The sequence below is a fragment of the Bicyclus anynana genome, chromosome 3 (assembly GCF_947172395.1).
Source record: "Bicyclus anynana chromosome 3, ilBicAnyn1.1, whole genome shotgun sequence".
Lineage (NCBI taxonomy): Eukaryota > Metazoa > Arthropoda > Insecta > Lepidoptera > Nymphalidae > Bicyclus > Bicyclus anynana.
The window spans coordinates 13,682,705-13,826,883 of record NC_069085.1 but is presented as its reverse complement, the minus strand read 5'-3'; the positions used below and the strand labels follow the sequence as shown (position 1 = coordinate 13,826,883).

Sequence of the window (144,179 nt, the reverse complement as noted above, 5' to 3'; positions counted from 1 at the left end):
ATATTAAAATTTCTTTCTAGACTTCTGTTTAGAACTTGTTTCTCTTTTCAGTTTTTATATCGAGCCAACGGCGAGAGCTATAGAGTAAGGAAGCAGAGGCTGTAATTATCAAAGCGCACGTATGTCATACGACGTTTTATAACACATTTGCGAGGAAACACACTTCTGGACACACTTTCTGAAAATTAATTTGCATCTTTGCCTGTTTTCCTTATGATGACATTTTGATACGCTTGTCATTTTTGCACAGATAACGAAGTGCGCACACCAGCATTTGTTTTTTTAGACCAATGCATCAAAACAGCCAGATTACTTTACTACTTTAGAGATTACTACTAAAGTAAATAAATATTTTTGTGTTTCTGATACAGATAAATGGTCGAAATTTATTGTCAAAATTATTAAAATTAAAGAATTAAATGGTTTTTATTGATATTTTATCTCACAAAGATAATTTTATTTTTATTTAGAGAACTTTTCTGACATAAGAATTCTTTGCCAAGATTTAAAAAAGTAGGTACCATTAGTTTTTAGACGGATGCTAGGTTTTACATACATACATACATTACGGCACATGTGCATATTTTACTTTATATTACGGCACATGTGCATAATGCATTACGATATTGAAATTGGTGAAATAAGCGATACTTTACGAGCAAATGTGCTATAAAACAATAAACAATCTAGGAGTATGTATAATAATTATGACATAGGAGTAGGTATTACATTTAATAATTATATTTGATACATTTAATGATTTGGCACTTTCTTTTTTTTTTAATCAATTAACAATATCGGATTATTACGATTTTATTATTTTTAATTTCCATTAAAACTAAAAATATTATCAAAAACAAAATATCTTCCCAAGAACTCTTCAATTAATATAAACTTATAATAAAATTGTATCAGGTCCAATTCTGAACATTGATGATATTTTTAAAATGTTTTTGGAGGATCTTATGTAATGTAACTAATGCTCTCCAAAAAAAAATCTTTTAATCGGTACGGAAGCCAAAACAGTTTTTTTTCAATATTTAATAAATCCACGAGGTGTGTTTAAAATCAATGAACTTAATTTTTACTTAAGTTTTCAAAAAGTTATCCAAGAGCAATTTGTAAGGTATTAAAAAACGGGATTATATTATATTAAAAAGGTAGTATTTACTCTAGAGAGTCGAGTAGCGAGTCGTAATCATCGTTAATGAGCAGAATCGTTATCGATGCAGCCTCATTATGCAATATCATTATCTTAGTAGAAGCATAACGCAAGTGCATACTTGTTTACATTTTCCCAGATTGATAATACTTAGAAGTAAATCTACAACCATATGTATTATGTAAATTTAGGTCTTTCGTAATTACTTACCTATATATTAACTAGCAATCACACGCGACTCTGTTCGCGTGAAACTCAGTTATTTTCAAATCCCGCGGGAACCATAGATTTTTCTGGGATTGAAAGTAGCCTATAAATTTCACCCAAATCTAGTAAAAAAGATGCTGTGAAAAGGTAACAGACAGACTTACCTTCGCATTTATAATATTAGCTAATATTAAAAAGTGGTTATAAAATAAATATATCATAAAGTTTGTGAATCTGTAAGGTTGTAGAGAGGCCACGTTATTTGTGAGTGTCATAGGCTATATTTTATCCCCGTATTCTCACGGAAACGGGAATTACGCGGGTGAAAACGAGAGGCATCGGCAAGTTATTAATAAATTATAATATTTCATACTAATATAAAAAATAATTATATTATAAAGTTCGCGAGTTTTTAAGGTTGTAGGGGGTAATTCTCTGGATCTACTGAACTGATTAAAAAATTTCTTTTATCAATAGAAAGCTACGTTTTTGTGAGTGTCATCGGCTATATTTGTGAACCTATATTACATAAATAGTTCGATGTATACGCAAATGAAGCCACGAGCGTTCGCTAGTAATACCACGTAATACCTACTGATTATAATTTTAATGAAGACAATGTTCAGTTGAAACTTTTAATTGGCCTAGATAATGAACATTTTACCATCAATATTGTTTCAGAGAATATTCATTGATTCTTTGAAACGTATTTAGCATTAATTTAGGGTTATGTTTTTGTAACATTTTATTAATATATAATAATTTATTTATTTTGCTATCATCCGCGAAAAGCCGACGAACCCATGCGACAACGTCACCCAGGTCCGGCAAAATACTCTCTACGTACGTTTGACCCCGAACTTTTTCGAACATCTCGTAGGTAGATTATTTTATTTCCGCAAAGTAACGCCTGCTTTTATCCAAAATTTTATTAAGTTTATATTCATCCAAAAATATGTTATATATTTTTAAGTTTCAATTACATTACAAAATATGGACTTCGACTTGGATGGACTATTTAACGAGCACCGAAATATCTAAACTTTTTAAGCACTTTTGCAAATCAAAAAAAGTATTTGTGTAGTTTTCAAAAGTATAGAAGAGATAGGTAACTTTGTTTTACCGTAGCTAAAGTTTATACGGTACATATTTTATTTACGTATTTGGTAGTTATATAGGTAACCCATATTTGTATAGTCTACAACTTTTTTTTAAAGTTAAGGTATTTTCGAGATACACTTTTAACAATCTTTTTAATGGCAGCAAAGCTGTGCAGTAGGCAGCAGGCAGTAGGTAGAGTAATAGGTAGGCGTCGGTGACTTGTAATCGTCATTGCGTCGGTAACGAGCGGCATCGTTATCGGCGCGGCCTCATTACGCGATACCATCACGCTTAGCGCCTATTATCGCTCGCTCCACTGCTTTGTTCTAAGCGTATTCTTGCTTAGCTCGCATTGTTTTATACTTTGCAAATGGGTGAAATGAGTTAGAATCATTTTTGCCGTGCGCTTAGAATTCTCTTCGATCTGTTGGGCAAACGTTGCTCGACTCCAATAAAAATTATCGTGAAGTTTGTAAAAAGTTCGATTTTTAAAAGCGTAAGCTCAACAAAGAAAGCACTACAACATACAGAGTAGGTAGGTAAATTTAATTTTAAAAATAAAATGTCAGAAACGCAATTAAAAATATGGATTGATATGGAAAATAATTTCACGTTGACTTCTTTTAAATATATTTTTCTGCGAAAATTGTAAAACATTTTTATTGTACAATTTATAGATACATGTCTTCTAATAAAGAAATCTTAACAAAGTTTAAAATGTACCTTTTGTTTCCTTAAAAGGTAACAATAAGTACATTAAATTGTTTTAAATATTGTAAATGTAAACAGTCAATTGAATTCTATAAATTACTACATACTTAGCCATGTGATGGAAATCGATGTGAAGCATAGATTTTAAAAGTCGGCACGGAGTAGGTACGACTTTTATTTGTCATACGTTACTTTTTTTTGAAACAAAACACTGTTAAGTTTCTATAACCGATACTTGTACATACGACTACAATTAAAGATTTTGGATTTAGCTTGAATTGTGCGTTTTAATTTTTTTTAACTGCTGATGGAATTTCTTTCTAAACCGTCTAAACCGTAGTCAGGGAACAAATCATTTATCTATTCGTATTCCGTTGGTATTGGAAAAGTTTTCGCATATAAAAACGTCCGCCCAAAGCGTGTAGTGAAAGCCTCCCCGCCTCCCGCGTCCTTGCTGACAAAGCATTTCATTTTATTGGCACCACATCCTTTGTATAGCAAACCTATTGCTTTTCTATGTCCATTAAAATTTAGAACTAGTAGACGGCCAAGATTTCGTCCGCTCTGACGTCACCCAGACGTGGGTTTTTTAACTCACGATCTCGGTGGCGCCCGGATACACTCAGTCCAAAACACCCTTCCCGAACGGCCCTCTAAGCCGAGGTCCGAGTCTCAGAGGAGACGCCCTTAGAGAGTCGTTCCGCCCATCTACTCTGCTTCTGCCGTCGGGCCCCATCAGGCGATGCTTCTGCGGTCGCCCAAACCCCCCGGTGACGCCGCTGAGGTCCTACGGCACTTCCACAAACGGGAAAATAAAAGACTTCATCTCTAGATAGAATCTATTTCCATTCCAAATTTCAGTCAAATTGCTTTAGTAGCCGCAGCTTAAAGGAGGAACAAACATTCACACAAACTTTGCCTTTTATAACATTAGTGTGATTAGCAAGGTTTTATTTAATTTGTCCTGTTGGTACGAGTATATGTATAGATACGTGTGTTAAGTCTTTGAAACTAAATTACAACCATAGATCGTTATCAACCCATACTCGGCTCACTGCTGTGCTCGAGTCTCCTCTAAGAATGAGAGGGGTTAGGCCTTAGTCCACCATGCTGGCCCAATGCGGATTGGCAGACTTTACACACGCAGAAAATTAAAAAAAAATCTCTGGTATGCAGGTTTTCTCACGATGTTTTCCTTCACCGTTTGAGACACGTGATATTTCTTAAAATGCACACAACTAAAAAGTTGGAGGTGCATGCCCCGGACCGGATTCGAACCTACACCCTCCGGAATCGGAGGCAGTGGTCATATCCACTGAGCTATCAACCATAGATACCTTGGTGAAACCATGAAGATAGCTGAATGTGTATCTTCGGTGACACTATAGGGCTCATGGATAAAGATGCATTGAAAGAGAACAAGAAATTATATTGTTAAGTTATTAAGTAATTTAAAATTTAAACTATCATGAGTATTATTCATATTAATCGATTGTGAAATACGGCTAAAACTCACGGGATACAACGTGGGTGTATGTCCGACTAGTTTGAACCCATACGGGGCCCTTAGTCATGAACTGTTTTTTGCAACGGCCAATTTTATATTTGTTGAACTGGTGCAGTTGGTAGTTCTGTGGATGGTCATGGTTCAATTCCCAGCTACGGTCAGTTTAGGATTTTATATTTTCTAACTTGACTGAGATCTGATCTGGTGGTAGGCATCGGCCGTGGCCGCTATCACCCTACCGGCAAAGACGTACCGCCAAGCGACTTACCGTTCCGGTACAACGTCGTGTAGAAACCGAAAGGATTTGGATTTTCATCGTACTCCTTACAAGTAACTATTATAATTAAAATTTTAACTAGTAATCTAGATATACATTATCATAGATATTTTTATCTAGATCTGGACCCACCCAGTACCTTATGAGGACGGACAATATAAATTCCTAATAAATAAAACAAAACAAATAAATTCTTCTATTATCAAATTATGCACATACAGCTAAAAGGTACTTGTGGTAGTGTACCTACATCAAGGTTTTATTTATTGGTCAGAATTAGATTTCATTCGCACGAGAGTTTTTTTGACAGACGTTAAAAAAGCGTCCAAATACAACAAATGCATTCCCGAGTATACGTTCACACAACATTTTTAAAATACGACGCTATTTTCGAGCAATGTTGCATTTTCAATTTTGTTCGTTGGAAAAGGACCTTCACGACACTTCTTTCGAGCAGTGTTGCATTTTTCAATTTTCATTTAACTTCATCCTATATTTGAATGCTTTTTCAACGTCCGGTAAAAAAACTCTCGTGCGAATGAGAGCTAATACAGTATACATTTCTAATCTTCCATTTTTCAGAAAACAACAAATCAAAGAGCAAACAAATCAAAAGCAGCCAAAAGTAATCCGCGATCGACAAAGAGTCCCAATCGAATTGGAAAAACGATCCGCGAATTGCCATAAAAAGATCGTTGGGCCAATAAAGCGAATTGCATTGTCAGCGACGAAGGGCGAGAGGGGGCGGCGGGGGGAGCGGACCTCGGGAACACGATTTGGGCGGATTTCGTACTAGAAAAACTTTACGAATTCGAATAAACAACCCATTTGTAGAAACTGAGACGAACGTCGAACTTTACGATTGCGGTTTAGCGTTCGATCGTTTACTTACGTTTGGTGGTCCTTTATCATTAACTTAACCTTTATTAACAAGTGCTGTGATAGCCCAGTGGATATGACCTCTGCCTCCGATTTCGGATGGTGTGGGTTCGAATCCGGTCTGGGGCATGCACCTCCAAATTTCAGTTGTGTGCATTTTAGGAAATTAAATATCACGTGTCTCATACGGTGAAGGAAAAAAATCGTGAGGAAACCTGAAAACCAGAGTATTTTCTTAAATCTGTGCGTGTGTGAAGTCTGCCAATCCGCATTGGGCCGTGGTGGACTATTGGCCTAACCCCTCTCATTGTCAGAGGAGACTCGAGCTCAGTAGTGAGCTGAATATGGGTTAATGATGATGATGATTATTATTATTTTTTGCTTATCTTTGAAAAAATTCAACCAACTGAAATTTTTTGTCAATTTAAGTTTTCTATAACACTTAGGTAACAAATTTTTTTAGAAATGCTGATAAGATGATTATTAAAATGATGGTTCTTGGAAATTTTCGTTTGGAAAAATCGTAAATCTGAAGATGCTTTTGTTATAGGCTTGTGTAAGAGCTTGTGATTGCCAGACCTTCGTCACTTTGACGCCTCAATAGCTCAGTGGTAAAGCGGCCGGACTCGTCACCGAGAGGTGGTGGTTCGAACCCCGCCCGTTGGACTATTGTCGTATCCACTCGTAACACAGTGACATCCGACTAATTGGAGGGGGACGGGAATTCATTGATCATAATTGAAGAGCTATGGTAAAAACTCTTTAAAAAAATTATAAATCTTATAAGTTCGTCAGTTCATACTCTGTGTTCCTATTCAATTCTTCAATTCAATTCTTTCTTTATTTGCTGAGAACACATACAATCAAATGTATTCAGCCATTTCTGGCATACAACAATTTATATTACAAATACATTATTATTGACAAAATATAAAAAAAAAATCAATAGCAAATGATTAAACAAAAATTAAATGAAAAGTTAAAAATTAAAATCTGTGCAGGTACTTATGTCAAATAATAATAATTAATAATAGAAAACAATAACCATTACAATGTCATAGGATAAACATAATTAATAAATAAAAACAAAAAAATATTTAATACTAAAAATGTCACAATACATGGTTTTTTATTTGCTTTTATAATATAAAATATCTCTAGTTGAATAAAATCCATAATTAATGAGTCGCTTTCTAAGTGCAGGCGTAATAGACAGTAGACAGTTATGGTAGACAATTATAGTTTTTGGACTATGGTTGCTTTTGGAGGTAGCTAGTAAAAAATGTCCAGACCTCATCAACAAATTTCCTATAATATTAATACATCCAGGCAATTTGTAACTACTTATGGAAAGAAAGTTTTATCTAGAACTTATTTTTATAATTTGGGAAACTTTTAATCTCTACTTTAAGTTATAGAAGTCTGATTCCATGTTTTTAAACTTTTTTGTTGGTCAGAAAACTTTAAAGCTTGCAATTATAATAAGCAGTGTTTTTTTTATAATTCCTGCTCCAAACAATTCCAGGGGATTAAGCATAGATAACATCATAATAATGAAAATATTACACCTTAAGAAGCTTTCGCTTAACTGCTGGATCAAAGCTCTGATATTCTTGAGACGGCACGTATTGTAAGGAGGTTCCTCTTTGGAGTCCTGACCATCGGTTGCTTGGGCACTCAAATGTCCCGCAGCGGGGGGGGTTTAATTTTTTTTTAAATTTTAAATAGTGTTTTGTATAATATTTTAATACCATTGTGAAAAAAATTTAAAATGACAAATAAAGTTAGATAAAAATGTTAAGTAGGTACATGCACATAGGTACCTATTAATTTGACATGCTAGTCGTCCGTATAATTAATTGCCGGACGATAAAAATAGGTTTACAATTTATGCCAGTTACACAAAGAATAAAATATGCACTGGCATATTTAATTACACGAAGAATAAAATTTATTCGTACGGTTGCTGTATGAATAGATATATCGACGCCGTGCGGTGTAGAGCTAAAGTTTGACGTAATTACGTGTAATGTATGCAATGTTGCAGTCTATGGTAGAACTTGTCCTGAAATAGTTATACTTCAGTATTTTTACTTTTAAAACTCGTATAGGTATACACATAGCTGGGCACCGTTAATCAAATAGTTAACTTCGTTAATCGTTAAACCGCTACAAAAAAAGTTAGCTTCGTTAAACGTTAAAGCGTTACATTCCGGAAGAATTAACGCAAGTTAACGTTAATCGTTAATCCGTTAATATGACTGGTTGCATTGCATTTTTATATCATTGTGTGAGATCCCCATTGGAAAAATAAGGGTGAGCACTGGGGAAAAGTGCCATAAATTGTTTTTAGTTAATGTTATCTATAATTTTAACATAAGAACATTTTTTTCAAAGAAATCAACAAATTAGTAATTTGTTGATTTCTTTGAAAAAAAAATCATAATTTCTTACTTGTCTAAACCTGTTAATCGTGTCACCCGGTAAATAGTAGGCATTGGATTAACGATTAACGGGCTTCTGCATATTAACGGAAGTTAACGGGTCCGTTAACATTTTTAAAGTTAACTTAAAAGTTAATCTGTTAAGCAAAATGTTAACTTCGTTAATTAACGATTAACGGATTAACGAGTTAATGCCCAGCTATGGGTATACAATATAAGCCAGTTACTCGAAGAATAAAATAAATTTATTCGTTCGGTTGCTGTATGAATAGATATATCGACGCCGTGCGATGTAGAGCTAAAGTTTGACGTAATTACGTCTAATGTAAGCAATGTTGCGGGCTATGGTAGAACTTGTCCTGAAATAGTTATACCTCGCTACAGTGAGGTGCGGTTTGTGATAGAAATCTGATAACACTGTCTGTCAATGCGTGCGTCCCTCAAGGCATGCCCTGACAGACTGAATTTTTGGATATGGATAAGGATAACTTAGTAAAACCTACTTTAAAGAAATATGATATAGATTCATTATTTTAAATAGAACTAACGGTACCGACATATCTAAGTTGGGATAGATTTATTAATAAGTACTTGTATAGTGTAACAATTAAAATATTTATTATTAGTTGGTAGTACCTAAGTATTACTTTTATGGACAGTCGCTTATAACTTATGAGCGCGGTTATTTTTTTGGTGATTCATCTCTGAATGCCTTGAACCTAATTCAATTGTACAGTAAAAAAAAAACTCAAATTAGGACTTTTCTAACTACGGACTTACTTGGCGTGTATGTGAGGTCGTGCGACTGCTTTCTACCTCAGTGGAGCGGCCACACACACAAAACAACAGACAACCAAGTCTCATAAACTTTGAGCGTAACACGCAAAATTGGCGGAAACTTATTCCGCAATCCGCGCGAAAATGAGCAGCGAACGTCGCGCCAGTTCGCCGACTGCTGCGAAACGCGGCCACGATCGTGAACTGCGCCGCGCCGGTGGGCGGAGCTTGTCCATTCGCCGCCTCGCCCCGCCCACCCGGCGCCACGCCCACCTGAATTAATAAAGGCGGCAAACACCGCCGGACACGCGGACAATGCCGCATTGTCCGGTGTCCAAAATAGTTTCAATTAGAATCGACGACAAGACACAAAAGCCTCCGTCGGTGACTCATTCACGACGAAATTGACCGTTGCATGGACGATTAGTTGAAACCACACGGAGTTGTGTCATTATTAGTTCGATTGAGCCATCAATTTGTCCGGTATCGGGAAGATATGTTTGTCTTTTGGTATCACTATTGTGATACCTACTAGTTTAAAGCTAAGCTAAACAATTTGAGACGAGATAACTATATTCCTAGGAAGCAGATGTGCGAGGGTAGAGGGTTCTAACCAGATCATCCAGAAAGTAACCTCAGATTCAGACCTTGCAGAAGGTGCCGCTGATAAAGTTTTTAATGAAAAGGAACAACACATTATCTACCTATTTGATCTGTTAATAGTCCAGAATCCGAGGAGCATTTTTATAATTACCTACTATCAAGTTAATTTTCCCTGAGTAGCTTCATCTTCATGAGACGCTCGACTTCTAAGTATATTTACGAAAATTCTTGATTCTGGTAGCTAAAACTGGGTTACTAGGTAATGAAAATTTCTGCCTACGCCCAGAATTTTTTATTACATACGAACGTGATAACGTACCACGCAATTTGTAAGACAATGTAGATGTAAAGTTATATAACACACTGCACCTTTAAGTAATAGAATACTAATTATTCACGAAAACAGATATTTTTTTTTATTCAAACACTTTATCATCAAAAAAAGTCATCACTTTTAGAGTCATCGAAAAAAACATTGTTATTAAGTTTATGTAATGTGTTTCCATGTAGCAAGTTTTCCCCTCCGATGCTTATGTTTTCAACATTGTTTTGACAATATTAAATTCTGCAAATATTTTTTTCTACTTCACTATCTTATGGGTAACCGTGCTACAATGACTTTTAACTGCTCCCATTTCGTAATCTACTCAATATAAACCTCAAACTATATCACAAAGCTATTCATTCCTATAGGTCGTTTGGTAATGTTCATCACGGGTAAACCATTCCGTTTTTAAATAGTTCCATGTATTAGTTAATAATAATTGGCCCAACGCCAATTATATATTAATTAAAAGTTTTGTTGCTACATTAGTTTTTTTTTTCTATTTTTAAATAGTTCCACGGCTACAAAAATTCAGGCAGTAAGTAACAAATCTAGGATGCTACGCCGATACCAAAATCAATAATAATTGGTCCAATGCCTATTATTTATATATTTACCTATTAAAAATTTAATTAATTATTTTATTTAAGACGTAGAAAAAACATTGTAGCCACTCCACGTAGTTAGCTATTGTACAATGGCCATCATTCAACGACATTGCTCATTACATGACAGTGGAATAACAACTATTGATTATCTATAATAAAAATTAGTATACACATCCTTCGATTATTCGCTTGTGAGACATATTATCACTACATAGTATAAAACAGAGTCGCTTTCTCTGTCCCTATGTTTGTTTTTTTTAAATAGATAGAGCGATTGAAGAGAAAGGTTTATATGTATAATAACATGCATGGTTTCCGCGGGATTTTTGAAAAGCTGAAATCCAGCTGACGGTCGCGGACGAAGTCGCGGGCTTCCTCTAGGATACTTTATAATAAGATAGTTCTCTCAGTCTGTAAAATCGCCTCAGTTTGCTTTCCACCTGTCCTGCGTCCAATCGTTGCTGCCTTCACCGCGCCAAGTATTTGTTCTGCCGGATATCTGAGGGTGGAACTGTTTGCTCGGACGGGAAATCCTTCAGCAGAGCAAACGGGCGGACCTCGCAGAATTGGGCGTCGAGCTGTGATGCGTGAAAGGAGCTTAAATAAAGTCACCGAATCGTGGAGTTTCTCGTTCCAATGAATGTGCTCTGAAGGCGAGTAAGTTTATCTTTTTCATATAATCTTTTTGGATTAGCGTGATTTTTTTTTAAATGTGTTAATTTGTTTCTTAATCTAAGCTTACGTGTGATGTGAACGTCGCACCAAAATACGAATACGAAATGGTATGATATTTTTGACCTGTTCTTTTTCTTCCTTCAGGGCCGTTTCCGCTCTTTTTGAGCTATAACCAACAGCTAACTTTACTTACCTGATATATTCTCCAATTTATTTATTTGTCCTTTTTTTATTTCTATGTTAATAAAATACGAAACATTAAAAATTTACAAAACTAAATCCTAAACTAAAAAATTAAACCTTCCTACTGCGGGCCATTTGAGTACCCAAAAAGCCCGTGATCAGGGTTCCAGAGTGAGGAACCTCCTCACAATACACGCCGTTTCAAAAATAACTGCCTTGTGTATTCGACCGTCGATCCAGCAGTTAAGTGAAAGGTGTTGGTCGAAGCTTTTCGCTTTAGACCATTGACTGAATCGACTATCGGAACAATAATAGTTGACTCAACATTTTACATGGCGGTAATCTCGTGACCCAGCAGCTATCGTCACGTGGAACAGTAATATTAACAATTATTGCACGACGCACTGACCGATTGGCCAATCACATCTATTGGCAACAATATACCTTATTTTTTTGATGATGCAATCTAAGATAGAAGCGGGCTAACTTGTTAGGTGGAGGAAGAAAATCCACACTCCTTTCGGTTTCTACATGGCATCGTACCGGAACGGTAAATCGCTTGGCGGTACGTCTTTGCCGCTAGGGAATTACTAGCCACGACCGAAACCTCCCACCAGCCAGACCTGGACCAATTAAGAAAACCACCGCGCATACCACAGCGCTAAGGAGGCCGTCAAACCTATAAGTTATAATCGTTCGATACTAGTAGAGTAATATAAATTTTATGTGTACTTACTCGTAGACCCTACAGAATAGTACAGGTAACTACACATTTAATGTATTCCAATAAAATGTGAAAATTAACATTACCCCGAAAATACTTCACCATTTTCCACTGATGTGGAAAGCGTAACTTCGTCGAGTTATCGGGTGAGCAAACTCCGCGGCAGACAATTGTCGCTCGGTCACGTCACTCAATATTTATTTTACCAATATTCAACCGCTTCGCAATGATTGTGTGATTTTAACTTAGAGGAATATCTGAAGAGATTAGTGAAGGTAGTACCTATCTACAGATTCAGTATTATTTGTATAAAAAAAATCCATAATATACAAATCTCTAAGCAAAACAACTATATTCGCAACTTTTGGATAAAAATTAAAAATACAAAATTCAATTATTTCAAGAAAGCTTAGTTTACAAGCACTTTTGACATGCCCGTTTCTAGGTTTTTTTTCAGATTTGAGAAGAGCCGGCAATAAATTCATGGACCAGTGTGGCAGCTTATAAGATTCTACATTAAGCAGCTTATAAGATTCTATATTAAGTTTCTCGAAAATTTCAGTGAAGGTGGTAAAGAAATAAAAGTCATACGAATTAATAACTCATAATTTTAACAAGGTTAAGGATTAGTGTTTACGTGGCGTCATGAAACGATAAAATATAGATCGACAACGTTTTGGCTCGTATTGTAAAAAAATATATTAAAAAATTAAAAATTTTATGTCTTCATGTCTCAAAAACAATTTTTTTTTTCAATCTAGTAGAACGACAATAAACAATTTATGACTATTTAAAAGATGTGTCAACTAGCCTATTTTAATTCAATAGCTTTTACATGACCGAATTTTGAAACAAAATATTAGATATGTCAAAGGCTAATAATATTTGGTCCAGGATTCGTGAAGCATTTTTACAATTGATTTCTACTAAGTTAATTTTCTCTCCTCTCAAAACTCTCCCTACTTGTATCAATAACCAGTGCATCAAAAATTGTTACTAACCAGCTGTTTTTTTACTGTTGCCTAAATAATAGTTATACAACTTAACAGCCACATTGTCCTACAAATTGCGTTGTATGTTATCTCGTTTTTATGCTCAGAAATTTTCATCAACTAGTAACCCTGTTAACTACCAGAATCAAGAATTTTCGTAAAAATAAAAGTTGAGCGTCTCATCAAGATGAAGTTACTCACGGAGAATTAACTTGATAGTAATCGATTGTAAAAAAGCTCCCCGGATACTGGACTATTAGTTAAAAAGCGCTTTGGAAAAGTCAAGTTTGTTGTAAGTCTACTATTAGTTCAAAGGGAGAGTTTAATACAAAGAGCCGCCAAAACTCAGTTGCTCTGAATTATTTAAAACTAGCGGACGCCCGCGACTTCGTCCGCGTGGAATTTAGTTTTTCATGAATCCCGCGGGAACCATGGATTTTTTCGGGATGAAAAGTAGCCTATGTGTTAATCCAGAGTAAAATCTATTTCCATTCCAAATTTCAGCCAAATCACTTCAGTAGCCGCAGTGTAAAAGAGGAACAAACATACTTACACACTTACACACAAACTTTCGCCTTTATAATATAACTAGCGGACGCCCGCGACTTCGTCCGCGTAAAAATTGATGTAAACTTCTCTACCTCTACCTTACCCGTAAACCTACCTCTACCTTACCCGTAAACCTACCCAACCCTACCCTACCCTACCCCTACCTTACTCCTATCCTACCGCTAACGCTAACCCTACCATCCCCCCACCTTACCCCTACCCTAACCCTACCCGTAACCTATCCATACCCTACCCTACCCTAACCCTAATCTACCCCCACCCTACCCCTACCTTACCCCTACCCTACCCGTACCCTACCCCTACCCTACCCCTATCCTACTCCTCCCCTACCCTATACGTTCCATACCCTTCCCCTACCTCTACCTCGCCCCTACCCTAAACTACCCCTACCTTATTCGTACCCTACCCTACCCTACCCTACCCTACACTTTCCCTAAATTATCCCTACCCTACCTCTATCCTACCCCTTCCCTACCCCTATCCTATCCCTACCCTCAGCAAAATTGGTCCAGCCTTTTGTGCGTGGTGCAATGACCAAAAGACTATAATTTCCCAAGCGACTTCTATGCTAATACTATAAAGAGGTAAAGTTTGTGTGGTTGTCGGGGGTAATCTCTGGATCTACTGGACCGATTTGGAAAATTCTTTTACCAATAGAAAGCTACATTATTTGCGAGTGTCATAGGCTATGTTTGGTTCTCATATTCACACGAGAACGGGAACCACGTAATTGAAACCGCGGGGCGTCATATAGCGGCATTTCTGCGACTTTCAGAAATTTTGTATTATCTCCGAAACTATTTAACTAATTAACATACTGTAAAGGGCAAATCTTATCTCTATAATATCCTTGTGATTATTAAATAATTTATTTGGATAAGGATTTAAGTTTAGTTGTGTAAATAATGACGTAAACCTCAATTTAAAATTTTAATAATTTATTAAAGTACTAAAGGTACTATATCTGCTAAAATATAAAAGATAGATATATGGTGTCGCGGACTTTTTTGTAGAACTTTTAAAGGTTCAAAAAGCCTCCATACATTTATTTCAGTTATACGCAATGGTTGAGGCAGCGCATGCGAATAAGTAAGTTTTTCGGTCCGACCTGTAAGAGAAAACCCGCGATAACTCAGTAGTTATAAATGATAGAAATATAAAATATATGCCTATAGCACTCCCCGATAACGTAGCATTCTACTGGTGAAAGAATTTTTAAAATCGGACCAGTAGTTCCAAAGATTACCCCATTTCAAAAAATTGTTACAAACTTACAAACTTACAAACTTTACCTCTTTATAATATTAGTATAGATTTTAAATAACATTTTTGGGAAAAATTAGGAAACATCAATATTTTACAATAGCACACACATGCTATTTTATGCACATTTTATGCGCACTTTACCCTTATCTCCCATAACCATTTATTGATAAGCACTAACCCTAATTCTTCGCAATCCCCCGGGCGGGAGCTACAACGTCACGTCATGTCACGTCCGGCCATCATTGTTAGATAACTTGCAAAAATACGCCAAGAATATTCGTCGGAACCTAATTCTGTACACCTCACGTCTCTGCCAGTCAAATTGTGAACAGGGTTGGCACTCGTACCAACGGTATTCAAAGTAACTTGAATTAAATACAATTAATTTTGAAATACATTATGAAACTTAAGTTTACTTATCCTAGTAGTAGTAGAATCATATTCACATGGAATAGTGGCAAGAATATTAGCTGCATTTCCGCGGTGGAGGCTGATCCTTTTTCGCAAAAAATTAGTTAGCTCTTCACCAGTCACAAAATTCATACTGCGACTCCATGGCTCAAAGGTTTCCACGGCAAAAAGAACAAATATGTAACTCTCGGTCAGAGGCGGGCCACTTATCGGTTAATTGCAATTAAAATTAAAACATTTTTACTATTTTTAATGCTTGGTTGTAAACAGCCTATAGCGCTCTTGCCTAGAAAGTAGTGTCCAATTACTCTTGACTTGAAGATAGATACTCTACTTGTAGGTGGTTTGGAAAACTGAAGCACGCAGTGCGAATTAGAAACAATGAGGCAGAAGCCAGAACGTTTTATATGCATCGTGTAGACGTGCAAATCATTGTGTTGCCTGGAGGTCTTTTTAATACGTATAAGTTTATTGAAAAATGAAAATACTTCATAGTTTTCTTTCAGGTACATGTAGGTACCTACGTTACAAGCAAGTCAGTCTCATTGTTTGTGTAGTCTTACCTGCAGTGTCGTGCAATGGGTTTAACTATAATACTTTATTGTACTGAATAGAAAATTCCTTCTTCAATACAGGTTCGTAATGGCCTTCATGGTAGGCAGTGCATATTTGCATGTACGAAGAGAACGCCACTGCTTACCTGTGACTGTGAGACATTACTCAAAGTACTACCAATTATCTATATATTTTGTGGCCAAGCGCATTATATTGTTGTACTGAGTGACCGAGCCGTGATAGTCCTGTGGATATGACCTCTGCCTCCGATTTCGGAGGGTGTGGCTTCGAATCCGGTCCGGAGCATGCACCTCCAACTTTTCAGTTGTGTGCATTTTAAGAAATTAAATATCACGTGTCTCAAACAGTGAAGAAAAACATCGTGAGGAAACCTGCATACCAGAGAATTTTCTTAATTCTCTGTGTGTGTGAAGTCTGCCAATCCGCACTTCGCCAGCGTGGTTGACTACTGGCCTAACCCATCTCATTCTGAGAGGAGACTGATAACTGAGTAATAATAATTTTTGTATAAACAGTTTTGTATCTGCAATGTATAAAGTTCAAGCTGCTCTATTAGATACAATGCACTAAACACAGTAGACAACTAGACAGGTGTGCTTAGTTACTCGTATAATACGGACCCAGAGCAGCCCTGACTACTTAGACAAACAGACGTCTTCGTCGGACTGACAGGCGGCGACATATTTTATTCACCGCACACCGCTCGTAATTCCGTCGATGCAGATAAATTGTTTTACCGCGGAGCTCGGGAGCGGGCCACGTCCCACGGCTCTGGCGTTTGCATGATGAACCCGTTTTTTATGCTCGAATAAAATTGTGTTAGCCACCGCCACCGCTAACGGAGCGACGTGTGAACCGACCGTGGATTCACAAGAAATTGTTTTCGGGAAAGGCTGCTTTGATATTTATGAAAGTTGGCATGTCGAGGCATCCGTTTGAGCGAAGGGTACCTACGCGGTGGATTTTTGAAATCCCCTGGACGGGCTACTCGAGTTATTTCACTTTGTACACAAATATTTTTTTACAAAGGAGTGCGGGGAATTATTCGTGAAGTAGGGCAACGTTTGCCGATAAAGCTGTAAGAAAATAAAGCGATTATAATAACTATATTATAACAACCTGCTGGAAAATTTCCAACTACCTACACCAATACCACAGTAAAATTGAGGACGTGCGTCACACTAATATTATAAAGGCGAAAGTTTGTGGGCGTGTATGTGTATTTGTGTTCCACGTTTGTGCTGCGGCAACTGAACTAAAATTTAAAATGAAAATAGATTTTACACTGGATTAGGACAAAGGCTACTTTTATTCCGGAAAAATCCATGGTTTCCGCGATTTGTGAAAAACTGGTGATTTGATAATAATGTGTCGACTAACTGTACTATATTATATAGTATAGTTAGTCTAGTAGTCTAGGCCACACTTTTATGATTTTATAAAAGCTGAAAGATTTTGCTGTGTTCTTGTCAATAGACAACTATAGAGTTTGGTAAGTTGGCTTTAAAACGTAGAAGTTTTAGAGGGTTGTGAAAGCGTATTTTTTCTACCTAAAAACACTCTTACTACTTTATTTCGATCGCTAAAATGACGCGATCATCGAACGAAAAATGCAAGAAAACTGCATATTGAAATCTTCAAAGTGCAGGCTCACCAGCGCTTCATAGCTTCACATAAACAACTACTAGTTGCGAGAGCGGCGAGACATAAACGACAGATACTGTTGCTTCACGAGCGGCGCGGGATCGTCGCAGCTATCAATATTAAATCCGTCGACAGGTAAACATCTGTAGTGGAAAGCAAACGCGGAGGTTTGATCGTCATGATTCAATTAGGAAGCTCGCGAGGTTCCTCGTTATTTACTTACACTGAAACACGTTGAGCTAATTCAACGTAACCGAATGCTTAACTAACGAGTTACGTAAAGAGAATTTGAGTTAAAATTTACACTGTCAGAATTTAAACAGGTAAACATCCCCCGAAAAGGAATTCGATGTTGACCTCTACAGCGGTTTCATAGAGGATTATTATGTTTATGCTGAAAATAATGCGCGCTTGCGGCGTTCGGAGCAAATATTTGAAGACGTAGTCAAAGGGCGCCTTTTTGCGAAGGTCCTTTGAGTTGGCCGCGGTCTGCGGTCAGATAAACCGATTAGCCGCCGTGCTTGGTATCTACCTGCCTGCTATTTAAACATTGGCATTCAAACTAGAAGAATCAAAGGACTATGTTCTCAAACTTGTTGATAATTTTAATCCTTTGATGTAATTAATGCTGGATATGAACGAAATTATCGAACTTAAAAACATATAAAAGCCCCATTAAATTTTTTACATCATGTATGTCGTAGGAAACTTAGTAAAACACACACAAGAAAACGAGACTTTTTAAGAGCATTATCTTCTTCGTTATACATACGAGTATCATAGTATCACACTAATATTATATAGGCGAAAATTTGTGTGTAAGTGTGTATGTTCGTTCCTTATTTGCGCTGAGGTTATTGTAGCGATTTGGCTGAAATTTGGAATAGAAATAGATTTTAATCTGGATTAACACGTAGGCTAACTTTCAACCCAGAAAAATTCATGATTCCCGCGGCATTTGTGAAAAACTGAATTCCACGCGGACGAATGCGCGGCAGTACGCTAGTATGTTATTTAAATTAAGAGCGTACCCAATAACCAACCATACTAACTTTCATGTTTGTAATATTAGTAGATATTTTAGAATTTAAACTATCGTGAGTGTTATTCATATTAATTGATTATGTTTGGATTTTGCCGCGTTGCAAGAAGCAGCTAATGACTAAGGGCCCCGTATGGGTACGAAACTAGTCAGGCATAGTCCGACCTAAGATCACGTAGCCGTGTTTCATAATCAATTAATACTAGTAGATATACAAATACTCGTTAAGAAACGTCACGTAACATGAGTACTAAAATAAGTTTAATCACTATAAAATTTAACCCCAAGTTAAAGATAGCTTATATCTGAAATGCATCCACTTTGTTATTTAATAAAATTTCGATATCGTCTTTTACGGTCGATAAAATAGAGTGTTTCAAATAAAAATGGTAATCACTCAAAATACCTTTCGCATTCATGTCGAATGCAACGGTGAGAGCCTATTCCGGGACACTGATGTCGAATGCACTGGATGTGCATACTGCATAAACTGCATATTTTTTTTTAATTCTTTACAAGTTAGCCGTTGACTACAATCTCGCCTGATGGATGTGATGTGTGAAATGATGATGCAACTCAAGATGGAAGCGGGCTAACTTGTTAGGTTAAGACTAAAAATCTACACCCCTTTTTGGTTTCTACACGACATCGTACGGGTCGGTACGTCTTTGCCGGTAGGGTTCAAAAAAAGGATGAGATTTTTCTATTCGGCCGTATATAATTTTTTATGTATGTTCGCGTAATACTTCGATCCATAAACAATATGGACCGATACTGATAGTTCTTCTTTTGTTGAAAAGGAGATACTCCGAGGGTGGTACTATGATAAGGAAACCAAGATCTGATGATGAGATCCTGGAGAAATTGAGGGAAACTTTCAAAAATCATATTGGCGACCAGTGCGTTTTTCCAATTTATTTTTATTTAAATATTTAAAACAACAAACCTAAAGTTATGTCATACGTATCGTAAAAGAAATGATATTTTGTCAACCTTTAAAACTACCATTTCTAGAAACGTAGGTACAACTCTGTGGTCTGTTGACTTATTCAAGAACCCTAGCAAGGCTTCGCGGCGCTCCACCTGCGGTTAGGTGTAACTTAACGAACCCTCCCTGAATCTTTAATATAGTTTCATTTAATGCCAACTAGTTGCAAACTTTGCGAGTGGTCCGCGTTTATTTTGAATGGCATCCATTTTAAAGTGAGGGACTTGTGTTTGATCCCAAGTTCACTTGGGTTACTTTTAGTTATTAACGTCTCTATTATATGTTTCTACATATTATAAATAAAGGGCTACTCTTAACGTGATTATAATCTATACTTAAACCTCAATGTCTCAACGGTTAGGATGCTATTTTCACTTTGAATATTGTTGCATCCATTATTTGCTCAGGTTTTTAGTTTACGGAAATAGGGCATTATTTAACACTCATGCTGCAAGCAGGGGCTTACGAAATGATCCCGTGACTCAGACATCAGGTGACGAGTCGGAATACCATGAGTTTTCAGTCGATTGAAGTCCACCATAGCCTTCTTGCCTCTCCATGGCGAGAAAGTATCCATAAAGATTTTTCCTCGTTAAAAAAATATTTGACACTCATGACCTGTGGCGTGCACAAGGTATTTAACTAGGGGTATTTAACTTTGCACTTTAGGTATAAATTGTACAAAATGGGAAATTCCTCCTCCAATATAGGGACGTAAAGAATCCTCTGGGTATGCATTGCATTTATGCATCTATGAAGTGCACGCCACTGCTCATGACTGAAACACGTATCTTTGTGTTTTAACGATTAAAATATACGAATAAGAGACTTAATTATATTTGTACAAGCGCTAAGTAAATTTAATTTAGAATTAAAATACCCTTTTAAAGGAACACAAATTATGTCGTTGTGCTTTCATAGTAAAATCAAGAGCCGAATTAATTCCATTACCAATACAAACAGGCACCTCCGGGGCAGGTACCCCGTTCTCAAACGAGCCACTCGGTTCCCTACTTCGCAAATTAGATTTCGCATAAAGCCTATTTTAATTTGCGCCGTCGCTAAACATTTCAGCTCTTTAATGTTTAAGCGGGTGCACAAACTTCGCTATTGACACTTCGGGGCCGCGGCGAAGGCCGGTTGACATTCGCGTACAAAGCAAATATGTTCTTGGCGGCGCGACCCGGCGATAATAAGCTTACCGGCGGAGGGCGCCGCCCCGCGGCCCGCCCAGCCATTGTCGTGTTATTAAATTCTTTTGTTGGTCCGCCGCAACGGAATTTTCACTTATTTACGTGAGGTCCGAGTAGCGGGCGAACCTCGAGAAATGCTTCCATCTTTAAACTTTTACGACGGGTAACATATTTCCTTGCGTAACCTGACATGCTTGTCTTGAACCATATATGAGACGTTCTGGTCCGAACCGGTGGTAGAATCTTTACAAATAGTTAACTGACGTATCAAAAGTGCTTGTATACTGAGCCTACTTGAAATAAATGAATTTTTGATTTTTTGATTTTATAACAAACTAGCTGAAGCCCTTAACTTCGTCCGCTTGGAATTTAGTTTTTCACAAATCCCTAGGGAACCATGGATTTTTCCGGTATAAAAAGTAGCCTTAGTTATGTTAATCCATGCTATAATATATCTCAAAACCAAATTGCAGCTAATTCGGTTAAGTAGTCAAGGCGTGAGCGAGTAACAAACATTCATGTTTTAAAATCATCAGTTTTCGCAAATCTCGGGAAACCATGGATTTTTTCGGGACAAAAAGTAGCCTATGTGTTAATCCAGAGTAAAATCCATTTCCATTCCAAATTTTAGCCAAATAGCTTCAGTAGTAGCGGCGTTAAAGAGTAATAAACATCCAAACATACATCCAAACATCCCTACAAACTTTGAGTTTATAATATTAGTAGGATATGCGGGTTGTTCCATCGTTTTTGGACGAGAAGTCGTTCGCAGCAGGTGCTCTGGTACAGTTTACGCTGTCATTGTGTGTAATTGCTCAGATGAAGGCAGTTATAAAGTAAACTGCATAAATTTAAACGTGGAAATCCGTGCGCTCACCCTTTTATGAGTTTAGACTTTCTAAGCCGGGGCGCGCCTCATTTTCAGAGGCGTACAACAATAAAACTCATTAATTCGCTCGTGCGGTCACGTTTTATAAATGTTTCACGTATTAATAAAATTAACAAAGGTGGTACGCGAGAGGGCTATTTTCCGACAAAGCGTCGGAGCGGAGCACAATGGAATCTAAAATAAATACGAGCTCTTTAGCAAACAGAGTTCACAAAGCGTCCAGCTGGCGCGGCGAGCGGCGGGCGCACGAGCTAAGCGAGGCTCTGAGACTGTAGCCAAGTGGCAGGTCGATTCTCTTTCTACGATCGCAAACGCTTACAAAACTCGAAAATATATAGGAATGCCATTTGCTATCGATAGGTCACGTGATCAAGTTGTCGATCGTATCTGTCATTCCCTTATATTTTTCTAGTTTTCAAAGCGTTAGCGTTTGTAGAAAGAGAATCGACGTGCCACTTGGCTAAAGGCCCTGGTCTCCAGACTATTGAAAATTAAGTGCTCCACCGGACTTCAATTAATGCCCGCGAGGCGTACGCTCCAAGCGACGCTCTCTTTTCAAACGGTTTTAAGGCTTCTTTGCCCTGACAAAAACCTCTCAAAAATCACCATCCACATGTGTAGGTACGGCCGACACCTATTGATTTTATTGTATTACCTTCTGTTAAAATATTCAGCTGAAATTTAAGTAAAATCGTATAATATAAAGTTGCATATGATTATGTACCTAACTAACTACAAGTAGCTACTTCCGGATAGACGTGTATTAACGTAAGGTGAAAAAGTAAGGCTGAATTTTTTATCTAAGCAAGCTAGCAAAATATTTATAAATTATTATCCCAATGATAAAACATGTTAAAAAACTCATTATAACAGTATACTATACGTAATAATAAATATTGTATTAAAATGCTTTTAGAAACTTAACTGAAGAGGACATAGATATCATATTGTAGTAGAAGAGGACATATCCAAAGAAGAGATTACGTTCATGAAAGTATTATTCAATGCAGTAATGCAGGAATCTACCGAATCATTATTTTATTCACCCCATTTAATCCGACGCGTTATCTTACACTAAAAAAAACGTGGAATTTTTCCGTGAACACAGTATCGGAGCGACCCCATATTGGTAGATCAGAATCTCGTCCAGCGTTTAGTCGACAAACCGCTGCTTATCTCGCAAATTGCACCATTTTACCAGATCCTCTCAAAAAACTGCGAAAGGTGAAGCTTTTTCACACAGCCGCACCACAACCCCTAACACGGGTCCCCGATAGAGATCAAATTCTTCATTTACACTTGCATTTATAAAAATTCATCATCATTAACAGTCTATATTGTGAGCACGAGTGATGCTTTCAGAATGAGAAGAGTTAGGCTAATAGCACACGTAGAGAATTAAGAAAATTTCTTTGGTATGGTTTCCTCACGATGAAAAACAATAAATTAAGTATTTTTAAGTGAGAAATAGAAAACGTGGGAATTTGCCAAGAGGAATATTCGCCATGTGTTTTCTAAAGTTAATCGAATACGTGAAATCGTTTCCAATATTTCACAAAATTAGTTTTATTAAATTTAGAATTACTATTTACAGTTAATAATACAATATTATAATAATATAAAATGAAATTTATTTTACAGTTAATAACTGATTTGTTTTCATGTTAGCTCTATCAACCTCTCATGCTGTTGCATTAGCTTTAACCAGGAGATATGTCTGAAAATATTGAACGTCAGTCACGTTAGGATCACTGGCGTCAACCAACCAACTTTACAGTAAAAGCTATATCACAGCTGTATTTTGCGAAGTATTTAAATTTATTTAAGTTAGAGGCTACCTCTAACTTAAATAAATTTAGATAGTATAAACTGAGACTAGCCAAAAGTGGATCTACTTGAATAAAAAAGGAAAGTAAGTAAATATTTTCGAGGTTTTTAGAGAAGAAGAAATTCACATAAGAAAATAATACGTGGACGCGTGGTAGGGGCTGGAGCTTAGCAATCGCCAGTTAAACCCCCGGCGGTGGATTTTATTGCCATTCGTATTGTCGGCCGAGATTTACTTTGACATGTCGGAAATTCGTTTGTTGTTTCTTCATCGATTTGTTTTTTGCCATTTTCCGTTTTCCACCATTTTACTTTGTCACGAAAGGATTAATTTGTCGACATCCAATTTTGTGAAATATTGGAAACGAGTTCACGTATTCGTTTCAATTTAGGAATCATATATTCGTATTCAAGAATATCTACATTTGTGTTTTTTCTTATGGAAATAATTCAAGGTTTACTATTATGAAACACGGCTAAAACTCAGTTCATACGACGTCGCAGTATGCTCGACTAGTTTCGAACCCATACGGGGCCCTTAGTCATGAGCTGGTTAGCAAGGACTATTTTTACGTGTACGTTCCTACCTAAGTTTTACCAGTTTTAAGTTAAATTGATAAACTATCAGATATCGATGATTATGATTGTACTTTTGTTGAATTCTCCGAAGCAGATATGTTACTTAATAGCCCCGGATCCGGACTAACGTATTATTCAAGGAAAGAAAAACTCAATCTTTTGAATCTAGGACCCCATGGTTCGAAGCCACATAGACTAAAAAATAAACCAAAAAGAACGTCAGAACACTATGCTACAATAATGTACAATTACAGTAAAAGCTCTTTATTCACGCTTTCTTTATTCACGTTTTCTCTATTCGCGGATTAAAAAATTGAGACCCGATTTCTATATTCGCGGCTAAATATTTTGTTATTCGCGGATCTGACTGACGAAACTGACGTAAAATCTAAACATTAACTTGCAAATACCTATTGCCGAAATTGCGAATGGTTGGTTTAAGAATGCCACTGCTTAAAATCACTCTGAATTGAGAGAAGCTTTTGAAAACTGTCAAGCAAGAAAAAATTACAAAATACGTCAAACCATTGTCCAAGACTGAAGATAATAGTTAATCAATAACTTCAATTAATTGTATAATATTAATTGTGTTTTCTTTATATATTTGTTATTTATTTTGTCACCCAAGAACTTATCCCTTATAATCCCACATAAAATACCATTCCACATTCACGGTTTCTGTATTCGCGACACATTTAGCGAACTTTTACTGCATATCTTTTCTTATGTTAAAAACATATGCCTCTTACGTTCAACTCAAATGCGCCTTCATAAAAACTCCACCGACGAAAATAATCGCCAAAGCGCGCCGCACTCGAGTGAACGCAAAACCTTTTATAAATTCACTTAAAATGCACTCTTAACACCGCAGTTAAATATGCAAAGAATGTAGACACGTGTATTGGTTCATATACATTAACAGTGTTTCCCTGGACGCCTTTGTCTGCACTCGAATTACGAGGAAAGGCGAAAATTTAAATACCCGCCGGGACTGTTTTACATGTAAGAGATGCACTTTGCATGTAATGCGCCCATTAAATGAGACACGGTGTTTCGTTGATCACGGAGGTGTGATGAAAAAAATTGTCACACGTGGGATAAAAAGGTTTGAGTGGGCACAGAACTTTTTTAGGGAGAGTTAGTTCGCGATTTCATGCAATATTCAGTAAAGCATGAGCTACGGATGAGACAGTTCGTTTACGTTTAAAGTTTGCTATTTTTCAAACTTAGTAGTGGCTTAGTTTGAAGAATGACAAACTTGCAACGTTGATCACGGAGGTGTGTTGAAAAAATTTGTCACACTATGTGTGGGATGAAAAGGTTTGAGTGGGGATAGAGCATTTTCAGGAAGAGTTAGTTCGCGATTCCATGCAATATTCAGTAAAGCATGAGCTACGGGTGAGACGGTTCGTTTACGTTTTAAGTTTGTCATTCTTCAAACTAAGCCATAGTTTGAAGAATGACAAATTTAAAACGTTGATCGCGGAGGTGTGATGAAAAAAATTGCTACACGATGTGTGGGATAAAAAAGTTTGAGTGGGCACAAAACTTTTTCAAGGAGAGTTAGTTAACGATTTCATGTAATATTTAGTAAAGTATGAGCTACGGATGAGACGGTTCATTTACGTTTTAAGTTTGTTAGTCTTCAAAGTAGTAGTGGCTTATTTGAACAATAACTTAATTTGAATTGCAATTACAAATATATTTTGAATTGCATACCGAATATAATATGGGAGAGCAGTATGACGTAGAAAGGGAGTAATCAAATGTCGGTACTTTGAATACATTACTAACAAAACCTGGGGCGATAACTGTCTGTCTGCTCAGCTAAGGAAGTATTTTTCGGATTGTCACGCTGTTTTCAGATATAGATTAAGCGAAGCTATAAGTTTCCCTCGTCTAATCACCAAAATCGGTTGTAACTAAAAATAGTGATAACAAAAATCATTTTTTTTTTTTAATTTAGATCTAAACAAATTTTTGTGGTGTTGTAGTGGAGTAATCTCTGTATTTACTAAACCGATTTTGAATTGAATTCGTTTCCCTCTAGAAAGCCACGTTTTTTGTAAATGTAATTGCTGAATTTTATACCCGTATTCTAACATGAACGGGAACTACGCGGTAAAACCGTAGATTGATGTAGATTTTTCCAGAATTTTCCTATATTTTAAAAACCACTAGCGCCTCCATTTTCCATTGCTCCTAGTTCCCATATCGTCGGTATTCATTTGAGGGTGACACAAAGGTGCAAAGTGCAAGAAGGGAACTCAATTAAACCGCCTTGTTCCGGCGACAGCTTACGATACAGTCAAAGCCTAACATTAAAATTAGTCATGGTAATTTTTGTGTTTGTCCCTGACGATACACTTAAGGGTTAATTTATACAGTGTCGTCTAGATTAGCTCCTAAAATACTTACGAAGTTTTCTAGTCCGAATTTAGGCCACACACAATCTTATATCGAGATCATGTTAAGATACTCGTATGAGTGCCTACGATCACCATAATCATCATTACAATATTAGGCTCACTTTCGAGCACGATTCTCCTCTCAAAATGAGAGGGGTTAGGCTAATAGTCACGCTGGCCCAATTCGGATTGGCAGACTTCACACACGTAGAGAATTAAAAAAATTCTCAAGTATGCAGTATGCAAGTTTCCATTCTACTAATTTCTGTTGCGGCATCGTTGTTTCAGTCTGAACTCTGAAGAGCTTTTTGACGGCCTCCGTGGCGCAGTAGCTGAGTAGGTATACTTTTTGTCGCTACACTCCTCGGTCACTATCTAAAACGACATGTCTTTAGGCATACAATGAAAAAACGTAGTAGCTCTTCTCGGTAGAATCCATTTTCCGTCGGTGATAGATTCTGTTGTATCTACGACTTCTCAAAAGTGCTTGTACAGAAATCTACTTGGAGAGAGAATACAATAAGGAGCTTAAGCTAACTTATCTTAATAAGTATACAAACAATGCCCACGTGGAATGGTGGCAAGAATACTGGCTGCATTTCTGCACTGGACAGCCAGGCTGATCCTTTGCGCAAAAAATGAGCCAGCCACCAGTCGAGGCAACTAACCGCGGTGAAATGATGAAATTAATGAAATCTACTTGAAATTAAAGGAGCCGTGATAGCTTAGTGGATATGACCTCTGTCTCCGATTCCGGAAGGTGTGGGTTCGAATCCGATCCGGGGCATGCACCTCCAACTTTTCAGTTGTGTGAATTTTAAGAAATTAAATATCACGTGTCTCAAACGGTGAAAGAAAAACATCGTGAGGAAATCTGCATATTATAGAATTTTCTTAATTCTCTGCGTGTGTGAAGTCTGTGAAGATGATACTGATGACTTGAAATTAAGGAATTGCATTAGATTAAAGTATAGTTTTAAGGCAAGGTGTACTGCGTTGAGACGGAGCCGTCTGAAAAAGCCAGTCCGTGAGATAAGTGAAAGTATCTTAAGTCCGCCACGCGGTCACAATTTTTATAAGGGGCGTAAACGGGCGTGCCGGACCAATGACCGTCTTGGGGAGGGTTGGTGCGGGTGATAACGACTTACGAAATCAACACGGATCGACCTAAGCCGTACCGCGGGCGACCACCGTATCAGCGAGCGTGTGGCGTATAATCAGATACATAATACAGTAGAAGTTCTGTATTTGTGGAGGATAACTTCCGTGAACGTTGCGACAGCAAAATCGCAACTTTGGATTTTTTATTAGCACGCAAAAGATGTGTTACAAGCAACAATGTGAAGGTTAACGTCGGAGTTTTTTCCGAAAAGCCGAAAATGGTTCGCTCTTGCTAGTTGAACTTTTGACATTGACAACACACACTACTAACACGGCACAGCAATATTGGTCATGACTGAAAAATAATGTTCTTAAAAAAACCAACTGATTAGTAATTCTAATCTCGGTGGACCAGAATTCAAAATCTGGTTTTTAAATCGTAAGCTAAATCGTATACCAACACATCTGTAGACTTCATCCCGAACAGAGTATTTTTTTTAGTTGGATATTTCATTAACTTTCAATCTACATTTCAACCATCTACTACAAAGCTATGTTTATACTAGATTTCAAAAATTGTTCTTTGTATTATCTAACGTACCGGCCGCATCAGAATAGTCCCGAATCCCGATGTTCAAGTGCCAAAATCAGCCTTAAACCTTTCTACGCATTAATCTTTTATCATCAGATTGTAATCTAGAAAACTGTCACTCACATTCAACAAACTGTCCTTGTTTTAAACTCTTAAAGAACAGATTTAAATTATCAATTTACCTTTTCAAATAAACCTAACTTTCGACCATCAAAATCATTAGGCCCTCACAAAAAGCATTTAAAACGAGCGTATTTTGATGATGCAACTGTCGGACATAAAGCACAAACTTTTTATGTCCTCGCTAAGAAACGTTCAAGTGTCGTTATTTGGAACACCTCCGGGTCCCGATGGCGTAATTCGTTCTCAAGTTGGCTCATTAATTAATTGAGCGTCTATACCGCGGTGCCCGCGTGCTTTTTATGACCACAATAAAGTTGTCCGCGTTAAGGTGGAGACAGACTTACCGCGCACGCACAGATGTATGCACACCACACAAGCATAAAACTGTTGCTTAACCTAGGGCAAAATTTGACTGAAACTTACTAACTATAGATAGCCAGGTAATTTTACGTTGAAAGAAAACTGACACATCACACGCGATGAATACAAAATCATGAAAATTAACTTACAAGTTTTCTATTTTACGAAATTGCTTTAACCAGTCATCAATCATCAGCTCAAAACTGGCAAGCTGAATGTAGTTTAACTAAAAACTGGACACATTCAATTATCAGCAGGTCATTTACCAACATCTGATCTTTCCATAGTTAAAGAATCAGAGAGTCAAACATCTAAATCTAAGCCCATTTATTTTGGGGAAAAAGTATTTGTTTTAATTTTTAAAACCTTTTCTCCTTGCCATTAATACTGGGAATCACAATTAGGCCAAAAACGTACGAAAACCATCCAAATTAGATTAGTATTGAGAAAATAGCGATTGAATAGAAAATCTTCTCTTTTGAAACCGGAAAAAACAGCACCAAGTTTCTGTAACGATGTTTTATAACTCAACGGTGGGATTTTCAAATTCGCCTCTAACTTTCTTTATCTATAGTATCGTGTTAGACAGAGATGTATAGAAAGAGTTCAAGACGAACAATTTCGAGTAAAAAAATACTGGATAACGTTACTGTTCCGGTTATATTTGCGTACTAGTGTGTTTCCACCTTTACTGTCTCCACGGGTGGCGTATTTATTTGTGAAGGCCACTGTAACAACACAATAACATTTCTTGCTTTGTATAATGAAGCTATTAAAATGTTATGAGGTTTTTGGGCGTTTAATGTGGCGCACGTGGCTGTTGCGGTGAGGTCCGACTCTTACGTGTATACACAACTGAGAAACAAATATCTTAGCGTCAGCATTTTATGGAACACCATGCGGATGCTGGATCCATCGCGTGGCGATCCACTTGTGACCAACGGGTGTAGGGTTAAGGATATCCTTGACAGTTAACTAACACTCCCCTTTTTCGCTCGTGTTGTTCTCTCTGCCTCGCCAAATTTGTAAGATCCTACTAGATACGAGTACCTCTGAATAACCGTTCTAATATAGAACTTACTGCAGTTTTAGTGAGACCAAGGTCTTTATGCAAGGTATAGAGAGATTTTGCTCTTAATCCTCTCGCACTCAATTCTACTAAACGCAAAAACTAACCACATAGCCAATTTAGTTAGTTCATAATATTTATTCATAATATTAAGAGACGTGAATATCGCGTGTCTCGAACGGTGAAGGAAAATCATCGTGAGGAAACCTTCATACATGAGAATTTTCTAAATTCTCTACATGTGGTATGCCAATCCGCATAGCGTGCGACTAAGGCCTAACCCCTCTCATTTTGAGAGGAGTCTCGTGCTCAACAATGAGCCGAATATGGGTTGATAATGATGAATATTTATTCACATTCAGACTGTCCATCTGATATCTACCTTAACACGTCGTATAATCTGAGATCAATGTTCACAAGCTCTACGATTATGTGTAGAGTCTAATTTAAAACTAAGTATACTACTACTTTATATTCGATCCGTGCCCATTGTTCTATTTTAGTGTCCACACCTTTCAATATCTTTCGACTAGCGGCAGTGGCTTAGCTAGGTAACTAAGGGCCCTGGTGCAAATAAAAAAATGGTGTCCCCTTCTATCGAAACTGCTTAGATTAAATAAATGCATAAAAATGCAGCTCTCAAGTTCTACAAATTCATTTCCATCGCGATTCTTTGGTAAGGATTCTGACCCTGACCCTGAGCTTGAGGGTCAGGGTCAGAATAGCCCGTGGGTGGCTACGACATTGACCAGCGGGATTTGTGAAAAACTGAATTTCATCCGAACGGCTTCTCAGGCATTCGCTAGATTATTTGAATATTAGATTGGCTTTTTAATGACGAGTATCTTCTACCGGACGATCCACTAATGCTAAATATTGATGGATGATGGGTACTAATGAGTTGCAAATCAAAGAAAGGGTCAAGCTACACAATATTGTGATAAAAGTGAAGATTCACGCAGAACACTTGCACACGGCAATATGCTATAATATGATAGAGTTAAAGATTGTTTCAACATGAGATCAGCATTTACTCAGAATCAAAATATAGTTTTCAGAAAAAAATCTCTACTTTGTAGGTACTCTTGTAACTAATGTGCTCATCTTATTTCATTTGCTTTCTTTCTTTCTCTCATTTTTTTTCTTTTTAAATTAACATTTATGTTTTTAATTGTGATATTTAAGGTAACTGTAAATAATTACTACACTTATATTGATTTATAATCTAGTTAATTTATTGTTTTAGTTAATCAATTATAGTACGAGTAGTTAGTAAAAATCACTTACGATTTAAAATACCTAAACCTAATAAAAAAAAAAAATTAAATTAGCTTTGATCTTACTTTACATAAAAATGTTTTGGTGGGATAAACTTTCCCGAAATTACCTCGTTTCTATCTCCTACTTTTAAACTCTCAAAATACTGTATAATTTAAGCAAGTCGGCATATTTAATTTCATCCTGAAAACAATTAAACAGTTCTTAGGCCAATTCCGTTTACGATCCAGCATCATTTCGCTGGCTTTTAACGTCTCAATCGGATTTACGACACTTTACGTTGGAAATTTGCAATTTTAGTACCGGAATAAAACAATCGATCGTAATTGATACGAGTATGTCGATATTTGTAAAGTTTCAAGGAACTCAACTGATAGGATAACTATATATATACCTTGTTTCCGAAATATATAGTTTCCGAAAAATATCTAGATTGAGGAATAATAATCACACTAATATTATAAAGTCGAAAGTTTGTGTGTATGTGTGAAAGTGTGTTAGTATGTTTGTTCCTCTTTTACGCTGCGGCTACTGAAGTGATTTGGCTGAAATTTGAAATGGAAATGGATTTTACTCTGGATTAACACATAAGCTACTTTTCATCCCGGAAAAATCCATAGTTCCCGCGGAATTTGTGAAAAACTGAATTCCACGCGGACGAAGTCGCGGGCGTCCGGTAGTGTCTAATAAATAAAAAGTAAACAAAGGATTTTAAAAATAGCGTGAACTTTATTTGCTTTTTTACCAATACATATTACTTAAAGTTTAGTTAATAAACATAGTATGACTGAATCTTCATAGCAAATCCGCGCTTTGTGGATTGTGCTATGCTGGAAATTTAAAACTTTGCATTTAGTACTGTTTGACGATGTCTTTCATATAATGTTCATAGTCAATAACTGCGCAATGCACATACATTACAAAGCGTTAGATTTTATCTGAAGCATAGAATTCATCTTATGGATTTTTTGAAATGTAGGCAATACAAAATTAGTATTACAAAAACATGGCCTTTGTTCTCACAAAAACACCCTATTTTTACGTTATCCTCTAGTCCAGGGTTTCTCAAACTTTTGGCTGCACGAACGCCTGTTAAAATTTCAAGTGACAACGAACCTCTTAATAATTGTCTCTTAATGACTGACCTCTCCCCCCCCCCCCACAAAGAAAAAAATAAATTTAAGTGTTGAAGAATATGAGGTTTTTATTTGAATAAAAGGTAACACAAAGTACAAAACGAAATGTCTTTGTAATATTAATGTGATGGGTGTGCTTGTTTCTTGTCGCAAATTGATTCAATGTTAGGAGTAATTTTGGACAATTTTAACCTTAATTCTGACTCGGTTATCAAGCCACCATTACGTAAATTTTGTAAACGACCCCTGCCGTCAAATGGTGCTAGAGCTAGAGCAGGGTTTCTCAAAGTGGTACCCCACTTTGAGAAACCCTGCGCTAGTCTGGTAAGTTTCTTAATTCTCTATGTAAGTGACAGACAGAGTCAGCGTGGTGGACTATTAGCCTAACTCCTTTCATTCTGAGAGGAGACTCGTGCTCAACAGTTAGCTGAATATGGGTTGCAAATAATAATGTAATACCTACCCTAGCTAAAAACCTTGTGCACGTCACTGGTTGTACAAATAGACACAACTTTACAAAACTTTTAATAGCGCGCCGAATGTAAATCACGCGCCCCGCTAACTGCACCACCTGTATTTACGCCTTCCCCGCATACCCCGTCTTCCCCTCGCAGCGCCGGAACAATTTTATAACTTCCAAAAGTTGGACGACGAAATTGTCGCACGTTTACAGAATACATAATATACCTTGTACCTACTTGATTACAAATATTTAAGAAATGCTATTATGGTTAAATAAACAATTCGTAGTGAGGTCGAGAAGTTCTATGGACAGCATACACGACTACTCAGCAGCCTGTTGCCAATTTGGCTAAAGACCCCAGAGCCAAGTTGACCCGACACTATACCGAAGATATCCCGGACGTCAGCCTATACGAGATTAGTGTGGCTCTCAAACACCTGAAGAACAATAAGGCGCCAGGTGAGGACGGAATCACAGCAGAACTCCTGAAAGCGGGTGGAAAACCGATACTTAAAGTCCTTCAGCGATTGTTCAATTCCGTCATTCACGAAGGCACGATGCCTGAGGCGTGGCATAGGAGCGTGGTGGTTCTGTTCTTCAAAAAAGGTGACAACACCTTGCTGAAGAATTATAGACCCATCTCGCTGCTAAGCCATGTTTACAAATTGTTCTCGAGAGTCATTACGAATCGTCTCGCTAATAGGTTTGACGACTTCCAGCCTCCCGAACAAGCCGGTTTCCGAAAAGGCTTTAGTATCATAGACCACATCCATACGCTGCGGCAGGTTATACAGAAGACTCACGAGTATAACCAGTCACTTTGCTTAGCGTTTGTGGACTATGAGAAAGCCTTCGATTCGGTGGAAACCCAAGTATATGTCAGCGTTTTAAAAATGTGACGCTTTTTTACGAGCAGTGTTGCATTTTCAATTTTGGGCGTTGTAAATAGACCTTCATTTAACTTCATACTATATTTAAACGCTTTTTTAACGTCCGTTAAAAAAACTCTCGAATGAGAGCTAAGTAACGAATCTCAGTCTAATATTGTTGACTAAACCAGAGTTACCATTACATTTTCAATTATTGAAATGGAAGGGTCAGAAATAATAAATAACTGTGATGTATATTCAATTTATTTAACAATATATTTAATAAACTATTTTACAAATACCTTATAAATGTTAAATAAATAAACGTTATCAAAATACAATAAATATCTTAATATACATAAATCCATTTCTTATAGATATTATACCTACATAACATCAGGTACATACTGTAGAATATATGAAAAGTTATTCGAAAAATATTCTTAACTAATTATATAACTAGAATATAATGAAGAATGAAGTATTTCGATATCCTGATAACATCGAGCGTTAAAATATACAATTTCCTAACAACCACACATCATAAGACCGGCCGCATTTACGAGAGTTTGTCTCTTTGTACATTTCTGACAGCACCAAAAATTCTGCTTGTGTGAGTCAGAGTTAATTTCTGAATTTCTAGATTAATAGACAGAACACGTCTTCAACGTTCTGGTCAGACTAGCATCCGATCGGCAGCATTAGAATCGCAGTGGCAGCTATAAACATCGGTTACAAACATTTTAGTTGTTGTGTATCTTCCAGTGCCCTTAGCAATCTTCACCTGTGTGTGTTTTACCCTCCCGGAGTAAAATGTACGAATTTTAAAATTTCTTTAAGTTTCGAGTGTTCATTCATTTCTCGGTCTTCTCTGGTCCCTAGAGGGGCCTAGACCTAGTCCCTAGGGCTTGCCTAGACAGGATGCCCTAAGCAATTGCTTAAATAGCTTATAGGCTAATCCAGGATTGATCTTCACTGAATTTTTGTTATAATTTAAATAGCAATAAGATTTATATTCTGATACATTTGGGTTTATTTACTTGAACGTTTACTTCTGACGTGGCAATGAAAGGGTCCCAGCTAAAGTCAACGTCGTCTACATTTCGTTTTCCGTCAACACTGCAGAAACGGATTTCGGATGCGTCAGAATTCTAATAGTATGCGTCAGAATTCTAATAGTATGCGGCTCTAGAACACGTCATATGAGCTAAGCGCTTTCAGGCATACGTCAGAAAATTTCTGATGAAAAACTCATACAATATGTGACAGACTACATAAAAAAAACTTCCTAGATTAATACATACACGAATAATTGGTCCACTGTTGATTTTTTTGCCAACACATAAACTCGACACAGAGAAAACAAGAAAGGAAATTCTAAATATTTATATTGTCTTAAGTTAACGCAAGCAGTACCTCTGATGTGGAGACGATGCACTCTCCACATCAGGGGATATTGCTTGCCTAAGATTGTCTAACAGTAGAATTCATAGACGTTCCAGGGGCACCCCCAGGAGACCATTGGGGGCGCCCCCGCAACGTCTATGAATTTTAGTCTAAGATGCAGCTACTATATTACTATCTTCCCAAAAAGCTCTTATATTTTTCTTATATTCTTACCCAGACATGGCCAATATCCTTAACTAGTTTGTAGGAGCGTTAGCTTTAGCATTCTATGTTCTGTGTATTAAATATCATCACTTAGCTGTCATTTCTGCTAATAACTAACTTTTTGTTTCAGTATTTTGTTTTTTTACAGAATATTCCTCTGTTTAAAATTATATAATCACATTTTTATTAATAACATACTATGTCCAACCTTTATTAGTTTAGTTTATAATTAAGCTATGGAAATGAATATCTAAATAATATCAAACATCAGCTTCCCCTAATTGTCTTCAAAACTCAAAAGAACTCAATAGATTGTCTTGTAGTTTTAACACCATTTTTCATTTCTAATTAGAAGAATGCTTTTATACAATTACTAATTACTTAAAAAATAAACAAGTTAATTGTGTATTGAACAACACTAACCAACATAGCTTCATAATAATATGTAAAGGCGCCCTTATATGACACTTTACATACATCATAATATACCTACAAAATATTTACCAATTTAGGTCCATAATGCTTAAGTACATAGAATATACTGATTTGACAATACTTTTAAAGTATAATCGACAACGATTCAAAACTTAAAATTGTTAAGCTTACAATACTTATTACTTAAGTATGTATAGATATTCGAATTACTGCTTATTATTATGGTGGCATATCACCTACTTGTCTCGCCGTTCATTTCAATCTGCAAAAAAAAAAGAAACTTAAAGAAATTTGCTGTAGTTGATTCGCGAAAATTTAAAAAACATTTTTTACTTTACGTTACAGTTTTTAGGGCCAGGTTCACCAACTTCTGATACGGGTAGTATGAACAAAAATTTTGTCACTTGATAAAGACAAAACTTGTGAAAAAGCTACGAGTATATACGGCACTTTGGTACCTGTCAGAAAACGGTGGTAAAACTAGCCCTTGAAATTGTAGCGTATTTACTTATAAAAGTAAAACCAAAGGAGAAATCTAGTCTCCATACAAATATCGGGCCCAAATGAAACAATTATAATCCTCGATAAATGGGCTATCTAACACTGAAAGATTTTTTCAAATCGGACCACTAGTTCCTGAGATTAGCGCGTTCAATCAAACAAACTAACAAAAAAACAAACAAACAAACTCTTCAGCTTTATAATATTAGTATAGATTATTAGTAAATTTTTCATCTCCGTACCGTACTGAAAAGTGGGCTCAATTTCGGATATCCCCTTTACTGTTACAAAATAACAAAAATATCCAAAATTTACCTTATCCGGAACCTGGCCTATTATCAGAGGAGCGCACGGTGTGGGTGCATCAACGTCTTTAGTGTTAATACTTCTTCTGGTCATTCCACTGTTGGTGTGAGCTTCTTGAGGCAAGAGCCTCCACACCACCGGCGTGAACAGTTCAGCGTCCATCTTGGTTGCGTCTCTTTGGTCGAAGAACCATCCGACGGTTGCGCCCACGAACAGAGTGGCGAAGAGTCCCAGCGGTGCTATCCAGTGGTAGGAGACTCGGAAGAGAGGGAACACTGTGTTGGGATCCTGTAAATAAGTAGTGTATTATGTATATTTTATTCAACAAGTTAGCATTTAACTGCACAAACTATATTTAAGCCGTACACGACGTGCATTGCATTTATCAACAAACAAAATAAAAATGAAGGTATAAATAATTTCACACCTAACAATAAGTATAGTTGGCATAATCATTAATTCTGCGTTTTCGGAAGATAAATTCAACCAACCCTGTACGAAGAAAAACCATTAACTGACAATGAGGTTTAGTGGCTTTTATTTTCATTGCAGGACATGGCCTATATTTATAATAAATAAAATAATTATAACAAACACACACTATCTAATTGTTCACCCAGAGGCAAGGTACCCAATATATAATAATATTAATATAAGAGGTAAACCCTCTGGATAGCAAGGCCAAATAAGCGTCAGCTCTTGGGTCACCTGACGCATGGACCAATTTGTCAGCATTGAAAAATTTTTTATAACTGTTGACCATGGGCCTAAAGTCTCAAAGACAAGGCCGCAAATATATAGCCTATCGTTTTTTTTTTCAAAAAACAAGGTAAACCCAGCGCCTATCTGCGACTCGTAAGATCTAGTCAGATCATTTACGCATCGATCGAATAACACTTGGCTTACGAGTATGGGTCAAAGTCATAATAATAACAAGATATACTTACGAAATCACTACCAGGGACGAACGAGGAGTTGTAAGCGCACTCCATGGTCATGTTCAGCGGCGGGGCGCGCAGGCCGGCGGCGGCGGCGGTCTGCGTGCCCATGGACACGGTGCCGGCCAGCAGCGCGCCCGCCACGGCGCCTGCGATGGCGCCGCGCGGCCCCACCCACCAGCACGCCATGCCCAGCGTGAAGATGCCGCACGTGGCGCTCGCTGCGATCGCTGACAGCGCAGTCGCTACACCTGCATTGAGAAATAACTGCCTCATTGGTCTTGAAGAAAGAAAAGAAAGAAAGAAAAAACGTTTAAGCGTGAAGATGCCGCACGTGGCGCTGGCTGCGAGCGCTGACAGCGCAGTCGCTACACCTGTATTGAGAATTAACTGCCTTATTGGTCTTGAAGAAAGAAAAGAAAGAAAGCAAAAACGTTTAAGCGTGAAGATGCCGCACGTGGCGCTGGCTGCGATCGCTGACAGCGCAGTCGCTACACCTGTATTGAGAAATGCCTTATTGGTCTTGAAGAAAGAAAAGAAAGAAAGAAAGAAGAAACAAAAAACGTTTTAAAATTTTGCCACACACCACAATGCCGAAGCACCGATGCAGCGTCCGATGCCTCAACCACCTGAGCAAGACAAGACCAAAACTCAAGTAGTAGAAGCATCAAACACCACACTGTCGTGTTTGGCACAACCTTGAAAAAGGTACCAGCTCAGCATTTTGCTGCATGATCCAGGCAATTGCTGGTGCATACAGCACTGATTTTCAGCTGATACCCTCACGGATAAACAGAGCCACGCACGATCTAAAAACCGAACACAGTTATGATATTTATCACTCCTACGATATCTTTTCGTCAAAAATTACTCAGAGCGTGAAGCATTCGAACAGTTAAGATGCAAATTTTGTCCCTCATAAGCAGGCTCAGAGTCACTCAGCGGGCGATCGAGCCAGCTATGTTTGGAGTTTTTCTGCGTGATCAAATCAAAAGTGAAGATATACGTAAAGAACCTAAGTCACCGACATAGCTCGACGAGTCGCGAAGCTGAATAATGGGGAGCCACATAGTTCCAAGATGATATCTAGTAGATAAACTCACCAAGCACGTGATAGCCCAGTGGATATGACCTCTATCTCCGATTAAGGAGGATGCGGGTTCGAATCCGTCCGGGGCATTCACCTCTAACTTTTCATTTTAAGAAATTAAATGTCACGTGTCTCAATCGGTGAAGGAAAACATCGTGAGGAAACCTGCATACCAGAGAATTATTTTAATTCTCTGCGTGTGTGAAGTCTGCCAATCCGCATTGGGCCAGCGTGGTGGACTATTGGCCTAACCCCTCTCATTCTGAGAGGAGGCTCGAGCTCAGCAGTGAGCCGAATATGGGTTGATGACAACGAAACTCACCAAGGACACCTCCAAGCTTCTCTATGACGATGAGCATCACCACAGAGAGCACGGCGAGGGCGGCGGTGACGGAGCGCGCCAGGATGCCCTCCGTGAGCGGGCGCAAGCGCAGGCGCAGCCAGCCGCGCATTATGTCCTCCACGGCTACCAGCGCACACGCGTTTAATACTGCTGACAGCGAACTGGGAACCAAACATGTAAAATTAGCCCTATTAATACTTACTTACTATATTAACCCTAGTGCTGTAAACTAGCCAAATCTTAATAAATCTAGTGTAACCTAAACAGTGCCGGATTAACCATTAGACAGAGTAGCCAATCAGTTAAGCGCGGCCTTTAATTTATGCATGCTTTCAAACAATAAACATTATCATACATACCTCAATCCAGCACCAAAAACACCAGCGAGGAACACTCCAGAAAGGCCCGGCAGATGCTGCACTTTAGCCACGTAGGTAACAAATGCGGGCAGGAGCCGGTCGTCAACCAGGGGCACGCCCCCGGGGTCACAGCCCCCCAGCACCCAGGCCCCCCAGGCGGTCAGACCGCACCACACGCACAGAGATATGGCCAGGATTGCGCCGATACAGAATATGGCCAGCGCACTGTAATGATAAATATCGGATTAAAAGAAATATAGTGCTTTTGCGTTCTTCGTTGTTACGCCATCTCGTAATTTTGAAGCACTAGTTTGGTAACTTGGCAAATACGCAACGAGATAGGTACATCAAAGATCGTATTCGATTCGTAAAAAAAGTGACTTTTATAACTGAGATAGAGCTCAGTCGTAAAAATAGAGTATGTTATTAGATGCTAATGAGGTATTAATCAAAATTAAACTTGAAGTATAGACACCCGACTTCTCCATAAATTTGGTACAAACACGATCCAGATTTCTTGCGAGTACTGATGTTCCAATTCATTGTACCTATAATATAGGTTCAATCTACTCCCTTGATCATTTTCTACACAACAAAACAAAAATGGATTTAATGATTTCAATGAAGAGATTTAATAAAGACAAATACTTACGTGATTGCTTTCCTCTTAGAAGGCAGGGCAATATACCGCTGAACCATGGTTTGATTGACGGAGTTGAAACAAGTCCAATACAAGAACCCTCCGACCACGGCACCCCATCCCGTCTGACGCTCGTATGGTGAAAAACTCCAACTACAAACAAAAAAAACATGCTTAGGACATGTCATCATCATCAGCATCGTATCAGCATCATATCAAGGACGTCCTCTGCAGGACATAGGCTTTTTGTAGGGACTTCCAAACATCACGATCCTGCGCCGCCTGCATCCATCTAATAAAAGAGGTAGGAAATGCCCTTTTATGTATTTTTGCAAGTAGTAATTAATGAGACAGCCACATCGGACATCAATCACAAAGGATGCCTTAACACCTTATTTCCTAAAGCAAAATCTGAGACTGTCCAAAAAAGTGTTGGCCTCTAATAAAATAAATCATGACGACATCATCATCATCTCCTTACCCTTATCCCACTTAAGTGGGGTCGGAAAAATATGTCAATCTTTTCCATTCGTCTCTATTACTTGTCAACTCATCATCCTTTTACACACATGTCCTCTTTCACACAATCCAACCATCTCTTCTTTGGCCTTCCTCTCCTCTTATGACCTTCCACTTGCACATTCAACAATTTTCTAGTAATATGACTTTCCTCTCTATGCATTACATGTCCATACCAAGCTAACCTTCTACTCCTCAATTTTTCTGTCACTGGCGCCACCTTCAGACTTCCTCTTATATACTCATTCCTCATTTTATCTATTCTTGTCACACCACACATCCATCTCAACATACGCATTTCGTTCACATGCATTCGTTTACTATCCGTCCCTTTCACCGCCCAACATTCTGATCCATACAGCACGACAGGTCTTACAACCGTTTTGTATATTTTACCCTTAAGTCTAAGAGGCATTCGCGGGTCACATAGTACACCTGAGACCTGTCGCCATTTCATCCATCCCGCATTCATTCTACTTTTCACGTCTCGGTCCACATTGCCATCGTTTTGAAAAAGCGATCCGAGGTACCGAAAATCGGAGCAAGCTGGTAGGGTTACACCATTTAAGGCAATTTTGGAAGATTGAGATGTACCGCCAAAGTCAAATCATGACGACATGTATCTATAAACATTTTAAGAACCTCACTCGTTAGGCGATAGAAAATGAGGTTCGGTCTCTGCTTAACAAATCAAGTAGATTCTTACAAAGACCGACATTTAACTAAAAAAGATAGCAGAGTATCCCTGCATAATCGTATCAGAAGTGAGAAGATACCAGTATTACCAACATAGCTACCTTAACAAAATATTGAAAGGCAAAGTGGCACTATAGGGCATACATAATGGCCATAGCGTCCAATAGATAGACGACATCGAATGGGCTGCAAAGAGTTGCCTGATGTAAACCTAGTCAGAACCATGATATTATTGCCCTCATTCGCACCAGAGTTTTTTTAACGGACGTTAAAAAAGCGTTCAAATATAGTATAAAGTTAAAATGAAGGTCTATTTCCAGCGTCGTGTTTTAAAAACGCTGTCGTGTGTATTAAAAACATATACTTGGTGTGAATACATTTGTTGCATTTGAACGCTTTTTTAACATCCCTTATAAAAAGCTATCGTGCGAATAAGGGCTAGAGACTTAGAAAATCTCTATAGAAGGCGGTCCTACGTTCTACGGTGGACGTCTGTCATATAAGATTACTATACGTTGATGATATTAAAAGCAGAGCGCAACCAATGCATTAGTGTGCTCGACGCTTTAATCGATCAAGATAAAAACTGATAAAACAATTGTATGCAACTAAATATACAGTAAGTATAATAAGTGTACATTAACTAAACCATTGTTAATTTATTTTAAGTTTAAAATAAAGCAATATAATAATTCACACGCCTTTTTAACATGAGAAATCATTCATTAGATGATAATATTAAATTATCAAAAGTACTGGACATTTATGCAAATTTTAAGTTCACTGACACACGCTGACTTATGTTAATCCGTTTGAACATAATCATACATATGTAATAACTACCTATCTAATGTTAACAATAGACCATATCGATGTATATTTTGAGCATGTAAAATGAATTTTATACTATCAAAATCCAAGCCATACAAATGCGGATATAAATAGTCAACGATCATCGATCGATGCATGCACCTCCAACTTTTCAGTTGAGTGCATTTTAAGAAATTAAATATCACGTGTCTTAAACGGTGAAGGAAAAATATCGTGAGGTATCCTGCATACCAGAGAATTTTCTTAATTCTCTGCGTGTGTGAAGTCTGCCAATCCGCATTGGGCCAGCGTGGTGGACTATTTCCTAACCCCTCTCAATCTGAGAGGAGACTCGAGCTAAACAGTGAGCCGAATATGGGTTAATAATAATGATAATAATAAGATGTTTAAATAAGGATCTTTTTAATATTAATCGACAAACATAGCACGAACGATACGAATTAACCATCCGACCTCCGAATTGACGTCCTCCGTGGCGCAGTGGTATGTGCGGTGGATTTTCAAGATGGAGGTCCTGGGTTCGATCCGCAGCTCGCCCGATTTAGGTTTTCTTAATTGATCCTCGTTTGGCAGGTATAAGACGTACCGTCAAGCGATTTAACGTCACGGTACAATATCGTGTAGAAACCGAAAGGATTTTTCCTCCCTCTAACAAGTTAGTCCGCTCCCATCTTAGATTGCATCATCACTTACAGGTGAGATTGTAGTCAAGGGCTAGCTTATAAAGAATAAAAAAATCCTCCTTTTTTAAAGTCGGTTATAAAGGGAATCTCACTTGGACAGCTCAAGTCGCCCGGACTCGCTGGCGATGCCGAGTACCGCGTCAACGCCGCCAACAGCCAGCGTGCCTGCTGCCGCCACCAGCAGCACGCCGATGAACATCACGCCCGTCTGCACCGAGTCCGTCCACACCACCGCGCGGAGACCACCCTGACAACACACATCATAAATAATGAGCCGTTTTCCTCTAAAGGAAAAAAAATAAACTCTTAAAAAATCCGCTATTTAAGTACCGTTTTTAATTTTTTATAATTTTAAGGTTCTGATAAACTAGATCCAACTCGGCTGGGCCGCATTCGAGAAACTTCGCGATATCTTTTCGTCTGAAATTCCTCAGTCCCCGAAGGCAAAAATCTTCGAACAGAGCGTGTTGCCAGTTCCGAGACTTGGTCGCTAACTATGGGCCTGTTAAGAAGGCTCAGAATCACACAGCAGGCGATGGAACGAGCTATGCTAGGAATATCTCTGCGTGATCGAATCAGAAATCCGTAGAAGAACCAAAGTCACCGACATAGCTCAACGTGTCACGAAGCTGAAGTGGCAATGGGCGGGGCACATAGTTCGAAGAGCTGATGGCTGTTGGGGTCCCAAGGTGCTGGAATGGCGACCCCGCACCAGAAAGCGCATTGTTGGTCCGCCCCCCATCAGGTGGACAGACATCATCAAGCGAGTCGCAGGTATTCGCTGGATGCAGGCGGCTCAGTCTCGTGATGTTTGGAAGTCCCTACAGAAAGCCAATATCCTGCAGTGGACGTCCATCGGTTGACATGATGATGATGATGATGATAGACTTGAGTTTTCACTTGTAACAGAACATCGTGCATTTGCCGTTTTTATATTTGTCGAACTGAACAACAAGCCGAACCAGGCAAACTTGAGAATTCTAGCGAACGCTCTATTCGATACTCGTCAACGATATTCTTTCCAAGCAAATCTGCTCGCTAGAATGCTCACCAGACCGCTCGATAGGATGCTCGTTAAAATGTTGTCGTACTATTTTGTGATGTGATTCGCACGAATGATCATTACAAGTGAATGGTCTATCAGCACCTTTTTAAGTACATCATCTTCCGTAAATCTATACTAATATTATAAAGCTGAAGAGTTTGTTTGTTTGTTTGTTTGATTGAACGCGCTAATCTCAGGAACTACTGTTCCGATTTGAAAAATTCTTTCAGTGTTAGATAGCCCATTTATCGAGGAAGGCTATAGGCTATATTTTATCCCCACATTCCTAAGGGAACGGGAACCACGCGGGTGAAACCGCGCGCGGTCAGCTAGTTATATTATAATTAAATTCGTTTGACGTCGTTTCAATGGAGAATTCAAAATAAATCGACCCATAACCTCTGGATTACCATAGCCGACAAAAACCAAATTTTACAGGAAAACATTTTTGTACTATTACATTGAAACTTATCATAGAATTAGGAATTTGTTCATTCTATTTTAACAATTTTGCTGTCTTAATTCAAGAATGTTATGACGTTTATGCGTTTGCGATATTGCTTAGGGTAAAAAATTACTTTCATAAAACAGCCGATCATAACGCACAAAATCCCGCTCATTTCCGCTAACAAAGTTTCATTTTTCCGATAAAAATTAAACCTTACCTACTTATTACTGAATGGTGGATCCACCACTAGTAGTGACCATTTTAGTACCACACACATAATTTTTATTAGATTTATTGATTATATTTTCAAATTATTACTTTTTGTATATTAAATCTTTTTTTTCTTTCTTTTTGTTGTCTCCTGTGTATAGTGTGTGTGTTTGTGTTTGTCCTAAAAAATTTTTTTTTTTCAAATATAACTATAAAAATAGATTTATGGATGGAAACGTGAAATTGAAATGTCTTTTATGTCTAATAAAAAAACGTATAAGTATAAACGTACTTACTAATACTGTATACAGTCCACATATCGCAACCATAGCACCACCGACCGCAAAAACATTAAAACCCGTCACTGAAAATTAAAAAAAAATCAACGTTATCGTTTTTATCAAACGGATTTTTGTAGTATGAATAGCAGTTCGTTTATCAAATAAAGTAGAACCCCGAGTCTTCACCCACGTTGTTTCCATACCCGTGGGAATACGGAAATAAAGTATGGTATGTGTTACTCGCTGATAATATAGCTTTCAAATGGTGAACCAATTTTTAAATTCGGTTCAGTACTTTTGAAGTCCATTCGTAACAATCAAATCATTTTTATGATAAGTAATAGTTTAGATAACTTACATTGATTAAATGCTAAAGCAGGAACATACACCACCATAGGCAGGAACAGTACCTGAGAAAGAGTGAGACGTCTTTTAGAATGAGCTACTTAATAATATTACAAACTAGCTGACGCCGCGCGGTTTCACCCGCGTGGTTCCCGTTCATGTAGGAATACAGGGATAATATATAGCCTATAGCCTTCCTAAATAGGCTATCTAACACTGAAATAATTTTTCAAATCGGACCAGTAGTTCCAGAGATTAGCGTGTTCAATCAAACAAACAAACAAACAAACTCTTCAGCTTTATTATATTAGTATAGATACGTCACATTAATACTACAACAACAAAACTATTAGTTATTAATCAGTTTGACGTTTGTTCCTTTTATTGAAATCAAGTATCACCATGACGTCACAAAATGAACGACAGCGTTATTGAGCATGAGCTGAAGCATTTTTCAGCATGAGCTGAAAAACTTTCAGCTTTTATAAAACAACCAAGGTCTGGCGGTCGCTGGCTCTTAGTCTATATTGGTAAATAATAGATTGCTATAAATAGCCAGTGTGAGTGACATTCCTCCAACGTAGGCGTCTATCGGACGTGGGCATCGGAGACGCCATAGTACTAAGCATACGCACTACGAACGTCGATGCAAGTGTGTTAATATATAAATGCGAAAGTCATTCTTCACGAAATCTCGATAACCGCTTGATGTAAAAAGTTAAACTTGGTAGGGAGGTACTTCATAGGTAGTAGACATCCGCTAAGAACGGATAGAGCCGGATTAACCTCTTGACTCCTAAATGGACGACCGGTCGCCCGTCGTATCCGTTACGTGACATGTAAAAAAATATAAAGTAAACTTAGGGCAATAGGCGAGCACAGTATCATGCTCCGCGTGATAGAGGAATATAAAGATTTTTTAAATGGCTCACAACGGTAGATTAAAACCGCATTCCCTGACTGTCGGCTTCTTCAACGCAGACGGGCTTTTCGATAAAATACTCGCGGGCAGCGAATGGTTAAGGAGGTCTAAAGGCGAAGTAGCAAGCGTCCGCTAGTAAACTAAGTATAAATCCTGAGTGCTGACGTAGTTATAAAAGGTTTCAAACGATTTTCCTGATACAATTATTGTCTCACGGAAAATATATTCCAGTAACTACATACGTCAATAGGTATATTCTATTGTAATATTATTAAATAGACATCGATATGATGTAATGGTTATTATATTCTTGATTGGTAACAAGCGCTTACGTTAATTTAAGGCACCTTTTTGATTTCAGAGTATTGACTCTTAATTTTACCTACTGAATTTTGTTTGGTAAAAGATTGCTAAGAGCATGTTAAGCCATCTATCCCATAGGGGCGTAGCTACTACCCTATCAGCCGTATCGATTATACGGGCCCCCGGACAGGGGCACCTTACGTGTGAAAGCAGAAATTGGTAATCCACAATCGCACTATCAAAATTTATTGGGCCTTGCAATAAATTTATATATATACAGGGCCCCCAAGGCACGCTACGCCACTGCATCCCATACTTATCATTAGCATCCAATAGTGAACGTTACAGTGTCTATAATATAGCCTAAACCCGACAATCCGCTTATAAATTTGGTGGCACATACCATAAAGGCTTAAAGGCCTAAATAATAATGATAATACAACTTTTATTAGAAATCGAACCCATGCAGTACCGCAAAGCGACCTGCAAAAGACTTTTACTTGCAAGCTAATTCACTAACATTTAGATATGTTAGTTGACTTAAACAGCATCAATATTTTATGTAACAAATAGTAGGAGAGCCGAAGAGAGGATTTTTGCAGTTACTAGAGCGCGGCAGTTAGACTTAAGATACTATACATTGCACGTTGTTGAGTACCTCCACAAATTATGAGCTTTTAGTATTGGTGTGTAAGTTTAGGCGACCAATAAAATAAAGTAACTTCAAAAATACTCAATTCAGTACATCAGATATGGATAATTCGATAGCTAGAAGGGGTGCATTTCAAAAAATTTTACGATTTAACCGTAATGTAGTGGGATAGGAGGGTCCCAAAGTTATAAAATAAAACTATATTTCAGGATATATATTTCAGTATCCGAGCCACAAGCACGGTTAATTTTTTACTTATTTGGAAGAAAATCTCAAAAATAATCGCTAATATTTAATGATAATTTCAGTAAGCCGAAGTGATCAAAATCGCCTTTAAAGTTTGCAGTTTTTGTCACACCGCTGATAATGAAACAACTATTTAATTAGTATAAGTAGTAGTAGTATGTAACTATTAATTTTTCCTATCGTGTAATCAACCAATTCTAATCGGTCCCCCATGACGCTTTAGTAACTGCAAACTTAGCATACCGGGCTCCCCTACTAAAATGACATCCAGTGCCTATTGACAATCCTTCGTGGATATAATACTACCAGTATATATCCACGAAGGATTGTCAGTAGATGACGTTTATCATTTGATTTGATGTTTATCTTTATCGGTTGTTAATAAAGACCAAATTAGTGAATAGGCCAGCAGAGAGGCTGTCAAGTTAATATAACAATAAGCATTATTATGATCATTATTAAACAGTGGCTATACAGTGGCATAAAACTCATTACGGCAATAAAGACTTTATCGTACAATTACGCTGAATTGTAAGAAACAATTCAATGTCGGCATTTTCACGACGGACTTTGGACTTCGTCTTGTCTTGCTCTTTGTTCATGACGTGTTGGTAATACTCTTAATACTTACCTTCATTAGACGCTTTATATGATCAATTGACTGCGCTCGCACTTTAGCTTCTAGCGCGAGTAAAGTCCAGATTTAAACTATCCTTGGCCGGCAATTATTGTGATCTATTTTTAAATTGTAGTAAGAATATTTCCGTTATTGATTTATTGGTTACTTGCAGACGCCCCGCGGTTTTATTCGCGTAGTTCCCGCTCCCGTGAGCATACGGGGATAAAATATAGCCTACTAGCGGACGCCTGCGATTTCGTCCGCGTGGAATTTAGCTTTTCACAAATCCCTCGAGAACTATGGATTTTTGCGGGATAAAAAGTAGCCATGGTTTCCCAAGATTTGCGAAAACTGATGATTTTAATGATATGAATGTTTATTACTCTTTCACGCCTCGACTACTTAACCGAATTATCTGAAATTTGGTATTGAGATATATTATAGAATGGATTAACACATAGGCTACTTTTTATCCCGGAAAAATCCATGGTTCCCGAGGGATTTCTGAAAAACTAAATTCCACGCCGACGAAGTTGCGGGCGTCCGATAGTTATCTAAAAATATGATAACCTGACGATTAGACAGTGCTTGTAAACTAAGCCTAGTTGAAATAAATATATTTTGACTTTGTTTTTATATTTTGTTAGAAATATTTTTTCTTATTTTTAAGATTTTAAAAAATTCGCTTCTGTTTTCAGACGGAAAAATTAAACAAAAAAAATTTAAAAATTATAAAAGAAAGATATTTCTAACAAATATTAAAAAAGCAAATTTAAAATTCAACAATAATTACCTAACAACAATAATAATGTATTTTGCACATTAATTGTTTCTTGATCATTTACTAAAATCTTGCACATTTATTTCATAAATTTATGTATTTTACTAAGAGCAATAACAATGCCCTGCAACTAGGAAAATTCTATAGAAAAATATTATCACGAACAATAACATGATCTTGTTCGCGGGTAACAATTGATGTTTACATTCCTAACAGGCGCTAAGCGAGTACAGAGCATGTTGATTTTACTTAACTCTACCTATACTGTTATTTTTCACGTTTAAAACGTCAAATTAACTATGTCCTGTGGTTTCACCCGCGTAGGTCCTATTTCTGGCAGGAATGTGGGGATCGAAGTAGCTTAATCCCCAATCCCCAATAATGCATGTGCTATAGAAAACTAAAATCTATCTCTTTGTGCCAAACTTCATCCAGATTCGTTCAGTAATTGAGCCGCGATGGAGAAACAAACATTCATAAAATTCTAGGTAAAGCAAGATTCTTTAAGATCGTACAATTTTCCATAATAAACCTCTGCGATATATTAGAAGACATAAAGACAAAGGATCATAATAATTATAGATTCAAATTAAAAGAAGCTCTGTTTTAAAGCATACATTTTCTTTACTTTCTGACTGTCTAATTTTTCCTTCGACCAAAATTCATAAAACTGAAAATCCAGGTCAATACTTGTTAGACTATTTACATTTATGTATGTGCGACATAATGAATTATACAAAATATGTAAATTAGTCGAAGTTTTACGCTGATTAACATTATAATTATGCAACAAAATATACCAAATCTATACATTTGTAGGTAAAGTAATAAAGTTGAATGTATGACCTAATAGGTAATTCCGGTTTGTCTTTTTTCCTATTTCCAGTCATTATATTGACAGCAAGCATATTAATATACCTAATTATAATTATATTCCTTTTAAAATTAATTAATAGTCATTTAACTTTAAACATCCTCTCCGGATCGGACATCCTCATAGCCGGTAAATACGTAAAGTTATTTGTTTCTCAATATAGGTATACAAAAGAGCATTTTCCTTACTTCTTACTGTACGTTACGTTACGTGATACGTTAACCAGAGAGCCTAGTGGCAGTTTCGTACTGTTACTATCGCGTTAGAGTCAACGCGATAGTTACAGTATCAAAATATTGAAATCTCCCACTAGGCACACTGACCTCGTACATAACGACTGTAGTAGCTTCGTTTGATGAAAATAATTTACGCTTTGTCGAATTTTTATGAATTACAATACAATTAAATACAATGACCCGGCAAACATAAATTTAAGAAAAAAATAAGAAAATTCTCAGGTATGCAGGTTTTTTCACGATGTTTTTCCTTCACCGTTTGAGACATGTGATATTTTGATTTCTTAAAATGTACATAACTGAAAAGTTGGAGGTGCATACCCCGGGCCGGATTCGTCGAACCTACTCGTACGCCCTCCGGAATTGGAGGCAGAGGAGGTCATATCTACCGGGCTATCACTGCACTCCACTGCTTGTACTAGGCTATCACTCTTAAGTAAATAGCTTACCTCATCCAAAAGGAACAAAACTGATGCCACAGCGCGAACATGCCGGTTAAACCGAAGCTCGAGATACTGCAACGAAATAATTTAAAATTTGTAAAATTGTAATTAGATTAAAACTACATTATATATTGTTTCATATGCTACTTGAAAGAACTATCAGTTGACCCATATACTCGTAGTTATTCACTAACTCGACCTGTTTAGGTGGATAAAACCTCTTTGATTTCAATTTCATTAGGTGATACAAAAATATTTCATAGCATATTTATATCTATCTAGATATATATATTGAGAGATGAGCTCGGTGTCTATTATCTCGGAAAGCGACCCAGTAACAGAATACCCACTAGCCACACACAGGCTTGCCAGGTCGCTGAAATTAAAAGCCGGACAGTCCAGTCAGTTTGGCCTGACGTTTGGGTAAAAAGGCCAGACAGCCAATTTATTGAGGATATTATGTACATGAGTATTAATAGGAACGACAATTTTTTGATGTAAAATCAAGCATCCATGACTATCCGTAAATTTTATTCCCACATACACTCGTCTTTAAGCCAAACAAGAGCCGGATAAGTTGGACACCGTTTATTTTGGCCGGACACGGAATAGAAAATTTAACGTACGGCTTTATCCGGACACATGGCATCACTAGCCACATACGTGAAACGACAACCATAACCATATTTTGATATTTTTCTTACTACCAACATCTCTGCAGACTTGACGATAAACTTGATCGTGTGTGGCTAGCGAAAAATACATAATTTTATTGAATAAGCGTACCTCATACGACGATGAGAGCCTCAGGGTACAGAACACCGGTAAGTACACGGTGGCTACCACTACACAGCTCAACGTAACACCCACAATGACCAGCCAGTACTGTGTGCCGTAGTTGTAAATCTCTGCCGGCGTCCCGAGAATTGTCACTCCTGATACATAACTGCAAACAAATTAATATGATAATCGTTGTATAATAGGCTAGTTGACACTTTTATTACATAATCATAAATAGTTCATTATCGTTCTAGTAGATTAAAAAAAATATCATATTTTTTACAGACATGAAAATTTTAACTATTTACAATACCAAAACACCTGTCGGCCATGATGGTTTATAGTTCAACTGCTTCATGACGTCACGTTAACAAATCCCTTAAATTATATAATTATAAAATTAAAATATTAGTTAACAATTGGTTTGACCTTTAATACATCAAGTAACATTGTGACGTCACAAAATGGACGACAGCGTTTTTGACGTTTAGAAAATTTGAAAATATACATGATTTCCAAATTTACTTTTTCTCAAATCCTTAACTTTTATTCACTAATATCGATATATTTCGGACCCTTATTCTAAATTAATATTGTTTATATTAAAGGAGATGCTCCAAAATTGTATGGAGCCCAGGTCCAGTCATTGTACCCTAGCGGAAAAGAAAGAAAATATTTTTTTAACTATTTTTGATTATACAAATCTACGAATTTACTTTAATTCCTTCGAAATAATATTATTTATCCCCCAAGAAATGCAACGCTATTAAGGGTAATAATGGCGGGTTGATGACGTCTCAATGCAGTAATCGATTTGACGTTTGCTGTCAATTATCATGTCATAGTTGCTTTATAGGCGCCATCTTGATATAACTCAAAAACTTGGGTTTTAATTTTATTTATTAATTTTTTATTTAGTTACATTTATTCACTTTAATATAATTTAATAAGATCCTTGTATTTTTAAAATTTTAATGATACGGGGTACAAGAGTGGACCTGAAATGGATCATCTCCTTTGATATGAGTCAACTATACCCTATACCTATACCTTAATAGTCACCGCACCGCAGGTTGGGCATACCACACGACGACGTCGCAACGCAACGTGCTACTCAATAGCAGGGCCGTTGATTGAATGGTGGTAATCATCATACCAGAGGTGGAGTCAATTATATATTTTTTTATTCTTTACAAGTTAGCCCCTGACTATAATCTCACCTGATGGTAAGTGATGACGCAATCTAACTAAAATGGAAGCGGGCTTACTTAGGTGTAGGATGAAAATCCACACCCATTTTGGTTTCTACTCGACATCGAACAGTAACGCTAATTCGGTTAACGTCTTTGCCGGTAGGATGGTAACTAGCCACGGCCGAAGCCTCCCACCAGCCAAACCACCAATTAAGAAAACCTCAATCAGCCCAGCCAGTCAAATCATTAGCACATCGAACCAATACGAGTTCTTGTGAGAGTGAGAGTAAGTTGTTTTACGTTCTTTTACGCGTCATTATCATCGTACGTCAATGCAATATCAAATTGGAGCATTGCCGAAAGATTACGTATTCAATGCTCCACTCTTTGAAAAATAAAAAAACTTTTGCCGACATTAGTCGATTCCTTTAAGAGCAAGTTTACATTTTGGGGCTGAAGTCAGGGTTGTTCAAACGCCAAAACTATCTTAGAGAAATTTTTCATACAATAAAGGAATATATTAGATATATTTTATATACATATTTCTGAAGCTGTTTGATTTGAATTTCCTACACTTTAATATTATATCACATGCACTTTTTGAAAATACCGAAAGTTTATGATCAGATTTTTTGTCGAACATTCTTTGCAATTAAAAAAAATATTTTTAAATGTTTTGCATTATGATGCATAGCAACACATTTGTAATGGCGGCGGTCGCTAGACGGACAGAAATAAAAGAGCGGCAAAAAATGAATGACAACTGAATGATAACATTTGACGTGCTCAAACTTTAATCTTCAAGTGTAGATTTTACAACCGTTTTATCAGTTATCGGTTATTTTGTTCTTATCACAATAGCTGCTGATAGTGCACTAAGAGCATATTTAGAAAATCGATTGCTATCCTTAGTTTACATTATCAAGGTAAGGAATATTGTAAACTAATTATTCTGTAGATTTTTAAATGAGGTGGTCATGATGTCTGGTCTGGGGTTAGGTCTGGTAGGCATTGGCTGTGGCTGGTTACCAGTTTTACCAGTGGCGGATTTGAAAATTTGCCGCCAGTAAGCTATTGAATTTTTGCAGCCCCTACTGAACTATGAAATTCGATAGATATCTTAGTTAGCAATGCTTTAAATTGTGTCAATAAAATTGCTACTTTTAATATTTTAGTATAGGACTGTACAGGACGTACAGGACTAAAATATTAAAATTATCGATACATTTTCTTTATTTCTGTAGAAGAAAAAGCTTTTTGGGTCAAATTTGCCGCCCTCTTAAATCTGCCAATCTAGGCTACAGCCTACTTAGCCTACTGGTAAACACCACTGAGTTTTACCGGCAAAGAAGTACCGACAAGCGATTTAGTGTTCCGACACGATGAAGCCACATACAAATCGTCAGTGGTAGATGGATAGCAGGGGCGAAAGTTCCTAACAACCCGATACCTATCGGGTTATTCCTTTTAAAATCTACGAGTTTTACGGACGTTAATAATAATTTAACGTACTGAGCCAAAAACACATGAACGGATTCCCTATTTGAAGATTTCAGTCTTCGCTGCTGATGGATAGCACTAATACCTCCTACTTGGCCCGCTTTCATAGACAGTTTCTTTAACATTAGGTGAAATCCAAATCCGTACCGCCAAGCGACTTAACGTTCCGGTACGATGTCGTGTAGAAACCGAAAGGTTTTTTATCCTACTCTTAAATCATAAATCATAAATCATTTATTGCCAGAATGTGGTCATATACAGATATTGTTACATTTTAATGTTCATACGCAATCTGCCTCATAGGCGTGCAAGCCGAGTAAGTTAATATCTTAGCCCGCTTCCATATTAGATTGCATCATCAATCTATCATTGTAGCCAAGCGCTAACTTGTAGAGAATAAAAAAGTCAAGAGCTAACATGAGATTGAATAAAAAAAAGTAAGTGAAAGTAAGATATTAAGATGTATAAAAGATATTGATTGAAAACTAGCTGTACAGTTTACGTTGTATAAACACCTATGCTGGAGAAACGCATGGCAGTTTGGGTAAACCGGTTACCAATATTGAAAAAGAACAACAAAACTACTTCACTAATCGTATTGGAGTTGGTACCCAAAAATAAGAATAAATCCATAGTTACCTACCTACATAAATGCGAAACTAAGGTTTTTTATTTGTTTATTACGCTTTTACAGCTAAACCACTTCTATAACTGATTTTAATTTTTTTCACCAATGGAACGCTACGATATCAGAGAGAAACATTGACTATATTTTGTGCCCGTATTTCTACGGGGAGGAACAAACTACTAAGGTGAAACCACAGGGCATCTGTTAGCGAACAATGAACATAAAAATAACTAACCCCCTAAACATTCTTCCAATATCTGGGTCAACAAATGAAGAAAACTACTTAGATTTAGATAGACATTAGGCATACTGTATTAACTATTACTTATCAATTACAAATATATACCACATTCCTGATTTTATTTAGTTTTGACTTTCGCGTAAATTCACAAAAAGTATCTTGAATTTACTATGTAAAATAACGTTGTCAAGCCAAGAACGCCGTGAAAAGTCGTGAGATCTTTAGAACCTCATTTAGTATTCCACATGTCACCCCTCCTGATATTACTAATCGATGCTTTATTCGTTTATCTTCTTCTGAGATTTACGATTATATTAATGGCCGTGATATGAATGAGCTCATAGTTAGCATAATGTTATCAGTTACATGAATGTCATGTATCTATGATCATGGTTTCACAATATTATAATGCTTAGAATGATGTTTATAATCACTAGGTCTAATAAAACAACGTACTCCGCCTCGTCTATGTCTACTCGAGATAACAGTTTATCTATCTATCTATTTGTTAACAGTTGTCTGTCTTTGTGAATGAGATTGCCCAGTAATTAGAATTTTACATAGAACTGGAGTCTCATATTGAAGAAAACATTTTTTTTTTCCCAAATTCAAAAACTAAAAGAATTAGGCCAAAACGCATAACATTAGTAATATTGAAAATATGTTAATGATTCAAGATATGAAAAAACAATCAAGCCGATTGGGATCTTTCGTTAAAATCTGTACCTAATCCCTTTGCGAATAAGTGACTTATTCGAGTCAACCGTAACTATCTATATATTAATATTATGAAGATGTAAAGTTTGTGGTATTGTAGGGGGTAATCTCTGTATCTACTGAACCGATTTTGAAAATTCTTTTACCACTAGAAAGCCACCTTATTTGTGAGTGTCACAGGCTATATTCTATCCCCGTATTCTCACGAGAACTGTAACTACGCGGGTGAAAATGCAGGCATCGGCTAGGTATAAGTAAAATATATAAGGTCAGCCGCATTGGAGAGTAAAGTATATATTTAATGCTATTACCTAGCTATTAAAGACATAGCGACTGGAAAGGTGGACATCGCCTTTCCTCCAAGCAGATAGTCTTTGATGTCGACCACAGCTTTGCTGCGCGAGCCCACAGCGCTGTACCACACGCCGCCGGCGCAAGAAGCGGCGCACAGCACACCAAATGCCACGTAATCACCCACGCCGAAACCACCTTCTGTCATTGTGAACGCCATCTTGCTTATCTGTAAAAGAAAATAACAAGATATTAGTATGCAAGAAAATTATTTTGGTACCTATTTGTACTAGAACATATCCGGGAAAACTTAACAAGCATTTCTGTGTCATGACATGAGGTTTTGTATGCCTCAAGTTGGAGAGCGCAAAGCAGCTCTTGTGACGTATACTAGCGGACGCCCGCGACTTCTTTTTTCTTTTTTTTTATTCTTTACAAGTTAGCCCTTGACTACAATCTCACCTGATGGTAAGTGATGATGCAGTCTAAGATGGAAGCGGGCTAACTTGTTAGGAGGAGGATGAAAATCCACACCCCTTTCGGTTTCTACACGGCATCGTACCGGAACGCTAAATCGCTTGGCGGTACGTCTTTGCCGGTAGGGTGGTAACTAGCCACGGCCGAAGCCTCCCACCAGCCAGACCTGGACAAATTAAGAAAATCTCAATCTGCCCAGCCGGGGATCGAACCCAGGACCTCCGTCTTGTATATCCACCGCGCATACCATTGCGCTACGGAGGCCGTCTTCGTCCGCGTGGAAGTCAGTTTTTCGCAAATCCTGCGTGGTGCATGGATTTTTTCGAGATGAAAAGTAGCCTATGTCTTAATCCATAGTAAAATGTATTCCCATTCCAAATTTCAACCAAATAGCTTCAGTAGCCACTGCACAAGCAAACAGACACACACACGCTTACGTACAATATTTCGCATTTATATATCAGTGTGTGTCTGATGTGATAGACGACAAGCAAGGGTATACTAATTAGCCAATTTTAATAAAATTCTCACAACGTGTGCAGTCTTATCCAACTTGAAATATAGGATAGGATTAGGGTTAGGGTAAGGGTAGGATAGGTTTTAGGCTAGAGGTAGGGAAGAAGAAAGTGCACATAAGTCAAAGAGAAGCTTGACCTTGGCCAGGTCCGTGGTTTTCAATATAAATTTTCCCGCCCGCTGTTGGGAAGTTGGTATGCAACCCATGGTGCTTCTAAGAGCACGTCAAGAAGTAGGGCTCGGTAATTATCATGAAATTTTTTGTTTGACTGTGGCCGTTAAATAATTCAAGATTATCACCCTATAGGTTCATTAACATTGTTAGGGCTTATAAGGTCTGCCTGGGAGGTCTGGCCTTTTGATCCATTAAAATCGTCTAATAATTATGAAAAATAAACATTTAACTAACATGATTATTCATTATACGATACATATATAATTCGTACATTGTGTAGTTTTTTTTTAGTACGTCGTTAAGAACATAAGACCTCGTTAAATTTTTCAAGGCGACATTTATTCAGATAAAATATCATTCGGTTATTGTTTTTCTTAAAAATTATGTTACAATGTTTAAACAACTTAAAAAATATAAAATTACTGACGACTGTAGTATTTAGTATTATACGTGTATAATTTATCTTTGGGACCCCAACGTGCTGGAATGGCGACCCCGCACTAGAAAGCGCAGTGTTGGTCGACCCCCCACCAGGTGGACTGATGACATCAAGCGAGTCGCAGGGATTCGCTGGATGCAGGTGGCTCGTGGTGGCATCGTCATGTTTGGAAGTCCCTACAAAAGGCCTGTGTCCTGCAGTGGACGTCCATCGGCTGATATCTTAGACCATTAATATCGCTGATATGATGATGATGATGATGATGATGATGATGATGATGATGATGATGATGATGATGATGATGATGATGATGATGATGATGATGATGATGATGATGATGATGATGATGATGATGAATGATGATGATGATGATAATTTACCTAGTACTTCCTTGTTTTTAAATTCGATTAAATTAATATAATTCCATCATAAAAGGTATGTTCTGTAAAGGTATAACTCCAATGAAATCATAGCTGCATTTAGATAAGAAAACGATTAAAACGTAAGTAGGGGCTCGTAATCTGATATCCTTAATCCTACGTAAAATATTGACAGATTTCTTACAAATTAAGTAAAAATTGTTCCTATATCTTTTTTATCTATTTCCGTCTGTGATAAGAAACATGATTTGTGCTATTTTACGAGTTTTTTCACACTTAACGTTGATCTCGTGATAAAAATATAGGTACGTATCTAGATTGAGTAAAGTTCAAAGTACAAGGATAAGTGGGTATTACGCAATGATAATTTTATACTATAGATTTGTTATGTCCCTAGAAAATCATCGCAAAAAGTGATCCGAATAGTAACTACAACACTGAGTGCGCACTTGCACAATTCCGTCCTTAATTTCATTATATTTATATGTGTGTATCATTTGTTTAAATAAAGTTCGTTGTTGACCACACACAACTAACATTGAGTTGTGTATAAAGGACGTGTCTCAATTTTATATGGAGGCTGGGCCTTTATTACGAGTGTCAACTAAGCAGAACAAAAGAAAACACTTTATGTTATTTTTATTTTAAAATAACATAAAGTGTTTTTAAAAAACACTTTTACTGTATTGTCAATGTTTAATTTGTAGTCAAGGGAGCGAAACGAAAAATAAAATTATCTAATTAAAGCGGGTTCTAAAAATTCTGAAAATTATTTCCTCAACAGCAATTTGTATCTTCTATCCGTAAAAAATACTATAAACCTGCTTATAAATTATAAATAATAAAGGCCCATTTAGGGACATGTACTTTCCTCTTTTGAGCGCCTTATTTTTCATGCGCCAGTAACACCTCTAACAGTATTCAACATCATTGGTATGTATGTAGGTACGTACCTACTCGTATTGATAGTGTATACCCACATATCAACTTGAAACAACAACTTCCATCTATTTGTTGTAATGCTAACAAACTTATATCAAGTACCTATTTTTAAGCGACTTCAAAAAGGAGGTTCTCAAATTGATCGGTATGTTTTTATTTCATATACATACATCGATTACTCGAAAACGCCTGAACCGAATTTCTTTTTTTATGACTAGGTAGCGGACGCCTGCAACTTCGATAAAAAAAAGCTTTTCACATAAAAATTAAAAATGTACACATTGTACGAGTTATACACTAATATTGTAAAGGCGAAAGTTTGTGTGTAAGTGTGTATGTTTGTTCCTCTTTTACACTGTGACTACTAAAGCGATTTGGCTGAAATTTGGAATGGAAACAGATTTTACTCTGGATTAACACATAGATTTTATTCCAGAAAAATTTAATTCCACGCGGATGAAGTCGCGGGCGAAGAAGAAGACATACTAAACTTGCACCCAAAACCGATATTCGTCGTTTGTCTTTAACACCTGGTGCTTATTGCATCAACCATTAGTACAAAAATCCTCCGTCGTTAATATGATATGATTAAATAATCGTTAGCGTTACTAGACGTCAATCATTTGTGTAATACAAGTTTTGTATAAATAATAATTATTTTAATGGACATCATTAAAATTATTATGATTCATCAGGTAGGTACATTTAAAATTTATTATCTGCGAAGATTTTGGTTGAGCCGTGCCGCGATAGCCCAGTGGATATGACCTCTGCCTCCGATTCCGGAGGGTGTGTGTTCGAATCCGGTCCGGGGCATGCACCTCCAACTTTTCAGTTGTGTGCATTTTAAGAAAATTAAATATCACGTGTCTCAATCGGTGAAGGAAAACATCGTGAGGAAACCTGCATACCAGAGAATTATCTTAATTCTCTGCGTCCGCATTGGGCTAGCGTAGTGGACATTGGCCTAACCCCTCTCATTCTGAGAGGAGACTCGAGCTCAGCAGCGAGCCGAATATGGGTTGATGATGAAGATTTTGGTTGACGATGACGTCACATTATATTAGATTGTATCTAAGTACATCTAAATTGGTTTAATAGTAGTATCTATAAGCACTTAAATTTAAAAAAAATTGAAATATTTGGATTTGAAACGTTGAATGAAATACTATTTTTTATCTGATCAAGGCTTTGTAGGATAACAGTGTTTAGAAATAAAACACAATGAGAACATAAGAACTACAATGTTATGTAGATAGTGGTAGAATCTATACAAATAGTCAACTGACGTTTTTAAAGTGTTTGTAAACTAAGCTTAATTTTTGAATTTTGATAAAGGAAATCTTAAGGGACCGCGGATTCTTAAAATGATTAGACTATTTTTCATTTTTGTTTTTTTTTCTTTTTAAAAGAATATCTGCCATATCTTTTATAATATGACTAATATTCCCATGCCCCTCCAACTAGTCAGGAAATACTGTGCTAGGAGTGGGTACGACAATAGACCAACGGGGCGAGGATCGAACCACTACCCCTCAGTGATGAGTTCAACTGCTCTTACCGTTGAGCGTTCATTTCATTTCATTTCATTTCATGATGATGAAATGATTTTTGCCTCAATGGGCAGGGCAAAAAATGTTATATTTAATAACTACAACATAATAGACTATTTATAGTAAAGTCCCAGTCATAAATACAAACGGTAAATCTCTTTTAATATAGTAAATAATGACGTGCAATTTATTTTGAAGTTTACCTACTAAAGATAAACTAAAAAACCAAGCTTTATGCAAACATGAAAATTTATTTACGTAGTATGACCAGTTTCCTTTACACACATCCTTGTTACATAGCTAGCCAGAATGTTTTGTATAAAATAATTATATTAGATAATATGTAATGTTACAGTTATATTGTAACGACGTTGTTTTCAAACGTCAAAAACGCTGTCGTCCATTTTGTGACGTCACAATGTTATTACATGAACTAAACGTCAAACTAAATTGTTATCTGATATTTTTATCAAACGCTCCGTTTGGTAAGGATTTGTTAACGTGACGTTATGAAGCAATTCAAAATATAGACCATGATGGCCTAATGCTACGTAGGTATGTACTTACTGTCAAAAAAATATTTAAAAATTAATTTTTTCATGTAATCGCGTTTTAATAAAATATGATAATTTGTTTTTCAATCTAGTAGAATGATATTGAACAATTAGAACCATTTAATAAAAGTCAACTAGCCTATTGGTTGCCTACGTTAGGGTATTTTCCTACATCTTACCTAGATATACCTAGCTATATATAGCTATACCTAGATTAAAATCCTGTTAAGTGGGAAAGTATTTTATTTGCTCTTATATCTTAATGATTTTGCAAGGCCAACCGGAATTATTTTTGTATCGACCTACCAATTCTACTTATGGGTTAACTGGTTTTCATTGTATATAATAAGTATATAGAATATTTTCCAGGCGACAATACAGAATTTAATATTTTATTTCGTATTATTTTCATACCAATCTATACTAATATTATAAAGCTGGAGAGTTTGTTTGTTTGTTTGTTTGAACGTGCTAATCTCAGGAACTAGTGGTGCGATTTGAAAAATTCTTTCAGAGTTAGATAGCCCATTTATCGAAAAGGGTATAGGCTATATATTATCCCGTATTCCCACAGGAACGAGAACCACGCGGGTCAAACCGCGCGGCGTCAGCTAGTTTTAGTATAGTTAAGTTTAAATTGTAAGAAGTAAAGTTCCTGAGATTAGCACGTTAAAGCAAACAAACAAACAAATTCTTCAGCTTTATAATATTAGACCTATAGATAACACAGACATCAATCTCCTATGAGGAGGGAGGCTTGGCTCACTACACAGCGGGTCGTTAAAATATGCTGATAGTTATGATAATTATTAAATCCTGAAAAAGTCAGCGCTTTACTCTTGTAATTACAGATTTAGTCATGTAATCATTGCATAACTAATTATTATTATTCTTAGAACGGTAATAGATCAGATTTTTTCTTTTGTCGATTGCAGTCGCATCGCATTATCGATAATGGTAATGACAGCATATTATTGTATAATAACCTACAGAATCAAAAACTATATTTTTCATTAAAATTCCGTTATATTATGTACAATATATATGCTGTTTATTATGATTAACTATTTATACACAAAGATTACCTAAAAATCTTCATCTTAATGTATGTGATAATATTGTTTTTAATAGAGATTTAGTATCATTATCATAATGTTCATGTCTGTCGCTAATACTAGGTATTTGATTGAATGCCTTGTAGAGTCGTTGAACTAAACACGGCCGTGTAAAGAGGACAGATCAAAGTCCAAGTTGGCATAATATTTGGAAAGATATTTCGCAAGTCGGTTCAAAACGTAATCTCGTGAGAGACTAAACCCGTTCTCCAAATAATAAATAATTTATTAATAAAATGATTTTGAAAACTATATAAATATTTAACACTGTAACTACTTCCTTATAAAAACACTAATTAAAAAATAAACACAACAACAATCGACTCTTTTCTGTCACACGACTATAAAGTTTAAAGAGTGAAGAAAATAACTGGACACTTTCGATGCGTCTACACTCGGCAGCCAGCGCTGGCTTATCATGAAAATTACTTTTTGTATACGAGGTCAGTCGTGAGCCAGCATTCATGCCTATTTCAACGGCCCAGGCCTCCATATGGAGCTTAGACCCACCAAGCTGCTCCAATGCGGATTGGTGGGATTAGAGTAATAATGATAAAGTCATTAACGACCACTATCAGATGTTAATGATAATGACCGACGGCTTAACGTGCTCTCCCGGTGCAAATGGTGTGTCGACTGCCCGACTTCGGGCTGATAATTTTAACTGAAAGTTTCTTAGAAGAAAGAAAAGCTCTGTATCTCATATAGCAGAACCCAGGCTTCAAACCCAGGACCTTGTGATCCAAAACCACATAGGCTAACCACTGAAGTAACTAGACGTTCAAAAGCGGCTTTAGCTTCGTCTAAACTTAGCATTATTTTAAATGCCCACTGTTTGACATAAACCTATTTGACGAAAAGTTGTGTGAACCTCGGAAAATTAGGCAAATTCTTTTTGTTTCATCAAATTAAATTTTAATGCTTAGGGTGCTTATCTAATTTTCTTTGTTTTATTAACCTTATGAACTGATAATAGTCAGTAGAAAATTCTGATCTTCTAGGCAGAGAAGTTCCATGTCAATTAAGTATTTTCTTGACGGTGTTTCTTCACTTACTTTGGTACATTTACAACTCGGCATGACTACATGTGATTAGTCCAAATCTGGTTTCTCTGACGTCGTCAATGACGTTTTTTTTATTATTTACAAGTTAGCTCTTGATTACAATCTCACCTGATGGCAAGTGATGATACAATATAAGTTGGATAAGTTGGTTGATTTTCATCATACTCAAGAGTAGGATGAAAATTCACATCCCTTTTGGTTTCTAGAAGACATCGTACCGGAACGCTAAATCGCTTGGTGGTACGTCTTTGTCGGTAGTAAACGTAATATACTTATTTATAACAACATAAATTTAGCCTAATTTATTAAGGACTAGCGGACGCCCGCGACTACGTCCGCGTGGAAACCAATGTAAACTTTCAAGCCCTATTTCACCACTTAAGAGGTTTAATTAAAAAAAAAATTTAATCACGTTATATTTCGTATTTTTTTATGATTTATGAAAAAAAAAATTAAAACTGTAACTCTAAAAATGAAGGATTTTCCATGCAAACTTTCAACCCCTATTTCACCCCCTTCTTATTTTATTTTCGCAATAAAAACTATCTAAAAACTATCCTATAACATTTTCCGCATTATGGTCTTAAACCGTGCTAAGTTTCATTTGAATTCATTCAGTAGAGTCAGCGATGCCCGAATAACAAAAAAACACGGACAGACAGACAAAAAATAAAAAAAAATATGGCTTCAGTATCGATTGTTGCCCTGCAACAAAAATTTTCAAAATATCTTCAATGTACAGAATGTACAAAAAATCAGGTATTATAAGTATAGATTCTAGATGGCGCTGGCGTCCGTTATGCCACGGTAACGTTTGGTGTTACAAATGGTATTAGTATAAAATCTCAAATTGCGAATAAATTTATAGAATTCGACCAGTTTTATTATAAGTATAGATAACATATTTCCTACACAATCGATTTTACGTTCAATTAAATTGTTACTTTACTCGAAACAAAATTATTTGTTAGTCACAAACAAATGCGTAACACGTTTAAATTGCTCCGAATCACGAGTAAGTATTAATAAATCATCCGCATAGCACGAAGTTTACGTCTTAATTATATTACAGTTGACATATAGAAGTCTAATAGGAATTTTATTTTAAGTCTAATTAGGCATAGTATGTATTTTAATCATTAATATTTACAAATAATATAATTTCAATTCTACAATAAATGCATTCACGTCTATATTCATAGAATTTTAAATGTTTTTTTTATCTATATGTATATTAATGATAATTTTGTAACAGGTTATAAAATGTTAATTACCTGATAGTTTATTTATATTTTAATTCAAGATCCAAGGAAAACCTATATGCCGGAAGGAGTTGTATAAATTCTTCGCATATATGGTTTATTGCCAATAACACAAGGCTGCATAAAACGTTCACCGGTCGGCAATGTCAACAAGACCACACGATACGACTTTCACTCAACATCACTCACAACTCACAAGGTATCAATTGCATTCCATGCAAAAAATATCTTGACGCGCGGTCTACATTCTTTGGAAACTATTTTGAATTTCCCGCCCAACGCACGTCACATCACTAATGTCAATGTCAATTGGACACACGCGTTACACTCACATCGTTGCCATCGGAAATATGGCATTCGCGAATTAAATTGCGAAAACAACGGAATAAAATAATCGACCGTCCGCGTCGATAGGCGACCACTCGATGCACGAGTGTGGATTAAATGAATGAATTACCACGTGAACGCGGTAAAATTAGTAACACATTTTAAACCGCGACGCACACATAGGCACACATTACGTCGCAAATGCCATACACCAATTTTCCGCTACAATAGCGCTATCTAGCGGCGACCTACAAACTATAATACCTAGATGTCTAGAGCCATGGCACTGCTTTACCGACGGTTTCATTAAACCGCGAAAAGCGTTGTTTACCTTGTGAATTGTGATAACATTTGACGAGTCTAATATACAGTTTTAATTTAAAACATGAAAATATAATATTATTCAGAGAAAAATATCAATATAATAATACTTACATATATTGACATTATGCCTGCAAAAATTCATGATTTTTTATAGATACTAGATCAGAAAACTTAAAACACAAAGACAAACACTTCAATTTTATTTATATGTATCTTCCTATCAATACATACAAATAAAATTTAAGTGTTTGTCAGTGATTTCAAAATACCCGTGATTTCTGAATTCGGTCTATCTGTCTGTTTGACTTTGAAACTCTTTGAAACGGTTGAACCGATTTTTCTGGGACTTTCACTGCAAGATAGCGAGAACATAATAGACTACTTCATATCCCGGAAGAATTTCTGAAAAACTGAACTTTATGACGACAAGGTACCTGTACCGACTCGTAAATCTATGCGAGGACATAATCGCGGACGTCCGCTATTTGAATACGAATATAATTTATGATTTATTTACAAAAAAAAACGAATAAAAACTATTTTATCCGATATGACAACCTCTTTTGAATATTGATAGGTTTTAAATGACATCATCATTTTGACATGCATTTAGTACCGTAGTATATATGTGGTGTTAATTATCAAACTCACACGACCACCAATTTTGTTAAACTAAATCGTTTATGAAACTAGAAGCATGCCGCCGAAACCAAAAGAACCTGCCATAAAGAAATTAGCAACTCAAGTTATGAGACCAAGTATCAGTGACTCCAGTCTTAACTATACACCATGCGATGCCGTCGAAGGTTTTCGGCTGTTCCCTACTTCCTACATGTTCTATAATATTTAGTGATGTATATTAGAAACATATATATACATATTAGAAATATTCGTGGCTCAAGTTGTACATATGTTTTCTGTGGCTCAAGTACCATTTAGGTACTTACCTTTAACATATACAAGTATACTTTGCGCCAAACTTCGGGTCCGCTCTGAACAAGAGTCGTGTGTTTTGCGTTGTACATGGAAAAAAATATCCAAGCTGGGTTAAAAATAGCTTCTTGAGTGGATTCTAAGTTTGTTTTTAATTACGTTAATTACGTTGGGTATTATTATCGAGTTTTTGACCCCGTCTTCTCCTCGGTGGGATATCGTGAGATTTAGCTCCTCTAACTTATCTCGCACCTTTGATTATATATCGCACGTAATTTTATTTTAAATGGGTAGTAGTTTATAGCACAGTAATACTCGTATTTAAACGTTAATATTTATTTGAAATTAATTCTTCGAAAATGAGTCATAATTAAAATAACGATGCTTGAATGAAGTGCATACTCTAGTTACGATACTTATTAATGTACATGATGTTATGTATATTACACTAACGAAGTATATTTTTACTCAACACAAATTACGAGTATGAATTTAAACAAAATCGTGTTAAATTTATCTTGTAGGATATGAAGAACGCATTGAAACAGGCATTGATTGGACTTTAGCAGAAGAAGCTGCTCGGCATCACAGGGAAAAGTGCAGAAAAAAAAATATACCTGTGTTGCCATTTTCTGAAGCACTAAATAAAAAAATACAAAAGAGCATCTTACACGGATGCCTCAATGAAAACTCTACATTAAGTCTAAAAGAATATTGGGAAATATATCTTCCGATGGTGATTTGGGATAATGAAAAGTGCTCAAACGAAGAAGGGAAAATTTGTTTCAACAGTATTAATTCTTTTACTGACGATTTGAGGGGGCTAATACAAAAAGCTGTCCATCGTGACGATAGGAAAGTACTTAAGAGGGAATTAAAAATGGTAAATGTTTTGAGGGTAAACGACAGTGAGGTGGGTAGATTGAGATTTAGTAAAATTGTTATCATCATCATCATTATCAGCCGATGGACGTCCACTGCTGGACATAGGCGTCTTGCATGGACTTGCAAATGAAACGGTCTAGAGCCGCCAGCATCCAGCGGCTGCAACCCGCTTCATGTCCTTAGTCTACCTAGTGGGGGGTCGTCCAACACTGCGCTTTCCAGTGCGGGGCCGCCATTTCAAGGCAATAATCTTGGGAACTGAAAATTTTGAATTTAAAGATACTTTCAGTGTTGAAATACCCAATATATGAAAAAGGCTATATAATGGCTTATACCAACGCGATAATTTTAAGCAAGTGTAACCGAGGGGCACAGCTAGTAGATTTTATGGTTTAATTATTTTTGTTTCAGATGACGGAGCTTGATGAGGAATTAAAAAAATACAAAAATTTGCTTACTTTGAACCTCTGCGGCAACTTTATATCAGATGTAAATGCAAACTTTCTCCCAGGAGAATTAAAAATGCTCGAATTGAGGGCGAATCGTATTAATTCTGTGACATTTGCTAAACATTTGCCCCATAGTTTGGTTTATCTGGGACTCAGTCGGAATTTCCTGAGTAACGGTTTGCTGTTCTTGTATATTGCAGTTATATTATGTGATTTTCTTTCGTAAAAAAAATAGTATTCACCAATTTTTTTAATAAGATCAATTTTCCCGTTCCCTCCAATTAGTCGGAAAAGCGTTTTTTCTTTTGTATAAACAAGCACTTAGCTGCGATGACTACTAGGTCACCACGTCTGGTGGAAGAACGATAAAGGTGGCACAAGATGGAACAGTTCCTAAGATCCCTGAACTCCCCGAAATAAAATTTGTAGAACACCGATAGACAACAACATAAAGGCAACCTTTCGGCGATGTTTTGAAGCTTAGAGTTTGTTATTGCCTCATTGCCAATGAGCCTTCTAGCACGTTTATCCACTGAATCCAACGCAGCAAGCTGGTATTGGGCGAAATAATCCCACCAGTGGAAGCAGTACTCCTACACGACCGAACTTAAGCTTAATATAAGGATAGAAGCTGTGTTCTAACTCCTATAAGCTCCTAGGAAATAGGAGTGGATACGACAATAGTCCATTGGTCTCACCACCACCTGGTGAGGAGTCCGGCCCCTTTACCACTGAGCTATTAAATTAATTAGTACGAAAAAAACAAAACCCATTTTGTAGATTTTAACTTATAAAACTAAATTTTCTAAAATAATTTCAGAGACCGCGGAGCTTTCTAAGCTGCCTTATAATATATCTGTGCTGGATTTATCGGACAACGACATCTGTGATCTGGCGGCGGTACTACATGCCTTATCAGCGCTGCCGAATCTTGATGCTTTGCAACTCGCGGGGAACCCATGCTCAGTACGCAGTCTTCTATTCTAATTTACTTGATTGTCAAGAGATGGCGTTATTTTAAATTTATATAATACTAGCAGACGTTCGCGACTTCGTCCGCGTGAAAATCGATGAAAACTTTCTAACTCTATTTTACTCTTTAGGGGGAAATTTTAAAGATTCTTGAATCACATTACATTTTTTTCATGATTTATGGACATATTTTTATAACCGTAACTCTAAAAATGAGGGATTTTCCATATAACCTTTCAACCCCTATTTCAAAAAATGACAAAATTAAAAAAATTAAAAAGCGTTTATTCATTAACTAAAGTATTACATACAAGTTGCAAGGGCCCCTGTACTAGGTAGAAACCTGTATTACTGGGTGCTATTTCATCCCCTTTTGATTTTATTTTTGCAATAAAAAGTGTCCTATAACCTTCTCAGTGTTATGGTATCTAATCGTGCCAAGTTTTATTTGAATTAATTCAGTAGTGTCAGTAGCAATTCCCTATTGGCAAAAATACGGACAGACAGACAAACAGACAAAAAAATCGAAGAAAAATATTTTTGGCTTCAGTATCGATTGTATAATGCCCTCCAACTAAAATTTCCAAAATATCTTTAATGTACAGAATTTGACCTGTACAGTTATATTATAAGTACATATATTAAATATTAGATTAGATACAGATAAATTGCAGCAGCGTGGCGTTCTGAGCTCCATATCTCCTCTTCTACGAGAAAATACTTGGGCACTTTTGATACTCCAGTGACAATCTTGAACTTTGAAGAGAAAGAAAAGAGGCCGTGGGGCCATAGCCCGGTGCGTTGGTCTGATCTGATCGCACCACACCTGACTTCTCGAGTTACAATGCTTTTGGTCGGGTGCCAGGAGGGTGGGGATAAGTAGGGAGGCCTGACCCTGTAGTGAGCCGTTAAAATAGGCTTATAATGATGATGATTAGATAACAACAATAAGTTACATATCGCAATCTAATCGATCTAACAGGTTTCTACAGCATACGCCCGTACAACATTGGCTCGGCTCCCTCGGCTGCAATGGCTGGACGGCCGAGAAGTCCTTCCTTCTGACAGACGCGATGATTCCTTCGAACCACACCCTGATGACTTGCGTTCGGTTTATTTCAATTTCACTGTCATCAGAATTATGGGTGTCCTCCAACCGCCTAAGGCAGATAAGGTATGTAATTGAATGTAACGAAGGACTTTTCCCTACTTAGTATATTGGGCGTAACAATGGACTTTTCACTACTTTGTTTATTATGATTATATTATAATGCTGCTTAGTATAATGATACTTGGTAGAGAAATTATATGAAAATTTAGCAAACCGTTAAAAAATTCGAATACATTCGTGATGTTACGAGTTCCTTGTGTTTGGGTGGTGTTACCTACCATTAATATTTAATATATTATTATAAAGGCCAAGTGCGTGTAGGGCCACGCGCAGTGTATGGTTCCGTAGATTAAAATAGCACTTTGAACCCTTATTGAATACACAAAAATGCCGATAACGATACACCACACCATGGGTATGATAAAACTTGCTTTGTATGTAGGGAAGGAACCCCAAAAAAATGTTTTTTTTTAATTTTCTTTTTATCACTAGACGTAATTAATATACATACCCAAACCCATGCCAAATGCCAGCTTTCTAGTTCTAACAGACTCTGAGTTTTCTTACTGACAACTTTATCTAATTAATTGACAACGGAATTTCTAATGAATTTTCGTACTCCGAGTAGGTATATGGGAGACGGACATGGCGAAACTATAAGGGTTCCTAGTGGACTACGGAACCCTAAAAAATAGTTTACAAAAGGCGGACTTATCGCTTAGAAGCCATCTCTTCCAGGCAACCTTAGGTTTAGGAAAACAGAACTGTGTGCCATGCCCATTGCCACTTCAGCTTTACATGTCACACTGCTCGCAGACATAGCTCAATAGCGACTTTGCTTCTTTTTACACGTCAGTATATTATCACTATAATGTAAGTAATCTAATATTTACAGGGTGCTGTAACCGCCTTCCACGTCGAAATAGAACTACCTTTGCTAGATTCGACTAGAAGGAGGTTTCTGATGTACCGTAATAATGAATCACTGATAGAAATAATGCCTCCACCAGAAGACGACGATTGGTCTTCGCCGAAGTTGTCATCCTTCGGTAATAGCAAAATGGTTGTAGGTACTGTGTTCCTTTTTGGAATCATCAAGTCAATTACTCTGTTCATTCCTTGATTATGCCTTGAAAAATATTTAAAATCATCTCAGTCTTTTATAGAAAACATTAAGGATTTTCCTACAAACTTTCATCTCCTATTTCACGTCATCTTAAATTTTTTTTGAAATTTATGTTTTCTATTGTGTTTTTTTTTCTGATTGTGTAAGTGCCGTAGGCTCCCTATGGGACCTCGAGGCTCGGGCGAGCGCAGAAGCATCGCCTGATGGGGCCCGAAGGCAGAAGCAAGTAGATGGGCGGAACGACTCTCTAAGGGCGTCTCCTCTGAGACTCGGGCCTCGACTTAGAGGGCCGTTCGGGAAGGGTGTTTTGGCCTGAGTGTATCAGTCCGGGCGCCCCCGAGATCGTGAGTTAAAAAGCCCACGTCTGGGTGACGTCAGATATCGGGGACCTCGTCTTCGCCGGCGAAGACGCTGTGTAGCTTGTGTTTGTGTTGCCTGGGAAGCATTGTCGTTCGTTATGTCATCGTCAGGATCGTAAAGGACGTTTTTTGGGCGTCTAGATCTACAATCAGCGTTGGTATCGGGGATGTAGCTGCAAGCCTCAACCACTAGTTGGTTGGGGTGGGTGGCGGCCCTCTCAAAATAAGTTTTCGAGAGCTGTTTCATATATTGGGCTATTGTGGGGAGATCTAGGTCTCTATGTAGGTTGTTATTGTGCACTAACCACGGAGCGCCCGTGGCCTGACGCATGAATCGGTTCTGAAGGACCTGAAGAGGTTTTAGGGTCGCCTTTGGGCGATGGGCAAACACTACACTAGCGTAGGTCATTATTGGACGGATGCAGGTCTTATAGAGAGTGACCTTAGAGCGGAGGGATAATTTGCTTTTAGCACATATCATAGGATAGAGACGACTCATCACATAAGCAGCTCTTTTTCTGGCTTTCTGTTCTATTGTGTTGAGTTAAAAGTGGCCTATGTATTGCTCTATTTCTATTTCATCAAAATCAATTCAGCTCAACAGCCATGAAAAGGTAACAGACTGACAGACTTACATTCGCATTTATTATAATATACTAGCAGGCGCCTGCGAATTCAGTTTTTCACAAATCCCGCGAGAACCATGGATTTTTCCGGTATAAAAGTAGCCTTTTTATTTTTATTCTTTACAAGTTAGCCCTTGATTACAATCTCATCTGAGAGAGGTAAGCGACGATGCAATCTAAGATGGAAACGGGCTAACTTGATAGGAAGAGGATGAAAGTCCACACCCCATTCGTTTTCTACACGACATCGTACCGGAACGCTAAATCGCTTGGCGGTACGTCTTTGTCGGTAGGGTGGTAACTATCCACGGCCAAAGTCTCCCACCAGCTTATGTGTTAATCCAGAGTAAAATATGTTTCCATTCAAAATTTCAGCTATTCGCTTTAGTAGCCGCACCGCAAAGGAGGAACAAACATACACACTTACACACAAACTTTCGCCTTTATAATATTTGGATTTAATGATTTACATTACAGATCCCGAAGTGTCTTCTAACGAATCTGACATCTACAATAATCTGCAACCGAAGAACTCTCGCGAGATTGTACACTTCACTATATTTGAGAGCAACAGAGTACAGTGGAACAAAATAATAAATTTCCAAGAGCCTGCAGTTAGAATATTCTGTCCGAACCTCATCGCTTTGAGGGATACCTTCCGCTCCGTTATTACTATAAGATTTGTGTACACCATGGTAATTTTTAATTTTTAAGCCCATAGAAGTTTATCTTTATTTAGAATCTTTAGTTAGCTTTCGTACAGAAATCAATATCATCACCGTTGAAATTCTTCTTTTTTATGCCCATAGAGAGCCGTAATAGCCCAGTGGATACCTCTGCCTCCGATTCCGGAGCGTGTAAGTTCGAATCCGGACCGGGGCATGCACCTCCAACATTTCAGTTATGTGCATTTTAAGAAATTAAATATCGCGTGTCTCAAACGGTGACGGAAAAACATCGTGAGGAAAACACTTACCTGAGAATTTTCTTAATTCTCTGTGTGTGTGTGAAGTTTGCCAATCCGCATTGGGCTAGCGTGGTAGCTATTGGCCTAACCCCTCTCATTCTATTTATATTTATGACTTATATAGAGCATCATTTCCTCAAAGAGCTCCGATTTTGATGATTTTTTTTTGTTAAGTTTGTTTTTTTGATATTTTTTGAAATCATAAAAGTTTTTGAGTGAGGACGGAATAATTTAAATTTTTAAAACAATAAAAAAAAATTGTGTCGTAATATCATGTCAGCCATTTAAGTGTAGGTACTTATTTTATAATGATTTTAACAACAACTTCGTTTTTATTACCAGACTACAATTACCAAACAAAAGACGGGCAAAAGTGCCCAGTCTCTGAAACCTCCGGGAGAGCAGAGGGTCATTCTTGCCACCATCAAGTGCGCTCTCAAGACTCCAGACTGGAGTCAACCTTTGCAGTACTTCCACTGGGACGATACGTTGAACACCGACGAAGCTATTCACTGGGGTGACGGTGATCTTTCTGTAAGACATACTTTTTACCCCCAAATACGGAGATGGGATATGCGTTTGGTATGAGATGTTGTTGTCTAACTACTTGTCCGATTTTGATGTGGCTTTCAGTGATGGATTCGGTTTTGATTGGTGCATATTACGGTAACAACTCACCAGTGGCGCTGCAGTAAAAAGGTGTTTGTACAATATGAAATCTATGTTCGATTTATCGGCACTTGCCGTTTATTTGGTTAAGTTACAGACGTTCGCTAGTTTATTGTGTAAAATTTTATCAAAATCCGTTAAATAGTTTATGTGATAGTGTGTCAAAGTGTTCTTTCTTCCACAAATGTAACTAACTTTTTGCATTGAAATCATAGAATTCTTTCTAAGTTTATCTTATTTATTATTCTTTCTAAGTTTATCGTATTTATTATTCGATCTAGGTTTATCTTTTTATGAGACGTATGATTATGATTTAGGTAATTATTCGATTATGGTTCTACATATGGGTAAACCGTAAATGTTAGTTGGATTTTGAATATACACTACTAGTGACTATATATAAAGTAGTAGTTTTATCAATTGCTGATAATGTAGCTTTTAGCATTGATGTAAGAGTTTTTAACCGACTTCAAAAAAAGGAGAAGGTTCTCAATTAGACGAGTATGGTTTTTTTTGTTTGTATACTTCCAGATTTCCATTTCATTTTCATGAAAATCAGTTCATTAATTTTGTGTCAAAATCAAAAATAAACTGAAATAGGTACGTCTAGGCCTAAGAAAGTTAGCTTGGATGTTGGATGATGTATACCTAACTCTTTTCGTTTTCATTTATGTACGAGATATTAAGTAGATATTGTTACAAACGGCTGCCAATTTTCTGTCTACGTGACGAATTCTTCAGTTAAATTCGTAGCTCAAAATGTGAATCAACAAGTGCGTTTATTTCATGCCTTGCATGCTATCGCCTTTCACAAAGCGTTTGCTTCTTTCTACTTGTCAGTTACTGTCAGGAGCGATTGCTATCTAACTATTTATATGATCTATGGTTTTAATAGCTTTGATGAACAACTTTTTGAAAAATATATTAGACTAGTTGACGCCGCGCGGTTTCACCCGTGTGGTACCCGTCCCCGTAGGAATACATGAATAATATATAGCCTATAGCCTTCCTCGATAAATGGGCTATCTAACACTGAAAGAATTTTTCAAATCGGACCAGTAGTTCTAGAGATTAGCGCGTTCAAACAAACAAACAAACTCTTCAGCTTTATTATATTAGTATAGACTAGCGCACGCCTGTGACTTGGTCCGCAAGCAAATCAATGTAAACTTTCAACTCCTATTTCACTACTTTAGGGGTTAAATTTTAAAAATTCTTGAATCACATTATATTTCCTATTTTTTTATGATATATGAACAAATTTTTAAAACTGTAACTCTAGAAATGAAGGACTTTCCATACAAACTTTGAACCCCTATTTCACCCCCTTCTATTTTTATTTTAGGGTCAATGTACCCTATGTTTTCTCCAAGGTCCCATTTACCATTATACAAAAATTCATTTTGATCGGTACATCCGTTAAGCCGTGAAAAGGTAACAGACAGACAGACAGACATATTTTCGAATTTATAACATAGATTGGTCGTAACGTTTAGCTAATAGTTAATAATAAACAAACTAATAAAATATTCGCATTTAAAAAATATTTATCATATACTTTCATAAAATAAATTCAATTCTATTTTTTTTATTCTTTACAAGTTAGCCCTTGGCTACAATCATCAAACATCAATCGGCCCGACCGGGGATTGAACCCAGGACCTCCGTCTTGTAAATCCACCGCGCATACCACTGCGCCACGGAGGTCATCAAAATTATTTATTACGAGAAACTTGTTACAGGTATTGCAATATACGCAGCAATTAGTAAAGACGCCCAAGGGTAAAGCGGAGGAGCCAGGATCGGTAAAACAGTCGACACCAGAAAACTTGACATGCCATTTTGGATTTGGAATAGAAACTTTAAAATAACCAATCATTTCAATCGACATCATCGATTATTATTATCAGCCAGTTTAATATTCCACTATGGAGTGACTTCAGACCAATTACCTTCTTTAGGACCTGCCTTGGTAACAGGGACGTAACACAGGGGTAACCCTGTGTTAAAAATATATGATCATGATCAAACGGGTTCATACGAACTGCATATCTATAGAATCGATGATACATTGTGTTAAAATTGCATGTGTGTGTATTACAATTTAAAATTTACACTGTTGTGTGTACAGTAAGGACAGTGGATATATTTATTGTGTTAAATATTTTTGGTGTGTGTGTCTATCTCATCCCCCACAAAAAGCGACAAACAGATTTGTTGGTGAATTTGAGTAAGTGCAATACAAGTCCAATATAAGGAAATTGGTCTGAGGATTTCATTTTTTTCCATGATTTTTATTAAGAATTTATTATAATGTCTATGAATTCAATAAAATATACTAGTAGTCAATTTGATAGGCGTAGCCGATATTTCATTATATATGTCACTAAGCACGCCAACCCGCACTAAAGCAGTATGGTGGGCTCCATATCCCCTCTCCCGACTCTCTCATAGAGGGAAGCGTGGCCCAGGCTGATAATGAAAAATTTAAAATAATTGCAGTTCATGAAAACAGGATTTCGTAATTTGGGTATATAACAAAGCAACAGATGTCCACAAGTTCGTAGTCTTCAAATAACAAAATAAATCAAATGTCTTGTAAATAACAAAATAAATTGGCATATCCGCCATTAAATCAATCGGTCAATGTAGACAATGATAGGGTCATAGCATTATTCGTTCCTGAATGGCAGGGGGCCCGCACGAGCGCTGGGGCAACCAGCTGGAATATTTATTGTCATGTCTGGGTTACGCGGTCGGTATCGGAAACATTTGGAGGTTTCCATACCTGTGCTATAGGAACGGAGGTGGTGAGTGTCTACCTATTTTTCTTTTTTTTACTAAACCTGTGCCAATATCCTTGTTAATTCCTTACAAAATACACATTGGCGGTTTTTATTTTAAAGAATATTTGTCATTTCCCCTCCAACTAGACTGTATTATGAGTGAATACGACAATAGACCAACGGGGCGGGGATCGAACCACCTACTACTTAACCCCTAGGTGTTAAGTCCGACCGCTTTACCGTTGAGCTATTGAGGCTGTATTCTTATTATTTATATTAATTATATATTTATTTATTTATAAATTTAAATTTATGTGTGCTGCTTTGGAAGAAAGAATAACCAAAGATAAATACGGAATAGCTTCAAGACCTAGTGGATGTGCATGAAATGAAGCAAGATTTAATTTCGGAAAATTGACTATTAAAGAAAAGAAAATAGAGAAAGAGCTGTAGTGTATAAAATGATCACAAAGGAATGATGTCTGTCCATTAAAGTTTTGAGCACTTCGTTAAGCAAGATACATAGCTACGAGTCCCTTAAGTGTTTAATAGATAATTTTTTAAAGAATTTTAAGGTTTAAAGTAAGAAATGTTATGCTATGTGGTTAGTTTGAGAATCTTTGAAAGTTACGTTATATTTTCGTACGTACGAAAGTTATGTTTGAAAAACTAGAACTGCAACAAGTTATTTATATATTAGAACGGGAATACAAAGGAGCTTTATTAGGAGCCTTCCAAATTTGGCTGGGAAGGAGGAGGAAAAGGTAAATCGCACGTTCAATATCCAGGTTACAAGTCTGGAAACAGGAAAGATGATAATGTAACTCGACAGTGTAAGTCTCTATTTCAACTCTGTGTCCAGCAGTATACTATAGATAGAGAAAGACAGAGACGAGTTCGATAGTCACTGTCCAGTTATAATAGCAGGGCATGTAGCCAAGTGGCACGACGATTCTCTTTCTACGATCGCAAACGCTTCGAAAACTAGAAAAATGTATGAGAATGACATTTGCTATTGACAGGTCACGTGATCAAGATTGGCTACAGAGGCAGAATACAGAATAGCCGTTCTACTCAGAATTTATCTCTATGCCACCAAGCACTGTAGCCGCACGGTGAATCCGTGGAATGCTAATGATTTTATAACATTTTAGGAGCTTTCTTGATCCCGTATTTTCTGACACTCTTGATATGCGGGATTCCGCTGGTTTATTTGGAGACACTACTGGGACAGTTTGCGAGTGCGGGATGCATATCGGTGTTCAATATAAATCCGTTGTTCAAAGGTAATCTTATTTTTGGATGTACCACGTAAGTATATTTTATGAAAACTGAATAAGCAATAAGTATTAATTTAAAAATGGCGACAACCTTTATTTGTCACCAATTTTTGACTTTATTTGTTTACTCTCAAGATCTCGTTCCCGTATATATATATATATATTAGAATCACATTTCACAAGTAGCTTTTATGCTATCAGACTAATGTAACTCAGTGTCATATTTCATCCAGATATGTTCACTGAAGCAACGAATGACGTAACTAACCCGACTTTTATATAGGAAGCGCGCGACTTCGTTCGTGAAATTATTGATATATAAGGAAGTTATTCTAAACTAAAATGATACGAGTACCTATCTGCAATGTAGTAATTCCAGAAACTTTTAGAGAAATATTCCACCATCGTCGGTTTGGCGGTCTTATATTGATAAATTTTGATTTTGAACCCTTAAACTTAAACCATGTACCAACGAGGCAATCTAATCTCTAAATATAGTAAAACTGTAACAGACACAAATCTGTACATCTATACTTAACATAAAACTGTAACAAGTCCAATAATGAACATTAAAAAAAGGGGTTGAAGTTTTTTAAATATAAATCATTAACGTTGTGAGTATTTTTTTTTGTAAAATGATTAGTGGACTATTTATTATATATTAAACATGCGAAATTATTAATAGAAGCGTTTGAAAGTTCACATCGAGTTTCATGCGGACGAACTCGCGGGCGTCCGCCAGTATTTAATAACGTTAGCTTTTTTCCAAATATGTATGTCTTATGAATTTTATTTAAACGGCTACATACCACGATAAAACGACGAGATTCTTAAAGCTGACTTCACTTCTCATCTCGCAACTTCAGTTCCGTCGTGACTATGCAACTGGGTCGAAATATCGACATTAAAAATCTCGTCGTTTTATCGTGGTATGTACCCGTTTAAATAAAATCCATAATGAACAACCACGAAATAAGTTTAAAATCATTAATTTATTTATGTCTTACTCATCAACAGGAGCAGGATACGCGACGGTTATTTTAAACACAGTGGCCGTCATATACTTCTCGTCAATTATGTCATACCCGCTGCTCTACATATACCATTCCTTCAGCACGCCGTTGCCTTGGCAAACTTGCGGCAATTCATGGAATACTGAGAATTGCGCCGAGGTACTATATTTAGAGTTAATATACATAGCATGTGTTTATGTTTGTTAATGTTATTGTGTACTCATACATGCTGATTTTCAGATTACAGGAAACTTCAGTTCGTTATCAAACGGGTCTATCACTACGCCTGAGGATGAATTCTTTCAGTAAGCTTTCTAAATTTACACTAATACTACACTTTATAAAATTTGTACGCATCTTAGTTACTAAATATCCAAACAAAAATGTTAATGCATAAAATACAAACACCTGTCCGGCAAAGACCTGCAGAGTCGTCGATAAAAGAATTGAGATAACTGATGCCATAAGCGTGTATGGGGGGGGGGCGCCCTAAGATTCTGGTCTACCGATATGATTCTAATAATAGACTTGATGTGGGACCCTAGGACGCCAGACTTATGCCAATAGATAGATATATAGTAATGAAAATATTCTTCATTATCATATTTTCATCTCACTGTCGATGTCGCATTTTATTTTCAGTATAAGACTGCTGCACATGTCACCAGGCCTGAATCAAATTGGCGGTATAGTGTGGCCAGTATTCTGGTGCAATGTTATTTGCTGGATCATTGTCTACCTTTGCATCTGTAATGGAGTAAAGAGCGTCGGCAAGGTAAATTTAAATTTATCATCATTATAATTGTTTATTTTAATTACAAAATTAGACTAGCAAAACATCTACCGTTTTCTACTATAGGTAAGCAAGTTTAAAAAGCATACGTACGTAATTCAATAGATTATGAGCGCGTCTTCTTTGAAAACTCTCTATAGTAATTCATTTACAATGTGTATTTTTTCAGATTGTATACTTTACTGTGCTGTTTCCCTATGTGGTCCTTTTCGCTATGTTCATACGCGGAGTAACCTTACCCGGAGCCTGGCAAGGCATATTGTACTATGTCTTGCCTGATTGGAATCAGTTGACAAAACCTAAGGTAAAGTTCTTAAGATGTTCAATTTTATTTAATGTTAAATGGAATACTTCCTGTCCTCTCTCATTTAAATAGCCAGGCCTGGCCTGGCCATTTAAATAGGTTAAAAATGACGATGATGATTTTCATTTCGTTTATATTTTATAGGTTTGGGCTGATGCAGCTACCCAGATATTTTACTCCTTGGGTCCAGGGTGGGGTGGACTGGTCAGCATGGCCAGTTTCAACAGATTTCATTACAACAATTTGCGGTTAGTTCACTTAAACTACATAGATACACTGCATATGGTATGACATTAATGACGAAATATTGCTGACATCCTAAGGGCAGATTTACATTTTGTCTGACGTGACGTGACGTGACGTGACGTGACGCATCAAAACAGAATCGGTATCATACATTTTGTATAGGAACGTTTACACCTCAGAATACAGAAAACCACCAGAAGCCACGTTTAGATGTCATTCTATAGTGCGCAGTGTGTCCAAAAATTGTACACAACAGCCTGCACTCGTTACAATTCTCACCCGCGTAATGTTGCTAGTACATGAGGCTGTTAAATTTTTCCCTATTTTGTGGTAAAAATTTATAATGTTAAAAGGAAAACAATAAGTGTACAGTTCATCACATTAAATGTTAACTTGTATGGTAAATAATAAAAACAGTGGGACCAGTTTTCTAGTGATTGCTAAGAGCAGCAAGAAAATGAACTCTAAAAAATTTAAGACAAGGACAAATAAATAATAGATATAATAAGACGGTTATTATAAAACTTATCAACTAACAAACTAAAGAAATACATATTTACAATAATAATTTTATATATTCCATATAATTATATTATATTATTATTATAAATATGTATTTCAATCGTGTGCACAGTTATTATTATCTCGTCTTATTTCTCTAATTTTTATGTCTCTTAAAATTCAAGTATAAATAAGGCCATTGAATTGGTTTAATATCTTTTAAGAATGTGTTTTGAAGTAAAAAATATTTTATTTAATCCTCTTGCTCAAACAAACAAGCAAACAAGTAGGTACACAAACAAACAAAAGACCAAACAAGCACACGAAAACAAACAAATGTGCAAACAAACACACAAACAGACGAGAACGAACGAACTTATTATAATATAGAACGCCATTGTTATTTGTAAAATTTTAAAGCTTTAAGATTATTTTACACTTTCTTTATCTGCGCTGATTATCACAATTTTATTTCAACTTAATTGCCGGAACCTATGCCTACCTATTTAGTTGATTAATATTTTACATAAATAATAAATCCTTGAATTGAAATTAAAAGTAGGGAAAATCAAAACAATTACATTGGCAACACTTGAAATGAAGTCATCGGTTTCTATGACAACTAAATTCACGTAAAAATTATTCATTATTTTAACATAAGAATATTTATTTGTGCTACTTACACGTGAAATGTGATCCTATTCAGTTTCTTTTTTTTAACAACGGCATTTTTACACGAAGGAATAGCACAAGACGGCTTAATTTAATTAAATTTGTCACCTGTATAGCACGTCAAACAACACGACAAACACAGAGTGAGTAATCGTAAAATGTGTAGTTTAAATGGCTTCACTTCTTTGCGCTATCATTCCTTCTGGTGGTTTTCTGTATTCTGAGGTTTACACTTAAGTGTTGTGACATGTTGTCACAACACTTGTTGTCACAACACGTGGTGACATGTTGTTGGCTTCTGATGCGTCGCATACAAAATGTATGAAACCGATTCTGTCCTGCGTCACAACACGACACGTCAGACAAATGTAAATTCGTCTTAAAACTTACATTTAAAAAATTTGCTAACCTGTGCTTCGATAATTTGGCCATTGATTTGAAAGACCCATATAAATGTCAATTACATAGTAATTGATTATTACAATAAATAAACTAAAGATCTGTTAATTTTCATGAGATTAAATCGTCTTGGTACAAATAAATACTACTATTTCTGGCAACAGTCTAATAAAACATATTCTCCCACAGTTCAAATAAATGCTATTTTTTCTCCTTTTCTATTGTTAAATATTCAAGCTCTATCCAAATGATTGGCCAATTTATTAACTCGAAAATTTATTTGCAGCTCATCCATAATAATACCTCTAGTAAACAGCGGTACAAGTATATGGGCTGGTTTTGTGGTGTTCTCTGTGCTCGGCTTCGCAGCAGAGCGGGCGGGCGTGCCGGTGGGACAGGTGGCCAGGGCTGGCCCAGGACTGGCCTTCGTCACCTATCCAGCGGCTGTGTCTATGATGCCCGCGCCTAACTTCTGGGCTATCACTTTCTTTGTCATGCTATTCTTTCTAGGTATCGACACCATGGTAAGTGCAGTGACCTCATAATAAAATTAATATTTTTTATTGTTGAATACATATTAGACACGTTACTGTTAAATCAAATTTATTTCGAAAATCTTTATGTTTCTAACGACTTATAAATTCTAAATTGATACTAATTGTGGTCGTAAATATTCAAACAATTGACGACTAGATATTTAAACATATTATGAAGATAAACTATTAATTATTGTATTTGGATGACGAAGTACTATATTAGAGACGCACATTGAATTTTTTTTTAATGCATCTGTCTAAGAGTTGCACCAGCGCTGCTAATCCCTGATGCCATATACCGCCAGTAAAATGTCCTATGATACATATTGAGGGTCATTTTTATTCATCCACATTTTATATTCCAATAATTAATCTCAGAAATGGATACTCTACACACTCTGGCTGATAAAAACTTGAAGACTTCTGTGAATGGACTCTATCAACTATATTTGTTGGCAAGATATTTTCGTTACAATTTGTTTAGAGCAATAAGTGAATCGTGACAAATTGCTTCAATAATTTTAATAACTTTAAACAATACTTTTTTTTTATAGTTTGTGACGATAGAATCTGTAATCGCCGGGCTTTTAGACGAGTTTTCATGTCTGCGTGTTCGCAAGAAACTGGTCACTCTATTGACGTGCTTCGTACTCTTTTCACTCTCAATTATCTGCAATACTGAGGTAGGTAACACTCAATTTAACACAATCATTAATTATTTTGCCACGAAAACGAGATTATACAAGTGGTCAAATTTGTGACAACTGGTCACTCTAGTGACGATCATTTCTTTCTCAATTAACTAATCGCAATAGACTAATAGCGACGGAATCGAACATAATATTATGGCTCTCTCCTTCGTTCCGTCGCAACGGGAGAGAGAACGATATTTTTGTTTCTTCCGCTATTGGTCGACGTTTGTTACGACGCTTTATTTCGACTCGAGAATGTCGTGCATATTATAGGACTACTAGAATAGCGTGGTGAGCCAAACCAAACCTTCCCTCCCAAAAAGGAAAGAAGCATGGACGTAGCTACCGCCGTATCAGCCGTATCAATGATACGAGGCCCCCGGATTGATGGGCCCCTTACGTGTGGAAGCTAATATTAGTCAAATGTAATGTCCTTTGGTTTAAAGAACCTATGAATTCTCGAATTTTCATAAGTTCTTCAAACATCTTTATTTTTTAAGAAATCTTTACCCTTCATATTGAGCCCCCAACTAATTTTAATACAGGGCCCGTTCAAGGCACGCTACGCCACTGGAAAGAAACCTGATACTGTAGGCCATTAAACATAGGCTGATGATAATGTAATTAATATAAATCTATGCTACGCTACAAGTACTACTGAAAAGTTTGCACCATAGCGTGATAAAGGCCGTTAACCCCAACATCGCTAGGTAAACCAGCTTTGTTTCAAACACAAGAATTGCAATTGCATTAGCCTCGGTAGATTGAATCATTTTTGCCGGCTGTTCCAGTATACAGCCTACTAAACTTTGTAATGTTGGCGAACACGCAAACTTACAATTGTCAGGAAATAAAAAAAGGTTTACGGAGGTACCTATTTACCTATCAAATTGAATTGCTTCTTGCCACAGGGGGCCGATTTAGCACGATAACTGAGCTTTTGACGTGACTATGATCGCTTTACGTTTATAGTGACACATTTTCACTGATTTTCAAATATCGAAATTTGATTTGATGGGTGGAAGGTGCATTGCTTTCAACTATATATGCGACGCGATTGGAAGGCTGATTTTTTAATGTTTAAACCTCAGAATACAGAAAACCACCAGAAGCCACGTTTAGATGTCATTCTATAGTGCGCAGTGTGTCCAAAAATTGTACACAACAGCCTGCACTCGTCGCAATTCTCACCCGCGTAATGTTGCTAGTACATGAGGCTGTTAAATTTTTCCCTATTTTGTGGTAAAAATTTATAATGTTAAAAGGAAAACAATAAGTGTACAGTTCATCACATTAAATGTTAACTTGTATGGTAAATAATAAAAACAGTGGGACCAGTTTTCTAGTGATTGCTAAGAGTCAGCAAGAAAATGAACTCTAAAAAATTTAAGACAAGGACAAATAAATAATAGATATAATAAGACGGTTATTATAAAACTTATCAACTAACAAACTAAAGAAATACATATTTACAATAATAATTTTATATATTCCATATAATTATATTATATTATTATTATAAATATGTATTTCAATCGTGTGCACAGTTATTATTATCTCGTCTTATTTCTCTAATTTTTATGTCCCTTAAAATTCAAGTATAAATAAGGCCATTGAATTGGTTTAATATCTTTTAAGAATGTGTTTTGAAGATAAAAATATTTTATTTAATCCTCTTGCTCAAACAAACAAGCAAACAAGTAGGTACACAAACAAACAAAAGACCAAACAAGCACACGAAAACAAACAAATGTGCAAACAAACACACAAACAGACAAGAACGAACGAACTTATTATAATATAGCACGCCATTGTTATTTGTAAAATTTTAAAGCTTTAAGATTATTTTACACTTTCTTTATCTGCGCTGATTACCACAATTTTATTTCAACTTAATTGCCGGAACCTATGCCTACCTATTTAGTTGATTAATATTTTACATAAATAATAAATCCTTGAATTGAAATTAAAAGTAGGGAAAATCAAAACAATTACATTGGCAACACTTGAAATGAAGTCATCGGTTTCTATGACAACTAAATTCACGTAAAAATTATTCATTATTTTAACATAAGAATATTTATTTGTGCTACTTACACGTGAAATGTGATCCTATTCAGTTTCTTTTTTTTACCAACGGCATTTTTACACGAAGGAATAGCACAAGACGGCTTAATTTAATTAAATTTGTCACCTGTATAGCACGTCAAACAACACGACAAACACAGAGTGAGTAATCGTAAAATGTGTAGTTTAAATGGCTTCACTTCTTTGCGCTATCATTCCTTCTGGTGGTTTTCTGTATTCTGAGGTTTAAACTTCATAAGTTCGTCATTTAGTAGTCATCATCATCATCATCATCATCATGCCAGCCGATAGACGTCCACTGAAGGACATAGGACTTATGTAGGGACTTCCAAACATCACGATCCTGAGCCGCCTGCATCTAGCAAATCCCTGCGACTCGCTTGATGTCGTCAGTCCATTTAGTAGTGCCAGTACTTATTTCTGTTTTCAAATCACTGTTTTCAAATCATTTTTACAATTTACAATAAAGCAAATTCTTCTCCATATAGCCGTGATAGCCCAGTGCATATGACCTCTGCCTCCGATTCCGGAGAGAGTGGATTCGAATCCGGTTCGAGGCATGCACCTCCAACTTTTCAGTTGTTTTTAAGATTAAATATCACATATCCCAAAAGGAGAAGGAACACATCGTGAGGAAACCTGCCTGAAAACCAGAGAATTTATTTAATTCTTTGCGTGTGTGAAGAACAAGTAAAGTCAGAACGGCTATCATAGCGTGTCACAGATATAAACTATTCACCACACTGTCTTGTTACACAAGGTAATTAAGTGCGAGCAACGTGTGAAGATGTTTTATTCCAAACATATTAAAAGAGTGAATTACTAATTAGCTGTCCCATAAAAACAAGTATCTCGGCAATAAAGAAAATTGAAGTTTAATTAAATGTACTCGCCGGAGTACTAAAAAAGTAGTTCAAAGAAACCCTGTTTATATTAGACTTGTTTATTTCAAAGATAGTTGAGTGTCGAAAATCTGTATACTATTCCGTATTTTACGATGATACATGTGCCTATTTGTAACTGTTTCTTTTAAAGCGATCTCAGATGAATTTGAGACACTAGATGTGAACTTATAAAGAAATCAACCTTGAATAATTAAAGTGAACAGACCAACTGAACTGGTAGTAGTTTAAATATTCCAAATATAAAGTAAAAATGTTAACAAATATCAAATATTGAAAATTTTATTTTATACCAACAGACGCTCCTTGGTTTCGGTGCTTCCGCGGAGTTACCGTTCGCGTGGGGATAAAATATAGTTTATGTTACTCGATGAGAATGTAGTTTGCTAATAATAAAAGTTTTTTTAATTGGTTTAGTAGTTTTTAAAGCAAATCCAAAACACAAAAAGATTTTTTTAATTTGAATTAATAGTTCATAAAATTAGTCGTACAACCAAACAAACAAACAGACTCATCAGCTTTATTACTAAGTAACTATAGATTTGGACTATCGACAATTGCAGGCGATCTTTTTTCTGATAGCTACTTTATTTGACTGATTACGGAGTAATGACATTCACAATGCTTTGAAGATATATAGACAAGTTAACTCCAATTTGACCTGATCATTGCTTTCCATCCAGCTAATCTATACCATATTAAACCTTTTTAGAGTGAAGCGTAGTACTTGTCGAGACCAATCAGATTATTGCATGATAACGTGACATTATCACGTAATCTGATTGGCTTAGACACGTCTTCGATCTACTCCACTTCAGTCAAAACGCACTCTTGCCAACGATTTTAATTATAGCTTACAAACGCTGCCTTGTTTTAAGCTTTGTTGGTATTACTTAACTAGCTTACATAAAAATATCGCGTTAATATCTTCCTTACGGGAATATCGAAACAAAATCCGAGTGCCTATCCCAGACTAAAATATATTTCTGTGCTTCATCTAGACCCGAGAACGCTTAGGGATGAAGGCATTAAAAACATATTAAAACCATACCACCACCACCACGTTTCGATATTTTCTTCACTTTTCATATCCTTAAGAGTCCTGCAGACTTGAAGGTATAATCTTAATCGTGAGTGACTAGCGTTAGGTAATCTATAGATGCCCAGGTGGTCGTCTGGTCAAGAGGCACCACAACAATGCTAATTTGACAATGTATGGACTATATTATATGGAAGTGTGATTAAATAAGCATTTTCTTTGCATCTTATGTAATAGTACTAAGTCAAATATTTATTGTAGGGCGGATTACACATTGTTGGGCTGCTAGATGCCCACGTGGCCATAGCATGTGTGCCCGTAGTATGTGGCTTGGAGCTTATAGGCGCAGTGTACACATACGGGCCGAAGAGACTGAGCCGGGATGTGTTGTTCATGACGGGCCAGCCCTTGAAGCGATGCTGGTTCACATTGTGGCGGTATATCATACCAGTAATACTTTTTGTAAGTATACACACTAAGACACTTGGATTTTCTTAAGATAGCGCAACCTTAATAATCTTTTATATCTATCTCTATTAACTAAAGTTTAAGCTAGTAAAAATACTAGGTCAGCCTATTTCTTCGTTTAATGCGAAGATATCCGATAACGAACAAATAATAATTTTATTTATCTTTCCTGTTACTCGTATCCTCCTAGTTTGACTGATTTTGTAGAAGAAAGATAAAGAAGAGGAAATAAGAATACACGGAAAATTGATAATGATTTAAATAAATCTGTTGTGGCCTCAGGAAAAAGAATGGAAAGAAGAATAATATCCGTAGCTTGTTTCCTTACACAAGTAGGAGACGCAAATTCTTTGTCGTCACACTCATGGCAGAGATGTTTCCAGTCATTCTTATTGACTGCTTTTCTGGTGTTACTCACTAAGTGATGCGTCTGGGATTGCTGGATGGAGTGTCGCGCTGATATCAGTTATTTGCGTTCCGATTCACGCTGTTAAAGTTCTATGGCAAGCTAAAGGGTCACTGCAAGAGGTATCCTTATCATAATCCTTATTTTTCATTTTCTATTTCCTGTCACTTTCCTCATCGTCGTCTTATTCAAATCTTCGTCGATGTGACTACGGTGTTTAAAAAGCGTTTGAAAAAACCTGAATCTATAAATTATAGCCTAAACCACAACCACATCCATAACATTATTGATGCAAATCTATCATGTATCAGTTTGTATTTATATTATGTGTATGATGTATTAAATTAATTAATTCAAGACGTTGCGAATGTTGTATATTAATACTCAGCCCTATAGGAATAACGCAGCCTTAACAAATTTTATATTTACAAATTTGATGATTGTCATTACGCTTGATCGTCAACGATTATATGAAAAGGGAATGCCCATTCCCAGCCCTGGCTTACACTAACCACCCGGTAATTTATTTATATCTAAAAAATCTTGTTAATTCTACTTTAATAATGTAATCATTACTTTATGAAAAAAAGTTTGCTACAACGTTTTACGACGTTTGTAATTCATCTTTAATTTGTCCACAACAGGGACAAGCTAAGATTTTTTACGATATTTTTTGAAGACTTATGATTGGTTTGTTTGTTTGTTCGTGTTCTTGTTTGTATGCTTGTTGGTAACAGAAAAAAGTAATACAAAAAAAATAGCTTCAAATGTTCCTTTACCGCTTTGGTACACCGTCGAACATTTAGCCCTAGGAGAGTGATAAAAAAATGTTTATTTTTTCAAGAAACATACTTTTATTGAGCCAATTATTTAACCAGATCCTTATTTATACAACATATTATCATCTCAATATATTTTTATACGGGGTTATACCAGGGTTCCCTGGGCCAGCGTTGTATGAGCCGGTGGGCATTCCCCTTTATAGACGATTAAGTCCTCGTAAGTAAGGTATTGTAGTTTTTCTTTTATAAATTTAATTTGTTATCATTTTAGAGAATACGAGCCAGCTGCAAACCAAACAAGGAGTGGGGGCCTGTGCAACCTGAAATAAGAGAGCGCTGGAAATCCTTAAAATACCACGATAATTGTGACCTTGCTTCTCTTCAGCTTTCAACGTTACCTATTACATAATAACTTACACTGTAGAACTGTTTTAAGCATTATCAAAACGTCAACAGTACGTCATAAGCGCCGCCAGGACATTTTTCAGGGAGTTGCTCCTTCATGCTCCTTCATACACACATACGAATACCTATACATACTACATTTTATAAGTAGAATACTTACGTACATAATCAATTTTCACACAGAATGAGAAGAGGAATCAAATTTTTATTCAATAAATAATTAAAATATTTTATTTTTGTGTATTTTTTCCAGTAAATTTAAAATAGGTATCTATACGAATATTATAAAGCTGAAGAGTTTGTTTGTTTGATTGAACGAGCTAATCTCAGGAACTACTGGTCCGATTTGAAAAATTCTTTCAGTGTTAGATAGCCCATTTATTTTATCAAGAAAGGCTATAATATATTATCACCATATTCCTACGGGAACAGGAACCACGCCGGTGAAACCGCGCGGCGTCAGCTAGTTTAATATAAAGGACAATGGTCTGGTGTTTGTTGATAGAATTCATAAGCGTCTACTAATGTAAACTATTACAGTTTGTAGAAAATAATTTATTTAATTTTTTGAAACAGAGAAAAAGGTCCAATTAAGTCCAAAAACTAAAATATATTCACATCAATTACATTTAAATAATTAAGTATGGCAACCATACTATTTATACGAATATTGCATATATCGGACAACTAGGGACGCGCACGATACCGAAAAGCCAGTATCGAATCGAATAAAATATCGTCATTGAACTACACGTATGACATCAGTTTAATTTCAGTAGAACAAACATATAAACTAATATTTATGACGAATTAATATAATTATTTCAAATATATATAAAATATTTTGATTTTCAAACAAGTAATAGTAATTAATTTAAATATAATTACAATACAAAAAGCAACAGGTACACCTTTTTAATTTAAATTACTTATTTCTAATTATGACAAAATACTGCTAAAGTTCACTCTTACTTGGCGGCATTTTACATTTAAGTAATAAAATAAACAAAATATAATAGTCAAACATGTTAATAACAATTATTACCAACAGTAAGCCATATGATATATTTTAATAATCAAAGGAAAGGAACAAGTGTTTACAAACGTATTTATTGTTTAAGTATGTTCGACATGATTTTAAATAAAGGTAAAACGTAAGTAAAAATAGTAAGTAATTTCCTGAAGATTACTTATTGATTACAAAAATAACAGTATCGAAAGGAGATCGATAATCATTAATCGATACTATAAAGTATCGATACTTTTACGTGTTCCTATGACAAGTCATGCACTAACAATTCAACTGTGAACTGTCAGTCAGTTGTCACATCGCGTCGTAATTTCGTCGTTTGCGTACTTAAGCGTCTTGTAAATCTTGTTGCATTTTTCCGATACTTATCAAATGATTTTCTGTACATACATTCTTTTTTAACGATCGCTTATGTTTATGGACACCGATTCTCCCGCTAAACTACTGACTTAAAACACTATTGTATTAAATTCCACGTTGGTTTTTAGATTTAATTAGGAAGGTTCATTTTTATAAAGCATGTATATTATCTATATGTCTAAGAGAAAAATGGGGATCAAACCTACTTTTTATGTTCTTCGATCGAACCCAAATACCCGGCTTCATAATCATGGAATACTTAAGACTTCAATTTAAAAAGTAGGTCTCTATTCGTTGTTGACAAAACATAACCTCTAAAACTTCAAACATAAATATCTCGAATTCCAGACTTCACATTATATTAAACCATAAGAATAAATTGTTAAGAAAATAATTATCTATCATTTTATATTTTTTTCATTCATAGACGCTTGAAAAAAATGTCAGCAAAAATTTGTTTGGAAATAGACCATTGTCCTTTAAAATGGGTCATAAACTTAAATATTTTTCATACACATGGAGCACTAGTGGACGCCCATGTTTACACCAATATAAAACAGACAGGTCAGACAGTGAAAAAGGTTCGTACCTAAATTATCATTATATTGTTGTAAATTTGATACTATAAGGTGACCTAAGGTAAAGTAATACAAATAAAACAATGTTTTTTAAAATAACAACTTTTAATGGTTGTTTATTGTGCTCCAAAGCACCGATTATGCATTAATTGTTAGTATATAATAAATCATTTAACTTTTATCGCACTAGTGTGAATAACTTGGTCGTCATTAACATCTTGAAAAACGTTTTGTTCATCCACCTGTTATACAATAGTGACGTAGATATATTTTCTTTTTCTTGTTATAAAAAGAAAATTAGCCATATACTTTAAACATTACGTAAAAGTCTATTATGAATGGGTAATTATAATGCAAAATGGAAAATAAAACCCAAGCTACTCTTAACCGTTGAGCTATTAAGGTTTACAAAAATAATTTAGGTATTTTTACTAGTCTATACTAGTCTATATCAGGTTTAGTTTGTGGTATTGTAGGTAAGGGGGTTTTAATTGTATCTACATAACCGACTTTGAAAATATACCAATAAAATGCCACATTGTTTTTTCTCTGAATTCTAACGGGAAAGAAAACTATGCAGGTGAAACCGCGGGGCGTTATATGTATTTTACGAAGATTTTACGTCACAGATTTGAAATATTAGGTACTTTCCTTTCAGACAAAAAAAAAATATTATAATATTTGTGTAGATATCAGTCATAGATTTACGATTTGGTACAAGATATCAGTAGATACAATCGTAATTTTATGACACTTAGCTTTTGCTACAAAATGAGGTCGTTTTTTTTAATCTAGTAGGTACTGAATACTAAAATGAAAGTTAACAAATAATTTTGTCAAAGTCAATCATTGTCATGACCACTTACAAAATTTTATGCGTCATTAATTTTCAGTAACAAAATTTAAATTAAAGTATTTTAATCCAAAATTCTTGTGATATTTATTATTATCATGTAAACAAAATACTTTCTGTTTAAAAAGAAGCTTTAAATCGAAATTATTAGTAAACCCGTAACTCTCGAATATAAGGAATATAAGGAATAAGGAATATATAAAATGGCAGACGGCAATAACGAAGGCAAGAAAGATGAAAAAGACAAGAGAGTGAAATTACAGGTATCACCGAAGACGATTTACGTACCTAGTAGCATATATATATTGTGTATATTGTGCCTAGTAAATTAAACGCGTTTGTGTGTATAAATAAAAGAGCGTCAGCACAACAGAAACACAATATCCATAGATTCTATCATAATCATAATATTCTGGACTGAAAATTTTCAGGCAACCCATTGGCAATATGTTTATTGACATATTTAATCTAAGTATACTCAGGGCCGACCCGTTCATACTGCATAAATGATAATCCTAGTCAACCGTAGACGCTACTTGGCGCCTGATTTTCAATTGGTACCCCAGAGTATGATCGAGATCTTCGCGTTCCATTCTTACTTTACTCATAATTTGGTATAGGTATCAGCATATTATTAGGAGCAAACAGGAGAGGCGCCATAATTAGATCTCGCACCATTTTAAAATTTACTTTGGGACGGCGCTGAGTATACTAATATTGTAAAGCTGAAGCGTTTGTTTGTTTGTTGGAACGTGCTACACTCAGGAACTACTGGTCCGATTTGAATTTTTTTTTTATTGTTTAATAGCCCATTAATCAAGGAAGGCTATATATTATCCCCGTATTCCAACGGAAACGTTAACCACGCGAGTGAAACCGCGCGGCATCAGCTAGTTTGATATAAAATACTTTCATCTAGAAGACAGGTTGGTGAAGGTCGTCTTATATTCGGATCCTACAGTAAGAACTCGAATTAAGTGACTTTTTAGGTACCTTATTTGTATCTAAGAGCCTCCATAGACTCCCGAGTCACCATAGACTCCCGAGCCTCCATAGAATCCCGAGTCTCCATAATCGCAACTACTCCAACTCTACCATATGCATACTCGCAAGTGTGCACCGAGAGTTAATTATTATTGTGTTTCCAAATTAATAACCAAAAAATAAGAAAATTAACTATTTTTAAAACAGGTAAACTACGTTTATTTTTAACTATCATTATGTACATTACGCTTGCTGCTTTACAGTAATAGTTTATGTTTTGATAAATAATATCATCAGGTGACTTCAGGTGGTCATTATCCTTAGTTGAATAGCTCGAGAGACTTTATCTGAAGTAAATACATGGCATGCCCTCTAACTTTGATTGAAGACGCAATGACCGCGTTTGTGTTTTTAAATAAAAAGCAAAAACTGATTATTAAATTAATTATAGTGATACAGGGGGTGACATTCAAACCGGCTTATCACAAACATGTTGCTTATCATCATCATCAAAAGTCAAAAAAGTCAAAATTCATTTATTTCAATTAGGCTTAGTTTACAAGCACTTTTGAAAGGTCAAGATTATGTCATAATTTAATTTAATCTAATAATAGTCGAAAACTTAAAACTAAAGTTACGAGGGTTCCAAACGCGCCTTGGTCCGAGAAGAGCCTCATCATCATCATCATCATCATCATAAAAAGCCGATGGACGTCCACTGCTGGACATATGCCTCTTACATGGACGTCCAAACACAACGGTCTATAGCCACCAGCATCCAGCGGCTCCCTGCAACCCGCTTGATGTCCTCTGCCACCCTAGTGAGAGGTCGACCAACACTGCTTTCCAGTTCGGTACTTTGCCTTAGGTACCTAGGTTCTGTATTGCTGACACTCCTTCAATTTCACACAAGAACACGCCTGTTCAACACCTATTTTGCATTCCTTACTACTACATAAATTGAAATGGATAAAATACACAATTTTTATGCATGCGTGTGACTAGTTTGAAATCCATTTGGGCTTCTTAATCATGAGCTAGATCATACAGCAGCGTTTTCTTATATTTTATTATAATCATTAATCAATTATTGTTTAGCTTTTCGTTCCAAGGTGGAAGGCGAAGATGAAATCGGAGCGGAAGGTGAGATGGGAAGAAAAAAAATGAAAAGATTCCAGCTACCTAATCTACCGCGATGGTGGCAAGCGAAAATAATACAATATGCGTAAGTACTGTTTCCAAACTGGTGGAAAGTTTGTATGGATGTTTGTTTGGATGTTTCTTACTCTTTTAACCCGCATCTACTTAACCAATTTGGCTGGAATTTAAAACGAAGATAGATATATTATACTTGGAAACAAAAAAAACGTAGACTCGAATTGGGAATCTCCTCGTTGTGATGATGTCGGTTAAAAAAAAGGGTTGATAGGGTATACGTGAACCGCAAATGACACGTTAAAACTATGCTAATTAGCAAACCTGAGCTCAGTCGCCGCATTGTCATCGCGCCATTGACAACGCCGCTAAAATATTTTTTGCGTGCCAGTTGTAAACATCGAATGTAGTTTATATAACCTGTTTACCTCTTTTTTTCTTCTATCATCATTGGCTAGACGCGACTAATGTATGACATGACGTCTTATCAACGACTTATATTAACGATAACTTATTGCTAAAATTATTTTGTTTATTTTTTCAGAGTTTTTACTTACATAGATTAAAATACCCTGTTGACCTCACGTTTAGAACTTCTTATCTAAGCATGTGACTTTAATATTGCGTGTCTAATATTATATTGTCTTGTTATTTTAGATAACTGTTCACATGTGTTGACTGTTAGGTACCAATCTTATTTAATTAGATACAGTTGCTATTGATTTTTATAAACAATTTTGCATCATGTCATTTATTAATAAAGTTACTGTGTACCTACTAGTTAAAAAATGACAATAAATGAATAATCTATACTAATATTATAAAGCCAAAGAGCTTGTTTGTTTGTTTGATTAAACGCGCTAATCTCAGGAACTACTGGTCCGATTTCAAAAATTATTTCAGTGTTAGATAGCCCATTTATCGAGTAAGGCTATAGGCTATATATTACCCCCGAATACCTACGGGAATGGGAACCACGCGGGTGAAACCGCGCGGCTAATAATAATATACTCTCGACTTCCCAAGCACGACCGACTTTTCCGTCTAGGCGGCTAATCTCATGGCGAGATTAACCATGTACGCAGGAGATATTATAGTGCACAAGTGTGTGCGCGAGCACAGGTGCACTCTCTCTTCCCTCACACTCAAAATCCGATGGGACGGCAGACCGACACGACCGGTGAGAGATCAAGCGCAGGACCGACGGCTTTACGTGCTCTCCGAGGCACGGGGTTGTACTAACACCGCCAACTTCCCAACTCCAGGCTGCTATTAAGAACATACTTATTTTTATAATATACATATAACTTACTTTTTTTATTGGCCTGACCCGGAATTCGATCCCTGGACCTCATTATTCGTAGCTGAACTAGCTAATCATGGGACCAAAGAGGCAGTTATGTTTAATATAAATTTACGACAAAAAGACTGATTCTCACCACTATCCAACGATAATTCAGATCATTGCTTTTGTTAAAACACTTATCGAATCTAGAAACTTCAGGTTAGAAATTACCTATAGTTTTTAAACGACTTTTATAGACAATGCCATTAAAAAGTCTCTCTTTATCTTTTTTCTCTTCCTACTTTTATTATAAGTAACAGTTTTGTATGAGGTCTTTTATTTTCAAACACAACTATAAAATGTTTCCTTTATGTTCTTTTAATTTCTAAGTCTGTTCGAAACTTAAATTTATTTTCACATACTTGGAGTAACAACTTTTTATATTTTCCTTTGTTTTCACTTTCCATTTCTAAGTCTGTTCGAAATTTAAATTTACTTTCCTATGTAGTTGGAGTAAAAATTCCACATGCTCAACGACTACACGATACGTTGTATCCACCACAACCGTATACGTTCCCCATAAATACATGTCACCGTATAATAAATTAAAAGTTGTATTATTTTCGTGATACGAAGGCCGTAGCATTTCACTGACCCGGTCGGGTCGGGTCGGGCCGGGACGAGCGCGCCATCTGGGTCACTCCGACCCTCCTACCACTGAACTATGACGGACGATTTGCTCCTTTACTAAACTAATATTACGAGCTATTTTTCTATTTAATCAACAATCAACCTAGTATAATATTTTTTAAGCCTTTTGTCGCCGGCTCAACGGATAGTCTGCTTTTCTAGAAGTTTTAGGTTCTTATCCTTCTTATTGCACTATTGTCTTATCTACTCCTAGTTTTTCGTTTGGTTAATGGAAAATTAGTCATTATTTTGGCTGGTGGGAGGCTTCGGCCGTGGCTAGTTACCGCGCTACCGACAAAGACGATTACCGCCAAGCGATTTAGCGTTCCGGTACGATGTCTTGTAGAAACGAAAGGGGTGTGATTTTTCATACTACTCCTAACAAGTTAGCCGCGTCCATCTTTGATTGCATCATCACTTACCATCAGGTGAGATTGTGGTCAAGGGCTAACTTGTAGAGAATAAAAAAAAAAGTATGGCACATATTATAAGTTATTTTGAACTTAGTCAGTAGCAAACACGTCTTGATGTAAAAACTTGCTAAACCACAAATACGAGTATGTAGTGTGTTCTAACTTCTATACTCAAAAATTCAAAATTGATCTTCATAATTGTTTAATGTAACAGCCTTTTAAGTGTAAATACTTTGTCATCCAGTTTTTTTATTTTTCCTTTGTGCACAAAGATTATTTCTTTAGTAAATCAGTAAAAATATTAATTTAAATTATCAAAGTAGTTCATTGGTTGCTAGGGGTCGTGATCTATTTCGAGTTCAGTAACCTTTATGGCAAGCAGCCACATGTAACATAATATCAATTCACTGGCAACGTCGTAAGGAAATACATCCTACCCCAAACAATTACAGAGTGCCAGAACCCCTCTCATTCTGAGAGGAGACTCGAGCTCAGCAGTGAGCCGTATATGGGTTAATAACGACGTTGACCGGACGACCTTGCCACGTCCCCATCAAATCGCACATACGAAGTTAATTAAAAAGCATTCAAAACCAACTGTTCGATGTCGATAAAAGTGAATGAGTGCGCGGAAAATTATACGTAGGGTGTGAGTCGTGAGATTAATGTTCGCGTGTGACACGTGGCATGGCACCCCCATGGGGAGGTTCTTGGCGACTGTAATGGCGGCAGCAGTCATTGCACCTTAAGCCGCGAGTGAAGCAACATGCACCATAGACAATAGAGCGAGTGTACCTACACCATGCAGCGGACGTCGTCGAACGCCTCGGAGGGTACCTTCTGGACGACAATAGAACTGCTGGCTGACCGCGGCCGGCGACGGTCGGCCAATGATATCGACGATCTGACGTCCATAGACTCTGTGGAAACTACGAGAACTACATCGGCCCTAAGGTGCTTTAATATTTTTTTTTTTAATTACTATTCAGGAGTTTTACTATTTCCACTATTAGGCTGATAATTTTTTTTTTTTATAATTATTATTATAATTCAATGAGTAGTAGTTTTGTTTGCCATTAGGTGGGAAAAAATAAAACTCGTTTCATTCAAGTAAACATCAACTTTTACAAGCAATTTTGAAACGTCAAATTTGACTATTTGTAGAGTCTCTACCATCGGTTCGAAAGTATGATAAACTCATCAGTTTCTCTTTTAAAATCATCATTCTTCATAATATTTATTATCATTACATAAAATGATTAATTTTACTTCTTGTGTGAAGATGAAAGTAGCTCCAATTGCCTCTAAGTATCTTTCTCATTAATTAACTTATTTTAATCTTAATGTAGTACCTAAATGTGGATTTTTTAACTATTATTAGGTTCATTAACTGGGATCTTCTTATTTCGTACTTTTCATTACTATTATACCATATTTACTATTAGATATTAGTTTCGTACTTTTTGAAGATGATAAACTCCAAAAAGCTTAAACGTTCGGCTAGTTCTTTAGCCAAATATTTTTGAAATATGACCTTTATCTAAAAATATATAGTGTATACATTTCCGCGTAAATAAACCTTGAGATGCGCAGAAAACGGCATCTGTCGTCAGATTTGTTTATATAAAAATCAAAGGGTTCAGGCGCCCATTACACATTTTTAAAGGCATTTCAGTGGTCGTAAAGTTACGACGAAACTCCCGCGATCTTATAGGTTTCTAACTTTAAAATTTCGTGATATGTTTTAGTTCAAAGTTCTGGTAGATAAAATAACAAAATATGCACAGCGTCACTATTTTGCGTCATCAATACATATTAAAAATATTTTATGAAACCCTTATCACGATTGCCTCGCTATCGTTTTACATTTAATATGTTTATCAACGTAATTTTTGTGAATGTTTCGTGAGAGAGCTGCCCCTGTAACCAAGTGGCACGTCGATTCTCTTTCTACAATCGCAAACGCTTCGAAAACTAGAAAAATGCATGGGAATGTAATTTGCTATCGACAGAACACGTGATAAATATATGTCATTGCCATACAATTTTCTAGTTTTCGAAGCGTTTGCGATCGTAGAAATAGAATCGACTTACCACTTGGCTACAGGGGCTGCACTGATATAATAACACTTAAACTTATTTCTCATACCAAGCATCTTTTCTGTTTGCTGGTGAAGTTACGCACAAAAACTGGTGGTAGAATCTTTACAAATAGTCAACTGACATTTTAAAAGTGCTTGTAAACTGAGCCTACTTACGTAAATTTTTTTTTAACATTGCTTACTATTTATGCTTCGAAGGAAAAACAGTGTATTTGGATCCTGCAAGACCAAGGCCATGGTTTTGCACCTATAATCGGATTCTATAATTTTCTTAATACGTCCGTATATAGATAACTATATAGAAAAAGTAGCCTATGTGTTAATCCAGAGTAAAAACCATTTCAAGCATACTTAACACTTACACACACAAACTTTTGCCTTTATAATATTAGTGTGAAAAAAGTCAAGGCAAAAATATCTGATTGAAAAGCATGATGCTTTCAAAATTTTATTCAATATTTCCAAATAAAAACACAAATACATTTTAAAGACGAAACGGAACAAATATAGTTCTGTGAAAACGGCAAGTGATGCTAATGCAGTAAATAGACAAAGTATTTAAGAAGCATTTATTCTGAGACTTGGCGTTTTATAGCATTTAAAAATATCACGGCTTTCCAGTTTCATTGCCGACAGTTTGAATGGTTAAACTGATTCTTAAATGTTTCTATTGGCCAATATTCTATTGATCTTCGGTTTTCTATTATATTTTACATTTATTATTTTGCATGTAGAATGTAGATATACCATTTAGCAGTGTGTGTTTCAAACGTTGTGTTATACTGTCTTACTAAAATTCTAAATAGAGAAATAGAGCCGTGATAGCCTAGTGGACATGCCCTCTGCCTCTCATTCCGGAGGGTGTGGGTTCGAACCCGGTCCGGGGCATGCACCTCCAACTTTTCAGTTGTGTGCATTTTAAGAAATTAAATATCACGTGTCTCAAACTGTGAAGGAAAAACATCGTGAGGAAACCTACATACCAGAGAACGTTCTCTACGTGTGTGAAGTTTGCCAATCTGGCCATTGGGCCAGCGTGGTGGACTATTAGCCTAGCCCCTCTCATTCTAAGAGGAGACACAAGCTCAGCAGTGACCCGAATATGGGTTGATAACATGTACAATATTCTAAATACTAAAATGTGTCAGAGTGCATACTCATACTCAATAATAAATGGTCAATTGCCTATAATGTATGTAAGGCGTAAGACGTTCTGCCTTCTTATAAGGCCTATAGTTAGCGACCAAGTCTCACATCCGTAGGTCATCACTGCGGCAACACTCACGCAGACCTGCCAGGGTGTGCCAGTGATAATCTATACTATAATCTGAAGCGCTAATCTCAGGAACTATATATAGGTCCGATTTGAAAAATTCTTTCAGTGTTAGATAGCCCATTTATCAAGGAAGACTACAGGCTTATCCCCGTATTCTTACAAAAACGGGAACCAAGCGGGTGAAACCGCGCGGTGTCAGCTATACCCAAATATTTTCAATAATATTGACAATATTATAGATAGTGGGAGGGCACCCTTAGCTGTTGAAAAACGAGCTGAAAATTTTACCATCAATCATATAGCAAACATGAATCATACACTGAAGTAGATCGATGAAGAAAAGCTCATAGTGCGTCATCTTAACAACAAAATTCAATTTAATTTTTATTCATGTGGCTGTTTACTTTCTGCTTTTGATATAGGTACTTTTGAATTTTAAGAATCGAATTTTCTTTTCTGTTACTCATATTTTTATAGGAAACATAAACAAGTTTATACCCACATTCTAAAGTAAACCACGTATGGATTTAAATTTTTTCATAGCTGTGCTCATATATTATACCATTTGACTGAATCTTATGACGTAATTCGTAAAGTTCAGGGGGTAGACCATGCTACCCCCTGAACTTTACTATCATTATCACCATTGACAACCCATTTCCGGCTTACTGTTGAACACGAGTCTCTTCTCAGAATGAGAGTGGTTAGGGTAATAGTCACCCATCTATGGTCACCCACGTTGGCCCAATGCGAATTGGCAGACTTGACACATGTAAATAATTAAGAAAATTCTCAGTCATATAAGTTTCCTCACGATGTTTTCCTTCACTGTTTTAATTTCTTAAAATGCACATCAATCTGAAAAGTTGGAGGTGTATGCCCCGGACCGGATTCGAACCTCCACCGTTCGAATCGAAGGCAGAGGTTATGTCCACTGGGATATGGTGTGTGTGGTCTAAGGCCTAACCCCTCTCATCCTGAAAGGAGACTCGTGGTCAACAGTGCTCACACACGAATATGGGTTGTTGACGATGATGAAGAATTAACAGAATTAACATTTCTGTCCTAAATCGTGTAAGCCGCGACGTGGCTAGCGAAATAGAATATCATCGTAGATAGCATCAACCTCCTCTTCCTGGCTCCGCCGGCTGTAATTCGTGAAATCACTTTCGCATCGGCGTAACGGCTCATAAAAATGCGCGTTATTTATTGTGTCTGATTCAGACGGTATTACGCAAAGCGTCCGCGAAATCGGGTCGTATTTACATGACACGATTGCTGTTCACGTCAGATGTATGACGTGCTGAGTTGCCGTGTCGTCACGTGTAATTCGGGGTGCTCGCGTGTAAACAGTTTCGGGAGGATACACTTACGTAAATATCTGGAACTGAATGACGAGAGAACTGTATTTAATGCTGTTACTCCACAAATCATCGCTTGTTTCTCTTTTGTCAAACAGTTTGTTGTGGAGTTGTGTGATGACATGTTGAATTAAACATGGCTCATTCTTTCAAAATTTTGAATATTTTAGTATGTAGTTTTAATAGTTCAAAAGTTGGACTCGAACCCAATCAGAATAATGTTCCTATTTCTCCAAAAAATACCCAAATTTTTTATTTTCTACTATAGATATGTCACTACGCGTCAATACTGAGGCGGACAAAAATATCTAACGGTGGAATTCATAGTCGTAGTAGGGGGCCCCTAAGGGGATTATTCAGTCGCTATGTGTCGAATTCAACCCCTACGCGTTTCATAGACAAAAGAAACCCCTCATTTGACAGGAGCTGGCGGCTGACTGCTGAATTACCGATATTTGTCAGCCAAACCATCCCCTGGCATTTTTTTTGTTGTTATTCGTGATTTATTTATTAAAAAGTGGACTTGGAAAGTGTTAAGACTGTGTATAAACAGCGAGTTATATCAGTATCCAAGATAAATATTAGCAATTGCGTAAATCCAGTTTAATACTATGGCGTTATGGAATGTACGAAAGATTCTCATATTAGGCATAATATGCCTCTGTTTGATGAAGAATGAACACAGAAGACCCAAGGGAGGAATACCAATACCGCTATTATTATGCATTCTAGCAGCACTTCGATTCTATGTAACGGGATGTTTCCAGGTACGTACATTTGTTCATTATCAATAATCCCCGTATTCTTACGGAAATTCCCATTTCCGTAAGAATACGGGGATAAAATATAGCCTATAGAGCTCGGGGATAGTGTAGCTTCCCAACAGTGAAAGAATTTTTTAAATTGGTTCAGTAGTTCCAGAGCCTACATACCTACATACAAACAAACAAATCTTTCCTGTTTCTATTATTAATAAATTAGGAGTAGATATAAAACCAATTAGCCCAGTGGGTATGACCTCTGCCTTTGATTATGATGGTGTAGGTTCCCAACAGTGATAGAATCTTTCAAATCAATTCAGTAATTCTAGATCCTATACAAAACAAACAAATTTTTCCTGTTTATAATATTAGTATAGATAAATTAGGAGTAGGTCAAAATCCATATAGCCCAGTTGATATGACCTCTGCCTTCTATTTGGAGGGTGTAGGTTCAAATGCTGTCTGAAACATGCACCTCCAAATCATTTCAGTTATGTGCATTTTATGAATTTAAATGTATATCACATGTCTCATACGGTGAAGGAAAAACATTGTCTCTACATGTGTGAAGTCTGCCAATTCACATTGGGCCAGAGTGGTGGACCTTATCCCTCTCATTCTGAGAGACTCATGCTTAACATACTCATGATGAAGAATTTAATTAGTTTGTTTGTAATCTAACCTATATAAATGTTAGGTATACCCATCTAGTTTTGATTTAGGAAATATATAACCTACATAAATGTAACTAACATAATGTTTATTTTCAGACTGTATGTGCAGTCCATCAAGCATTCTATGAAATAACAGAAATGCCACAAGTCAAGCTGTATTGATGGCACACATAGGTATACATATAAACAACCCCGGAGGACCCTCAGATTTAAAGAAACCGGCTATCATGGCAGGGAATAGCAGTGATGAGCTCTGAGAATACTGTTTTACCAAGAATACTGAGAATACTTTGGTCCTTGAAAATCTGAGTTTTCAGATCACACTAATTGGAAGACCCTCATACCTTGAAAAGTCAGCAGCATTTAATATCGAAGTAGTAGGAGTGAGTGCAGTGTATTGTAAGGTGGTCACTCACTCTGAAGTCCATAACAATAGAAAATATATACAAATCTTAATTGAATGAACGATGGAAAATAAAAATTTATTGATTCACATCTTTAATAAAGATAATTATTAAATGTTTACTTCTGCATTTTTCATTTAAGTCTGGCCCTATAAAAATATACAATAATAACAATAAGTTATATGTAAATTATGTATTTATTGTTGTTATTAATTAAACTTTGTATCAAAAGGACATAGGTTTGATTTTAGAATTGCAATAAGTGTGTGTGGTTCATTATTATCAGCCCATTACCAGGCCAAGCTTACCTACTAAATACATATATAATATTATGTGATCTAAAGCTTTGTGAAATGCAATTTTACCACTATTCCTAAGGATAAGCTACACCTATATTTATTTACTGCACTTACTAAAAATTGTAAAAAAATACAGCATAATAGTACCTACTTGTAATTATTTAAGGTAATTATAGGTGGTTTTGAGTAAAATAAACAAATTTTCTCTGACAATATTTTTTTTATTTCAAGTAGGATTCCACATTACAAAAGTATGAAATATCAAACTACTTATAAATAGTAAATAGTATGCTTGGGATTTCTCTGCGTGATCGAATCACAAATGAGGAGATCCGCAGACAAACCAAAGTCACTGGCATAGGTAGCACAGCGAGTCGTGAAGCTGAAATGGCAATGGGCAGACCACATAGTTCGAAGAGCCGATGAAATCGCAGTGTTGGTCGAACCCCCACTAGGTGGGCCGAGGGCATCAAGCGGGTTGCAGGGAGCCGCTGGACGCTGGCGGCTCGATACCGTTGTGTTTGAAAGTCCATGCAAGACGGCTATGTCCAGCAGTGGACGTCCATCGGCTGATAATTTTGATTATGATCATGTTCGTCCACATATCTTCAATATTTTTCTAACAACTCCTTCTTGTGAGAAACTTTTTGATAAAACTGATCTATTGTACTCTTGAACGAATTAAATTTTACTATGATAAATAAAAACAAAAAGTAAATGAAAATATTAGAAAATAGAAACTCAATTATTTTGTAAAATGTCAAAGAATTAACAAAATACGTCTCTCTGTGGTTCTGTCACAGAATTTTCAAAGATCTAATGTAAAATCATAGACAACATTTGCTTGAAACTCCAGTCACCTAGGGGCTCTCCAGTAGTTTGTTTATGAAATGCAATGAAGGATGATTCAATAGTCAGCCCCTGGGTGAATACTGAATATTGGTTTGTGGGGGATTGTTCACTTCACGACTATGAATTCCAGGGTAAGTAATTATTGTCTTAATTTCATGAAGTCGCATTGTAAACAACGAAAGTTATCTGACCAAATAATACCTATATATTTTCTACAATGTCGAGTTGCGTGTTCAAGAAGTGTTTAACTATGTAATGTAATAAAATAAATACATAAATATATGTAATGTAAGTAAACACAAAATTGTGCATATGTGTGCTCATTAGAGTAGCTAAATTCGGATCGTATTCGGAAATAGTCAACTGACGTATCAAAAGTGCTTTTAAACTGAGCCTACTTGAAATAAATGAATTTTTGAATTTTGAATTTTTTAATCACCTTTTGCGGTGATTTTGTAGACACGTAACATTTCTAATAATTAGTAGAAAATATTTGTAGACAAATCTGTCTGTATAGGTGGACTGAGTAGGTACCTATATTAAAAATGTTGCAAAAAGCCACTGTTTGCATGCGTTGTGTTTGGAAGTCCCTACAAAAGGCCAATCTCCAGCAGTGGGCGTCCATCGGCGTAAAGCATGATGATAATGTTTGGTAGGCACAAGTGGCGAAGGTTGGAATTTTGTGGAAGGTAACCCAATGAAAAGGATTTTTTTTCTTATATATCCATACAAACATCATATTAATTACAATCCTACTTCCTACTATCCTACTTTCTACTAATATTATAAAGGCGAAAGTTTGTGTGTAAGTGTGAAAGTGTGTAAGTATGTTTGTTCCTCTTTTACGCTGCGGCTACTGAAGCGATATGGCTGAAATTTGGAATGGAAATATATTTTACTCTGGATTAACACATAGGCTACTTTTCATCCTGGAAAAATCCACGGTTCCCGCGGAATTTGTGAAAAACTGAATTCCACGCGGACGAAATCGCGGGCGCCCGCTAGTAATGAATATAAATGAATGAATGAATGAATGAAATATACTTTATTGTACACAAAAAAGGATAATAACAAGAATATGTATGGATTTGTAAACGGTAACCCGGCGGAATTCGGCTTGTCGGACTCTTCGCCGCTGGTAGGCACATGAAACAGTTGTAGGTCGGTTGGAGTGCCCTTAGTTATAAGTAAAATAAACAGCCACTCGTACATCTTGTTAATATCATGTCGGATAACCTTTCATGCACTTTTTTAAATTTTAATTACCTTCGTAGCAACAGAATTGTTTAATTTCGTAATTTAAAACATTCGATTTAGTAATCGTTTGTTTTCATATTGTACTTGTAACTATCTGAACTGCATAATTTGTAAGGAGGTATGTTGTCTAGAACATTTATATGACGAAAGGAATTTTCGAGATAACTAGGTACCTATATTTTGGTAAGTACCTACAGCCTCACTTGGTTACATTTTTTTTTTAATAACAGCCACTCGCCATCCAATAACTCCACGTGCCTGCAGCCCTAATAGACTGTACAGACTACTTTAGTATTTTAGTCGAGTACAAACAATTTTTGGATTTACCGCCCAAAAGTCGTTCGTACTCGACTAAAATGCTAAAGTAATCCGAACTAGGCCTAACGGCAGGACATCGGATAAATCTGATGTAAAACACGATCAGTTTTGTCGGATGTCCTGCCACTTGTGCTACAAGATCATGAACTTATTAGATGGTCAGTGGCAAGCATGCGCCATTCTCGAAACAAAATTTGACGGTCAATTAAAGCATATCAAATTTTTACTGTCGTTTACATACGTTCTTTTGATGCAGATAGCATTCAATCACACGCCCTTACAACATCTGACTATCTACGCTGGTGACAAATTTCTCATTTGACTCATATGTTCTATTTTTCCAGATAGATGTATCTATTACAGGACTTCTCATTTCTGATTTGATCACGCAGAGATATTCCTAGCATAGCTAGTTCCATCGCCCGCTGTGTGACTCCTAGCTTTCTTATGAGGCCCATAGTTAGCGACCAAATCTCGGAACCATAGGTCAGCACGCAAAGACTTTTGTCTTCAGGCACTGAGGAATTTCGGACGAAATGTTATGATATTGATTAAAAAATATATTAATATAACTGTAAAGTACTTAAGAGCGCGCAGCACGTCGGTACGATATGGATAAAATTCGAAGCGCAAGCGAGACGCCGAATTATGACTTTCACGTGAGTGAAAAGCACGGAGCGATTGACGCGCGACGCAAATTTTATGACGTGAGCGCCAAAACCATTTTTACCTAATTGCAAGTAAATTAAACAACATAAATACCTAATTTTCTATACAAAACAAAAATTTAAGAAAACAAGTTTGCTTTTCCTGAGATTGAAAGCAAAATGTGAGCAAAACATGTATTTTTAAAAAAAATTAACTATCGAGATAAGTTTTACAAATTGTGTATTTTGTATAGTCATAACGAAGCTAACACTTTGAAATATCATTTACCCAAATATCAGGCTCCTAACTTTTCCAGAATCTGAGATCCAGAACCATTTGTAACCACCAAATTTCATATTGCACACTCTTAAGTATACATACGCAAAAGTTAACGGATTTAAAATTATTGTTGTCATATTATCTACGACTAACAAAGTAGAACAGTTTTGGCCTAGCGACCTTAATGTAGAGATAAACACTTGCGAAATTACCAAACTATCTAATAACAATAGCGGTTTTAAACACTAATAAAAGCTACTTGAACTACTTTACGATGAATTGTCTTCATTTTCTATCTTGAACTATGACATGACACATCTCCTTTCCTACCAACGAGTAGGTAAATACAAGTAGTAGGTATTACAGCTTTTTGGGACAGACCACGTCCGAGGAATTACCTCATATTTAACAACCCTTATTCGGCTCACTGTTGAGCAGGAGTCTTCTCTCAGAATGAGTGGTTAGGCTAACCACCACGCTGGCCCTATGCGGGTTTCCTCACGATATTTTTCCTTCACATCTCCTTCACAGAAGACAGTGTCTACTTTTTATTACGTCTATGGTTTTCATTAAAATCTGGTTGTTCCGTCAATGGGTAGGTTTGAATACCTATATTGATTTTTATGATACATTCGGCTAAATGAGGTCAATGTTAACTAATTTATACATAAAAAGCAAAGATTGTGGGTATATTTGCAAAATAAATAGAGATTATAAAATTTCAAAATCTATTAAAAATCTTTTGTCGTTATTAGATGAAAACTCATACAGTTTTAGCTGCCTTACATTAAATGTGGAATTATTTAATATTTGAAATATAAACATAAACGCACACATAACAAATATATTAGTAATTTTGTTTAAACGCCCACACAAATCTAACGATCATTATGTACCTACGACGTCATTAATTCGTACCATTTTGTATGGGGCGTTTTTCAGGGATCCGCGGCAGCGCCGCAAATCTGACCCTTTAAATCCCTGTAGCTCCGAAAGTAATGATCGCAGATACTTTTACAAAATTGCTTTACTATTAGCATACTGTTAATTTATATACAATTTAAAAAACTGTCATCATCCCTCTTGTTTCTAACCAAAAATAGATACTTACTTGTCTACACAGATTCGAGATAACTGAAAATGCGAAAGCTGTATTATAGAGGCAGCTTGTTGCACAGTTCTTCATGTTATATCTCAAGGCCCTTAACCTAAAACTGTTATTTGGAAGCACATTTGACCCCCTTGTTAAAACACTTTGTAGTCTTGTACGTGACCAAACAAAGGTAAGCAAAATTCTTCTAACATTTGAATAAATATTATCCGACATAAAAATTATGACGCGGTTTGTCTTTTGTTTTAACCTGACGTGGTTAATTGGCTATAATTTATGAAGATCTAACCAGTTTATTTTCTACTTAACTAAGGACTCTATCATGTTGGTATCATAGGCGACTTACTGACAATTTGTTGTTTTTTAGGAAAGTACTATATTTGACTTAAAGGTCATTTATAATTCGAGTTTTTATATGAATATAATATCAAACTTGATTTCTATAATTTGACTAGCGAAGCTCACACGCTCTAATTAACCTATACGCCCCAGCGACTCTGTACACACAATTACAAGTGAACCCTTTAAACTGAAACATGCCTACACCGTCGGATAGTGTTTCGTGCAGACGGTTTTATGTGTTTTGTGACGATACCATTAACCCCAATTTAGGCCGCCATTCCATTACTTTGCTGGGCGGTGCCGGAACGCAAAGCTAATCTGAGAAACTGAGTGACGTTTTTCAATAAACTTTGAAGGGTTTAGTGAGAAAATTGTGCGCGGCGTGCAGATGGCGAGACTGTTTGACAGATATTTGGCACGCGATAGATATCTATCAAATAATCTTAAACCCGAGCGCACATTCCAAGGAAGTCAACGGAATATTAATGATATTTGCTGAATTTTGTCATAATAAAACACATCATTGAGGAAATTACTGTCTGACTAAATACTGTCTGTACTTTTTATAAAACAAATCATTGAGATTTAGCGAGATAAATAGGTACTGGCTGAGGATAAAAAAAAATTGTCTAGGTACCATACTTTTACGTTAATTATTCAATGGCAATAGGCGTTATATAGTGGAAATTTATGAAACTCAATGAATAACTACAGTTCGTTTCAAACTTGAAAGTTTGCCGTGATTCACGATAGTAGTACGTATTACGAATGTCATACAGGCCCATGCTATCTAAAAAATACTTTAATTAATTTTTACAACATTTAGCTAAATTACAGAAGCTCACACGGTCGATATCAGTGCCACTATTGGACTAACACTGTCAAGTTATAAAACATCGTTCCAAATAGCGCTATACTTTTTATTTGCGCCAACTCCAGTGGATAGGCGACCTTAATTTGTTAATGACACCTTTAATCGCCCGTTTCAAAGCAAACTTTTACGGGGGGTTGAGATATACGTGCGCAATAAAAATATTATGAAATACGTAATTTTTATTGTCAAGATAACTGCGTAAAATCATAATATTTGTAAAACATTTTTTGTATTGCTTAACTTGACATATTGAACTTTTTTGAATATATTGTTTGTGTACCAAAAACAATTGTGATAAGTGTGCTATCTGTACCTACTTCGTAAAGGTAAAAAACTGATAATATGTGTGTCTGAAATTGAAAATTGAATGCATTTCAACAGCGTGTTGATGATTATCAAATAATAATTTTAAATATTCTCTTTGGGTAGAACGAATCAAGCCATAGCAATTAAATTGGATTTTATATATAAAACAGTTCATATAATATGAAATAATAATGTAGATATAGCTAGTAAGTAGATTTCTAAGAAAAATACATAGCAAATCCCATAAAATTTGCAATACCTACTGACCTGACCCGTTGTATAACCAAAATATATTCGTACTAGCAAACGCCATGCGATTTACCTTGCGGTTTTTCCCGTAGGAATCTATTACTAATATTATAAAGCTGAAGATTTTGTTTGTTTGTTTGTTAGGGTTCCGAACGTACGTAGTACAAAAACGGAACCCTTATGATATTTGTTTGTATGAACGCGCTAATCTCAGGAACTACTGGTCCGATTTGAAAAACTCTTTCAGTGTTAGATAAACGTCAGCTAGTACGTTGGTAAAATATGGCCTAAATATATTTGTTTCTGCTTTACCGACACTTTAGTTTCACACAATAATACGCTTGTGTGTACATCAGTACTTATTATAACCAAAGATAAACTATCTTCCCAAAATAGATTCGATTTTATTAGATCTTGCAGTAATTATACTGATGAAAGCAGATTTCTCAATCATAATTATTATAAAGCTGATTTGAGCATGTTCAAATATTTCTAAAGGCTAAAGCATCAATACCATTCAGAATTAAAATTGAAAGTCAATTCTGAAATTCAATCGAGAAAACGAAGCGATGAAATTCACAATTTATTCAGTGGCTTCGCGGCCAAATACTCAAACAGTCATTCCGAAGTCATGTATGATCAAAAACTTTCTGTCACGAAATATAAAGGAGCCGTTATACTGGTTCAACTTATTCTTTATTATTTATTTTCATACTATTATTTTTCATTCTTTACAAGTCAGCCATTGACCACAATCGCAACTGATGGTAAGTGATGAAGCAATCTTAGATGGAAGCGAGCTAAATAGTTAGGAGTAGGATAAAATCCACATCACTTTCGGTTTGTATATATCTATCATACCGAAAAGCTAAATTGCATGGCGGTATGTCTTTGCCTTCTTCTAAATTCTTACGGAAACAGATCTGATCTGATCCACAAAGTTATTTTGTCATTAGAACTGTACAAGCATGCAATACGAGCACTTCAAACTCCTAAGTTTAGAGGTAATAAATAGTTCAAAACATCTAAAACCAAAAAACACTTCCAAGACAAACCAGTGTAGGTATCTACTATTTAATTTTATTCACTTTCTAAACAAATTAATCAATTTACACCAGCTTTTAACCATTTTCCGCTTTCATAATATTTACCTAGAACAGTTTTTTTTTCTATATATTTTTCTGAATTGGCCGTGTTTTCAACAAAAGATTGATGTTTTTTGTATTACTTTCATAATTTCTATATAGTACACATAAAACTGACGAATGAATATTGAACCCACCTTCCAAAAACGTATTTTTTTTTAATTCTTTACAAGTTAGCCCTTGACTACAATCTCACCTGATGGTAAGTAATGATGCAGTCTAAGATGGTAGCGGGCTAACTTGTTAGGAGGAGGATGAAAATCCACACCCCCTTTCGGTTCGGTACACGGCATCGTACCGGAACGCCAAATCGCTTGGCGGTACGTCTTTGCTAATTAGCCACGGCCTACCACTAGCCAGAAATTTCCAATGAAGAAATGAAATCGATCAACAAACGTTTAACCGCTCACTCAACAAACCGTCGATCTAGTATGAACACCACGTTACATGAAAATGTATACATGTGGCATCGGCGGGGGTCGTGCCATACCGTGCCAGCCAGCGTGTGCCGTGAAAAGCCTCAACTATGACACGGGCAACCAGCGTCAAAACTACTAATACTTTACGTCGGAGACATTGAGACGGCGAGGCGTCCTCCTCATACAATACGTCTACGAAGCGCGACATTCAAAACGAGTCGGAAAAACGTCCAGACTTCGTGGTGAGTCACGAATGAAAATCTTGCGGTAGATTGTGTTTAAAAGTGATATATGTGTCTTGTGTTCCAAAATGTTGTAAAAAAATACAGTGTTTTTATGAAATAAAATGTTTTTCAGCTAATGATGGGTACGGTGACAGTTTCCTTATGTCGTTCATAATACGTACTATTATTTGAATTGCGGCAAACTTTCAAGATTAAAACGAAATGTCACCGTATCTATGCTATATGAAAAACTCTATAGTTATGTGTTTAGTGCAAATAAGATATTTGTCAATTGTTCTGAATGATTTCGCTGTAATTGTCCCAATTTATAATGTTTAACTATGTTATATGTGGCGTGTATTCTAATTCGTAATATAAGAATATTATGTGTTCTATATATGGGCATATATGTTTAATGTAAATAAGATATTTGCCCATCGCTTAGGTACTGTTCTGTTATTGTCCCAATATGAGCCACAATTCGCACGTGCGTTTTTTAACGGTCGTTAAAAAAGCCATCCGTCTTACACATTAGTGTTCACAAACAAATAGTTTAGACGCGTTACACAGAATAACTTCTGTGTATCTTCTAATACTTAATCTATGTTTGGCTCTTTCGGCTGAAGAATCGATTCTGTTTAGACATTGATTTTATTAATTTTGATAAAATTTTATATACATACTTAATTAAGTTATAATTATAATTAATGATAACCTAAATACATATTTTAGTAAACTAGAACTTGTTTACCGTTTTTATAACAGTCAGCATTTAGAAAGCTCTTTACCCGACGAAGACGATTACAACAATGAAACGCCGATTCTACAGAAACAGTTTTTATAAAGTCGTTAGATCATTGATCTTGTACTTTGACAGACGATAATTATCATGTGTAATGTTTTTTAGCTTCGCACATCCGCATGTCCGGGCCCGGCTGGAGAAGCACATGGGCTCGAACCTGGTGCGCCTGACAGACAAGAGCTACATGAATGAGCTGGAGGAAAGGATTCGCGCCGTCAATGAGGAAAACCTGAACAAGAGGATCTCATCTAGAGTCGTAAGTACCTACATTATATCCCCCTCGCGGTTTCACCAGTTTAGTTTCTATTCCTGGGATTAGGGGGATAAAATTTTACTCGCTGATAATGTAGCTTTCCATTGATGACAAAATATAATTAGTTTCGGAGTCTAAACAAACAAAAAAATAATATCTTAACTCTTTATAATATTAGTACCACTAGCAGACGCTTCAGATTCACCCGCAAAGTTCTCGTTCCCGTGGGAATACGGGGTTAAAATATAACCTACGTTACTCGCTGATAATGTTGCTATACATTGGTAAAGGAATTTTAAAAGTGGTTCAGTTGTTTAGACGTGAAAGCGTAACAAATAAACTCACATTCGCATTAATACCTACTATTAGTTAATACTACATATATTCTTACGTTACATATCATATCATATCATATCATTACATATTACCTATATCATTCAAATGTTAATATTATTTCAAATACCTTCCTAAGAATCGTTAAATTTCGGAATCGGATACATTTAACAAAACTCGTGCAAACTACCATTAAAACACATTAAAACTTTAGCCAACTAAATTTCAAATTATGTGGATAGATCCACAAATACGTAATAGTACAAGATATCTCTAAGTTTAACGTAAACAAATAGTAGCAAAAGTATAATCTGTATTTTGTATACTGTTTTCTCTAAAATAATTTCGTTATTATTGATTTAGCTCGACGAAATGGAAAGGCTAAAACGACTTATCCTGGTGGGGAAGACACCGTTGAAGGAATGTCCGCCTGAACTCTTCCATCACCCTGTATTCGTGTTCTGGAGGATGGTGAACAGAGAAGTAGCGAGAGCGTCCAAGAAGCGAGCGGATGCGTATTATAGAAAACTGAAAGCTTCACAAAAGATTGATCAAGTAAGTTCTGTTATTTTATTAGTTTTCACTAGCTGACGCCGCGCGGTTTCACACGCGTGGTTCCTGTTCCCGTAGAAATATGGGGATAATATATAAAAAAATAATTAAAATTTATCAGCTCGCTTACCTACTACCGATATTGTTTAAATTTGGAAGCCCAACTTTCAAAATTTCATAAGTTTGTAAATTTAAAAATATGAACAGAGCATTAGGAATTAATAGAGTCGGACTCGCACATAAACGGCTTCATACCATTAGGTATCGATAAAAACGAGCAAAAAAAAAATATTCTGTTTCTCAATACTCGAATACCAAGAAGTATGGAACTATGTAATTTTCTTTATTGCTTCATATCTTACCGAACCGCTGAACGGATTTACGTAGGTATTTAAGATATCTTTAGATTCGTCTTGAAAACCCAAGTGTTCTGAGATATATGCGGTTTTTTTTATTCTTTACCTGATGGTAAGTGATGATGCAATCTAAGATGGAAGCCGGCTATCTTGTTAGGAGGAGGATGAAAATCCACGCCCCTTTCGGTTTCTACACGGCATCGTACCGGAACGCTACTTCGCTTGGCGGTACGCCTTTGCCGGTAGGACTACTAGCCACTAACTAGTTACGGCTGAAGCCTTCCACCAGCCAGACCTGGACCAATTAAGAAAACCTCATTTGGCCCAGCCGGGGTTTGAACCCAGGACCTCCGTCTTGAAAATCCACCGCGCATACCACTGCGCCACGGAGACCGTCAATTAATCAATAAAATCATCGTGAATTAGCGGTAAAAATAAACTAACACGACGACTGTGAGACCCTATATAGACTCGAGACGAAAAATAAAAATTATTAGTATTTATTATTATAACGGCTACAGAAAATCATCTGTGAAAACTTCAACTGTCTATCACGGTTCATGAAATACAACCAGGTAACAGACGTTAAAGCGGAATCTTAAGAATATGGTCCCGTTTTATCCTTTCGGTACGCAACCCTAATAAGTACTTTTAATTCAACAGGGAGCTGACGAGGAGACTGAAGCCGAAGCACTGAGTGAAGAAGGCCAGCAGTTGACCCCTGAGCAGCTGCTTGCGAAGTGCGTCGCCGAGTTGGAGGAGATCAAGCAGTCAGACATCGAAAAGGGCGTCCGCTTCAATGACGAACAATTCGCCGTCCTTAAATATGAAGCAAATGATGTTAAAATACTTAAAAACCTTACTGTGAGTCCCAATACTTAGATATTTCCCATTAATTGTTTGTGTTACGAAGTAGGGTTCGAAGATTTGGAATGAAACACCTGGTGACTCTTATGAATCTTTATTCCACTCCTTAATCCGAGTATCAATACACACTTCCAAACGTAGGAAATTCGTTGTCCAAAATCATCGAGCCGAGTTCACTTGTATCGCTGGAATCAAGTGAACTCGGTATCGCTGGAATGAAGTGAAAAAACTTTCGATGTTACTCCACTTCGTTCCGAAGTCACACTGCCTCGAGTGTCCTTTCCGTATTTATACCAGTGACAATGATTCTAGATCATTCTGGAAATGCCTACACTCGTGTTGGTTATTTCACGAAATTCGCCAAAAACAGCGACAAAAGATTGTTATCTCAAATTGTCCGTTAAGGTTGCGTAAAGTCTACGGCGTGTGTCTGTATATTCTGGTGTGCACCTGCCTTTAGGCAGAACCTTACCCTACACATTGCCAATAATATTGATATTAAAGACTGTCCGCGCTACCATATGGTTCTACATCCAAATATAAGGTACCCGGGCTTGGTTCGAAAACTTCACAACAATCCAATCTTTGAAAAGCTGATACGTTTACGCTTAAAATATATTCTAGTTTAAATCTTGGCGCAATCTTCAATGATTAGAGAAAGTATTCTTCCTTTAAACTTCATAGTTACATCTTAATTACGTATTCTGTGCTCTGATGGCAATAACACTTTACATCCGATAGTAGGTAAATGCTTTCTATAAGTCGAGACTTCATTCCCATCAAACAATTATTTGTTGTGGAACAATGTCTGTTCAACATCCGTTTCCCCTGTGCAATGGAATCTACATCAATTTAACTATTACTTTGATGATATTGTGACGGTAGCAAGAAAAAGGGCTGATTAGTTTCTAATCTGTGATACCCAAAGCGCAATTGAGTATGTAATTATTCTTGGAAATATCCACGCCACAAAATAACACGATGACAATTTAGCTTTCCAATGTAATTATCACCTATCATTAAGTATCGTTGATATTGAATCCGGATCAATGTGTTTATATTACAAGTTACAACATAGAACGATAGTAGGCTCGTGGCAAACTGGCGCGCACCAGATAACTCGAGCACAGGTTGACCCAAAGGTGGTGATCGCATAATCACTCTACGATCACCAATGATTTATTTTCAACTAGCAGAAGCCCGCGACATTGTCCGAAAATCTCTGACCCTTCTTTAAGGAACAGCTTTCAGCTTTACAATTTCCGTATAGAATGTGTTTTCTTTTGTCACCTTGTAGTCGTTTTGTATATCTATAAAAGAGAAATAGCTTACAATGAAATGTTTTGTACGTCGCAACGGGAAGGGCGGCATTTTCGACGAAAGTTTGACCAAAGACAGCTAGATTTTTTGTGACACTTCCAACATATATATATTTCCACCAATTTACATAAAACTTTGACAAATTATGTATTTAAACCTTCCTCACCATGAATCACTCTCTATTATTGAAAGCCCCATTAAAATCCGTTTCGTAGTTTCGAATTTATCGTGAGCAGACAGGCAGACGTGGCAGAAAATACTTTTTTCACTAATTTTGCTCAAAAACACTGTCTTATTACCCCTCCACAGCGGGGCTAAACAAGCATTTCAACCTCTACGGGCTAATGTAATTTTGTTTTTTTTTTCAACTTTTGTCTCTTTCGAGTACTAGCATACTATAAAACGAAAAAGGTTTAGTTCGTAAACAGTTTAATAATACTAAAATAATGACCTCTATAAAACGAACGAAGTTTTATTTGTCATCATAGGTGGGTACAAGTACATATTATTATGTATTTTCAGATTTGTATACAACTTTGTGATATGTTTTTCCCTAAAAAGATAATATTTGTCATTATATTCAATGTACAGACACTCGTTCTCTACTCTTTTATTAAAGTTTAGAAATAGCTATCGACATTATACTGCGACGCGTGTATATATTCCACCATTTACAGTAATTTATGACTTCACGCGTAAGTCATGCCTCAACATTGTTGTCTGGAGTCTAGACTGAGGAGTTAACGAGTAGCGCGAATTCTATACAAATAATAATGTAATCTATACTTATATATAAAAATCAATTGCTGTCCAGTGTCCACTAATTTCGTTAAAACTCTAAATACTAAATAAGTTAAAAACAACTTAGGCAATTTAAATATGTATGATTACCTATTTATTTTTATTAAAAGACGTCTACTTTGGCCTCATTCAGAATCTAAATCTGAAAAGGAAATATGTAGAAATAGCATAACAGAACAGCGGTTTTTAATTTATTTAAATAATTTTCTTTAAAAATTATTTTTAAATATTTGGGGGTGCCCAAAGTGCTGGAATGGCGTGGCAGTGTTGGTCGACCCCCCCACCAGGTGGACTGACAACATCAAGCGAGTCGCAGGGATTCGCTGGTTGCAGGCGGCTCAGTATCGCGATGTTTGGAAGTCGCTACAAAAGGCCTATGTCCTGCAGGCCTATGTGCTGCTATGATAATGATGATGATGATGATGTGATGATGATGATGATGATGATGATGATTTTATTTGATACAGAAAACTATATCCAATTGTTTGATAATTCTCATAATTTATATAAAATGTTCACACATCTTTAAAATTACATTTACTTGCAAACAAATATCAAAAACTCTGAATGAAGTCGAATAAAAACAAGAGTTTTTAATAAACTTTACGAGCCCTATTCGATGTGTACAGTTTACTAACAAACAAATTTAAAATGAGGGTATAAATCACTAGTCATTTCACCTAATAATAATTATAATTAACTTGTTCCTATATTAATGAAAATAAATTCGATTAATAAGCTTACAACAATTAGACATCCTAATCCTAATCCTAATCACACTAATAATATTATAAAGGCGAAAGTTTGTGTGTGTGTAAGTGTGTAAATATGTTTGTTCCTCCTTAACGCTGCGACTACTTTAGCGATTTGGCTGAAGTTTGGAATGCAAATAGGTTTAATTCTCGATTAACACATGGGGTACTTTTCATCCCGGAAAAATCCATGGTTTCCGCGGGATTTGTGAAAAAATGAATTCCACGCGGACGAAATCACAGGCGTCCGCTAGTAGTTAATATATTTTGAATAACATTTTATAAACAAACAAACAATTTTAAAGTAAATAAGTTATAAAATGTCATGCGTTTTCTACTTTTATTTCTAATTTGTTTGTTGTTAAACAGTACACATAGAGTAAGGCACATACATGTAGTATAGTCTTACGGTCTAGAACTATAGCACGACATAATTATTGTCATAGAATAGATAACAATATAATATTGTCGAGCTATGCGTAACATTATCAATGACTACTGTGTAATGTTTACAGAATAATATTTACCAGTTTAATCTTGAATTTTATCTAATTAATCTGTATCGACATATGACCTGTATGATTTGTCCTTCATCTCGTCACGTATTCTACATTTAAAATGAAATAAAACTTGTTATTGTCAATATTTTAATTTAAAATTAAAACCTACCTAGCGTTGCCAGAATTTATTTTTGCCTAGTCGGGATTTAAGAACTTTGATTGAAAAAGCGGGATTCTTTCGTCGAAAGCGGGACATCGCAAAAAACGTATATAATGAAAAGTTTTTGAATATAATTATCTTTTTATTTGAGTTCAAATTACGTTTACGTGACAACAGATAATAAAAATCGCAATAAACAGAAATCAAATTGTATTCATTAGAAGTGAGTGTTACAAATTGCTACTTACAGTAATAAGAGAATAATTATTTGTAAGAGTTGTTTATTAATGACATAACTGTGAAGATTTAGCTTCTTTTAAAATAGCCTCTTTCTCTTTATTAATGATGAAGAACTCATAAAATAGCTGTAGATTAAACTGAATGAGTAATTCGGCTTTAATTAAATTTATGGAGCATTTATTCTCGAAAAGCGGAACTGAACCTGTCCCGCGCGGAACATTTACTTTTGTATTAAAAATCTGGACGTCCCGCCAAAATCGTGAAGACTGGCAACACTGGCACTATACTTAGTCCTGAATTATCAATTAACCGTATCGCCGAAAATGATTGTCGAAATCCACACATTAATTATTCTCTATTCTATGTCGAAATCAAATTTATAAATCAATTTGTAATAATAATAAAATAATATTCTAAAATTGTATATTAAAACGAATGTTCAATACATGCGTTTCAATATACAATTTTAGATTATTAAGATTAAAATAGGAGTTATTTTTTTTATTATAAATTATTATTTTTTCTCTTGTTTTATCCTGTTTTTTGCTCTATTACACAATTTGCCCTTAACTATAGAGTGCTTTGCGTATCTACTATACAGTCAACTTGCATCAGATTAGTCACAACTGTACAAGGCAACTAAAAGACAGGTACAAAAATAAATGTGCTAAAAATAAATATAGATCCTACGGTTACAGAGTTTCGCCCTCGGTCTAGACTCTCGGAAATTTTATACCTATGTATTTTAGGGATGCCATTTGGATGTCTATTCAATATTTATGCTTGTTTAGATAACTATAAAGTTGATGCCGATATATCTGGCTAAAGTTGGTCAATGATATATATCTATTATAGTCTAAGTTCCGTATTAGAAGCGACCTTCGCTTAAAAAAATCGCCATATCCGTTAGGCTGTAATTAGCCAGACATACCTCATTTTGCGAAGGCTAAAAGTTTGCCAGCCTTTGGTCCCCCTATAGATAAGTACGGTAGCCAATTATGACTATAGTTTTGGAAGGCAGCAGGTATCAAGGGTCCAGATGCTCAATTGTTCAAGTATAAACGTATTTTTATGATATTTTTTACCGAGATATCGTGAGGAATCATTCCTCCAGGCGCCAGACCCTTAGCTTCGCATCCCTTCGCCCCGATCCTTATATTTTTATTTAAAAAGTATTTTTCGAAGAGTTGCCGCGAAGCTAAGTGACTGGTGATTTTGTGTAACCTGCCCCTGAAACTTTCTACCTTCCAAAGCCACCACAGTCCGAACTCCACAATTGGCTACCGTACGTACATAGGAGAACCATAGACTGTCAAACTTCCTCAACCTTCAAGCTTCCTAGAAATATGACGTATCTGGGTCTTGGTCTAATAGAGTAGATATTTTTTTTTGGTGTACTTTAAAAGATATGAATATCGTCTCGAATAATTGCTGAGTTGTTGTACAGTGTAGGTGCTCCATTTCTCTATTCTGTGCGCAGTAGTTATAATTTGTAAACGAGTTGTGTGTGCTACGTCCCTTTTAATTCGTTATTACTATTTAAAAAAACAAACAATAAGGAAAGCTAACGATACATCCGAGGGTAAAAATCTAAAGAAAACAAAATGTTATAAAAAATCCACACGATGCTCCTATAAATACATATTACACCTACTTATTGGTTGAAATAACTGAGATATCGAAAGGTTCAAAGAAACTTCCTGGTTTTATAATTATCATAGGTGGATACCCCAACATGTTTGGTCCTTGGATCTTATAAATAGCTTATCTAGTACATAATAATATAACGTTCAATAACTTCGAGCAGCACTTGAATTTTTCAGTTCAAACCAAACGTAATAAAATTCGTCATTGAATTTTCTTTACCCAAACAACGAGCGCGATCCTTGAGCATACGATAATGGGATTATTTCAGTTTCACCTGCGCAGTTCGCTTACCTATGAGAATATGTGAGTAAAATATAGCCTATAACACTCACAAATAACGTAGCTTTCTAGATGTAAAAGAATTTTCCAATCGGTTCAGTAGATCCAGAGATTATACCCTACAACACCACAAACTATAGCTCTATATCACTTAAATATTTATGCCCCGCGATTTCACTCCCATAGTTCCCGTTCTGAGGAAATACGGGGATAATATTTAGCCTATGATACTCACAAACAACGTAGCTTTCTAGTGGTAAAATAATTTTCAAAATCGGTTGTGTAGATTCAGAGATTATCCTCTACATTAACACCACAAAATTTACCTCTTTTAATATTATAGTATGGTCAGTATAACATATAATATATTATAATATACTTAGATGTAGGTAAGTGTTATGAAAAACAAACTTTAGATTCAATATTTCCCTGAACAATGATCTTTCGCATCTGATTCTACTTATTCCTCATACTACATTAGATAACATTAGAGACGTCGGTAAACAAACCATTGTAAACAACAAACATAAATATTATATAATAATACCATAACTGCCTCGTTGGCCGAGTGGTTAGCTTGTTGCTTCGAATCAAGAGGTCCTAGATGCGAGTCCTGGGTATATGGTACTGAAATTTTCATTATGTTTGGAAAATTTCAGTGCAAATACAAATATTAAGAAAGTTCGTTACATTCCGAGCTTCGGAGTTCACGTTAAATTGTCTCGATCATTACCATCCGATTAGGACAAATAAATAGTCAAAAACATTATGACCCTAAGCACCACACTCTCCTATAATAAAGTGTCTGACCCTGTAGGGGGTCCATAAAATAGGCTGCAACTGAGAATTTTTGGAAAAAGAAAAGCTCAAAGCCCGATCCAGGACTCTAGGAGTATGTCAGGCAAAGGCCCAACGAGGTCCAGCTATATAATTATAATTTAGTATTCAGGAACTATTAGTTACTAGCCGACGCCGCGCGGTATCACCCGCGTGGTTCCCGTTCCCGTAGAAATATGGGTATAAAATATTATATAGTCTATCCTTAACAAATGGGCTATCTAATACTGAAAGAATTTTTCAAAACAAACAAACAAACTCTTCAGATTTATAATATTTGTATCATCATCATGTCAGTCGATTGACGTCCACTGCAGGATATAGGCCTTTTTTAGGGACTTCCAAACATTACAATCAGGAAGGGATCGTGATAGATCAATAATTATAGATCAATTAATTTAATAAATTAAATTGTATCCCATGGCTATCAACAGGTAAAACGTATATATAAACGTATGGCTTTTAGAACATCCACAAGAATATTTCAGCAAACTATCATTAATTAAATTAATGAGTTTACGATTTAAGAACCAGATCAACTAATTCGTGTTTATCTGTCAACCCAGATTCGGCAAACGTAACGATGGATTTTATTAACGAGTAATAGATTTCATAATAGGTTTGTCATTTAAAACTAATTGATGCTCCTAATTTTATTTCTCAAGCAATCGAAGATGAATACAGTGAATGACTTTCGTATTCATGGCACATTTCTAAATCTGCTAAAATAACAGTACTCAAGAGTATTAAAAGTTATATAATATTAAACACATAATACAAATAATAATTGATTTTTTTACAGACTGTGGAAGAACTATACGCGTTGGCTGACAAAATTATCGGAACAAAACGTCTATGAATCGCACAACTGGGTGAAGAAATAATAAAAACTTTTTAGTATTTTTAACTTAAATCTAAACACTGTTTTACAAATGGCGTTGTCTGTTTAAACATTAGAATGATTAGAAATGTAAGACGAAAACAATAAAAATAGAGATTATAAGCAATAATGTGATTACATAAAAATTAAACACTTTTTAAACATAACGTCTTTTATTTTAAAGTTCTAACTACCTATTTATTACCTTAATATATTAACTCGCACTACTCTACATTTACCGCAATGATTTACAAAAATAATTAATTCATTTTGTGCGAGAAAACTGTTGTTTTTATGTTATATTTAAGCTTGTACTTGACTACAAATATGCCAGGTACATAGCAGTTCTGATGGCTTAGCGTCTGTTACATCAAGAAGTAGATTAGTATTAGAAGTAATGACCCTTGAGTCTGCACGTATTGTGATGGAGGAGGATCCTAACTGAAATCCTGACCAAGCTTTAACAGTCAAGCAGAGGATCACTTGTTTTTGGGGTTCCGTATTCCACAAGGAACCCTTATAGTTTCGTCATGTCCGTCTGTCCGTCCGTCCGCGGTTTAGCGCAGAGACTATTACTGCTAGAAAGCTGTAAATTGACTTGAATATGTACATTGAAAATTTGAACAAAGGTTTAAAATAAAATCTTGAAAAGTGTTTTTTTAAGGGACCTCCCCAACATGTAAAGTGGGAATAATTATTTTTACTCGTTTATCTCATAGTGTAGGTATCGTTGGAAATGTATTTAAAAGATATAAATATATAAAAATGTTAAGCTTTTATGAGCTAATTTTAGTTAAGAGTCAAGTGTCCCCACCCTCTACCAGCTAAACGGTTTACTAAGGATACGTAAAAAAAATTACAAAAGTAGGATATATAATGAAATTAGAGGAAAACTATAACGACTATATACCTAACACGTGATTTCGTATTCAAAATTTAAAAAATGTCACCCGGTGGTTACTGACAACCCTTCGTGGATATCATAGAGTAGGTAGATGATACTCGTATATCCCAGATGATGTTGTATTTTTGTTAATAATGGCCTTTACGGAATACGAAAAATGCAATGGCTATTTGATTTAATGTTTATTTTAATAAGTTGTTATTAGTGAAAAGACCAGCAAGATATATGACCGCTAACTAAACTAAAACGTGTTAAAACATGGCTAAAACAATTCTGCCCCTATGACGTATGGAGATAACATGAAGCTTAATTAGTATTAATTTGATATTGTTTTCATGAAGCATCTCGCCCTTGTTACTCTTGGACCCAATCAAGCGATGTAAACATTGCACACTCTGCATAACTAAGCAATCTTTTTCGTTACGTCCGTCTTACGTCATAGTGGACTCATTATCTTCATTAGCTCTAAAGGTTAACTTCCTTTTTTTAAGGTTCCGTAGTCCACAAGGAACCATCATTGTTTCGTGTCTGTCGTTGTGGCTGTCTGTCCGTCCGTCCGTCTGTCAGAGGGCGCAGAGACTATTTCTACTAGAAAGTTATAAATTAGCATGATATATGCACATTAAAAATGTGTCATAAAATAAAATCTTATTAGGTTAGGTAAGGTTAGGAAATTAGGTTAGGTACCTCCCCTATGTGTAAAGTGGGGATGAATTATTTTTACTCGTATACATCATGTAATGTCTTATACAAATATTTTTTTTGATTTAGTTATCCGTTTGTAAAATATTAAGCTTTTAAGAGCCATTTTTTTGTTAGAGCCAAGTGTTTCATAACATGTGGTAGGTTTAGACGTTTAAAAAAAATATACACATTGGTGTGGTTCAATAAGATTTATTACAACACACAAACAAACAAACATCAACATCAATTATTAACAATTATAATTATTTTGTGATATATGTTGTGTTATTTATTGATTTCCTTTAAACTTAATTTTATCTAAGTACTTCCCACTTTATATAGACACAATATTAAGTTATTACCTTGACTAGATATTACTTTCTAATGTAGTTACTGTATTATTTTACATACAACATATAAAACAAATTAGCAATGTATAATTAACAGCTAATACAAATTAATAATTGAACAACTATTGAAAACAATTAAACTTGAGTGATGGTTGCCCTTATTATAAGGGAATTGTTTATTATTGTTCACACGAGAAAAACATCTACACATTTAAACAATACTTAAAACTGAAATACACTAGAAAATAACGCAAAGCATTCATTTCCCCCTTCGCCTTTGCATCCCATATTTTTTTTTATTTATATGTTAGTCCTTGACTACAATCTCACCTGGTGGTAAGTGATGATGCAATCTAAGATGGAAGCGGGCTAACTTGTTAGGAAGAGGATGAAAATCCACTTTCGCTTGGCGGTACGTGTTTGTCGGTAAGGTAGCAACTAACCACGGCCGAAGCCTTCCACCAGCCAGACCTTGACTAATTAAGAAAATCTCAATCGGTCCAGCCGGGGATCGAACCCAGGACCACCGTCTTGCAAATCCACTGCGCATGCCACTGCGCCACGGAGGTCGTCAAAAAATATATATACATGAAAACTACTGCGCTTCAGTTAAGTATTTTTAGCATTATTTAAAGTAATATTACATCAAATGTGTTCCGTTAACGGAATTAAAATGTCATTAAAGAGCTTTAGGATATCTGAGCGAGCTTTACTAGGATTTGCCTCAATATATCGTCCCATTTATATAAAAAAAAAGTCTTATAATATGATTGTTTAAGTGCCATAGGCTCTTTAATAGGACCTCAGGCGTCAACGGGGGGCGAACGCAAAGTATCGCCTGGTTGAGCCAGAAGGCAGAAGCAGAAGAGCTAGGTGGAACGACTCTCTAAGGGCGTCTCCTTTAAGACTCGGACTTTGGCTCAGAGGGCCGTTCGGGAAGGGTGTTTTGACTTGAGTGTTTCATTCCAATGCCCCCTTGAACTTGGGGAGAATCCGCGTGGGAAAAATAGTGGCTTTATAGTTCCACCCCTGAGAATCGAAAGTGAACGCACTAAATTATTAGTTGCAGGCTTTTAAAACCATTATTTTTATAATTTTATTTTGAAGGAATGGTAAACCATTGTTTATCTTTTCTTTCAAAATCATCTAGCAGTAAAGCAAAGGAAGCAATTTTCATTAACAATACCGTAGTTAGTATTATTCTCAAAACGCAATAAGTTAAGTCTTATGAAAAATTCTAAATGACTGAAGGTCACAATTTACTCTTTGGTCTTCTACGTAGTTGCGCGTAGATGAGGCCGGCTGGCTTGTCTATGGGTTGATAGATGTAATGCCGGGGATCTCCCTTCGTCACATTCGCGGGGAACTTGGAGACGTCGATATTGAGGTAATGTTTGTTCGGCATCGACATGCGGATCCAGGATATCTGGAAACAATAAGATAAAAAATGTTATAGAGAAACTTTAAGCTATTAACTGGACCTTTAGACCCTAGAAATATCCTTTTTTTTCCAATAGTGTAAGTAAATAGTGTAAGGAGGTTTCTTAATGGGACCTCAGTAGTGTAACCTAGGGGCTTAGACGAGCGCAGAAGCATCGCCTGATGGGGCCCGAAGGCAGATGCAGAAGAGATGGGCGAATCGACTCTCTAAAGGCGTCTCCTCTGAAACTCGGGACTCGGCTGAACCCTGCCTGACCAGGCCAGGCAGAGTAACATCGCGGCAACTATGTGTCAGCACTAGGAGCATGGATGTTGGAATGAGGTTGGATTACATGAGCTATGTCCTGTGGATGGACCATAGACTGAATATAATGATTTATAACAAGATCCCCAAGACTGTGATGGACCTGCCAATGCATAGCTTTAAGCAATGTGTTAAAAAACATTTACTTAGTCGAGGTTACTACAACATTGATGAGTTCCTTAAAGACAAAAGCGCTTGGAGGCCATTGGATCAGCTTCCACCTTCACACAGGAAATAAAACTATAAGAAATTGTAATTGTTATCAATTGTAAATTATAATACTGTATGACTTTTTCAAAAGAGCAACTGTTGAGTTTCTTGCCGGTATCTTCTCAGCAGAACCTGCCTTCCGAACCGGTGGTAGAATCTTTACAAATAGTCAACTGACGTGTCAAAAGTGCTTGTAAACTGAGCCTACTTGAAATAAATGATTTTTGATTTTTGATTTTGATTTTGAATTTTAATCAACGTTTTTGTCACATGAGAAACTGTGACATTATCGAGTGTCAAAGTTAATTTATTATTCCTATCTCATTGTTATCGAGTTTGGCGGGTAAACGAAAATGGCGTACTGCTTTAGTAGCTATTCGCTGATAAACTTTGACCAAGCTGCTCGTGCTGGTATCACGTGACCCGACAGTTGCGAAGGCTGTAATGTGACGCCAGCGTATCGCGAATATCGACGACTAAATTTAGGTTTAATAGACAAACAACTTTAATTGCTGCTTCTATAATTAATCTTTAGAGTAATTAATTAATGTCCCCCTGAGTGGCCACGGGGGGTAATCTTACAGTGGCGTAGTGTGCCTTGTAGGGGGCCTGTATCAAAATTAGTTGGGGGCCCGATGAAGGGTAAAGATTTTTTTAAAAAGTAAAAAAAACTTGCTAAAAATAAACATGACAGTGACTACCTAAGATGTTTACAACTTTTGGGCGCACGCACCCAGGAAAAAATGCTTTTTCCGACTTTTGTCATTTCTGTTCTGGCAGTTTTTTTATTTTTTTTTTGTCTCGGGAAGCACCAGATTGAGTGAGATTTTACTCATTTTTGCTTTCACACCTAAGGGGGCCCTGTAGTCCGGGGGGCCCGTATCATTTACACGGCAGATACGGCGGTAGCTACGCCCCTCATCTTATATGTTGAGACTACCTATCTGAAGAATTTTTTTCCTATCAATAGTGCGTATGCTTGTGTCATTTGAAATTTCTTCACTCTTAATAGACCTCATGGTAGATCATGTGTAGGATCAACGCCTGTACATGTTTGCCAAAAAGCAAAGTTTATAAAACAACTGACTTCCCGGCTATTTTATTTTTAATTTTTAAATAAGTTTTTTTTTTTAAAGAAATCTAATAATCTTTATCTTTATGTCATCTGCTACAGGACAGATAGAACCTGAATTTCATGTCCAATATGCACGTTTAAAATTGTATTTTTTTTACCGTGTGATAGTTATTTTTACTTATAATCAAAGAAAATTTTAAAGTGGTCTAAAAAAATAATCCCCTGCGCTTTCACCCGCGTAGTTCTCGTTCCCGTAGTGATACGGAGTTGAATTCCATTGGTGAAAATATTTTTATAATTGGTTTAGTGGTTACAATCCCGCAAAGTCTCTCTTCCATTTAATAATTATAAATATTGAAGTACATGGATCTTTACAATTTGTGCTAATTTCATTAATTAATACTGCTACAATTTATAGATCCTGTTATCCGAGCCATTATTATGATAACATAATATGTACGTACACAATACACAAATCATGTTTGCGAGAAACCAATCACTTGCTATAAATTTATAACGTAATATGAGTAAAGTCACTCTATATCGTAACATAATAATAATAATTCAATTCATAAACCTTGATATGTCTTTGATCTCTTCGAACTCTACCTATTTGTCCGGGAAGCAAAAAACTAATAATAATTATTTCAAATTAAATTGCTTCAAGAAAAACAATAAACTTGAATACTGGGACAGGTACCTCATAACTTAGTTCAACGATATAATTAACATAATTATTTAATTAAACATAATTACGAGTATTTAGAAACACTAAATAAATAATTCTGTTAAATCACTAAATCTATTTTCGCGAAAGATTTAGTTAGATTTGTCATTTAAAGATTATTTATCAGTAATCTACCAACTTTTTATCAATTAGAACATGGAAAATATCGTTTTTTCTCAACCGTTGTGCCTTCTACTTCTACATTCTACACGAAACTTGTGAAGTGTCAACAAAAAAGTTACAAAGTAGAATCGATCAGCTTACCTCGGCAACATTTTCTAAAACACTTTTTTCTGCTTGATAGAGTGTGTGTTGCACAGAAGGTGAGTAAACGCCCGTGTCGGGAGGACCGGCGAATTTCTCTAGGATGGCATCTTTCACTGTCAACCACGCGTTGTCGAAGTCCGCCGTTTTCATGTTATCGTACGTCCATTCCGCTTCTACTACCGTACTGAAAATACACACATAAATTATATAAACGACAAATGCAATAAATATAGAAATCACCAATTTAGTAAATATTATCAAAGTTACCTGAATATTCTTTCTGGGGAATCAGCTAACGTCGTGTATTCGTCTTGGACAAAATCGACAAACGCCGATTGAGTTGTCTTCAAAATCCGTAGACCGCTCAATCCTGATTTCACCAGGACTGCCTCTGTAAATAACATTTACAGATTTAATTGCAATGAGATCAAGTAACTCCTTAATAGTGCACAAGTGGAAGATAGTTTTAATCACTTACCGTGTCTAACTTGAGATACTTCGCACCATCTCGTTGAGGTTGGGGAGAATACGAAAGCATGATTATGAGGCACGCCGGCTTGTAATCTTTCCCACGGATATTCTATTATATGACACTTCGCTTCACAAACTTGTCTGTACGTGTAAAGGAAATGATTCACTACAACCGCGCCAAATTCTTCTGGAGTCTTTATACCGTATTTCTTAGCCAGTAAGTAGACTGTGTTCTTTTGCGAGTCTGTGGCGACAACTTCTTTGTTGTCACCGAGCACGTATGCTGATTCACTGCTGAGCTTTAGTTCAGTAGACACTTCGAACTCTCGGATGACGTGGTATTCTCCATCGCGGTACACATGCAAGAGTTTTACGGAACTCTTTCCGTATCCATGGTCGCTCAGTTCGAAGCGACCACCAGTGTCAGCCGCTGCTGTGGTCGCAGCCCTGGCTGTGCTCGTCAAGGAGTACGGAGCCACTTCTGCTATACCTGAACTCGTGTTCGAGGGTTTCGCGTAGATTCTGTAATTACAAATCTTAATATAAATGTGAATGGTCGCTCATCACGAAATCTCGAAACCACTTGACGTACTAAGATTAAATTGGACAGGGAGGTATTTTACAATTAGTAGAGGTCCGTTAAGTATTTTGCGAGAAGTACTTAATGAGGTAAAAGACCTATTTATTCTTATCCGAAGTAAATTCTTAATCACGTCAAACACTGGCAAAGTTAAACATTAACACTTTACACTATTTTTTTTTTATTTAAATATATTTGGTAAAAATATTTTTACCTGTTCGTGCTAGTCCACGGCATTTTTTTAAATAACTTATTACTTTATTTTTAATGTGTGCAAGAAACAGCGTCGGCTCATTTACCCGCGAAGACACTGTGATAAGTGTCGGCGACGAGCTCATTTATAATGGGACCCTGTGACCCTCGTTATCACAGCCGAGCACGCGCCTAATGCGCAAACTGGACCTTATCGGGGTCCACATTAAGGCGACGCAGTGGCGTCGACACCTACATGCACCTCGTGGTAAATATTACTGAAACTCGTGCAAAAATCGGAGAAAAATCGTTGATTAATTTTACAGGTATGTTTTTTAAATCAGAAATAAACACTGCGTATTTAAAAGATTGCCTCAACTTTCCAGACTTCACCTTCTAATATAAAATTACTAGTTACAAAAAATATTTTTAAAAAATAATTTCAATTAATTTAAAAATGTGATGTGTACTTGTAATTTGATTCCTATGATTGTTTGGTAAATATTGCTTAAGTAATAAGCATGCATAAAACATGTGTATTTGTAATTTATTTGTTGAATGTATTTTTTTTTTATTGTCTTGTAGATGTAGTAGGTGAGTTCGAGTTCTACTTTGTATCTCATTTGACCAATCATAATATTTGCAATTTTACGTTAGCCCCTTAACATTATTTATCTAATACTGAACAATATATTTATTGACGAATACATTCTTATCGGCAATTAATCGTAAATAAACATGTTGATTTTTTTATAGCATTGTAAAAAAAATATTTTTTTAGAATAAATAATACTTATCTTTTAATTAGTAAAATTAGAAAGAAAATACAAACATTTAGGAATGATAACTTCCCAAAATAAGGACAAAAGTAGTGATTCGTTAAAATTTTATTATCGCGACAAAAAGTCAACTGCCATCGATCTTTGAACCAAAATTCGACAAAAAATCGGTTTAAGCTTGTACCTACTATTTATTTTATGATTCATGCTTATAGACATATAGAAGTAATAAAGTTTCGCGTTTATAATTAGGTAATAGTTTAATTTGACGAAGGTTTCGATTTTCATAATTGGTAGGTACTTTAACATTGTATTATATTACAATTATGATGAAAAAATGTTGAGAAATTACTTAAAATGAATATTTTTTTAACAACTCTTTAGGTTTTTCTGCAATTTTATAAATAAAAGCTCAATGTAAATACTAAGATGAAAGACCTACTTGAACGATTCCATTGAAATTGTTGATAGTTGATAGTAATATACCTTAGCTAAATATCGGTGAATTGATAGCTAAATAATTGTCGGACAAATGTGTTTCAACCATAGAGGAATCTAAGATTAAAACAACCGCTGTCCACAGCCTATTATAATCGATTTCTTGTGCGTTAGCGATTGTAGAAAGATCTATCATAATCAAGTTTGACTATTTGTAGACTAATATAGTTTCGGAAGACAGGTATTTGAGCTTGAGCGTCCGGTCCCCACGGCTTAAATGTCCTTATTATCCCGCACAACAAGAGACATGTGCGACAAATAAACATATTGTGATTTTTAACAGAAATTATTATGTTGTATGTTAGAGTTTGGCTAATAAAAGTAGAAACTGGAATCGCCGTCAAATTACAAAAAAAAAAAATGGAGTATATTTTCAAAATTTTAGTGCAAATATTGAAATAACTGAGTTTAATACTTAGGTAGTGATGTATTCATAAACAAAAAAATAATTTAAACAAATTATGAAAACGCATATACTTTTAATTTGTTTAAATGATTTTTTAAGGCTGACGATTTCAGTCTCTACTTCATTAGCCAAACTCTAGGTACAACTTTAATGTCACCTTATATTTGGTAAAAATAAAACAAACGAATATATTCCGAGAATGATTACACAGTCACGTCATTTCAAAACTTAGACACGTTGACGTCGATCAACCAAAAAAAGTAACAAACAGGGTCATAGTTTATCAATTTAATAATTATAATTATCGTTGTTACAGTTCAAGAATAAGTACTAAAATATTATTATGGTTTATACTCCAATGAGATAGCACGATTAAGTAGGTGCAGAGTACAAATAATAGGGATGATGACAGTTTTTAAAACACATTATATAAATTACGAGTAAGTATGCTAATAGTAAAATAATTTTGTAACAGTATCAATGTAATCTGCGATCATTACCTTCGGAACCATAGGGATTTAAATGGTAAATTTTGCGACGCTGCCATGGATCCCATTAAAGCGCTCCATACTAAATGGTAGGAAAGGACGACATCGTCGCTGCGAGAGATCGTTAAAACTGTATGGATGTTGATACAAAATCACAAATATCCTTGTTATTTGTGCGGTTACGTTTATACTTACAGAAGCTAAAAATATATAAATTAACTTCCAATTACTTTATAAAATTGATTTTGAAATTTTATAATCTTTTATTTTATAATTATTTTATAATTTATTTTTTATACATCCTCATTAACTCATTAATTTTTTTAAATTTCAGAAGTCAACATATTGTAACCATGTCAAGTTCCCTATTGCGTCATTTGGCTAACAGCCCCTTGTCTGAGTCAACTGTTATTGTTCTGATGATAGTCCTTTCAGTCAATAGTCAAAAATAGCCTTATTGGCGAAAAACTTGAAAAGTAGGAAATCCTTGAGACGGCGCGTTTGGTGTCGAGTTTTTTCAAGCTGGAGCCCTGGCCGCCGATTGAGCAAAAGCCCTAAAGCGGAGTAGCAGATTTTTTTAATTTTTCTATTTATTTTGTACAATATGATTATCAAAACGGTTATTTTTTGAAATATTGTTTATGTAATAAATGAGAGAAAAAATCGAATGACCTACTGGCCTATTAACTAATTTGGTCTTTATTTATAACCTATTCTGTTATTTAATCTTTATTAGTAAGTGTAATTAAAATAAACATCAAATTAAGTAAGAAATGTCGTCTACCTAATCCACGAAGGGTTGTCAGTAGACACCGGATGACATTTGTTACATATTTGCTTAAAATAGAATCTCAATTTCGTATATATTGTCAACTAAAATACGACAAAATTAACGAATTAGATTTAGCCTGCCGGTTTTTATTCGATTATCCGGCGATAACACTACATAATTACGAGTAAATTTACTATCCCGAAAAATAAGTGTATCTTCTTAGATGGGAGATAAGTACTTCGTAATTACGACCAAAATACCAATTACTCATTATTTTTACCGGGAGAGTAACGACAAAAATGTGTACTTAGAAATCTACATTCATAATAACTACGCCATTTACGTCTAAAAGGAATACCGATAACTCATTAGTTTATTAATAGTTACTAATTAATTTTATAGTAGGCATAGGCATACCACCCACTGGATATCTATGTTAATTAGATCATTTAGATCGGGAGATTAAATATTTGTCACAATATTATTACAACCTCAAAGATCAAAGTGCATCACAGCAAAACAAATTTGTACTTGGAAGAAAAACAACATCGTGTATTTCTTTAAGTACGTTAGAACATGTACGAGGTAGTTTACTATTCCTTCGACCGGCTAATGAAGAAGATGAAATAAGTACCTATTTACTTTTGGTAGTTAAAGCTTTTAATTACTTTTTGCAGTTTACTCCTTAAAAATCGATGTTTTATATATGGTATGAAAAAAATATGGGCAGAAAAATTCGGTGAACGAATGACAACGTTACGTTTTTTGTGCGCAACGTAGAGTGTGCAATATGTAATTTAGTGGTTACAAATGGTACTGGATCTCAGATTCTGGAAAAGTTAGGAGCCTGATATTTGGGTAAATGATATTTCAAAGTGTTAGCTTCGTTATGACTATACAAAATACACAATTTGTAAAACTTATCTCGATAGTTTATTTTTTTGAAAAATACAAGTTTTGCTCACATTTTGCTTTCAATCTCAGGAAAAGCAAACTTGTTTTCTTAAATTTTTGTTTTGTACAGAAAATTAGGTATTTATCTTGAACATGGCCATTTTGTTTTTCGTTATGTTGTTTAATTTACTTGCAATAGGTAAAAATGGTTTTGGCGCTCACGTCATAAAAATTGCGCCGCGCGTCAATCGCTCCGTGCTTTTCACTCACGTGAAAGTCATAATTCGGCGTCTTGCTTGCGCTTCGAATTTTATCCATATCGTACCGACGTGCTGCGCGCTTCTTAAACCTTGCGCACGCTGCGGTCTGCTGCTCCTCGGTTGCGCACCTTTCACTTTTCAGGCGTGCTATTGAGACGCGCATAGTGTATGCTGCGGGGCAATGTACACCTATTTAGACAGTCGATCTGAAAGAGTAAATTCCATTCGTGCGTCGAAGCTGACACACTCTTTTTTTCTTGAGAGTAAAAGGTTAAGAGCTTAGTAGCTGATATTCCTCTAACGCGGTACTAATATTATTTTTTAACTACTAAGTATTTCCTATTACCATTCCGTAAAATGTTTGTTTTCCATTCTGCTATAATAAGGAAATTGATTGCTTACTCCTACGTCCGTATACAAGTACCTAATCATAGTAATAAGAAGCTACTACATAGCTGGTACATTACTCACAGATGATTCAATTCATCTTTCGACTTATCATCACCCAGTAGATATCTAGAATTCAATTTCAATATTTTACATCACGTAAATATCATTTCGATCTTTCAAAGACGAGTGCCTGGCAATATTTATAGTGATATCGTAATATTTTATGAGCTTTTATATTTATCGACCTTCGTGTTTTTCAAACATTACATGTCAGCGCATCCCGTCTGTGTTCAGTCAGGGACGGACGTAGAATGAATAGTATACTTTTAATATACGGATGTACGTTAATAAGACCCTGAAGACTTTGTTAAGGCAGTGTTTTATTAGAAGCATTCGTCTACATCAGTGGTCGTGGCACTATTCTGGTTAAGAGCCACATCTGAATTGTGACACTGCAGACTCTGTAATCACACGTTATCAACCCCATATATGGCTCACTGCTGAGCTCGAGTCTCCTCTCAGAATGAGAGGGGTTAGGCCAATAGTCCACCACGCTGGCCCAATGCGGATTGGCAGACTTCACACACGCAGAGAATTAAGAAATTCTCTGGTATGTAGGTTTCCTCACGATGTTTTCCTTCACCGTTTGAGACACGTGAAATTTAATTTCTTAACTGAAAAGTTGGAGGTGCATGCCCCGTACCGGATTCGAACCCACACCCTCCGGAATCGGAGGCAGAGGTCATATCCACTGGGCTATCACGACTCTCTTCACACTAATACTATAAAGGCGAAAGTTTGTGTGTATGTTCATTATTAAAAGTAATTTCTGGAATGACATAATATTTACTGTAAATGTAACTAATATTTTGCATGCCAATCGGGCGTGATACAGAACAGATTATATTTATTTGTTAAGACCTTGTAAACTGTATCAGCAAATAAAGGATTGTATTGTATTATTGTATTGTATTGTTTGTTGCTCCTTTACGCTACGGTTACTGAACTGATTTGGCTGTAATTTGGAATGGTAATAGATTTTACTCTGGATTAACACATAGGCTACTTTTCATCCCGGAAAATGGTTTTCACCGGGCGCCATTCTGAAAAATTACATAGCCTATGTCACTACCACAATTTTGAAAAATTCAATATGAAGAAAAAAACACCTCATACGTCAAAGTCCGTCCAGCCGTTTGAGCTGTAGAGCGTGTCAAAGATATGGACATACATACATACGCTATAAAAACATTACCCTCCTTTTGACGCAGTCGGGTAGAAATAGAGACATGTCTAATAATCACACTAATATTACAAAGTCAAAAGTTTGTGTGTAAGTGTGTAAGTGTGAAAGTGTGCAAGCGTGTAAGTGTGTAAGTATGTTTGTTTCTCTTTCACGCTGCGGCTACTGAAGCGATTTGGCTGAAATTTGGAATGGAAATAGATTTTACTCTGGATTAACACATAGGCTACTTTTGATCTAGGAAAATCCATAGTTCCCGCGGGATTTGTGAAAAACTGAATTTCACGCGGACGAAGTCGCGGGCGCCCGCTAGTTACTAATACTTGAGAACTCTACGATGTATATCGTCAGGCAGATAACATACACATTCAAAACAAATGCCGATTTCCTAGTAGGTAATGCGTGAAAAATACATATAGGAGCACGACCCTAATGGACGTCACACTCTATCCGGAAGCCGAATAGCCCTGACTCAGACACTATTATGTGTGTTTACACCATTATGTAGGTACTACATAAGTACTAGGAATAAATTTTATGCTTTTTAGAAACTTTTATTGACTTCTGTATAGCGGTGGTTATTTTTAAGTATTTTGGAGTTGAGTTTATGAAATGAAAATAATATTCTGGTTGTAAAAAAAAAAGAATTCTCTAAAAGTCGCTTTTTGCTCGCCATACTTTTCATCCCGGAAAAATCCACGGTTCCCGCGTGGTTTGTGAATTACTGCATTCCACGCGAACGAAGTCGCGGGCGTCTGCTAGTATATGATAAATAAGCCGTAATCGTTTCTTTTAACACGATACCAACTTAGATTTTCGTAGCATTATCACTCGTCACCTATGGCTATTTGTCAGGACCGATCTTAGACTGTTATCTTACATCCTCCAAAGGTTTTCTCGGAATATAACACCCAACTTTTCGGTTAGTGTTCAAAAAACCTAAATTCAGTGAAAAAACGGGCCGTCCTCGCAAATCGAAACACCTGGTAACACTACCGAGATCACAATCAGGTAAACGTAAATAGAGAACTCCACTAATAGCCGACGTAAGTATTTATAAATAACACGCTCTAGTGTAACCGCATACAATAGACCAGACGAAACGTCGGCGTCGACGTAGATGAGAAAAGGTCCAGACTTTTCATTTATAAGTACCCATCAATCAAACTGAATACATGCTTAGCTTCTTCTGAATACTTAACAGTTTTAAATAGGTTTCACGGACGTGTATTTATCTAGACACTGCTTATTTTTTTATAGGAAGATGTAGTTTGATAGTATCAAATATCTGCACTGCTACCTGCCCCTATCCCTAGGACGCATATTAAGCTTACCTTTTCCCTACCACCTACAATGAAGATAATATTGTGTATTGTGGACACTTAGAAGCCAGGACCATTCCAACTTGAGCTGCATTCATCATTATCGACCCATATTCGGCTCATTGCTGAGCTCGAGTCTCCTCTTAGAATGAGATAGGTTAGGCCAATAGTCTACCACGCTGGCGCAATGCGGATTGGCAGACTTCAAACAAGCAGAAAATTAAGAAAATTCTCTGGTATGCAGGTTTTCTCGCGATGTTTTTCTTCACCACTCGTTTTTGAATTTTGTATTCGTAGCGGCTACGACACCGTCGTGTTCCGTGCGCTCTATCTATTCTTCAATTCTTCAATTATTATAAAAAAAATATCTTAACATCGTTACATTATATACCCAAACGAGACGCAATCTATAATAGGAAGTGCAGTCATAGGTGCACTGCTCAAATATTATGGGGGCGTTTACATAGTCGCCGCGCGGTATCTACCTATTTTTAAGTCCATGGCATTGCCGAACTTTAAAGAACAGACAGAGGAAAAAAAAATTAGCATTAGGTTAAGCTTTTTTCCCTTTTAAGGTACAGAACCAAGAAGGTTATGTTCTAAGAGCCGGTGATAGCCAGTATTTTGAGGTTGTAGACTTCAAAGAAATAATTTTGTTTATAATTTTTTTCAGTCCCCGTTTAGAGTTTTTATCCTTAACGGTGTTTGGCAAACAGTTATCGAAAGTGGCGTGCACAATGCTTTAACTAGAGCATGCATTACACTCACAAATTTTACATAAATGGAAACTTCTCCAATGCAGGTTCGTAATGAGTCTGTCATCATTATCAGCCTTTTAATAGACCTACTGCAGGGTCAGGTCTCCCTCCACCACGCTGACTTAGGGTGACAATGTTACTTTTAACGATCACCTTCAGATGTTAAAGATAATGATGCGCCGGGTAATGATGAGGGTAACACCGCTAACTCTCCTAGTTACTACAGTTATATTCAAGTTATTCGGTATTAATTCGAATATCATGCAGTTGCACGAGTTAGTTAATATAATGTCGGTACCTACATGAGAAATATTAAATGGGAAAATCCACTTTATATTAATAAACGTCCGCTTACTAAACGCTTATTAGCTTTATCAATGTTCTGTGTTAATTATAACCCGCTTAAGTGAAGAGATTTCGGTCGATATTCTCTCTTCATTGAATAACATCGGGCAAGGAAGTAAAATGGCATAGTCATACGGTTGCGAAATCACACAACGGGGCCGTATGGACTGAGGCGGGCGGCTAGTGATTGCATCATCACTTGGGATTATTATATCGATATCGATAAATGATATAGAAAGTATCACACTAATATTATAAAGGCGAAAGTTTGTGGGTGTGTAAGTATGTTTGTTCCTCTTTTAAGCTGCGACTACTGAATCGATGTGGCTGAAATTTGGAATGGAAATAGATTTTACTTTCCCGGAAAAATCCATAATTCAAGCGGGATTAGTAAAAAACTGAATTCCACGCGGACGTTTGCTAGTAAGTCATAACCATCAGCCTATTTTAACGGCACACTACACGGCCAGGCATCCTTTTTCATAAGTGAGGGCATATAGAGCTTAGACCCTTCAAGCTGCTCCAATGCGGGGTGGGCTGGTAACTATCAGATGTTAATTATAATATCCATAACCAGTTTATTATGCTCTTCAGGGCACGGGGGTGTAACCACCAACTTCTCAACTCCGGGCTGAGAATTTACACTGAATTTTTCTTGAACGAAAGAAAAGCTAAATATTTCATAGTCCGACCCGGAATCGTAAACCGCTGCTACATAGGCTCACCAGTAACCACTGGTTACGCTGTTTGGAGACAATTTGGTAATCATCAGTGATACTTTTTTAATCGCCTATACATTTGTTATAAAAAATACACTATGATGATATTGTACTTAAATATTTTTTAAAAGCAACTGGTGAGCCTTCTTGCTGGTTTTTCTCAATCTGTTCAGAATTGCTTGTTAACTAAGTTGAGGTGATAACATCGAAGCTACTTAAAAAACCACAGTATGTATTTGTATGTAGGTGAAAGGTTACGAAAATCTTGTAAGTAACAATCGATATCGATATAAACACTGAAGAGCAACTCTATACACCGGCATGAAACAGCAGCGCGCAGGCGCGAGGGCGGGCGGCGCCGTGACGCGGCTCCCCAGCTGACGGCACGGCCGCCCGTAGCGTGGCGTGACGTTCACACGCGATCGCGAGCGCCGCGCACGTCTGCAGCGGCTGATGCCATCGCGATAACGTGATCCTAGAACTCATAGTCCCGTGCTAGTTCTATCATCTGCCATACAAATGATGGTGCGACGCAGTGGACGCTACACGGTCAACTGGCGCGGGTTTAGAGACTTCGTCGGCAATAAGCCCCCCGATGACGGTGAGTTTGTCGGCGTAAAACTAACCTCAAAGCCGTCACATTGTGTTAGTAAGAACATCATTAGTCGGTTTAATAGGCACTAACTAGAAATGCACTTACCACTGCCAAACTATTTATGATGATATTACTCAATCATTTCTTTCAATATGCGAGGAAACTGTCTATGTATTTAGAGCTTATCGAATTATGTGTAGTATCATCCCTTTATTGTAATTTTTTTAACTTTTAGAAGCAAAAAGTAGAAAGGATATTAAAATGAAAAAAAAACGTGCACAACATGAAAGATTAAGTAAATTAAATCGTCACTATCAATACGGAATATATTAAGAACCCCCGTTTTTTGTTGTCCAGCTATTTGTTTCTCAGAACTTCCCTTCAATCGTGATTGTTTCCTATTAAGATTCAATAAGAGAAATAATAATATTAGGTTTATCCGCAGTACACCACTTTGCGCAATACATGTGTTTACACGAGTGCAAATTGCTGCAAAGTTTTACAACAAAATAATACATTACGTTTGTTCATATATTTATGTATTTTATATATTTTTTTATTCACCTACGTGTCATTAATCCTTTAGCGAAATGCAAGAAACATTAGATGACCAAATAAAAGACGAGATAAACAAAAATTATGATATTGTGATTTAAAGAACGTTTGTAATCGAAATTAAGTTCAAAATACTATAATAAGGTGAAAACTTAGATCGAGCTATTTTCTTAGTACACCTACGCACCTAGTGGACAGCTTGATAAAGAAATTACGGTTTTTAGTTGAAAAAGTCGGAAATGTATATTATGCTGAAAACGTAGATCTTGTTTTGCTTCTTGCTGTTAGTTCTTCGAAAACAACATGTATATTGTAGGTACACAAAAAATAGCTACATAATCCACAACAATGTAGAGCTTATTTACGAGCTAGATGACGATCGCCGGTATTTGTACTCCTAAGTCATATCGATTCAGCCGTTTTTGTATGAAGGTTGAACGTTCGCTTTTTATTTCCCTCAAATATTTATTTACTAGCTGACGCCACGCGGTTTCACCTGCGTGGTTCCAGTTCCCGTAGGAATACGAGGATAATATATAGCCTATAGCCTTCCTCGATAAATGGGCTATCTAACACTGAAAGAAATTTTCAAATCGGACCAGTAGTTCCTGAGATCGCGTTCAATCAAACAAACAAAAAAACTCTTTAGCTTTATAATATTAGTATAGATTAGAATACTTATTAAACTTTTATTACTTGAAACAACTATTCAAAAATAATTACCAAGTATAAAATCAACGACAACATTCTATTTATCTCTACCATCATCATCATCATCTCCTTACCCTTATCCCACTTAAGTGGGATCGGAAAAATATGTCAATCTTTTTTTCCATTCGTCTCTATTACTCGTCAACTCATCATCCACTCCTTTTACACGAGTGGATGTTGAGTGTAACATGTCCTCTTTCACACAATCCAACCATCTCTTCTTTGGCCTTCCTCTTCTCTTATGTCCTTCCACTTGCACATTCAACATTTTTCTAGTAATATGACTTTCCTCCCTACGCATTACATGTCCATACCAAGCTAACCTTCTACTCCTCAATTTTTCTGTGACTGGAAACACCTTCAGACTTCCTCTTATATACTCATTCCTTATTTTATCTATTCTTGTCACACCACACATCCATCTCAACATACGCATTTCGTTCACATGCATTCATTTACTATCCGTCCCTTTCACCGCCCAACATTCTGATCCATACAGCACGACAGGTCTTACGACCGTTTTGTATATTTTACCCTTAAGTCTAAGTCTATTTATCTCTACCATAATTCATCGAAATCAGTTCGTCTGTTTAGACGTGAAAACTGAAAATATAACAGATATATAGTTACATTCGCATTTATATACCTACATAGAAAAGAGCACGTTAACTCGTCGGTTCGGATCGGATCATTATTATCTGACAGTGGTCGATAAAATAACAATTTAATATTATCAAATCATTTATCACATATTCATAAACGTAGTGGCTCCATAAGCTTTTCCCCTGTAAAGAAGGAGGTAGTTGGCGATAATAATGAAACAGACTACGTTCGTTATCAGTTAGATTACTTTAATCGACCGGAATAAGAATCATTTGACTATTACCTAACGTCTAACTGATACTAAATTACTTAGAGACTAGATTATATTATTTTCATGTACCTACCTCTACTAGGTAAAAACCAGCATGAATTTTTAGCAACCATTCATTTTAAATTGATGGAACAGATGGTCGTATCGTAAATTAAACAATTCAGATTGCATACTTAAATAGTTGTTCGTTGATGTTGTGATAAACCTTTCATGAATAAAAATAATCGTAAATACTTAAAATCTTTAATCCCACTGTGATTTAAACTGCAATTCACTTTCGCGAAACTATGAGTCATTTAATTTGTTTTGTGGCCTACATTTGTGCTTAAAAAAGCACCAAAGAACAAAGTCAGTGACATGAGACTGACATCTCTCCTCATTAGCTTAAATTCATTGAGGTAGGTATACTTAAAATGTTGTTTAAATAAATAGCGTCGTATCAATTTGCGAAACTTGGTTTATAAAATCTATAGGTACTTATATTGAATCTGTAGAGAGAGAGGTCAATTCTGTACATGAAATATATTTCCAAAATAACTATCAGGGAGTTATTAGTGATCGATACTGATGCCAAAAATGCAATTACTGATATAGGTATGGTAGGTATGGTAGATATGGTAGGGGTAGGGTAGGGGTTTAGTAGGAGTAGGTTAAGGGTTGGGCTGAGTCCCTACTCATCCCCTGTATGGTAGGGTAGCTGTAGAGTGGGAGTAGGGTAGGGTAAGTAGGTAGTAGGGTTTCACGCCACGGGCGTCCGCTAGTAAATAATATAAATGAATATATTGTTGTTCATACGTATCTGACAAAAGCTTCGATTATTTTAATAGATTTTTATGTACATGATTTAGGATATAGAAAAATTACCCGTCAAGTAGGTATTTTGCGATGGTTGGGTGGGATGGTGGATAGCCCAGAATGTGAATGGCATGATTAAACAAGGAGCCAGAGTCTCTTATACTTTTTAGCTACTGGTGAAGGGTGTTAAGGGCTTGGAAACTGATGAAATTATTTAAAGTCAGACTAGTAGGTTGTTATAGATGTTTAAAGTCATTTACATATTCCTAAATACATAAATAATATACAATAATACATAATAATACATACAAACATGTACATACAAACATACATGACAAGACGGCATCTAAGGGAAGACACAAAAGAAAAATAAATAATCAAACTAATCCAAAAATAATTAATAAATAAAACATACATATACGAGCGTAATTTGGAGTAACTTATTAAAAGGTCAAGGAGGAAAAAATTGCATGTTCACCAGCCGTTTGAAAGAGGTTAGAGATTGGGCACGCCGAGTGTCTAAGGGCAACGAGCAGCTTTAATAGAAAAGGATTTAGAATAGAAGGTAGTATTATGAGAAGGATTTTTGATTAGGTTGTCTTCGGAATGAAGGGAGCGACAGTGAGTATCACTTAGAAAGCTAGAATGCTCTTTTAAATATATCGGAGTCGCAGGATTAAACAGGACATTATACAAAAAAGACAGAATGTGAGTATTCCTGCGAAGGCGAATCAAGGGCCACCAAGGAGGAAATCCAAATATGAATACCTACAGCTCAAGTTTATCTAGCAATTCTTTCAATTCAAGTGTCCACTACTACGAACTACGCGTGTGAAACCGTGGGGCGTTGGCTAGTATAATACATTTATGTTAATTTTGCACGAAGTAGTAGCTCGTACATACATATACTAGTAATCAGGCATTATTTTTTGACCGACTTCAAAAAAAGGAGGAGGTTAGATATCAATTCGTCCGAATCTCTTTTTTTTATCGGACTTGTCCTCAATTTTTAGTAGGTAATACCCACATAATTTACTGTAAGTGTATACTAAGTATGTACCTATAGTTATCTATTTGTAAGGTTATACCTACCTAGATTGTAATTATAAAGAGAGACTCCGACTTAAATAATACCTAAGATTCAACAACTTTAATCGTTCGTATTTGTTCTAACAGAAAAACAAAATCAAGAACCTGAGGAGGATCTATCAAATCATGAAGTGATTTTTCTCAAAAGCATAGTAGAGAGTCCAGACTTCGGAAGAAAATGTGCGGTAAGAAACTAGTTTTGTTGCACCTACTGATCACAAGTTAAATAGTTTAATTTAGTATACATCTAACCTAAAAAAATCAGATATACTAATCTAATATTTTCTGCGATCGGTAAGTAGGTATACAACGACAGATATTTTATAACGACCGTATTAATAAGATTAAATTCAATGTAAGTACATCCTTGATTATACAATATTAGTAGCAATTGCATTTTTTCATCATTGTGGAATACAACTATCATTACTGACATTCCTGACATTCATCGTTTAGAATAATGTGTTTTAGCAATTTAGGTAGGTAGGTAGTAACGGTTTAATTAAGTTAGACACTCGTTTTAAGAATACTTTTTTTTAAACAGCCTGTCGTCAAAACTATATAACCAGCAATGAAGGGCTAATGAACGACGATGATGACGATTATAATAATGGTTTTAGCGACCGTTTAGCGAAAATAAATAAAAAAGTAAAAGATTAGTGAATCCTAGCATACAACAAACCAAAACCGTATCAAGTTAGCAACCGACCACAACGACCTCTAGTAAATCAACCGTCAAATATTTTAATTTGACAGTTCTTTGACATTTGACACTACAGACACAGGATTTTCAAAAATCGACACTCGTTTACTGTGTCTTGTAGTGTATAGTCATCAAGTATTTATTTAGAACCTTAAGCACGTTTTAGTAAAGCTCATTTTACAATAAAATATAACGATATCGATACATAGCTGGAAACCGAAAACAATCACTACAAGAATTTTGTTGGTGCTAGGTGGGTGTGAACTTGTTTGAAGGCGTTATTATTTTACCAAAAGCTTATTTATTTGGATAAGAGTCGTGATAAAAGTGTAATTTTGTTTTTAAATACAAATAATCAATTTTCTTATACGCGTTGCGGCAAACGTAGTAGTTTTCATTCACAAATTCATACTGTAAACAAGTGCCACGCCTAAGCCCTAAAGCTGGACGTCGTGTTTTTGTTTCATTCGAAATTCGAATAAGAATTTAGATAGAACTATTGCATTTTATAAATAAGTGTTGGTGTTGGTGTTTCAGTCCGTCGATTGTGAAGAGGATTTAATTGTGAAACCTGTCTCTTTGGATAATGTAAGCATAATAAGATTGCTAAGCGAGTACCGCGGCACCAACATACGGACTATCGAACAAGCGGAGCTCGCAATATTATTGTCCAGGGTACATTTTAAGGTAAATATTAATCACATTTTATTTGCCCATAGACTAAAAATTTTACTTAAGTTAATTTTATAGCATAACTTCATAATTTAAACAAAGGACATTCATTAAAACCTGTTCCACAAAATGATTCATGCAGCAAAAATCAATTTCATAATTTGTAATTATTTAAAGACTGAAGGTCACTCAGTACAGTTAAAAAGTGCCTGTATAATTTATACACCATTTGCAAATAGGACCTACCAAGGATCAGACTTGTGATTTGTTCATTCATATAATACATTTTTATAGACTGTCTCATTGGTCCTGGGGTTAGCTGGTTCAGATATGGACAATAAGGTCCAGGGTTCGAATCCTGGGTCAGGCCAACAAAAAGAAAAATAGGTTATTGGGATTTATTCTTAAAAGAGAAATCTTAATAGCAGCCTGGAGTTGGGAAGTTGGCGGTGTTAGTACACCCCTGTGTCTCGGGGAGCTTGTAAAGCCGTTGGCCACACACTTGCTCTCACCGGACATGTTGGTTTGCTGTCAACTCATATTTCAAGGAGATAGCACACAAGTGCTATCTCCTGCATACACTTGTGTGCTATCTCCTGCATACATGGTTAATCTCACCATAAGATTACCCTGACCCTGACCAAAAAGTCAGTCAGGAGCATATACATTCTTACAGTTATAAATAACATGATTTTTATTAGGAGACTAAGCAGATGGTCCACCAGCGTGGCTAACATGCAACCAACGAAATAATCTCGGGAAGAGAAAAACAGAAAATGTAACCAATGACGGTGCAATCTAATTCTCTTTCATTGTGTTGGTACAAAAGAGATAGGAGTGGGACGCAGCCACACTCCCCATTGGACAACATTGTGTCTATGCTAACATGCTTCCAATTGAAGAAAATCTCTTCAATTGGAAACATGTTAGTGTCATTGATGAAAACTGGAACATAAACAGAGCAACCTTTCACAGGGCATGCCAAGAACACTTCCTACATAGCAGCTACCCTGTGTCCTACAACTTGAGGCATACATGTTAAACCTCATGTGCCTCAAATTATGTTACATGATCAGTAGACACTTGTTCACTTAACTTTGTATTGTCATATGAAATTCAGATATTTGTATTCATGGATAGGTAGCATTATAAAAACATATCTGTTTGTTCTGTAGAAGAGTCTAATTAAGTTAGGAAAAAGGATAATGCAAGATGAATTATTATGAATAGCTAACCTGACATTATTAAGTGTCACCTGCTAATTTTATTGCCCATTGTAGTATAGTATCCAAGATGATTTTATTTTTAGGCTCTAATAGATGCACATGATAAAATTGGTAAGATTTGGCTAGAGCGAGGGTCGGGTATAGATGAAAAAACTGTGTTGGAAGAAGAACAGAAGGACACAGCAAAAGCTTCAGATCTCAGTCCAGACCAAAACGGAGACATGCCTGTGGAGACAGTCAAAGTTGTAGG

At 36.2% G+C, this 144,179-nt stretch overlaps 7 protein-coding genes and 1 long non-coding RNA gene across 8 annotated transcripts in view; 5 read left to right on the top strand and 3 right to left on the bottom strand.

The window, feature by feature from the left end:
• LOC112058289 (LIM domain transcription factor LMO4) overlaps window positions 1-9,222 on the bottom strand; it is a 269,856-nt gene extending 260,634 nt beyond the window's left edge. The window contains exon 1 of the mRNA XM_052890490.1: window positions 9,069-9,222. The gene's annotated coding sequence lies outside the window, so the exon portion shown is untranslated. The remainder of the gene's footprint in view (window positions 1-9,068) is intronic.
• Window positions 9,223-33,807: 24,585 nt separating this feature from the next.
• Window positions 33,808-64,240, bottom strand: LOC112058283 (sodium-coupled monocarboxylate transporter 1). Its single transcript, XM_024098998.2, has 13 exons — window positions 63,756-64,240; window positions 55,287-55,495; window positions 50,703-50,862; window positions 49,923-49,988; window positions 44,854-44,905; window positions 44,511-44,578; window positions 42,604-42,758; window positions 39,795-39,935; window positions 39,143-39,367; window positions 38,763-38,944; window positions 37,360-37,601; window positions 36,422-36,700; window positions 33,808-35,867 (listed from the first exon to the last, which is right to left on the bottom strand). The coding sequence occupies exons 2-13, from the start codon at window positions 55,484-55,486 to the stop codon at window positions 35,838-35,840; spliced, it is 1,800 nt and encodes a 599-aa protein (XP_023954766.2). The 5' UTR covers window positions 55,487-55,495; window positions 63,756-64,240; the 3' UTR covers window positions 33,808-35,837.
• Window positions 64,241-65,091: 851 nt separating this feature from the next.
• On the top strand, window positions 65,092-74,382 carry LOC112058285 (uncharacterized). Its single transcript, XM_052890211.1, has 10 exons — window positions 65,092-65,200; window positions 65,852-66,240; window positions 66,624-66,837; window positions 67,241-67,248; window positions 67,493-67,627; window positions 68,616-68,807; window positions 69,640-69,814; window positions 71,333-71,550; window positions 72,165-72,356; window positions 74,234-74,382. The coding sequence occupies exons 1-10, from the start codon at window positions 65,092-65,094 to the stop codon at window positions 74,360-74,362; spliced, it is 1,761 nt and encodes a 586-aa protein (XP_052746171.1). The 3' UTR covers window positions 74,363-74,382.
• Window positions 74,383-75,081: 699 nt separating this feature from the next.
• On the top strand, window positions 75,082-87,996 carry LOC112058291 (sodium- and chloride-dependent glycine transporter 1-like). Its single transcript, XM_052890214.1, has 11 exons — window positions 75,082-75,301; window positions 76,432-76,563; window positions 77,575-77,729; window positions 77,811-77,875; window positions 78,213-78,345; window positions 78,533-78,667; window positions 78,812-78,915; window positions 80,772-81,009; window positions 81,576-81,704; window positions 86,004-86,204; window positions 87,670-87,996. Exons 1-11 carry the CDS (start codon window positions 75,178-75,180, stop codon window positions 87,805-87,807), a joined length of 1,554 nt encoding a protein of 517 aa, XP_052746174.1. The 5' UTR covers window positions 75,082-75,177; the 3' UTR covers window positions 87,808-87,996.
• Window positions 87,997-95,783: 7,787 nt separating this feature from the next.
• Window positions 95,784-122,627, top strand: LOC112058288 (uncharacterized). The gene is made up of 5 exons (XM_024099004.2): window positions 95,784-96,105; window positions 110,960-111,110; window positions 111,804-111,995; window positions 113,012-113,212; window positions 120,554-122,627. The coding sequence occupies exons 1-5, from the start codon at window positions 95,954-95,956 to the stop codon at window positions 120,608-120,610; spliced, it is 753 nt and encodes a 250-aa protein (XP_023954772.2). The 5' UTR covers window positions 95,784-95,953; the 3' UTR covers window positions 120,611-122,627.
• On the bottom strand, window positions 122,414-128,002 carry LOC112058287 (uricase). The gene is made up of 5 exons (XM_024099003.2): window positions 127,858-128,002; window positions 127,071-127,585; window positions 126,860-126,983; window positions 126,590-126,776; window positions 122,414-123,995 (listed from the first exon to the last, which is right to left on the bottom strand). The coding sequence occupies exons 1-5, from the start codon at window positions 127,878-127,880 to the stop codon at window positions 123,822-123,824; spliced, it is 1,023 nt and encodes a 340-aa protein (XP_023954771.1). The 5' UTR covers window positions 127,881-128,002; the 3' UTR covers window positions 122,414-123,821.
• Window positions 128,003-128,050: 48 nt separating this feature from the next.
• On the top strand, window positions 128,051-130,681 carry LOC128199686 (uncharacterized). Its single transcript, XR_008252264.1, has 3 exons — window positions 128,051-128,161; window positions 129,835-129,958; window positions 130,341-130,681. It is a non-coding gene; the product is annotated as an uncharacterized LOC128199686 (long non-coding RNA).
• Window positions 130,682-137,191: 6,510 nt separating this feature from the next.
• The window catches only part of LOC112058281 (protein PALS2), a 15,785-nt gene continuing 8,797 nt past the window's right edge, over window positions 137,192-144,179 (top strand). Inside the window, exons 1-4 of the mRNA XM_052890183.1 lie at window positions 137,192-137,310; window positions 141,416-141,513; window positions 142,569-142,718; window positions 144,013-144,179. The exon at window positions 144,013-144,179 is cut by the window's right edge and continues 37 nt beyond it. Of these exons, the coding sequence (XP_052746143.1) occupies window positions 137,229-137,310; window positions 141,416-141,513; window positions 142,569-142,718; window positions 144,013-144,179 (497 nt within the window). The 5' untranslated portion in view covers window positions 137,192-137,228. The remainder of the gene's footprint in view (window positions 137,311-141,415; window positions 141,514-142,568; window positions 142,719-144,012) is intronic.

What these genes read in the sequence shown, in the direction of transcription:
- LOC112058287 (XM_024099003.2), bottom strand. Translation starts at nt 127,880, where the DNA reads ATGCCGTGGACTAGCACGAACAG. An exon ending in AGTATCTCAAGTTAGACACG is followed by an intron (nt 126,984 to 127,070) that starts GTAAGTGATTAA and finishes TGTTATTTACAG; the next exon opens with AGGCAGTCCTGGTGAAATCA. An exon ending in TCCCCAGAAAGAATATTCAG is followed by an intron (nt 126,777 to 126,859) that starts GTAACTTTGATA and finishes GTGTATTTTCAG; the next exon opens with TACGGTAGTAGAAGCGGAAT.
- LOC112058283 (XM_024098998.2), bottom strand. Translation starts at nt 55,486, where the DNA reads ATGGCGTTCACAATGACAGAAGGTGGTTTCGGCGTGGGTGATTACGTG. An exon ending in GGCTCTCATCGTCGTATGAG is followed by an intron (nt 49,989 to 50,702) that starts GTACGCTTATTC and finishes ATTTCGTTGCAG; the next exon opens with TATCTCGAGCTTCGGTTTAA. An exon ending in GTGGACTGTATACAGTATTA is followed by an intron (nt 42,759 to 44,510) that starts GTAAGTACGTTT and finishes GTGTGTTGTCAG; the next exon opens with GGTGGTCTCCGCGCGGTGGT.
- LOC112058288 (XM_024099004.2), top strand. Translation starts at nt 95,954, where the DNA reads ATGCAGCGGACGTCGTCGAACGCCTCGGAGGGTACCTTCTGGACGACA. An exon ending in AGAACTACATCGGCCCTAAG is followed by an intron (nt 96,106 to 110,959) that starts GTGCTTTAATAT and finishes AATGTTTTTTAG; the next exon opens with CTTCGCACATCCGCATGTCC. An exon ending in CTTCACAAAAGATTGATCAA is followed by an intron (nt 111,996 to 113,011) that starts GTAAGTTCTGTT and finishes TTAATTCAACAG; the next exon opens with GGAGCTGACGAGGAGACTGA.
- LOC112058285 (XM_052890211.1), top strand. Translation starts at nt 65,092, where the DNA reads ATGCCGCCGAAACCAAAAGAACCTGCCATAAAGAAATTAGCAACTCAA. An exon ending in AACCGCCTAAGGCAGATAAG is followed by an intron (nt 68,808 to 69,639) that starts GTATGTAATTGA and finishes TAATATTTACAG; the next exon opens with GGTGCTGTAACCGCCTTCCA. An exon ending in TAATAGCAAAATGGTTGTAG is followed by an intron (nt 69,815 to 71,332) that starts GTACTGTGTTCC and finishes TTTACATTACAG; the next exon opens with ATCCCGAAGTGTCTTCTAAC.
- LOC112058291 (XM_052890214.1), top strand. Translation starts at nt 75,178, where the DNA reads ATGGCAGGGGGCCCGCACGAGCGCTGGGGCAACCAGCTGGAATATTTA. An exon ending in TATAAATCCGTTGTTCAAAG is followed by an intron (nt 76,564 to 77,574) that starts GTAATCTTATTT and finishes ACTCATCAACAG; the next exon opens with GAGCAGGATACGCGACGGTT. An exon ending in CCTGAGGATGAATTCTTTCA is followed by an intron (nt 77,876 to 78,212) that starts GTAAGCTTTCTA and finishes TTTTATTTTCAG; the next exon opens with TATAAGACTGCTGCACATGT.